The 144,179-nt window shown below is 45.3% G+C and overlaps 3 protein-coding genes across 5 annotated transcripts; 1 reads left to right on the forward strand and 2 right to left on the reverse strand.

Moving 5' to 3' along the window:
• The first annotated feature begins 9,177 nt into the window (after window positions 1-9,177).
• LOC121577678 (EF-hand and coiled-coil domain-containing protein 1-like) lies at window positions 9,178-14,662 on the forward strand. The gene is made up of 7 exons (XM_041891450.2): window positions 9,178-10,099; window positions 10,297-10,783; window positions 10,886-11,020; window positions 11,476-11,712; window positions 11,817-11,973; window positions 12,776-12,901; window positions 13,082-14,662. The coding sequence occupies exons 1-7, from the start codon at window positions 9,493-9,495 to the stop codon at window positions 13,394-13,396; spliced, it is 2,064 nt and encodes a 687-aa protein (XP_041747384.2). The 5' UTR covers window positions 9,178-9,492; the 3' UTR covers window positions 13,397-14,662.
• An 84-nt stretch (window positions 14,663-14,746) lies between these two features.
• LOC121577679 (solute carrier family 41 member 1) lies at window positions 14,747-70,407 on the reverse strand. 2 transcript variants are annotated; one of them, XM_041891452.2, is made up of 11 exons: window positions 70,300-70,407; window positions 64,852-65,975; window positions 48,681-48,788; window positions 33,795-33,866; window positions 33,167-33,311; window positions 32,840-32,986; window positions 30,558-30,705; window positions 18,367-18,446; window positions 18,075-18,209; window positions 17,783-17,931; window positions 14,747-17,710 (listed from the first exon to the last, which is right to left on the reverse strand). In XM_041891452.2, exons 2-11 carry the CDS (start codon window positions 65,317-65,319, stop codon window positions 17,525-17,527), a joined length of 1,638 nt encoding a protein of 545 aa, XP_041747386.1. In that variant the 5' UTR covers window positions 65,320-65,975; window positions 70,300-70,407; the 3' UTR covers window positions 14,747-17,524. The 2 variants fall into 2 exon arrangements, with proteins under 2 accessions (XP_041747386.1, XP_041747385.1); XM_041891451.2 differs by having other exon boundaries at window positions 70,108-70,407.
• Window positions 70,408-96,404: 25,997 nt separating this feature from the next.
• LOC121577677 (kelch domain-containing protein 8A-like) lies at window positions 96,405-116,944 on the reverse strand. Of its 2 annotated transcripts, none has more exons than XM_041891449.2 (8): window positions 116,816-116,944; window positions 107,006-107,426; window positions 106,638-106,848; window positions 104,794-104,958; window positions 104,473-104,691; window positions 100,161-100,262; window positions 98,439-98,587; window positions 96,405-98,285 (listed from the first exon to the last, which is right to left on the reverse strand). In XM_041891449.2, the coding sequence occupies exons 2-8, from the start codon at window positions 107,168-107,170 to the stop codon at window positions 98,232-98,234; spliced, it is 1,065 nt and encodes a 354-aa protein (XP_041747383.1). In that variant the 5' UTR covers window positions 107,171-107,426; window positions 116,816-116,944; the 3' UTR covers window positions 96,405-98,231. The 2 variants fall into 2 exon arrangements, with proteins under 2 accessions (XP_041747383.1, XP_041747382.1); XM_041891448.2 differs by having other exon boundaries at window positions 116,678-116,944.
• Window positions 116,945-144,179: the final 27,235 nt, after the last annotated feature.

Below are 144,179 nucleotides of genomic sequence, written 5' to 3' on the forward strand. Positions count from 1 at the left end.
GGATGGAGTTAGACAGAGACAGAGAAAGGTACAGCGGCTTGCGAAAGTATTCACTCCCCTTGGCATTTTTCCTATTTTGTTGCCTTACAACCCGGAATTAAAAGGGATTTTTTGGGGTGTTGTATCATTTGATGTACACAACATGCCTACCACTTTGAAGATGCAAAATATTTTTTATTGTGAAACAAACAAGAAAGAATAAAAAAAACAGAAAACTTGAGCGTGCATAACTATTCACCCCCCCAAAGTCAATACTTTGTAGAGCCACCTTTTGCAGCAATTACAGCTGCAAGTCTCTTGGGGTATGTCTCTATAAGCTTGGCACATCTAGCCACTGGGATTTTTGCCCATTCTTCAAGGCAAAACTGCTCCAGCTCCTTCAAGTTGGATGGGTTCCGCTTGTATACAGCAATCTTTAAGTCATACCACAGATTCTCAATTGGATTGAGGTCTGGGCTTTGACTAGGCCATTCCAAGACATTTAAATGTTTCCCCTTAAACCACTTGAGTGTTGATTTAGCAGTATGCTTAGGGTCATTGTCCTGCTGGAAGGTGAACCTCAGTCCCAGTCTCAAATCTCTGGAAGACTGAAACAGGTTTCCCTCAAGAATTCTCATCTGACCAGAGTACCTTCTTCCATATGTTTGGGGAGTCTCCCACATGGTTTTTGGCGAACACCAAACGTGTTTGCTTATTTTTTCTTTAAGCAATGGCTTTATTCTGGCCACTCTTCCGTAAAGCCCAGCTCTGTGGAGTGTACAGCTTAAAGTGGTCCTATGGACAGATACTCCAATCTCCGCTGTGGAGCTTTGCAGCTCCTTCAGGGTTATCTCTGGTCTCTTTGTTGCCTCTCTGATGAATGCCCTCCTTGCCTGGTCCGTGAGTTTTGGTGGGCGGCCCTCTCTTGGCAGGTTTGTTGTGGTGCCATATTCTTTCCATTTAATGGTGCTCCGTGGGATGTTCAACGTTTCTGATATTTTTTTATAACCCAACCCTGATCTGTACTTCTCCACAACTTTGTCCCTGACCTGTTTGGAGAGCTCCTTGGTCTTCATGGTGCCGCTTGCTTGGTGGTGCCCCCTGCTTAGTGGTGTTGCAGACTCTGGGGCCTTTCAGAACAGGTGTATATATACTGAGATCACGTGATAGATCATGTGACACTTAGATTGCACACAGGTGGACTTTATTTAACTAATTATGTGACTTCTGAAGGTAATTGGTTGCGCCAGATCTTATTTAGGGACAACATAGCAAAGGGGGTGAATACATATGCACGCACCACTTCCGTTATTTCTTTTTTATAATTTTTTGAAACAAGTTATTTTTTTCATTCCACTTCACCAATTTTGACTATTTTGTGTATGTCCATTACATGAAATGCAAATAAAAATCCATTTCAATTACAGGTTGTAATGCAACTGTCACGGTTTCGGCCGAGGCGGCTCCTCCTCCTTGTTCGGGCAGGTTTCGCCGGTCGTCGTCTCCGGAGTTCTAGCTGCCACCGCTCTATGTTTCTTGTTTGTTTGGTTTTGTCTGTTAGTCACACCTGTTTTGTGTTAGGTCTCATTTAGCACCCTATTTAGTTTCCTTGTTGTTAGGTTTGTGTTGTGTGTAATTGTTCGTGTCGTGGTTGCGCTACCCGTGTCGGTACGCTATTTTTCCTGAGCTTCCTCCTTGTTGTGTGAGGAGAGATTTACGCACCTGTGTGTGCGCTTGTAGTTACGCCTGTGTGCGTCTTTTTGCCTCCGGGCTGTTTTGGATTAATTTTCGTGCTCAGTAAAGTCTTGTTGGACTTACCCTCTGCTGCCTGCGCCTGATTCTACACCACACCCATACACAGCACCGTGACAGATTTACACACCATAGAATGGAATCAGCAGGAGCACCCGTCGACCCCATGGAGGAGCGTCTCCTTGGACACGAGCACCGGATCAACCGTATCGGGCACGCCTTGGAGGGCGTCATGGACACCCCTTCGTCGATGGGAGACCAGCGGGGTTCCCATAGCCCCACCTATCGCACCATCACCTTCACCACCGGACAACCAGCCCGTCCATCGACCGGAACCCAGTGGGATTCGGCTCTCGCTCCCGAGGGCGTACGACGGCACCGCTGCCGGGTGTCAGGGGTTCCTCCTACAAGTGGAGCTCTACATTGCCACCATACACCCGGGCGCCCTCGGGATACGAGAGCGTTTCCGCCCTCATCTCCTGTCTCACCGGCAAGGCGTTGGAGTGGGCCAACGCCAAGTGGAGGGGGAATAGACGCCGCCACAGTCACCTATGCGGAGTTCTCCCGTCGCTTCCGTGCGGTCTTCGACCATCCACCAGAGGGGAGAGCGGCGGGGGAACGTCTATTCCACCTCCGACAGGGGATGAGGAGCGCTCAGGCGTTTGCGCTGGAGTTCCGGACTCTAGCGGCTGATGCGGGGGTGGAATGAGAGGGCCCTCATAGACCACTTCAGATGTAGCCTTCGGGACGACGTCCGCAGGGGAGTTAGCCTGCAGGGACACTACACTAACATTTGACCAGCTGGTGGACATGGCCATTCGACTGGACAACCTGCTGGCGACCCGCGGACGTCCCAGGTGGGGGCCCCCCATTCCACCCTCCAGCGCCTCCGAGCAGTGTCCGATGGAGCTTGGAGGTGCTGGCGCTAGAGGGAGAAGAGGTAGGAGCCCGAAGGGGGCAGTCTCCTGCACCAAGTGTGGGCGCGGAGGGCACACCGCGGCTAGGTGCTGGGGAGGGTCCTCTGGTGAGGGAGAGAGCAGGTCATACAGTGGGGAGTCCACCCAGGTGAGTAGGCGCCCTACTTACCCAGAGCTTTCTGTCGTTCACATTACCTTACCTGTTTGTTTCCCACAGGTTGCACCTCGGTCCCAGCATAAGGCGCTAGTCGATTCAGGCGCAGCTGGGAATTTTGTAGACCGCAGATTCTGTGTTAAGTTAGGGATTCCCCTCCTTCCAGTCGAAAAACCCTTTCCTGTACATGCCCTAGATAGTCGTCCGTTAGGATCTGGGTTGATTGGGGAGGTCACAGCGCCACTTAGGATGATGACGCAGGGGGGTCATGAGGAGACGATTCAACTCTATCTTATCGACTCTCCTGCGTATCCGGTGGTACTGGGGCTTCCCTGGTTGATGACCCATGATCCTACTATTTCGTGGCGAGAGAAAGCTCTTAAAGGGTGGTCTGCTCAGTGTGAGGGGTTATGTCTGGGTGTTTCCATAGGGGCGACCTCGGTAGAGAGTCCGAACCAGATGCCAGCACTGCACATTCCTCCTGAGTATGAGGATTTGGCGCTCGTGTTCAGTAAGACCAGAGCGGCACAGTTGCCACCTCATAGACAAGGGGATTGTGCGATAGACCTCCAGACAGGAGCAGCGCTTCCGCGGAGCCATGTGTATCCTTTGTCACAGGAGGAGAAAAGGGCAATGGAGACTTACATTGCCGAGTCTCTGAGACAGGGATACATACGGGCCTCCACTTCTCCCGCGTCCTCAAGCTTCTTTTTTGTGAAGAAAAAGGATGGAGGTTTGCGTCCGTGTATTGATTACCGCGGTCTCAATCAGGTGACGGTGAAGTACAGCTATCCACTTCCTCTGATTGGGACCATGACGGAGTCCTTACACGGGGCAAGGTTCTTCACAAAATTGGATCTCAGGAGCGCATATAACTTGGTGCGCATTAGGGAGGGCGATGAGTGGAAGACAGCATTTAGTACTACATCCGGCCATTACGAGTATCTCGTCATGCCATATGGGTTAATGAATACTCCATCAGTCTTCCAATCGTTTGTAGACGAACTTTTCCGGGACATGCAGGCGCAGGGAGTAGTGGTGTACATAGATGATATTCTTGTGTACAGTGCTACTCGGGCCGAGCATGTAGCCCTGGTGCGCAGGGTATTGAGGAGACTGTTGGAGCATGACCTGTATGTCAAAGCTGAGAAATGTCTGTTCTTCCAGGAGTCAGTTTCCTTTTTGGGTTACCAGTTGTCTGCGTCAGGGGTGAGAATGGAGGTGGACCGAGTGTCCGCCGTGCGTAATTGGCAAACCCCAACTACGGTTAAAGAGGTGCAGCGGTTCTTGGGTTTTGCGAATTACTACCGGAGGTTTATCCGGGGTTTTGGACAGGTGGCAGCTCCCATAACGTCTCTTCTGAAGGGGGGTCCGGTGCGCTTGCAGTGGTCAGCTGAGGCGGACAGGGCCTTTGGGAGACTGAAGGACCTGTTTACCTCGGCCCCGGTGTTGGCGCACCCGGATCCCACTTTACCCTTCCAAGTTGAGGTGGACGCGTCTGAGGCCGGTATCGGGGCAGTTCTTTCTCAACGATCCGGTACACCACCTAAGCTCCGCCCCTGTGCTTTTTATTCTAAGAAGCTCAGTCCGGCGGAGCGGAATTATGACGTAGGGGACAGGGAGCTGTTAGCCGTAGTACAGGCCCTAAAGGTGTGGAGGCATTGGCTTGAGGGGGGCTCAGCACCCTTTCCTCATTCTGACCGACCATCGTAACCTGGAGTACATTCGGGCAGCTAGGAGACTGAATCCTCGCCAGGCTCGATGGACTATGTTTCTCGCCCGGTTTGTGTTCAAGATCACTTACATCCCTGGGTCCCAGAACGGGAAGGCAGATGCTCTGTCCCGTCGGTATGACATGGAGGAGAGGTGTGTGGAGTCCATTCCCATACTACCGGAGTCTTGTCTGGTGGCACCGGTGGTGTGGGAGGTCGATGCGGAGATCGAGCGGGCGTTACGCACCGAGCCTAGTCCTCCACAGTGTCCGGTGGGTCGGGTGTACGTCCCGCTCGAGGTCCGGGATCGGCTGATTTATTGGGCTCACACGTCCCCCTCCTCTGGACATCCGGGTATTGGCCGGACGGTGCACTGCCTTAGTATGAAGTACTGGTGGCCAACGTTAGCCAGGGATGTGAGGGTTTATGTCTCCTCCTGCTCAGTGTGTGCCCAGTGTAAGGCGCCCAGACACTTGCCCAGGGGTAAATTACAGCCCCTGCCCGTTCCACAACGACCCTGGTCTCACCTCTCGGTGGATTTTGTTACCGATCTTCCCTCCTCACAGGGGAATACCACCATCCTGGTCGTTGTGGATCGGTTCTCGAAGGCCTGTCGTCTCCTTCCCATGCCGGGTCTTCCCTACGGCCCTACAGACCGCTGAGGCTCTATTTACTCACGTCTTCCGGCATTACGGGGTGCCCGAGGATATAGTGTCCGATCGAGGTCCCCAGTTTACCTCCAGAGTCTGGAGAGCATTTATGGAACGTTTGGGGGTCTCGGTGAGCCTTACCTCGGGTTACCACCCGGAGAGTAATGGGCAGGTTGAACGAGTCAACCAGGATGTGGGTAGGTTTCTGAGGTCATATTGTCAGGGCCGGCCGGAGGAGTGGGCGAGATATGTGCCCTGGGCCGAGATGGCACAGAACTCTCTCCGCCACTCCTCCACCCAACTAACCCCTTTTCAGTGTGTATTAGGGTACCAGCCGGTTCTGGCACCATGGCATGAGAGCCAGATCGAGGCCCCCGCTGTGGATGAGTGGGTGCGGCGCTCGGAGGAGACGTGGGACGCTGCACACGTCCATCTGCAGCGTGCCATACGTCGACAGAAGACGAGCGCCGACCTACACCGTAGTGAGGGGCCAGTGTACGCACCTGGAGATCGAGTCTGGCTCTCAACCAGAAACCTGCCCCTCCGCCTGCCCTGCCGGAAGCTGGGTCGGCGGTTTGTGGGGGCCTTTTAAAGTCCTGAGGAGATTGAACGAGGTGAGTTACAGGTTAGAACTACCTATTGATTACAAGAATATTAACCCCTCGTTCCATGTGTCTCTCCTCAGGCCGGGGTGGTAGCTGGTCCACTCCAGGACTTTGAGATTGAGGAGACTCCTCCGCCCCGTTGGACATCGAGGGGCTCCGGCGTACACGGTTCGGACCATCCTGGATTCGAGACGCCGGATGGGGGTCTCCAATATCTCGTGGAGTGGGAGGGATACGGTCCGGAGGAGCGGTGCTGGGTGCCAAGGAGGGACATTCTGGATCCGTCCCTGATGACCGAATTCCATCGTGGTCATCCTACGCGCCCTGCTCCCGCGTCCCCCTGGTCGTCCCCGAGGCCGGAGGCGCAGCGCGGCTGGAGCCGCGCGTCAAGGGGGTACTGTCACGGTTTTCGCCGAGGCGGCTCCTCCTCCTTGTTCGGGCAGGTTTCGCCGGTCGTCGTCTCCGGAGTTCTAGCTGCCACCGCTCTATGTTTCTTGTTTGTTTGGTTTTGTCTGTTAGTCACACCTGTTTTGTGTTAGGTCTCATTTAGCACCCTATTTAGTTTCCTTGTTGTTAGGTTTGTGTTGTGTGTAATTGTTCGTGTCGTGGTTGCGCTACCCGTGTCGGTACGCTATTTTTCCTGAGCTTCCTCCTTGTTGTGTGAGGAGAGATTTACGCACCTGTGTGTGCGCTTGTAGTTACGCCTGTGTGCGTCTTTTTGCCTCCGGGCTGTTTTGGATTAATTTTCGTGCTCAGTAAAGTCTTGTTGGACTTACCCTCTGCTGCCTGCGCCTGATTCTACACCACACCCATACACAGCACCGTGACAGCAACAAAATAGGAAAAATGCCAAGGGGGATGAATACTTTTGCAAGGCACTGTATATGGAGCTACTGCATGTCTTCAGTTGTCCATATAAAATAGGTCATCGTTGATCTTGTCTTTGTGTGAGTGTGTGCTTGAGTTGGTGTGTGTGTATTTGAACTTGGGTGGGTGTGTGAGGGTCTGTGTCTATTTGTGTATGTGTGTGTTCCTCTCTTTGAGATGCCAGATAGCAGAGTGTCTGTGATTATCAGGGGATGTAATCCTGTAGATGTAGGCCACAGTAGCCCAGACCAGACCTCTGACATCACCCACTAGATGGCCTGCCAGAAACAACAACAGTAAACAAGCCAGGCGGACAGACTGTCACAACTTCTGCCGAGGCTGCCTCCCCTCCTTGTTCGGGCTTCGGCGTTCGTCGTCACCGGCTTACTAGCCACTGTCGCTCCATATATCATCATTTCATTTGTCTTGTCTTGCTCAATTACACACACCTGGTTCATATCCCCTCATTAGTCCGTGTATAAGTGTTCCCTCGTCCTTGTGGGTGATTGTTTTATGTGAATTGAGTGGAGCTCGGTGGAGCTACTCGTACCTTGTATTGCCTGGGTAGATATTTCCCCTGTGCCTGTATTTTGCTGGAGCTACCCGTACCTTGTATTGCCAGGGTAGATTGTTCCCCTGTGCCTGTATTTTGTGGTCGCTATCCAGCGCAACTGTGTACGACGGAATAAACTCTGTATTCGGTGATTTACCCTCCTGCGCCTGACTCCTTCTAATCACACTCTCACACAGACAGATGTCCTGATAACTGGGGGGAGGTCACAAAACAGAAACAACTCCATATTTCAGCAGACACTCTTATCCAGATTGATTTACAGGAACAATTAGGGTTAAGTACCTTGCTCAAGGGCACAATAACAGATTGTTTATCTAGTCAGCTCAGGGATTTGAACCAGCAACCTTTCGGTTTACTGGCCCAACGCGCTTAATCACTAGGCTACTTCCCATAGAAAGATAAACAGGATGGATTTGGTATAACTGACTCCAGACTCTTAATAAACCCATATTCAACTTCAGCTTTTCTTTATAAAGCAGAAAATATCAAAAATGTTATCAAAGCGTGTTTAACTTCACATTGAATCACTTTGAATCTGAAACTGAAATTGAGCTGTAGAAAAGGAACCCCACAAGCATATTTGTAGAAGTAAAGACAAAACAAACCAGGTGTCGCTGAGTCAAGGAACAATGAATGACTTTACCGCAGCCAGGTGACTCACCTCTCACAGACTTGTACATTAGTTACAGCCGGTGTGTGTGTGTGTTTGTGTGTGTGTAAAACTAAGGTGCGTCTCTCTCTTATCTTATGACCCTAGCACTATAGGGAATTATTTCCTGGTAAGGTTCATTCCATAGGTGGGATGTTACAGCAAACACATTAAGGTTGAAATAAGAGTAGGTTGTGTGAGTGTGTGTGTACACTCATGCACATGCATGGGTGTGTGTTATCCTGTATGGTGTTTTTGTTGTAGCTGTCAGGTATGTGATGAGTAGCCATGAGGGTGGGGAAAGGTATTTCCGCTCAGAGGTGCTTGGTGTTCTCTGGAATTCGCTGGAAGTGGGAGAATGTGTGTCTTACGTTTAGCTGAAAGTATGTGTTAAGTTTAGCTGAAAGTGTTTGTGTGTGTGTGTGTGTGTGTGTGTCTGTTTGTGTATATGTGTGTTGATTGGGTGACAGCGAGTGTTGGCGTGTGTCTCTCTGATGTGTTTGCGTATCGGGTGTCCTGTCAGATTGTCGCACCCTGAGCAGAAGTGACTCATACACAAGTTGTAGCACTGAAACAAAAACCTTCATGACTCAATTAGATATATTCTCTTTCTTTGAATGGAGGGACACCATCTCTATGTGTTACACATTTAGTGACACAGGACACTATGCGATCCAGGTCTGTTATCCAATACACACACACACACACACACAGAGGTGTCATGCCCATGTGGGGCACAGGGGCACATGCCCCCTCGGGTTAGTCCTGTTTAAAAATGTTTTTGTTGTTTCTCTGTAATACTACTAGCTCCTCGCAATTTTATGAAGTTGGCTTTAGCTAGCCCAGATAGGTTCCCAATCTCCCAACCTCATAACTAGCTACTAAGAAGCTTTTACCCAGATTTTAGCAGAGATGCAGGGAAGCACATTTCATTTATTTAATAAGAACCACCAGTCAGGAGGATACAGACAACTCCAGAGGTATATTTAGATATGCAGAAAAAATATACATATTTATATAATAATTTTTTTACATAGAATTAAGCATAATGATTATAGCTCTAATTGCAGGAAAAAGCTGTTTCAGGTGTTTGAAAAAGGAAAACATCTCAAATTTAAGGAAGGGGGCACCCCCCAGCCATCCTCACCTACTTTGTGCCCCCTCAGATTTTTGGGGTGCATGATGCCACTGCACACACACACACACACACAGACTCACATACACACACAGTTAGCTCTGCGTGGGTGGAGCCGTATTGTGTCTCGAAGGATTTCACCGGCCCAGTCCTGGCGCACACAACACAGCACACACCCTTTGCTGTTGAAGGAGGTAGGAGTCTCCACACAATGTGAAGACACGACTTGGATGCTAAAGATCTAACATACCACGAAACATTATAGCATTATAAGGCCTACGTGAGTTCGATGGTGTATTTTAATCTCATTAGAGATATACCTGCGTTTTGGTGGAAAGTTTGGGATCTCTCGCTCTGAGTGAATGAACTGCGAAAGCACCGTATTACAACTTGGAGGAACAGGTTCTCTCCTCGCGCCCCGGGACATGTTTTAGCCGTGTTGGATAGGAAATTATTTTATCATATAATTAGTGGGCAAATCACCTTCTCGTCTCCACCATGAAGAGCTCAAGAGGGACAGTAGCGTCGCCATCTCTCCAGTCTTCTCCAAGGGCTGCGCGTCAGAGCGAGTGGCTGCGGAGCGCTCTGGCCCACCACCACTGCCCCGACCCCGGCGTGGAGAACGAGATAGTGGTCCTGGCAACGGGGATTGACCAGTACCTCCAGGAGGTCTTTCACCACTTGGTCTACCCTAAACAAGACGACGTGGTCTCGGCAGAGGACTTCACTGTGCTTTGCTCAGTGCTGGGGCTTACCGGAGAGGAAAGTGAGACAAGGGATGGAGAGAAGGAAGAGGAGGGAGATGATGAGGAGGGTCAAGGTATTTGCTTGAGGCTCCCTCACGAGCTGGCTTTTAGGGACTTCCATTCGCGTCTATGCGGTTATTTCCGCGTCCGAGCGCGCGATGGAACTGGACCGGGGGTCATGCGCCTCCCCGTTACGGAGGAAACAGAGCACATTGAGCGCGAGATCCGGCTTCGGTGGCCGCGGGTCCGGCGAAGGAAATGTGTCAGTTTCGACCTCACAATAGACCAAACCGGGAGGAGGCCCGCGGCCAAGACGAACAACTGTGAAACGGGTTCATCAGAACTACATCACAAGACAGGTAAGCAATTGGCTATAGCATATGAACTGAAGTCTGCTAAAATATCTGAACTGTTATGGTGACAGGTTCAAACCCGGCTGTGCTCCAGCTGCCCCCCGCCTCTCAATTGCTACATTGAAGGAATCCTGATGTGTTATCTCAAACTGAGGACACTAACACCAGGCCATATGAACAATCCTCCTCTCTCCCACCTCTAGGCCAGACAGAAGCAGAGTGTGTGGCTCTGCGGGAGCTGGTTGAGGACCTGCGCTCTGCTCTACAGGGCAGTGATGCTCGCTGCCTGGCTCTGGAGGTCGCATTACGACGACAGAGGGGCCCAGCCAGGCTTACCATGCACCACTCCAATGTAGCGACTTCAAACACAAGTACACCCTCAAACATACCAATTCCAAATGCCCAGGGACGAGAGAGGGGTGCACCTAACCCCCCAAAAGAAGTGATCCCAAATCCAAACCCTCAGGGCCGAGGGTGCGGGGTGGGGGAAGAGAGGGTAGCAGGGAGACGGGGCTCCAAAGACCCTATCCTCAGGGAGCTGCAGCTGATTCGCTCCTCACGTGATGGACAGCTGGAGGAGGCAATCAGGTTCAACCAGCGGCTGGAGGAGGAGCTTGGCTGGGCCTATCGGGAGGCTCGCAGGCTGGAAGGGGTGGAGTCTCGTCTACGGCAGGAGAACTCTGAGATCAGGTTGGTTTTGTTTGACTGATTTGTTTGATGATTGGTTGATTGATTAATGGAATGGCTGGTTGATTGGTTTGTTGACTGACTGATTGATTGTCTGATTGACAGGCGGAGAACAGAAGAGGCGAGGGAGGCTCTCAGAGAGGGGCTCCAGAAGGTGAGACTGATCCAGAAACAGGCTCAGAACGTCCCTCAGCTCCAGAGCAGAGTCACACAGCTGGAAACAGACATTCAAGAGTACAGGTAGACTATACAACACCCCCATCCCCATGTCTGGGCCTGGAGGTCCACTATACTGGCACGTAGGGGGCTGAATAAATGGGATTATGTTTGGTTAATATTCAACTCTATATCACATCACTGTAGCCTACATCACCAACAGCAACAACATAGCAACAACCCAGCATAGGCTCTGTCCTCTACACTGCTGATACAGTATATTAAGCACATAAACAGCAATGTGTTATTAATTGAGGTTGAAATGTAAAGTAGTCATTAGTGGGGTAAGTCATTGGCCCTGCCTCTCTCTGGTAGTGGTATCTGCAGTGGTTTAACAGCTTGGCTATCAGTGTGGAGCTGTAATACTCTCACCACGAAACATAAGAGACCAGCAACACACGCACACATACACACATACACAAACGTGCACACACATAGTGATATTTGACCCATACTGTGCCTAAACTTTGACCTCTCAGATCACAGTGCACATGCAGAGGAAGCCATGCCTCACTGCCACGAGAGCCCATGGACGACACCTGCCTCCAGCGAGCGGTGGAGGGGAGAGCTGCCTCGGACGAGGAAGAGGAAGAGAGGGAGAGGGAGGAGAGGAGGAAGGAGGAGAGGAGGAAGGAGGAGAGGGGGAGGGAGGAAGGACAGTGCTGCCTGCTGGAGGTGAAGAGGCTCATCAACAGACTGCACAGCTGTGGTAAAGGGTGAGTGCACGGTACACACACGCACAGACACACACAGACACAGACACACACACACACACACACACACACACACCAGTAGCTGACTCTCTTCCTCTCCTCTCCAGGTGTCAGAATACAACAGCCCACCACTTGCTACTCTCCCAGAACCTCCTCCTTGACAACCAGAACAATCTCCATGGCAATGACCTCCTCACGATCCCCAGGGGGCGGGGCCGCAGAGGTCACACCTATCAGGAGGAGAGGGAGACCGAGTTAGAGAAGGTGAGAGAGAAATAGAGAAGGGTTCTGTGGTCCTCTGTAGCTCAATTGGTAGAGCATGGCGCTTGTAACGCCAGGGTAGTGGTTTCGATCCCCGGGACCACCCATACGTAAAAACGTATGCACACATGACTGTAAGTCGCTTTGGATAAAAGCGTCTGCTAAATGGCATATTATTATTATTCTTTGGGCCAATTCCATTTATATTTAGCTCCCTCCAAAGATAAATAAATAAGTAAGACATGGAATTGATCCTGGAACATATAGAGGACTAGAGGCCAGTGGGAGGCAGTTATACAAATACTGTATTAGCTCTATTCAGGCAGACCAATGGAAGCCTGTCTGACCCGGCGCACTATCCATTTTAAAATTGTGTGTATATTATTATTTCTTCATTGACTTCATTGGTCCTGGAGATCTACAGGGTGTGCAGGCTTTTGTTACAGCTCAACACTACCACACAGCAATTGAGCTAGTCAAGGCCCTGCAATTGATTAGTAGAATCAGGCATGTTAGTGGTGCTGGACTAAAAGACCAAGGTTGGAGACCAGCTGATTGTAAGGCTGTGGGCAGAGGCCAGGCCACTGAGTGACTATACACATCCCTCATTAAATCTAACGCTCTCTCTCTCTCTCTCTCTCTCTCTCTCTCTCTCTCTCTCTCTCTCTCTCTCTCTCTCTCTCTCTCTCTCTCTCTCTCTCTCTCTCTCTCTCTCTCTCTCTCTCTCTCTCTCTCTCTCTCTCTCTCTCTCTCTCTCTCTCTCTCTCTCTCTCTCTCTCTCTCTCTCTTGCTCTCTCTCTGTCAGAGGCATGAGGAGGTGGAGGGGTTGAGGTTGGAGGTTCAGATGGTGGATACAGAGAGAGTACGTTTGTCACTTTTGGAGGAGAAACTGACAGACACACTGACACTGCTACTGCAGCTACGCATCAAGGTACACATATATACACAAGCAAGAACAGTAACCACAAACAGGTCCTCAAAACATTCTGATTGTATGTTATACCAACCTTTCTAGTTCTGGAGTGCCACCTAGTGGTTTAGTGTGTGGAATGACCTGTGAATGAGCCAAGCCTTTCCCACCCTGACCTTTCTCTCCATCCTCTCTGGGCAGGGTGTCTCTCGTAGGTCTCTGGGGAAGATGCTGATGGACACTCTGGATGTCTGCAGCAGGAGTGGACATGGCCCATCCCATGTGCTGCAGGTGGCCAATGCCTTCTGTGCCCAGCTCTCGTCCAATGAGCTGCTGCGAGACGGGGGAGGAGTGGGAGGGGAAGGTGGCGGGGGAGGAAGAAAGGCAAGAGTAGCTGTGTCTACCATCCAGAGAACCTCAAGCACCACCAAACCTCCTGCTCATCTCCTGTTGAGCAAACACACAACCCTCTCTTCTCCCCAAACTCCCCAACTCCCCTCCATGAACACTACATAACTGGTCTACATCTACAGCACACTCCTAAACCTCCTTCTGACTAAGCTACTATACCACTTCCTCTTATATACCACTTCCTCTTATATACCACTTCCTCTTGTATACCACTTCCTCTTGTATACCACTTCCTCTTATATACCACTTCCTCTTGTATACCACTTCATCTTGTATACCACTTACTCATGTATACCACTTCCTCTTGTATACCATTTCCTCTTATATCACCACTTCCTCTTGTATACCACTTCCTCTTATATACCACTTCCTCTTATATACTACTTCCTCTTGTATACTACTTCCTCAGGAGTAGGCCTAGCTATGACTGCAGATATGAGAGGAAGATACTACAGGTTCATCTCCATTGCTCTGGGTCTATAACAGTCTCTGTCTGTGTACTGCTGTATTTACACAGCAGCTTTAGCCATTCATCTCTGTCTATCTATTCTGTTGTGTTTGTTACTAACATGGCACTTATGACACAATCATGTTTATTTATGCACATTTATATATTCATATTTATACTAATGACACAAGTATGATTAGCTATGTAATATGTTTTTGTTTTTCTGTGTCATTTGACATGTTTTGTTAGTCTAGTTTAAAGCTTTGTAGAGGAGCACAACTAGTGTATGTTGTGTGATGACCATGTGTCTATGTCTTCTGATTGTACATTAGATACACTGCTTACTCTACATCAGGTACAGTACTTTATACTATATTCATTATTTATCCAATCTCATTGAGATTACAAATCTTTTGACATGAGGGACCCGGGAGACCTGATTTATAAACATGTAACATTCTAATTATTGCAGTTATTGTAGAGAAGGACTATTAATACATTGAATTAATAAAACCTCATAAAATGTGCATATAGTAGAATACTATATGTGTTTTTTTCCACAATTCAAATGCATATCTACTGTGGTCGATTATAGGGACTCACAACAAGTGTCTTCACAAGATTCAGCTGCTACATTGTACTTAGTGCTCAATATGAGCTCAGACAGTTCTATTTCTGATATGACTGTGAGAACCAGGACTCAGGGTGTATGTGTGTCTTTGTTTGTGAACCAGCTGAAAGCACCAAACATCTGTGTGTGTGTGTGTGTGTGTGAGTGAAAGAGAGAGGGATAGAGCTACTCTGACCTTTTTATGATATCTGAGCAAGGCCAATCATTGCCCCATATCCATGATACATTACACTGCATCCTCAGAAAGGCATAACCTCACTTGACTCACACACATACACTTGACGTCCAGCTCTTAGGTTCTCTTAATTCAGGTATAGCCCCCCATACAGTCGCACACAAACAGAGTGACTCACAGAAGACCACAGCAATACAGAAGAGTGGTACGAAATAATATAGTCCTTTATTTCCAGCAATTTATAAAGTCCTGCAGAGAGAGAACCCCACTACAGTTACAGGGTTACAGAGGGGGAGCACACAGTTCCAAATACAGTGTATGCGTGTGTGTTTGTGTGTGTAATCAATATATCTGTATGGACAGTTTGTGCTAGTAGTGTGTGTGTGCATATGTGTGTGTGTCTGTGGGAGGTGGGGGTGAGGGTTGAGGGAAAGGGTTATAGAGAAATGATCAGTCCGTTATACCTGTGTGTTGTCTGACTACTAGTCTGTTCTAGTCAGAGCCTTCTGTTTACAATATCCATCTATTCATTATGTTCTCAATTGAAGGTTCTGGCCTTAGTGATTCCCAACCACTGCATCCATGCAGCCTCTCTCATAGACTGCTCATTCATTCATTACATTACATAAAATCAAGGTATGTCAGTTATTAATAAAAGCTCATTAAAGAGATGCTACTCTGTGGTGAGCCTGGCTCCTGATTGGTTACTATGTGTTGAGCTTGGCTCCTGATAGGTTAAGGCCTTCTATGTTTGGGTGTGAGAGGTTCATCAGATATTAGGCACCACACTGTTCTGTTTGTTAGTTTAGCCGCTAATCTACCGCGGCAGCGCTGAAGCTCTACTGGCCGGATACAACCCCAAAAAAGGACAAACAAAAAAAGAAAAAAAAGAAAATGAGATAAACAATTACAAAAACAAAAACAGCGACACAGAACCGAGACAAAATTAAATGAAAAATAAACACCTTATTTATAGAATAAATATAGTATGTACAATTTGCTTTGTGTGCATCTAAAAATAAATAGACAAAGCATTCCTTCCCCCTGAAGAATTATTCACAACCTCTTATCCGTACTGGGGCAGAACGCTGGCACAGGTTCAGTAAGACAGCAGAGAGAACCCAGGTTCTAGATCCAGGGTTCCGCTTCAAGAATCCAGAGGACAGGTTTTAGAATAGAATCTTGGATACAGGCTCTAGAATCCAGAAGGTATAGATTCTATAATCATAGATACAGGTTGTAGAATCTAGAGGACACAGGTTTTACATTAGAATCTTGTATACAGGTTCTAGAATCTAAATGAAGGGAATAGTGAACAGAGCCTCGATCACTATCAACACTGTCTCATATTCACTCATATGACAATGTCACCCTCTGGTGCCTGTGTGTGTATATTACAGTACTTTCCACACAGTGATACTATTCCCCACTGGGACTGCCTCAATCATATACATGACATAATCATTCTCTATGACTATGACTAACACATAAGATCACAGAAAGATTAGGAGAAATAATGAAGTTAAAGAATACATCTAATAACGGACACAACTTCCACTTTGTAAAATGTGTCACAAACCTAAGAAGGAAAACATGATCTTTTAAAGATAAGTTTTGCATATTCATGTTATGTGCCCTGCACATGCACTCTGCTGGCCCCTTAAAACAACATTTAAATCGAACACCAGATAACAAAGCATCAGATGATAACACATGCACTTCACCATCAAGCTGGGATCTGCTTCTTATGAGAATTACAGTGTTTATACTGACAGTATGTAAATGAGGGTAGGATAGGAGGCCATTTTGAAGCATGGCGTCTATGTGGCAGATATTATAGGTCAGCTGCATGGTGTGTGTACAATGCACAACAGACATTAAGGAAGTGTGGTAGTCAGCATGGACAGGCCTTGAGTTGCTTCAACTCAAGAAAGCTGATGTTGTTTGTACCATTCGAGAAAGATCGAGAGAGCGAGAGACAGAAAAAGAGAGATGATATTCCTAAACAGGCAATATTGGTTTGACAATTCCTCCCTCAACATCCTGTCTTTCCTCACTAACTAATTAAGCCCATTAAAGCCTTCTAATCAGAACACAGGTCTTCTCACTGCAGTCTGCATTAGGCAACAGAGTGATCAAGTGGATAACTTTCACCTCCTTGATGACCTATGTCCACGGAGTAGGTCGAAGTTGCCTCTTACCACTGATACAGGGTTAGTTATGTTTTCATCCCTCCCCAATGGTTAAGGTTAGGATTTGGGAGGGTAAGCTGATTCTAGATGTTAAGGGCAACTTCTACCCAGAGCTGTTAACACTTCCTGTTTCTGTTCAGGTTAGTGTTCAGACATCCTCTGACGGGGTTGGGAGGTTGTTACCTAAGCGGATTCAGGTCTCTACATTCTGGTCCGGGCCCCTGTGGAGCAGCCCCCACTGAATCACTACTCTCAAGGCAAGGCAAATTGAGAGGGTCCTTTAAAAATGGATTAATCTCTTTATACGTATAGCACTTGGTGATTAAGCATTCTAGGCTTGTGTGAGTTTTTTTTGCTGTCTGTCTTCATTTCAAGTCTAAGATTGATCTCATCTTTACAAATGCTGCCAATGTGACTGGCCCAAGGGAGAATGTCCCCATTGAAAATAATGAGGTTTCATCCACCCAACGGTAAAACAGATATAGATTCATATCAAATTCACTATTACCAATAATAATCATAGTCATCATAATAACAATAAAAACGATAGTAGTAGAACTCTTATTTAGTCAAATAAAGAAAAAATGGCATAGTCTGCGACCCAGGGAGAGGGGTTTTGGGGAAGATTGGGGGTCAATGGGTCAGGGTTGAGGTCTGGGTCTGAAAGTCATTCAGTTGTTCTGTGGTTCTGATGTCCAGAGGGAGATACTGTACAGTTCAGTTGTTCAGGTTGTTTCCGGTGATCTGGTATTGATGCTGTGTATATATGCTGTCCAGGTGTGTGTGTTCAGTCTCCCACATCGGTGTCTCTGTCTCCAATGAGCCATAGGACATGGAAGCAGAGGGCCAGGAAGCCGGTCCCCAGCAGATCTCCCAGGGCCGTCAGGTAAGGAATAGAGAAGTTATCAGGGTTCATCCCCCTACTCCACATCCAGTGGACCATCCAGTCAGCCAGGTACAACAGGATCAACACCTAGAGACAGAGAGGAAGAGTCGTGAGGGTGTGTGAAGGTGTGTGAGTGTGTGTGTGTGTGTGTGTGTGTACCTGCAGTAGTGCAGCAGCCATGTAGAAGGCTATGAAGATGGATGTTAGCGTGGTGTGTCCTCCCTGCATGGAGTTGATAGTGTAGAGGAAGACCAGGTGACCTGGAGCAACCAGGAGGAAGAGCACCCGTGCCGAACGAGAGTTCACATCTGGGAAAGAGAGAGAGAGAGATAAATAAATTAACAAGAAGGGAGCATTAGCTTAACGAGTCTTCCCTCAACCAACAGGCATTTTGATAACAATCCTGCATCAGTCAATATTGAACCTTTCTATAAAACTAATCAATACTCACTGGAGCCAAAGAAGGAGGTGCAGGGGGTGGGGCATTTCCTGGGGTTGGGGTCAGGGTCTCCCATAGGGATACCGTTCATGTGCAGATAGGTGGAGATTCTACTGGCCTGCACCGCTACCAGGTTACCTCCAACACCTGGCATACACACAATAGAGCACAAATATGAGACATAGTGTATCAGTGGTTGTGTATGAGTGCTTGTGTATGAGTGGTTGTGTATGAGTGGTTGTGTATGAGTGCTTGTGTATGAGTGCTTGTGTGCAGAGTATTCAGTGCCAGGAGAGAGTCTTACCGTTGATAACAGGAGTGAAGACAGCCATGCCAGCGAAGTTGGGGTTTGACACGGTCTTATCTAGGATCAGACCCCCAACACTGAGGGAGAGAACAGAGGAGGGGAGGTGAGACACAGGACAGACACAGGTGAGAGATGAGAGGTACTCGTTTTTCAAACACTCCAAAAATGTCTTGTTAACAAACTATAGATTTGGCAAGTCGGTTAGGACATATACTTTGTGCATGACACAAGTAATTTTTCCAACAATTGTTTACAGACAGATTATTTCACTTACAATTCACTGTATCACAATTCCAGTGGGCCAGAAGTTTACATACAGTAAGTTGACTGTGCCTTTAAACAGCTTGGAAAATTCAAAAAAAATATGTCATGGCTTTAGAAGCTTCTGATAGGCTAATTTACATAATTTGAGTCATTTGGAGGTGTACCTGTAGATGTATTACAAGTCCTACCTTCAAACTCAGTGCCTCTTTGCTTGACATCATGGGAAAATCAAAAGAAATCAGCCAAGACCTCAGAAAAAAAATGGTAGACCTCCACAAGTCTGGTTCATCCTTGGGAGCAATTTCCAAACGCCTGAAGGTACCACGTTCATCTGTACAAACAATAGTACGCAAGTATAAACATCATGGGACCACGCAGCCGTCATACCGCTCAGGAAGGAGACGCGTTCTGTCTCCTAGAGATGAACGTACTTTGGTGCGAAAAGTGCAAATCAATCCCAGAACAACAGCAAAGGACCTTGTGAAGATGCTGGAGGAAACAGGTACAAAAGTATCTATATCCACAGTAAAACGAGTCCTATATCGACATAACCTGAAAGGCCGCTCAGCAAGGAAGAAGCCACTGCTCCAAAACCGTCATAAAAAAGCCAGACTACGGTTTGCAACTGCACATGGGGAAAATATCGTACTTTTTGGAGAAATGTCCTCTGGTCTAATGAAACAAAAATAGAACTGTTTGGCCATAATGACCATCGTTATGTTTGGAGGAAAAAGGGGGTTGCTTGCAAGCTGAAGAACGGGGGTGGCAGCATCATGCTGTGGGGGTGCTTTGCTGCAGGAGGGACTGGTGCACTTCACAAAATAGATGGCATCATGAGGAAGGAAAATTATGTGGATATATTGAAGTAACATCTCAAGACATCAGTCAGGAAATTAAAGCTTGGTCGCAAATCGGTCTCCCAAATGGACAATGACCCCAAGCATACCTCCAAAGTTGTGGCAAAATGGCTTAAGGACAACAAAGTCAAGGTATTGGAGTGGCCATCACAAAGCCCTGACCTCAATCCTATAGAACATTTGTGGGCAGAACTGAAAAAGCGTGTGCGAGCAAGGAGGCCTACAAATCTGACTCAGTTACACCAGCTCTGTCAGGAGGAATTGGCCAAAATTCACCCAATCTATTGTGGGAAGCTTGTGGAAGGCTACCCGAAACGTTTGACCCAAGTTAAACAATTTAAAGGCAATGCTACCAAACACTAATTGAGTGTATGTAAACTTCTGACCCATTGGGAATGTGATGAAATAAATAAAAGCTGAAATAAATCATTCTCGCTACTATTATTCTGACATTTCACATTCTTAAAATAAAGTGGTGATCCTAACTGACCTAAGACAGGGAACTTTTACTAGGATTAAATGTCAAGAATTGTGAAAAACTGAGTTTAAATGTATTTGGCTAAGGTGTATGTACAGTAAGGGAAAAAAGTATTTGATCCCCTAATGATTTTGTACGTTTGCCCACTGACAAAGAAATGATCAGTCTATAATTTTAATGGTAGGTTTATTTGAACAGTGAGAGACAGAATAACAACAAAACAATCCAGAAAAACGCATGTCAAAAATGTTATAAATTGATTTGCATTTTAATGAGGAAAATAAGTATTTGACCCCCTCTCAATCAGAAAGATTTCTGGCTCTGATAGATGAATTTGTATTTGTTAAATAATGACTAAAGGATTTCACCCCAAATACGGTATAAATGTGTAAACTGTATTAGAATTATAAGAAAATAAAACCACTAACAGGGAATATGGGTAGAAACTGTTGGAGGCCAACATACCATAGTAAGAGGGGACTTAGAAACTGCTGAAAACTCTACTGTGGAAAGTCACAGGCCGCCTAAAGGTGGGCGGAGCAAAGTTCCTTTGTGTGAAGGCATATAAAAAGTCTGTGTGTGTTTTGAGCGGGAGAGCGCTCTCATTGAATAAAAATGCTGATCCCTTGCAGACTAGAGAATTGTTTAATTCATACTTAACTGGAGTCTTACACCCTCTGGGGATTATTCAATGTTTGAGTATTAGAGATAGAAATTCTCGTGACAATTGGTACTTCGAGCCGGATATGAATATCAGTTTTTTGTCGTTCCGGGGACACCGAAAACCGTGCACGGGCGGATGAACATCCGTATAAAGTAAGTCCTGGCCTCCGATATTGAGGTTCAATACAGGCCGGTGGGAAACTGATGAACGACAGAAACGGTGACGATATTGTTATGTATGGTACGACGTGCTGCGTTACGGATGAATGGGTTGTCAGAATGCGTGGCACATGTCATTAAACGACAGAGTGATGTTCAATGTGAAACTGTGCAGATGTCCGTTCTTCTACAACTAGGCTAGATATAACAGATATCTAACCAAAATTGAGTCCCAGCTGCAAGAATAAGGTCAATGATTTTTATTCATGGTTTTTTGAGGGGGATTGATATCTTCAAACTGCAGTAGGAAGAAAAAAATATCTGTTCAAATCTGCTGTAGTGAGGGTAGTAATCTGTTGATAATCCAAAAGGATCGACATCCCGGCAGCCCGTTTTTAGACGCTTATCTAGAGGAAACCATGCGGCAGTATGGGGGGGGGTGTAGATCAAAAGAGAGGAAGGAAGTGGGTCCGCAATTGACTCAAGGTAATATAAAGTAGTTAATATTGAGATTGTACAAGATACAGTCTTTACAATATAAACGGGAAGGGAGATAATTATCATTGTGTGAGATACAGTGGGGAGAACAAGTATTTGATACACTGCCGATTGGGAGACAGTACATAGATCATATGATAGAAATTGATTAAGCATTATTTCTATCTATCATTTCAGAGCGAGGTACAGCAAGTGTTTGGTGTTACTTCTAGCCTACTTAGAAAGGATATTACCTAGATCTGATTCTAATAATGGAGGATTGGTGATAAACTGAACCTAACATGACGTTACTACAGCAATTTAGGATGGTTAATGTTGTTACGTTAGTTTTTAAACCCTATGATAGAGGTAAATGCAGAATGCTGTTTGAGAGTGTGTTTTATTTTGTCTACTAGGAATAAATGGAAGAAGCTCCATGTTTTTTGTCTGCGGGTGTTAAACATTGGGGCTTGCTGACGAGGATCAATGGTTGCTGTGGAAAAGGAAGTCATAGGGGGTTGGATGTTTGGGGTGAAAGGGCTAGCTAGTTAGTTGTGCGAACTAGTGACGTTTAGGGTGGTGACGTAACTTGCTATGCGACACGGAAGTAGTTGTTTAACTTGTTTTGCAATGATAGCGGATTTTGTGGAGCGACATGGTAAATGTTGTTGATATGGGTAGAGGGTCCCTGGTTTGAACCCAGGTAGGGACAGAAAGCAAATATTTTGCATTGATGCTATTGACCTAGATTACTAGATGAATTGATAACATTACGTGAAAGGAATTGTCTTACCAGCACATAGCGAATAGTATAACATAGTAATTAAAGTTGCATATCGGTGAATAGATGTTTTGTTAGTTTTGACTATAACTTTACAATAATTTGTCATCCGTTAAAGTACTGTTATATGGAAAGTTAGCGATAGAGAATAATAGATATTGTAGAGGGTTTACAAAGTAAGTAAGTTAATTGGGTGATGAGACATGTTGAATTGATGTTGAATTGGATTGTTTAATAAGACTGGTATTAAAATAATTATTTATATTTAGGTGAATGAAAATATGTTATTAGGTAGTAGTGCTTTGTGGAGACAATTTACTAATGACACGATTTCATAAGAGGGTGAAAAGAAGTAGTGATAGTTGGGCTATATTGACATATGTAGGAAGCATTGGGATGATATGAAGAACATGTCTAGATAGTTGAATATGAAACTCTATTTGATAATTGGTAATTATTATTATTACATTATATAGTTTGTTTAAACAACAGTGAGTTATGCAGACAGTTCATTCATTCTAAAAACGATAATCTGTTTATGGTACTTTTTTACTATTAGGCTGATGAAGAAGTAAACATTTTTTGTAAGTTATGAAGTTATTAAACAATAGGTTTATATTTTAAAACATCAATGCAACAGGTTGCGATGATTAAATTACTAGAAAGGGGTTATAGGTTTATATTAGAAGGTGTAGTGAACTTAATGAAACGTGGTATTATCTAGTGTTTTGTGAGTGGGAGTTTTTTTCCAGGATTGATGGAAGTCTCCTATAGCATTATGTTAAGGGGAGAGTAGGAGACAACGTATCAAACCATTTTTGAATAGATGCATGGGATAAAATATCACGTCTTACTTAAGCGGAGTACGTGATTGTATTGGCTAATGAATGAAATATGACATTTACAGGGGTAACAGGAACAATAGAAAGGGAAACAGATTTTCCTATGTTGTTGATCAAGTATACGATAATGGATCATTTGATATGGGATCACATGGAGCAGATTTAGGGCTTCAATAATCATTGTGAGAATTAAAGAGGATATGATCTGAAGGGTAATCAAGTAAACATAATCATTGTATACTCGAGGAACCTTGAGTGGTTTTCATCTTTTAAGAGATTTTATATAATATTTTTATGGAGTAGTTATGAGGAATTAGATTGATACAAACGATTATTGATGAGATAGGACTGTGTACATCTGTATCATGTTTTGTGTGTACTTACTATCTTTGGATTACTGATTGTAATTGAATGTTAACAAAATGTGTAATTTATTTTCCAGCAGAAAGGGGATTTGCTTATCTCATTGGAATGTTGCCCAGGGCTAAGGGGAGCAGTTTAGTGAAGTTAGGCATTATTAGGTCGTAAAAGGGAGCTACCAAATTAAGTAAGGCCTGGCTATTTTTATTTGTTGTTTTCAATTGGGTTTTTCAAATAAAACACAACACACCTAGTATGATGTTTATAAAGAGTTGTTATTTTGATTTTAGGGGGGTTTCAACAGGTCAAAGGTGATCAGTCTTAAAGGAGCACACAAAGTTTTTTTTATTTTTTGACTGAGTTTTGGGTATACATGATTTCTTATGAGAATAAATGTAATTAGGTCTTAATGTACACTTGGGATAAGTAACATTTATGAAATGTTTTGAATGTTGGTGATGTTTAGTATACTATTAGATGGAGCAATTCTTTGAAGGATTTCAATGACCTCTGAACTCTGTTTTGACTTTCTAGTGTGAATTGATCAATCCTAGTACGCTCTGGCTCAGGCCATCAATTTATAGAGCGATTATCAGCTCCTGTGACTTTAAAACATGAAAATTCAGGAGGAGGAGCAGGCATACCTGTACTGATATCAAACCTATGTCCAGTTAATCTGCTAGGAAGAGACGCTATGACTCAGTTGAAAGTAGCTGAAACACCGACTGAGAGGGGTATGAAGGCATATGTGGTACGGGATAACATGGTAGTGAGCGGGGAGGGAGAGCCAGGCTATAACCAGGAATTTGGGAAAGTTTGAACCTCAGGAAGGAAGCCAAATGTTAATTTAGGTAGATTATATTCTATTAGCTAATCCCACTCAAGAGGGATGTAAGAGGGATACAATCCAATTGTTGACCTTTCTGGCAGAACAGGGACAAAAAAGTAAGCAAAAATAAACTTAAACTCTGGCAGAGCGAGGTAATTTACTTAGGACATACCATAACTCAGGAGGGGCGAACGTTAAGCTCATCTAGAAAAACCCCTGATGGTACGAATGCTACAGGATATGCAGTTGTAACAGAGACAGACGTCTTGGAAGCTGAATCTTTACCTATAAATTATACTGCACAACAGGCTGAGATAGTAGCTCTCACTCGTGCATGTCATTTGGGAAAAGGGAAAAAGATTACTATTTACACCGATAGTGCCTATGCATTTAATACAGTACACGTACTTGCTGCACAATGGAGAAACAGAGGAATGGTAAAAACTTCTGGCAGAACCATTACACATGCCCAGTTAATTTTGAATCTTTTAGATGCTGTACTCCTACCAGAGAAGTTAGCTATTTGTAAATGTGAGGCTCATACTAAAGGTGTAGATAGCATAAGAAACGGCAACAGAAAGGCAGATGAGGAAGCGAAGAAGGCAGGCCTCAAACCACAGGCACCTACATACTTACATCTGAAAGAAGAAGTGAACATTGATAAAACATTACTGATAGAGAGGCAGTTGAGAGCACCAATGAAGGAAGTGACCAAATGGGAGAAAATAGGAGCAGTCAAGAAGGAGGGAATTTGGCATAAGGATAATTTACCAATATTACCTAAGTGATTGTTTAGGTAGGTGGTAATATTGACACATGGGCAGTGACATGTGTCAAGAGGGGGGATGATGGTAGTTGGTAGGATTAAAGATAAATAGACGGAGGAGAGGACTAAATACAAAATAAAAAAATTTATATACAGTCTAGAAAGGAAATACTAATGTGAACGGTATGATTAGAGAGGGGTTAAGGAAAACACACAGGAGCAGGCAGAGATAGAAATTGAGAGCACCCTAGCAGAGCACATGAGAAGGTTGTTTATTAACCACACCTGTATGTCAAAGGTTTTGTGCCCCACAGGTGAACTAAAGGAGAAGGTGACCCACTCTATCCAACCAGGTGACTGGTGTGGATCCAGTCCCTAAGAAAGACTGGAAGCAGGCCTGTTGGGATGGGCCCTATCAGGTTATATTAGTCACCGCCTTTTCCATTAGAATAGCAGAAAGAGCAACCTGGGTCCACGTTACCCACTGCAAAAAGGTAAGAACACATACAAGCACCACTGAACACACGCAGAGTTAGAGAGAAGAACTGTACCAATAAGGTCTGGGGATCACCTCTGTTAACGAAGATCTCCTACCCCGACCTATCATCACTGTAGTGTGTTCTTAGGGTGTGAGTATGGGGTGGTACCAAGCAGAAAGACTAAGGGCAGGAGAGGGTTGGCGGTTTTTGGGAATATGTGTAACCCTGAGCTGCATCATAGTCTCGGCAATGGTCCTGATATGTCAAGATCCACCACCACCCGCACCAATTACGCTATGCCCTTACCATTGTTAAGAAGTAAAAGAGAAACGACCCGACATACCGACCGTCAGGGACGAGTAACCTACAAAATAGGAGTCAAAGAACGGGTGGTGTACATGTCAACAAGCAACAGAATGGAATAATACCCCACCATATTTGTGTTCGGGCCCCACGGCGGATTGTTCCTGGACTCAAGTATTTAAACACACTTGGGGACGGGGATATGAGACCGGGCGGGACTGGACATCCAGATGGGGGGTAAAGAGAAACAAAGACATCACGAATTGTCAATTCAATTGGAAATAGTAGTAATGTGACTGACTTAGGTTTGGAAGCATAGGAGAGAAGTCTGAACCTTACAGCCCCTGTAACCGATGTGTGGTGGGCGTGTACCAGTAAAGGCCGTATAAGGCAGACAAGGCCAAAAGGGTGGGTAGGTATCTGCGCCCCGGTTCTACTGGTTCAGCCAGTTAGAATTAGTGACCGGAAACCAAGGAAAGGGTTAAACAGACGTAGGAGGAGTATTGACCAGAAGGAGAGTAGCCCTATTTGAATGGATACAATTGGGATACCAAGGGGGTTACCGGATGAATACAAAGCTATGAATCAAGTAGGGGAAGGATTTACTACAACGTTCTTTTGGAGGGTAGCAATCAATAAAAATGTGGATTGGATTAATTAGATATATTACAGCCAACAACGGTTTGTGAACCAGATTAGAGATGCAGTGAGGGGTATCTCAGACAAATTATCTGCCATCTCGCTCATGACTTGTCAAAATAGGTTGGCTCTAGATATGTTGCTGGCAGAAAAGGGCGGTGCAGAGCTCTTGCAGGATTGACTGCTCTAAGTGAAGAATGGGCTGAGAACTCAGGAGTTAATACATATTTGATAGGGTGGTTTGATGAAATGTTTGGCAAATGGAAAACCATAGCAGCCACCATCTTGGAGGCAGCCATCGCTTGTATTGGTATTCTTGTATTATGTGGTTGTTGTCTTATTCCCTGTGTCCGAGGGTTGGTGAGTAAGGCGTTGGAGGATGCAGTGTCTCAACAGATGATGAGATATGGACCGACTTCGGACTCTGACCAGTGGAATGTGAAATACGATCCTCCAGGCTTGGTGGAGAACGAGGACTTTGACCCTGAAAGACCGCAATTGGATGAAACTTTTATTGGTTCTTACGTATGAAGGGAAAATCTCAAAAAGAAGACCTATGATTGAAAGTAGATAATATACAGTGGGGAAAAAAAGTATTTAGTCAGCCACCAATTGTGCAAGTTCTCCCACTTAAAAAGATGAGAGAGGCCTGTAATTTTGATCATAGGTACACGTCAACTATGACAGACAAAATGAGATTTTTTTTCTCCAGAAAATCACATTGTAGGATTTTTTATTTATTTATTTGCAAATTATGGTGGAAAATAAGTATTTGGTCAATAACAAAAGTTTCTCAATACTTTGTTGTATACCCTTTGTTGGCAATGACACAGGTCAAACGTTTTCTGTAAGTCTTCACAAGGTTTTCACACACTGTTGCTGGTATTTTGGCCCATTGCTCCATGCAGATCTCCTCTAGAGCAGTGATGTTTTGGGGCTGTTGCTGGGCAACACGGACTTTCAACTCCCTCCAAAGATTTTCTATGGGGTTGAGATATGGAGACTGGCTAGGCCACTCCAAGACCTTGAAATGCTTCTTACGAAGCCACTCCTTCGTTGCCCGGGTGGTGTGTTTGGGATCATTGTCATGCTGAGAGACCCAGCCACGTTTCATCTTCAATGCCCTTGCTGATGGAAGGAGGTTTTCACTCAAAATCTGACGATACATGGCCCCATTCATTCTTTCCTTTACACGGATCAGTCGTCCTGGTCCCTTTGCAGAAAAACAGCCCCAAAGCATGATGTTTCGACCCCAATGCTTCACAGTAGGTATGGTGTTCTTTGGATGCAACTCAGCATTCTTTGTCCTCCAAACACGACGAGTTGAGTTTTTACCAAAAAGTTATATTTTGGTTTCATCTGACCATATGACATTCTCCCAATCCTCTTCTGGATCATCCAAATGCACTCTAGCAAACTTCAAATGGGCCTGGACATGTACTGGCTTAAGCAGGGGGACACGTCTGGCACTGCAGGATTTGAGTCCCTGGCGGCGTAGTGTGTTACTAATGGTAGGCTTTGTTACTTTGGTCCCAGCTCTCTGCAGGTAATTCACTAGGTCCCCCCGTGTGGTTCTGGGATTTTTGCTCACCGTTCTTGTGATCATTTTGACCCCACGGGGTGAGATCTTGCGTGGAGCCCCAGATCGAGGGAGATTATCAGTGGTCTTGTATGTCTTCCATTTCCTAATAATTGCTCCCACCATTGATTTCTTCAAAACCAAGCTGCTTGCCTATTGCAGATTCAGTCTTCCCAGCCTGATGCAGGTCTACAATTTTGTTTCTGGTGTCCTTTGACAGCTCTTTGGTCTTGGCCATAGTGGAGTTTGGAGTGTGACTGTTTGAGGTTGTGGACAGGTGTCTTTTATGCTGATAACAAGTTCAAACAGGTGCCATTAATACAGGTAACGAGTGGAAAACAGAGGAGCCTCTTATAGAAGAAGTTACAGGTCTGTGAGAGCCAGAAATCTTGCTTGTTTGTAGGTGACCAAATACTTATTTTCCACCATAATTTGCAAATAAATTCATTACAAATCCTACAATGTGATTTTCAGGATTTTTTTTTCTCAATTTGTCTGTCATAGTTGACGTGTACCTATGATGAAAATTACAGGCCTCTCTCATCTTTTTAAGAGGGAGAACTTGCACAATTGGTGGCTGACTAAATACTTTTTTTCCCCACTGTAACTATTCTCTGAGGTTAATCATGCTTGTAAATACATTTATCCTGAGTGTGAAATTTTTTGTCATAGGGTGGATTGATAGATTAATTTGTATTTTTAAAATAATGACTAAAGGATTTCACCCCAAATACGGTAAAAATGTGTAAACTGTATTAGAATTAAAATAAAATAAAACCACTAACAGGGAATATGGGTAGAAACTGTTGGAGGCCAACATACCATAGTAAGAGGGGACTTAGAAACTGCTAAAAACTCTACTGTGGAAAGTCACATGCCGCCTAAAGGTGGGCGGAGCAAAGTTCCTTTGTGTGAAGGCATATAAAAAGTCTGTGTGTGTTTTGAGCGGGAGAGCGCTCACATTGAATAAAAATGCTGATCCCTTGCAGACTGGAGAATTGTTTAATTCATACTTAACTGGAGTCTTACACCCTCTGGGGATTATTCAATGTTTGAGTTTTAGAGATAGAAATTTACGTGACAAGCTCCAAGGTGTCTTTTATACAGGTAACGGGCTGAGATTAGGAGCACACTCTTAAAGGGAGTGCTCCTAATCTCAGCTTGGTACCTGTATAAAAGACACCTGTCCACAGAAGCAATCAATCAATCAGATTCCAAACTCTCCACCATGGTGAAGACCAAAGAGCTCTCCAAGGATGTCAGGGACAAGATTGTAGACCTACACAAGGCTGGAATGGGCTACAAGACCATCGCCAAGCAGCTTGGTGAGAAGGTGACAACAGTTGGTGTGATTATTCGCAAATGGAAGAAACACAAAATAACTGTCAATCTCCCTCGGCCTGGGGCTCCATGCAAGATCTCACCTCGTGGAGTTGCAATGATCATGAGAACGGTGAGGAATCAGCCCAGAACTACACGGGAGGATCTTATCAATGATCTCAAGGCAGCAGGGACCATAGTCACCAAGAAAACAATTGGTAACACACTACGCCGTGAAGGACTGAAATCCTGCAGCGCCCGCAAGGTCCCCCTGCTCAAGAAAGCACATATACAGGGCCGTCTGAAGTTTGCCAATGAACATCTGGATGATTCAGAGGAGAACTGGGTGAAAGTGTTGTGGTCAGATGAGACCAAAATCGAGCTCTTTGGCATCAAATCAACTCGCCGTGTTTGGAGGAGGAGGAATGCTGCCTATGACCCCAAGAACACCATCCCCACTGTCAAACATGGAGGTGGAAACATTACGCTTTGGGGGTGTTTTTCTGCTAAGGGGACAGGACAACTTCACCGCATCAAAGGGACGATGGACGGGGCCATGTACCGTCAAATCTTGGGTGAGAACCTCCTTACCTCAGCCAGGGCATTGAAAATGGGTCGTGGATGGGTATTCCAGCATGACAATGACCCAAAACACACGGCCAAGGCAACAAAGGAGTGGCTCAAGAATTAGCACATTAAGGTCCTGGAGTGGCCTAGCCAGTCTCCAGACCTTAATCCCATAGAAAATCTGTGGAGGGAACTGATGGTTCGAGTTGCCAAACGTCAGCCTCGAAACCTTAATGACTTGGAGAAGATCTGCAAAGAGGAGTGGAACAAAATCCCTCCTGAGATGTGTGCAAACCTGTTGGCCAACTACAAGAAAAGTCTGACCTCTGTGATTGCCAACAAGGGTTTTGCCACCAAGTACTAAGTCATGTTTTGCAGAAGGGTCAAATACTTATTTCCCTCATTAAAATGCAAATCAATTTATAACATTTTTTACATGCGTTTTTCTGGATTTTGTTGTTGTTATTCTGTCTCTCACTGTTCAAATAAACCTACCATTAAAATTATAGACTGATCATGTCTTTGTCAGTGGGCAAACGTACAAAATCAGCAGGGGATCAAATAAATTTTTCCCTCACTGTAAACTTCAGACTTGAAACAGGTAGGAGAACAGTGACACAGATGGGCGGCAGGTAGCTTAGTGGTTAAAAGCATTGGGCCAGTAATCGAAAGGTCGCTAGTTCGAATCCCCGAGCCGACTAGGTGAAAAATCTGTCTATGTGCCCTTGAGCAAGGCACTTAACCCTAATTGCTCCTGTAAGTCGCTCTGGATAAGAGCATCTACTAAAATAAAGGTGAAAACAGTGAGAGACATAGGTTTTGCACCTGCTGATTGCCATGGCAATGATGACAGGTTCCCAACCTGAGTAGAGCACCTCTCTGGTGGAGGGGATCCTCCGAGCTATCAGCACCCACAGAGGGGTCAGCGCCACAAACACAGCACACACCAACGGGTTGGCATAGTCGTTAAACTCTATAAGAGAACAAACACAGGAGTTAGCATCATTGTTACGCTATACACACACGCACTTCATCAGCTCAATATAAAAACAGTTATCAACACATGATACACAATGCTGTTTGTGTTTGAGATGCTCAGACTGGGTGTGAATGGGAAATGTGCAAATATGAAATGTGTAATGTTTGTATGTGATGGTGGGGTCAATGAGGTCAATGAGGTGTGGTGTGAAAAAACATGTTAATCTGCATCACAAGGTGTGTTGACACTGAAAACACTAGCACTGAACTAACAGTAGATGGCATAGCTGTGGGGTCACACACTCAGACATACACACATTCCCTACCACTATGAGGTTAGTGGTGGAATCAAACCTCAAGTAGGCCTATGTTAAAATAAGATCCCTACTATTAATGTCAAGCCAGGAAGGGTTGAGTTAAAGTGTTTCCATCAGTCAGCCACCAATTGTGCAAGTTCTCCCACTTAAAAAGATGAGAGAGGCCTGTAATTTTCATCATAGGTACACGTCAACTATGACAGACAAAATGAGAATTTTTTTCCCAGAAAATCACATTGTAGGATTTTTTATGAATTTATTTGCAAATTATGGTGGAAAATAAGTATTTGGTCAATAACAAAAGTTTCTCAATACTTTGTTATATACCCTTTGTTGGCAATGACACAGGTCAAATGTTTTCTGTAAGTCTTCACAAGGTTTTTACACACTGTTGCTGGTATTTTGGCCCATTCCTCCATGCAGATCTCCTCTAGAGCAGTGATGTTTTGGGGCTGTCGCTGGGCAACACGGACTTTCAACTCCCTCCAAAGATTTTCTATGGGGTTGAGATCTGGAGACTGGCTAGGCCACTCCAGGACCTTGAAATGCTTCTTACAAAGCCACTCCTTCGTTGCCCGGGCGGTGTGTTTGGGATCATTGTCATGCTGAAAGACCCAGCCACGTTTCATCTTCAATGCCCTTGCTGATGGAAGGAGGTTTTCACTCAAAATCTCACGATACATGGCCCCATTCATTCTTTCCTTTACACGGATCAGTCGTCCTGGTCCCTTTGCAGAAAAACAGCCCCAAAGCATGATGTTTCCACCCCCATGCTTCACAGTAGGTATAGTGTTCTTTGGATGCAACTCATCATTCTTTGTCCTCCAAACACGACGAGTTGAGTTTTTACCAAAAAGTTCTATTTTGGTTTCATCTGACCATATGACATTCTCCCAATCCTCTTCTGGATCATCCAAATGCACTCTAGCAAACTTCAGACAGGCCTGGACATGTACTGGCTTAAGCAGGGGGACACGTCTGGCACTGCAGGATTTGAGTCCCTGGCGGCGTAGTGTGTTACTGAGGGTAGGCTTTGTTACTTTGGTCCCAGCTCTCTGCAGGTCATTCACTAGGTCCCCCCGTGTGGTTCTGGGATTTTTGCTCACCGTTCTTGTGATCATTTTGACCCCACGGGGTGAGATCTTGCGTGGAGCCCCTGATCGAGGGAGATTATCAGTGGTCTTGTATGTCTTCCATTTCCTAATAATTGCTCCCACTGTTGATTTCTTCAAACCAAGCTGCTTACCTATTGCAGATTCAGTCTTCCCAGCCTGGTGCAGGTCTACAATTTTGTTTCTGGTGTCCTTTGACAGCTCTTTGGTCTTGGCCATAGTGGAGTTTGGAGTGTGACTGTTTGAGGTTGTGGACAGGTGTCTTTTATACTGATAACAAGTTCAAACAGGTGCCATTAATACAGGTAACGAGTGGAGGACAGAGGAGCCTCTTAAAGAAGAAATTACAGGTCTGTGAGAGCCAGAAATCTTGCTTGTTTGTAGGTGACCAAATACTTACTTTCCACCATAATTTGCAAATAAATTCATTAAAAATCCTACAATGTGGTTTTCTGGATTTTTTTTCCTCAATTTATCTGTCATAGTTGACGTGTACCTATGATGAAAATTACAGGCCTCTCGCATCTTTTTAAGTGGGAGAACTTGCACAATTGGTGGCTGACTAAATAATTTTTTCCCCCACTGTAAGTATAACGCAGAGTGGGTGTTGGTGAGATGTGTGTATGTGACTCAAGTAGTGTGTCTCATGTAGTATGTGTTATTATTAATTCTGTGATCTCAAGTGTCTGTGTGTGCATACCCAGCTCCTTGTATAGTCCTGTGCTGATGCCAGCCAGCAGAGAGAGGGTGATCAGGTCTCCCAGACTGGCAGCGATGGGCGTGGCCACGTTGTCAGGGTTGATGCCCACCTTCCTGGATGCGATGATTACACCAATCATAATGATCCCTGCAGACAGAAGTAGGGGCTTAATGTTAAACACACCAATCATAATCAGCTTTATGGAAATGTGTAACATATATTGTCCATTTTCATTTGATCACAGTTTAATTGTTGTTAAATTGTATCTGGGGTTAAATTGTATCTGGGGTTAAATTGTATCTGATATAATTATTCTTCTAGTGGTACCTAGTATCAGAGAAGCGATGAATGCGGTTGCCACACTGGAGGCACACAGCAGGATAGCATGTCCCAGTCTAAAGTTTCCCTCGGGGATCCAGCCAAAGATCACCGCGGCGATGGACGCCAGGAACCCTACTACCGTGGCCTGGACCTGGGAGGAGGGCAGAGAGAGAAGGGGTAAACTATACTGTACGTGTGTGTGTGTCACTGCAGCAAACGTCTCGTCGACCTGAGGAGGCTTAGTGTGTGTGTGTGTGCGTGTGCAAGAGAGAGAGAGAGAGAGAGAGAGAGAGAGCGAGAGAGAGAAGTACTGTAACCCCCTGGTGAGCTGACCCAGCACACAGTGACCCCCTCTAGCAGGTTATGTGACTGACAGAGATCCAAAGTGCTGGGGTTGGGGGGCTTCCAGGAACCACTCAAATATTACACATAAGAGCACTTGTACATCTAACTCTGTCCAGTTATTGTAACAAAATGTCACCTTACCAGGACACACTGTGATTGGACTTGTTATTTTTTATGTCTGTGTTCCATCATTCCATGCACATGTTTTGTTTGAGAATGTGTTGAATGGTTTTCTGTGTTCCACAGTGCTCCATGCAGGTGTGGTGGAATGTTATAGAGTGTTCCGTACCTGGATGAGGGCGAGGTTTCCAACGATCATCTTCCACATGTCCTTGGCTGAGTCCATCTGACCAATATTAGCCTGCAGAGAGAAACACAGGAGACCGTAAGAGAACATGACCACAACACAACCATAACATAACTATAACACAGGTGACCATGAGACCATGACCACAACACAACCATAACATAACTATAACACAGGTGACCATGAGACCAAGACCACAACACCACCATAACATAACTATAACACAGGTGACCATGACACCATGACCACAACACAACCATAACATAACTATAACACAGGTGACCATGAGACCATGACCACAACACAACCATAACATAACTATAACACAGGTGACCATGAGACCATAACCACAACACAACCATAACATAACTATAACACAGGTGACCATGAGACCAAGACCACAGCACACAACTATGTCTGACTGACCACGGATTGAATCGAGGAAAAGTAACCAGAATCATGATGCTTCAAAAGCAGAGAATATGTACAATTGAGTGTGTAGAAGTGTACATGAAAATGTGTTCGGTGTGCGCGCGCTGTGACGTTGGCACTGGGTTCTGTCAGAACAATCAGGGTTCAGTTCTCTTGACAAAGGAGCTCTGACCCCTCCATGCTGCGGCCGACTCCACTTATCTCATCTTTCTCTTTCTCTGTACACACACATACACACACACACACACACACACGTCTTTCTTATGCATAGTCTCAAGCATAAAGTGGCTGTCCAACAGAGGGACAGTGTGTGTCAGAGGCTATGAGCCTAATGACCACTCTGCTCAGAGGCGTGTGGTGTCTGTTTCTGTATCTGTGTCTGTCAGGTAGGGGGGTTGAAAGAGGAAGGCTGAGTCTTCAGGGGCCGTGTTTGAAACCATCTCTCCTTCCTTTCTTCCAATGATCCTTCCATTGATTACCCGGCAATGTCGTAAAAAATACAATAGGTCAAATAATGGTCTTACTGTAAACGCTCTTTACAGGCTATGTTACACAACTATGCATAGTCCAACAGGGTGAGCTATGCAATTGAACCAATATCATATACTGTAAAAAGAAACAAATATATAAAAAATATTAGATCTGTGATTAGGATACTCGGAAAGGCAAGATGGAAGGAGGCTTTTTCTAAGTACTCAAACAGGGTGAGATGCTGAGTAGCTTTTTAATATATCTCTCTCACACACACACACACACACACACTCTCTCACTCCTCAGGCAACAACACTACATCAAGCTCTAGTGACTAGTCACATGAGAGTGCTCCTGACTGCCAATAACAGAGATAATGCTTTATAAGGAGAGAGGAGAAAATGTTTGTTGAAGGACAGAGCAGGGAGAGCAGAGAGAGAGAGAGAAAGAGAGCGAGCTAGAGAAAGAAGTTGAAAGGGAGGAGTTGGTTCAGAGCCGGACCACATTAGCCTCTAAGTCCCAGCTTCAACATGAGCTTCTGTTCCCTCTGAACACACATATGGGACTAGCCCTAACACTACTGAAGTGTCCCTGACTCGGTCACAGCGACTCTGCCTCAGTGTCAGCATGACAGTATGTGCATGTGTATGTGCCTGTGAGTATGTGTCCGAGTGTGTGTGTGTGTGTGTGTGTGTGTGTGTATAGAGAGAGATGAGATAAGTGGAGTCGGCCGCATGGTGGATAAGGGTGTGCAGGGCAGGGGGATAAGAGACAGGGCAGGTCACACTACTACACTACACACACCAGCCACCCAAACAATAAAGAAACCATACGCTCACACAGAAACACACACACCACTGATGGCGTGTGATGACGGCAGCAAGGGCTCTGCCAGAATAGGCCACAATGTCACGTAGGCTTTAGCCTTGGTTGTTTTTCTGTTGGTGTATGTGTGTTTTCCCTGATGTTGAAGGCTATGAGCTGGTGGTGAGATAAGGCAGTGTGTAGCTATCTCTAAGGGTTTAGTGTGTGACAGTAAATTACAATAGCTAGCTACCCCCCGCTAACTTTTTCTTAGCCTAGCACTCATCCCTCTTTTAGGCTTAGAGAGAAAGAGAGCAGGAATAGCAGATATGATGATTATTATGAATATTTACATTAAACCATGCAAATAATGTATGCCAGGGAGTAGCCTACAGTAAGCTGGCTCTTGACACTATGTGGTAGCTAATGCAGTAATGCCTGACTGCAGTCATCCACTAAATATGATTATTCCAATAGTCAAATAGGCTCAAACACAAGGATCACAGAGAGTTACAAAAACAACTGTTTGTAGAAAGGAGAAAGGAGAGAGAGAGAGAGAGAGAGAGAGAGAGAGAGAGAGAGAGAGAGAGAGAGAGAGAGAGAGAGAGAGAGAGAGAGAAAGCTTTGACTATGTACAGACTCAGTGAGCATTGCCTTGCTATTGAGAAAGGCTGCCGTAGGCAGACCTGGCTCTCAAGAGAAGACAGGCTATGTGCACACTGCCCACAAAATGAGGTGGAAACTGAGCTGCACTTCCTAACCTCCTGCCAAATGTATGACCATATTAGAGACACATATTTCCCTCAGATTACAGCGATCCACAAAGAATTCGAAAACAAACCCAATTTTGATAAACTCCCTTATCTACTGGGTGAAAAACCACAGTGTGCCATCACAGCTGCAAGATTTGTGACCTGTTGCCACAAGAAAAGGGCAACCAGTGAAGAACAAACACCATTGTAAATACAACCCATATTTATGTTTATTTATTTTCCCATTTGTACTTTAACTATTTGCACATTGTTACAACACTGTATATATACATAATATGACATTTGAAATGTCTTTATTCTTTTGGAACGTCTGAGTGTAATGTTTACTGTTAATATTTATTGTTTATTTCACTTTTGTTTACTATCTACTTCACTTGCTTTGGCAATGTTAACTTACGTTTCCCATGCCAATAAAGCCCTTAAATTGAAATTGAATTGAATTGAATTGAGAGAGAGTGATCTTAGCCCGGATTACCCTCAACCCCTAAACAAAGACAACCATTTTCAGCAGACCAAAATAAGAAAGAAGACGGAGATGTGGTCATGTGTATGGCATTCTGCCTCAGCCCCTGGGATCAACTCTTTTTTCTTTGATAAGCGCATTAGGAAACTTACAGTGGTCTTAATCTGTTGATAATTAGTAATTCCATGGAAAGAAACGTGGCCGACTGGAGCCAGCCAAGATCCAAGATAATAACTCTAGGCGGAAAGGGAGTAGGCTAATGTCACACCAAACAAATTACATACACAGTTCATCTGCCAGATCATACACACTCAAGTCACCTGGCTTCCACCAAGTCGCAACAGCAAGGAAAGCAATAAAGTTAGACTTTGTTACATAAAAAATGCATCCATCCTTCCTCCTTCCAGTCCTGGAATGGGGGTTACCCACCACAGCAATATCTGGGCGCCCTACACTCAATTCACCTACATCACAGGTCATTAGTCAGGACAGGAAAAAACTGGCAAAGCTTATCACATTCTGCTGTGTTTGTTAAGCTGTTTTCCCACAAGCCAATGGAAGGAATGTGTGGATTGGTGTGCTTAAGAGCAGCAGTGAGCTAATTATTTTAGTTACCACATAGTTCCAGGAATACACTCTTAGAAAAAAGGGTTTGAAAAGGGTTCTTCGGCTGTCCCCCTGTGCTAATAAGCTATCTGCGTCTCCTAACACCTGTGTGTAAACAGAAGACGGAAGCCACAAACGTGTTTGTGACACTCTGGCTCCATGGACTTTATTATTGAGCCAGGGTTGTTCATTTTCCTTGTTTGGGTGTATTTCTATGTTGGGTATTCTGGTTGTTTCATTTCTATGTGTGGTGATTGTTCGTGATTATTCAGGTGACTCCCAATCGGAGGTAACGAGTGACAGCTGTCGGCTCGTTATCTCTGATTGGGAGCCATATTTATACTGTGTGTTTTCTCGTGGGTATTGTGGGTTTTTGTTCCATGTTTCTGTCAGTGTTACAGAGGACTTCACTATCGTCATTTGTTGGTTTTTGTGGTTGCTTTATTTAATAAAGTCATCATGTTCACTCCACGCGCTGCGTATTGGTCCGCTTCTTCAGACGATCGTGACAGAAAAACCCACCATAGAAGGACCAAGCAGCGTGTCCAGGAGCAAGACAGCTGGACATGGGAGGAAGCGCCTGGTAAGGAGCTCGAGAGGCTGGCGATGGCCCAGGTGGGCAAATCGTGGTCCTGGGAGGACATGCTCGGGGGGCAAGGGACCTTGGGGGAAGATCAAGGCCCTGGCGAGAGAGGAGCAACGGCGTCCAGCAGGGCCATCATCGTTGGAAGGACGAGAGGCAACCCCAAAAAGTTTTTGGGGGGCACATGGCTTGGACGACGGGGCTAACGGAGGCAGAGAAGGGGCGAATTCAAGAGGCAACCAGGTTACGGGGGTCACTGGCCAAAGTAGGGAAAGGAGATGTAGAGGCACGGCGTGAGAGACTGAGGTGTGTATCCAGTCCGGTCCGGCCCGTTCCAGTTCCCGGGGTAGAGCCAGTGGTGTGTGCCTCCAGTACGGTCCGGCCTGTTACGACCCCTCGCACCAAGGATACGGTGCGCTTCGCCAGCCCGGCCCGGCCTGTTCCGGCCACTCGCACCAGGGATACGGTGCGCTTCGCCAGCCCAGCCCAGCCCGGCCTGTTCCGGCCACTCGCACCAGGGATACGGTGCGCGTCGCCAGCCCTTTCCCACCAGTGCCTACACCACGCCCCAAGCCTCCTGTGTGTCTCCCGAGTCCTGTGCGTCCTGTTGCTGCTCTCCGCACTAGGCTTAATGTGAGTCCCCAGGGTCCAGCATGCCCTGTTCCGGCTCTCCGCACTAGCCCTTATGTGCGTCCCCAGGGCCAAGCATGCCCTGTTGCTGCTTCCCGCACTAGCCCTGAGATGCGTGTCCTCAGCCCGGTACCTCCAGTTCCGGCACCACGCATCAGGCCTACGGTGCGTCCCCAGGGCCAAGCATGCCCTGTTGCTGCTTCCCGCACTAGCCCTGAGATGCGTGTCCTCAGCCCGGTACCTCCAGTTCCGGCACCACGCATCAGGCCTACGGGGCGTCCCCAGGGCCAAGCATGCCCTGTTGCTGCTTCCCGCACTAGCCCTGAGATGCGTGTCCTCAGCCCGGTACCTCCAGTTCCGGCACCACGCATCAGGCCTACGGTGCGTCCCCAGGGCCAAGCATGCCCTGTTGCTTCTCCCCGCACTAGCCCTGAGATGCGTGTCCTCAGCCCGGTAACTCCAGTTCCGGCACCACGCACCAGGCCTACGGTGCGCCTCAGACGGCCAGAGTCTGCCGTCTGCCCAACGGGGCCTGAACTGTCCGTCTGCCCAACGCCGTCTGAACTGCCCGTCTGCCCAACGGCGCCTGAACTGCCCGTCTGCCCAACGGGGCCTGAACTGTCCGTCTGCCCAACGCCGTCTGAACTGCCCGTCTGCCCAACGGCGCCTGAACTGCCCGTCTGCCCAACGGCGCCTGAACTGTCCGTCTGCCCAACGCCGTCTGAACTGCCCGTCTGCCCAACGCCGTCTGAACTGCCCGTCTGTACTGAGCCTGCAAAGCCGCCCGTCTGCCATGAGCCTTCAGAGCCGTCCGCCAGACCGGAGCCGCTAGAGCTCTCCGCCAGACAGGATCAGCCAGAGCCTTCCGCCAGACAGGATCAGCCAGAGCCTTCCGCCAGACAGGATCAGCCAGAGCCTTCCGCCAGACAGGATCAGCCAGAGCCTTCCGCCAGACAGGATCAGCCAGAGCCTTCCGCCAGACAGGATCAGCCAGAGCCTTCCGCCAGACAGGATCAGCCAGAGCCTTCCGCCAGACAGGATCGGCCAGAGCCTTCCGCCAGACAGGATCGGCCAGAGCCTTCCGCCAGACAGGATCGGCCAGAGCCTTCTGCCAGACAGGATCAGCCAGAGCCTTCTGCCAGACAGGATCCGCCAGAGCCGTCCAGCCAGGATCCGCCTGAGCCAGCCAGCCAGGATCCGCCAGCTAGTCAGGTACTGTCCCTTAGTCCGGTGATGCCCCTTAGTCCGGTGCTGCCCCTTAGTCCGGTGCTGCCCCTTAGCCCGGTGCTGCCCCTTAGCCCGGTGCTGCCCCTTAGTCCGGTGCTGCCCCTTAGTCCGGTGCTGCCTCTAAGTCCGGTGCTGCCCCATAGTCCGGTGCCGCCCCTTAATCCAGGTGGGTTTAGTTGGGGGTGGTCATGTGGAGGGGGCTACGGAAGCGGATAGTGACTAAGGTGGGGGTGGGGACCACGACCTGGACCAGAACCGCCACCATGGACAGACGCCCACCCAGACCCTCCCTAGACTGTATGCTGGTGCGCCCGGAGTGCGCACCTTTAGGGGGTACTGTGACACTCTGGCTCCATGGACTTTATTATTGAGCCAGGGTTGTTCATTTTCCTTGTTTGGGTGTATTTCTATGTTGGGTATTCTGGTTGGTTCATTTCTATGTGTGGTGATTGTTCGTGATTATTCAGGTGACTCCCAATCGGAGGTAACGAGTGACAGCTGTCGGCTCGTTATCTCTGATTGGGAGCCATATTTATACTGTGTGTTTTCTCGTGGGTATTGTGGGTTTTTGTTCCATGTTTCTGTCAGTGTTACAGAGGACTTCACTATCGTCATTTGTTGTTTTTTGTGGTTGCTTTATTAAATAAAGTCATCATGTTCACTCCACGCGCTGCGTATTGGTCCGCTTCTTCAGACGATCGTGACAGTGTTGTCACTGAAAAATACTGTTGGCTGCAACTGTGTTAAAACTGGTTGAAACAGTGTACAGTAAGTGTGTATTTTGCATTAGTACAATTATTTTGATGTGATATGAAAGTAGAGGGAGTTATGTTTATGGGCTCCTGAGTGGCGCAGCGGTCTAAGGCACTGCATCTCAGTGCTTGAGGCGTCACTACAGACCCCCTGGTTCGATTCCAGGCTGTATCACAACCGGCCGTGATTGGGAGTTCCATAGGGCGGTGCACAATTGGCCCAGCGTCGTCCGTGTTTGGCCGGTGTAGGCCGTCATTGTAAATAAGAATGTGTTCTTAACTGACTTGCCTAGATAAATAAAAAATGTTTCTAGAACCGTACTGCAATTGAGAATCGATTCACGTTTAGATGGAGTATTTGGCTGTTTTGGCTTCCAGAACCAATTTGCCTTTAAACAGAACATGTAAGGTCATTGGACTATAAGGAATAATGTTAGGCTCCTTTAGTCCATTATTGGGCTAGCTTGCTAGCTAACATTACCTAGCCGTGTAGCCTATATTATAACATGAAGAACACTGTATGATAACGTTACTGTGCTTTTATATTTGTATGGGAGGGGTAAACGTTCATTATTGTTACTTGATCATGAAGCATGTTGTTAGCTAGTTTTGGCTGTGTATTGTCAGCTAATTTAAATGTGTACGGACAAGAAAATAAACCCTTTAACTGTCTGCACATGCTTGTGAATCATTAAAATATTCAAGAGTGTAATATGGTTTGTTTGCATTATTCAATAGTGCAATATGTTTTAGAAGAAAAGTTGCTCAGATTGTTAAATAGTTTGTGCTTACTGGCTAGTGGCTACTGTGATATTTACGGTCAATTTGAGCTGCAGACCAAGAATGTTGCATTGCCAGCCACAACGAAAGGTAAGGCAATGATGTAATGTGAATTGAAAAGTAGATCTCTTTCGCTACACTGCTCCTCAGACTCTCCATCTCTCGTAGTGGGAATAGGGCCTAACTACCAATCTAAGAATTGTTAGTTGACATGACTAATTGATTGACTGTCAGTGACTGACATAACAAGAGAAAAACTGCTGATGCACAACCACATTTTTAAATTGCACCTGGTGTATTCTACTATTCTTGCTCTCAATAGTAAGTTGAGATCCCGATTGAGTCCCCCCCCCCCTTATTTAAATATAATATTTTGGGTCAGGGCCCCCCTAGCGGTCGGGGGCCTTAAGCGACAGCTTATGTTGCTTATGCCTGGAACCAGCCCTGGGTTCTCCTATTGGGACAGCCAAATAACCATTTAAGGTTCTACATAGCACCTTCTTTTCTAAGAGTGTAGGAGGCTAGCTAGCCCCTCCTTTTAGTCACACCAGTGTGCCACGTCTAGGTCAATCACCCCTCTGCCTGCAGCCTACAATGGACAATAGTGTTGTGTTGGTGTGTTAGCGCATTGGTGTTGTTAGCTGGGTGTTAGCTCATGAGCTAAGAGCCTGATAGAGATGTAAACACTTGACTGGTGTCAGGTACAACAGTCCCAGGCTGTTGGTTAAACTTTGAGCAAAGTTACAGAAATTAGGTGTGAGAGCTGGAATCTGGGCCAGTTAGCCAGTTAATGGTCTTACAAAACCAGACACATACAATTCAAAACTCCATTGACTAAAGTCTGGAGATAAATTGCAAACAACACTTTGGTTGTTAGGTTGGTAAGTGTTGTTGATGTAGTGTAGGTATGAGAAGTTCAGCCTGTCTGTGAGAAACATAAATATTTTTGCTTTGACACAATCAGCCAGACGTTGTTATGTCTGGAGAGGAGACAGGTATACAGGTGTCCAAACTGATTAGTGGAAAACTACACCAAACTCAAACACACACTGTTATTATTTAACCAATCCAAAAGGCAGCTAGCTGCCTGCTTGCCTCCAAAGGCACCAGTAGGTAGCATTTTTCCAGTAGGTTAGTTCCATTAGGGATGGGATTCGAAGGCAGCATCACATTATAATGCATTCACATTCCACAGAGCGCCACAAAGTAGCCACTGTAGCAGCGTGAGCAACTAGTGCTAGCAATTCAGTGAACAACTATCCCAAAATGGAAATATCTGACACGAATAACAAGTAAACAAGTAACAGAATCGATCTCCTCAGTACCTGTTAATGAATTAAGTTGACACCGACCAGATTAATTATCCTACGGTATAGGGTCCTCCTCTCGCATATTGCTTGGTCTGCTGCTCCATCGTTGTGGACATGACAGGCTTGCATGCATGATATCATACTGGCTATGATTCATTGTGATAGCGAAATAGGCTATTTATCTGATTGTTTAAGAATGATTAATAGCCAGAATAGTGGTGTTTCACTGTGAAACTAATATTGCATTAGAGCTGCAGTTTTTTCTAATGAGTAGGCTTGCATTTTGATTAATTCACACAACTATCACACCCGTGCATATTATTAAATGGCACTGATGTTTACGATAACATGGTTTTATATTTGTTGATAACTAATATTGAAAGTTGATATGAAGCAATCTAACTAGATTAGAAGGCCTAGGATACTTCATCCTAATGTAAGCTAAATGCATTGGATGCAAAACAAATACTGGCATGTGATAAAGGTTAACATGTCCAATATAATTATATAAATGCAAATAAAACAGGAATATACACTTAGTGGCCAGTGTATTAGGTACACCATCCCGTTCACGAAAATGGTTCGCCACGTGGCCTTGGCTTGGTATATAAAGGGGGCAGACAGGCATTCAATTACTGTTTTGATTTAACTTAACATGGGCAAAACGAGTGACCTAAGCGACTTTGAGCGTGGTGTGATCGTCGGTGCCAGGCGCGCGGGTTCCAGTAGCAATGGCCGGCCTCAGGGGCTTTTCACGCACTACAGTTTCTAGGGTTTACCGAGAATGGTGCGACAAACAAAAAACAGAAGATTTGGCGTAAGCAGCAGGAGTCCACAGGAGTCCATGGCCCCATCCTGCCTGGTGTCAACGGCACAGGCTGGTGGCAGAGGTGTAATGGTGTGGTGAATGTTTTCCTGGTACACGTTAGGTCCCTTGATACTGAAGAATTCAGGCTGTTCTGGAGGCAAAGGGGGGTCCGACCCATTGCTAGGTGTACCTAATAAACTGAGTATCTATTCAATTAAATTAATACAGCATTGTAATATTGATGCCTTTCTCTCTCCTTGCATAGGATTAGACAGATAAACTGCAGTCACCAGATGCCCAAGCCTCAAAACCAGAAACATGTGGAGACATCAACATTTGTAATTTTGAATACATACAAAATATATATATATATATATCTGAGCATGAGTCCTTAAACACAGTCCATTGTACAAAATAAGTAATTCCCAAGTGAGGGACATTTCAAGGAGATTAACCTCCAACAGTCATAAGCTTGTTTAGTACCTGAGCGCAAATTTAATCATGAAAGACACATTTTTGTTTTTATAGACAGGACAGGAGTTTACAGGTTTTTGTTCCAGCCCTTCACTAACACCTAATTCAACTAATTGTGGTCTAAATTGAAGACTTGCACACAGTGCAATCCCCTGGGACAGAAATCACATCTGTATTTTAGAATGAGCTTCATAAGTTACAATGTCCTGAATAATATCCTGGGATATGGTGATTTTCCTGGTGGCTGAGAGGTTCATCTGCAGGGTGTCAGCGTGAGATGTCCTTCAACCTGGAACAAGCAGGCACAAGGGGGGAGAAATTAACCTCATTGCTCAAATTTCAGTGCTGGTTCAAGTTGTTGTTTATTTTGCTAATTTGCACCCCAGTTTCTCTATTTGCACATCATCTTTTGCACATCTATCATTCCAGTGTTAATTACGAAATTGTAACTATTTTTGCACTATGCCCCATTTATTTATTGCCTTACCTCCATAACTTACTACATTCACACAGTGTATATATATTTTCTGTTTACCTGGTTAAATAAAGGTGAAATAAAAAAATTAAAAATTAAAAGTTGCTGAAGCCACAACAATGTCCCTCACTTAGGAATTACTTATTAATGTGCAATCGTTTTGTTAACAGTTTTGCATATTTTCTCAGGCTTGGTCAAGTTGTTTACAGTAACAGTAGAAAACTTAGCCTCTAATTTTAATTAGTAACACCAACCCCAATAGTGCAACACAATAGGGGAAGGGAAAGTGGCAAGAGAAAGTTAGCTAACATTAGATAGGTAAACAGACACTGCATGCAGCTAGTTAGCAAAACAGAATGCACAAATAACTTGGCTGGCTAGTAAGCCTAGATTGAACAGGACACAACTGGCTGCATTTCCTAAATTTTTCATCAGATGTTGTTAAAATGTCTTACCTCCAAACGAATCGGCAGGACTGTTTTCTCCTGCCAAGCCAATGCAATGATGTGAAACGCGATCAGGTCCCCACTTTAGTCCCTGAAAACAAATGGGGAAAAAAACTATTTGCTTCAGCTGGCTAGCAAGTTCATCATTTCATGATTTTAAAACTGCATGGGTCTTCACAATTGACACATTGCTGAATCTATGATTAGTTAGTTTAGTGTTTCATCTCTAAACAGCCGATAAGCAGGATGAAATCGCCTGCTAGCTAGCTATCGAATCCGACGTGTTAGCTAGCTTGGCAATGGGCTGATAAACACCAGTTACTCCATATTTGAATTCAAAATTCATATGAAAGTAATTTGTTGAAAATTTTAACATAATCTGGTTAATAAACAAACGTTATACTTACATTTTGAAGTTGTTCCTTATTCTTCTGGAAAATGTTATCCCAAGCGGTGACTTCTGTCTGCCATTCATTCAGATTTTTGTGTTAAATTTTCACTGCGCCGCAAGGTGTTATGGGATAGCCTACCCGGCGAAGGATACATGGGATGTCACGGATTCAGCCGAGGCTGACCCTCCTCCTTGCTCGGGCAGGCTTCGGCGTTCGTTGTCACCGGAGTACTAGCCGCTACCGATCCATGTATCTATGTTCGACTTGTTCTGTCTTTATTGGTCACACCTGTTTCCCATTATGTAGTGATGTCTTCCCTATTTAACCCTCTGTCTCACACTGTGTGTTGTGTGTGTTTGTTCATGTTTCGGCTGTCGTTAGTGTGCGGGTTTGTTCCCTCCCTGCGTGGAGGTTGATGTTCTTTCTTTTACCTTCGAGTAAAGTACGCCTTCTGATTAGCTCTGTGTCCTGCGCCTGACTTCGCCTACCGCATTACACTGACGCCTTGACAGAAGATTGGGACATGCCAATTTTGACGTCCTGCCTAGAAATTCTGCCTCAAAAGGCAGCAGCCTTATAATCGGCAACTGATGTCTCGTTAAACCATCAATACGCACTAAATTCACCCGCACAGCTGATCTGAATTGCAACCATTATTGGTGACCTCATTTCCGCTCTCTAAAAGATGATGTCGGTGTCCTGCTTGCAACAAAAGTCTTTAATGTTCGCCCTCTAGTTGGTATTTTCATCGCAACAACTTAGTCCATTTTGAACAGACTAAGGGCGATTTATCTATTTGACAGGCGTTCCGTACAATAGAAATAAAGTATTTCCTTGTTTACCACAGCAAATCTACTGTGGCAATCTACCCGACACTTGTATGAATGGAAACTAATGTTGGTGTAGCCTACTGACTTATTACTTTATTTGTTTCCTATTTATGTTATACAAGTGTCTGGTACGGTCATAAAAAAAATCAAGATTGGGGGTAAAATAACCATGGACTGTCCATATTTGAAATGTATAACTACATCAAGTCAATCAGGGGATTGAGTTTCTTGTGCCAAAAGGGCGTGGGCCGAGAATGTAGGCTTATGTGTGTGCGCTGAAGGCAGCGGCCCAAACTGCTAGACCACCCCAGGACACGATTGAACAAAATCTTGACAGTTCATTCACCTTAGGATACACTAGACCCCTCAAATTCTACTCTGGACCTCGAAGCCAGTTCCACTGCATTTTTTCATTGTTCCCCTCTATTCAGGCACTGATTTAGACCTGGGACGCCAGGTGTATGCAATTCATTATCAGGTAGAACAGACAACCAGCAGGCTCTGGACCTCGTAGGGTAAGAGTTGAATACCCCTACAAATCAAATCAAATTGTATTTGTCACATGCGCCGAATACAACAGGTATTCACCTTACAGTGAAATGCTTACTTACAAGCCCTTAACCAACAATGCAGTTTTAAGAAAGAATACCAAAAGAAAAATCACACAAAAATACAATATAAAATAATACCAAATAAAAGTAACAAATAATTAAAGCGCAGCAGTAAAAATGACAATAGCGAGGCTATATACAGGGGGTACCGGTACCGAGTCAATGTGCGGGGGCACCGGTTGCTAGACACTTGTATGTAGTAGCCTAGCGGAGACCAATATCTATATTGTGTTATTAAGCTATATAAAACGACGGTTGTTGATGTGTATGGTTGCATTTCAGATACATTTTTGTACATTTGAATGTTTGCAGTAGTAGGACCTAGGCCTAGCATTTGAGCAAGTCAGAGATAACATTATTTTGATAGCAAGCCCTGATCCCAATGACTCGACTGCCCCCCGCATGGACAGAAAGAGAACTGCTCATTTTCAGCCACTCACGAGGATCATTTGAATTTCCTGGTGCATCAGGAAAATTCTCTGCGACAAAAGAGTGATCAACTTAAGATCCAACATCTGTACCATCCAGGGGGTGTACTTGTACATCAAGCTGCCTCACGCTACAGAAACAGGAGATAGGCTCCTGCTCCTATGAGCTGTTTCGGCTCGCACTAGCCAAAGGCTACTTTAATTACTTACTTTACTTCTGGAAACATCAAACTAAACTCTCTCTCATCTGGTTTCATCAAGTTTACGCTGAATGTTTCCATGATAACTAAGACAAAGCCCCTTCATACACTGAGGTGAGTGTGAGTTAAAAGGGCAATCAGCAGTTGCTACATCCATTTTTGGACATAAATTAATGATATGTTCCCATTGATTCTTGAAGAATATTACTTATAAATGCCTCATGAGCTTAGTTAATCTGTCGTACCCCATCAGAAACCAAAATATGAGCTTGTTTTACTACAATGTTTGTAAAGAAAGTAAATGTAAACAAACACTGTATAGCATAAAATACATGGTTAAAACTGATATCATGGATGGTCAGCTCTTGCATCCATAGCTCTGTCTTTGAATTTGAGAGTGGTTACATTTCTCAAGCCCCATCCCCCCACTTTATACCAAAACAGTGGTGGGCAGCGTACTTTGTTGTTGTTTCAACTGCTGATTGCTGCTTTAAGACACCTGTGATTAGTGTTTGTTCACCTGTAGCCCACCTGCAGGCCTCTCGTCAGTCAAACTCTCTATTGTGCTCCAACAGGCTGATCATGTTGATATTAGTCATACTCAGTGGTGTAAAGTACTTAAGTAAAAATACTTTAAAGTACTACTTAAGTAGTTTTTGGGGGTATCTGTAATTTACTTTACTATTTATATTTTTGACAACTTTTACTTTTACTTCACTACATTCCTAAAGAAAATAAATGTACTTTTTACTCCATACATTTTCCCTGCCACCCAAAAGTACTTGTTACATTTTGAATGGCTAGCAGGACAGCAATATGGTCCAATTAATGCACTTCTCAAGAGAACATCCCTGGTCATCCCTACTGCCTCTGATCTGACGGACTCACTAAACACACATGCTTCGTTTGTAAATTATGTCTGAGTGTTGGAGTGTGCCCATGGCTATCCGTAAATTAAAAAAACTAGAAAATGGTGCTGTCTGGTTTGCTTAATATAGGGAATTTGAAATGATTTATACTTTTACTACTTAAGTATATTTTAGCAATTACATTTACTTGTGATACTTAAGTATATTTAAAACCAAATACTTTTAGACTTTTACTCAAGTAGTATTTTACTGGCTGACTTTCACTTTTACTTAAGTAATTTTCTATTAAGGTATCTTTACTTTTACTCAAGTATGACAATTGGGTACTTTTTCCACCACTGGTTATACTGATTTATCTGACTGGAATATTATGCAAACACTATGGTTTCTAGAGTTCCACTCTCTTCCTCCTGATGTAGAGAAATAACTGAATGCGAACACACCCCACACACACACGCACACAAGCATACATGTCCACACAAGCACCTACACACGCACACTCACCGCTGTGGACAGTCTGGAGGCCAGTGTCATCTCCAGGTTGCCCTTTAACCCCAGCAGCGCAGGGACCAGGATGAAGACCTCTGTCACCTCTGTAAACACCGTCCAGTGCTGCAACAGAAGAACACAACACACAGTTACACAACTACACACAACAACACAACACGCTGTCAACTACACAGCGTGTTCCTGCGTGATCTCAACATTTACATTCAATCAAAAATAACCTTTACTGTCTCATAAGAATTCAATTATCATGATTTACATTTTACATTTTAGTCATTTAGCAGACGCTCTTATACAGAGCGACTTACAGTTAGTGAGTGCATATATTTTTCATACTGATAAAACAGATATTGTGATGCAGTTATCACTGAGTTATTATGATACAAAATCCCATAATGGTCTCAACCCAACAGCGTTGTCACGCCCTGGCTCGGGGGACTCTTAAATGTTGAGCCAGGGTGTGGAGTTTCTGTTACATTTTCTATGCTTTTGTTCTAGATCGTTTATATCTAGGCAACCCCAAGTAATTTTTTTTGAGGGGGGCACACGGCGTGGACAACGGGGCTGCTGGAGGCAGCTACAGGGCGAATTGGCGGACTAGGAGAGGAGGCCACCAGGTTTGGGGGGCTGGAAGGGTGGTTGGCGGAGCCTAGAGGTAGAGCAGAGCCAACTCCCCGTACTCAGGCTAGGCAGCGTGAGACTGGGCAGGTTCCGTGTTATGCGGAGCCACGTACTGTGCCGCGAGTGTTCCGGCACAGTCCTGTACGTCCTGTGTTAGCACCACGCACGTGTCGTGCTAAGGTGGGCATGCAGCCAGGACGGAGTGTGCCGGCTCAACGCTCGTGGCCTCCAGTACCCCTCCTCGGTCCCGGATATCCTGCGCCAGTGCCACGTGCTGTAGTGCCAGTACGAGTGCACAGCCCTGTACGTCCTGTGCTGATGCCTCACACAGATTGTGTGGAAATAGGCATTCAGCCAGGACGGGTTGTGTCAGCTCTCCGCTCCAGACCTCCAGTCCGTCTCCACAGTCCAGCCCGGCCTGTTCCTGTCCCTCGCACCAAGCCTGTGGTGCGCGTCGTCAGCCCGGTCCGGCCTGTTCCTGCTCCCCGCACCAAGCCTGTGGTGCGCGTCGCCAGCCCGGTCCGGCCTGTTCCTGCTCCCCGCACCAAGCCTGTGGTGCGCGTCGCCAGCCCGGTCCGGCCTGTTCCTGCTCCCTGCACCAAGCCAATGGTGCGCGTCGTCAGCCCGGTCCGGCCCGTTCCTGCCCCTCGCACCAAGCCAGTGGTGCGTGTCGTCAGCCCGGTCCGGCCCGTTCCTGCTCCCCGCACCAAGCCAGTGGTACGCATCGTCAGTCCGGCACGGTCCGTGCCTGTTCCACTGGTGCCTGGTCCGGCACCGGTCAGCTGCTCCACACCGGAGCCAGAGCAATCCGCTCCACCGGTGTCCAGTCCAGCTCCGGCCAGCGGGGCCAGACCAGACCAGGGGCGCTACGGGGGGGTAGAGAGAGAGTGGTGGTCACGCCCGGAGCCGAATGCCCACACGGCCCCTACCCCGTTGTGTTGGTGTGGCGCGGTCGCAGTCCGCGCCTTTGGGGGGGGGGGTACTGTCACGCCCTGGCTCGGGGGACTCTTAAATGTTGAGCCAGGGTGTGGAGTTTCTGTTACATTTTCTATGCTTTTGTTCTAGATCATTTATATCTATGTTGGCCAGGGTGGTTCCCAATCAGAGACAGCTGTAGCTCGATGTCTCTGATTGGGGACCATACTTAGGCAGCCTGTTTGGCACTAGTATTTTGTGAGATCTTGTTCCGTAGGGTTTTGTGTTTAACCTAGGACTTCACGTATCGTTTGGTTGATTGTTTTGGTTCGTGTGTGTACACAAATAAAGAATGTACGCTTATCACGCTGCGCCTTGGTCTGCTTCATCTGTCGACGATCGTGACAAGCGTATCATATTGGGCATTGCTGAGGTCGACAATGTCTTGCTGACATTGAGTTTCATATCGATTCAGTCTGAAACCTGATCTCTGCCTTATCTCAGTGATATTCTATCTGTCCAGACCGTGTTGGGATCATAATCAGATTTACTCTGGAGAGGAGCAAGGTCATTTTGACCTCACACTGTATCCATTCACCACCCTCTTTCTGCCACTTCTCTCTCCCTCTCTTCTCTAAACATCCACCCGCTCCTTATCCCTCTCCTTCTCTCTCCACTTGCCTTTTCTCTCTTCCCCTGCCATTTATCTCTGTTCTCCCTGTCCTCAACAACACTATAATAAAACACTGTAACAAGAGGACATTTTATTGATCACCTTTCATACAGTACTTGCAGCCCACATTGTTTTTACTGTAACCCTCCATCTGCCTGCTAGCTCTCGTGCTGAGTCAGAGAGCTAGCAGGCAGATTGGCACAGAGGAAGAGAGTATTTAATACTCTCTGCCTCTGTTCCAGTTACCATAGACTCTCCACAGTAAATGACTTAGTCAGGGACAAAGTCAGCCAGGAGCAAGGCCAGCTAAATCTAAAGGGTAATTTAGATATGCTGTATGGCCTGTGATGGGAGACATCAGAGAAAATGAATAAATTACACACACACAACTACACACACTCACGCAGCTCAGTTGCTGTAGAATCAAATGGAAATTCACAGTTGATGACTCTGTGGTCCTGGAGCTGATTACAGGGCCACTTTGCCCCTCACTTTAGCTGTTTTCCAGCCCTTGAGATGGTCTCCATGAGTCCCTGAAATGATGACTGGGGTAAAGTGCCTCTCTGATGTTTCTCCATTAGCCCAGCGCAGTGAGTGCAGTGGCAGGAACAGCAGAGTGGGACAGAGGCTAGACTGGGCTATAAGGATGAGGATAATTTTGGGGTACATAGCTAAGGAATGACTGGGTTAGACTTACTATAAGGCTGAGGCAGTGGTACAAGCCTGGGGTTGGGGCATTAAGCTGTGGGATGAGGTTGGGGCTGGGGGATGAGGTTGGGGGGTGAGGTTGGGGCTGAGGTATAAGGCTGGTGGACATTGATCCATCAACAAAGAAGGTGTTGTCTCCAATGGAACAGTGGAGCCAAGCCAACAACACCCTCACCTCCCAACGACCAGCCCCAGTTCTGCAAACTATGTGGACAGTCAGCCAGTATCATGGTGTATCAAGAGGAAAGAAAAGGAACACAGCCCCGTTTTCCCACTGTTGCTCACATGGAGTGTTTCCTCTGGAAATGTTAGTAGCAGTGGGGGGAGGGTGTTCACGGGGCCCCCTAAAGCTGCCTAGCATATGAACACGTCGTAAGCCATGGCAAAATGCTAAATGTTTAGAATGACAGGAAATTAGCTTTAAAACTACAACATTGCAACTGGGGGTTGAGGGGGAGGGAGGAGCGTTGAGGTGGTTGGGTGATACTTGACTAGTGCAGTGTTGAGACTTGACTAGGTGAGGGGTAAGGTCTGAGGAGAAGGAATTACAAAGTTCCTAATATGTATTCCGTATCAGTGACTGGCTTGCTGTCTCTCTGAGTCTGACTAGCACTCTGTCTCGAGGACAGTGCACTGTGTTTCGTGCGCAGGCAGGTTTGGCTGCCAGAGTGGCACAAAGAGCTAAATAACCTTTAGAACGGTGTTGTACCCAAACAGAGCTAAATAACATTTAGAGCGGTGCTGTACACAGACAGATTATCGAAAGTACTGTTTGTTTGGTAGGAATACTATGATGTAAAAAAATATATTATATTTAAAAAGATTGCAGTGGGGGCAATGATTTTGCCATGGCGCAGTTCCACAGCTAAATGAATGCAGCAGAAACACTGCTCATATGAAACTGCTGTGCATATATGTACACTTCGTACAGGCAGGATTCTGAACCCAGCGGCATGCAACACCAACGCAATGTTGATGACTGTGCAGTGACACCAACGGTCGGAACACCTATGACATCACAGGCAGTAACACTGATGGCACACAGCAGTGTTTCTCCTTGATTATTTTCCTAGGGGGGAACCCCTGGGTCAATTATGCTGGTTGCTAACAACAAAAATGTTCAATTGAAATTAATTGACACTGAATGCTTTCAGGCAGACAGCCACAGATCTTGGAGGGGAAGGGGGACCATGCCTAAGTAATGTTAAAGGAAAAATAGCGTCATAGCAACTCGCATGATGTCAGTGACCTCCAATACTGACGAGTGCAAACAGAACGTTCTTGAAAGTTCTAAAGCCTCCTATGGACAAGCGGTGCCGTTCTTGTCTAATCTCTGATAATTTAACAATTTGGAGATGGCACCTGGGGTATTTGATCGGACGGGGGAATGTCAAGCCCCAGGAGAGGAAGGTTCATGCGGTACGTGACTGGCCCGTTCCACGCACCAAGACACAGGTCAAGTCCTTCCTGAGACTGGCAGGATACTATAGCCGGTTTATCCCCAACTTTGCGGCTATAGCTTCCCCCCTTACCGATCTAACCAGGGCCCACCTCCCGAAAACAGTGAAATGGACGGACGAGACAGAAGCGGCGTTCAGCCATCTGAAGGAAGCGCTGTGCTCCCATCCGGAGGAGCACCCCATCATGTACATCAGCCGAAAGCTGATACAGAGAGAAAAAATATACTCAATTGTTAAGAAAGTGTCTGGCGGTGAAGTGGGCGCTAGACACTCTCAAGTACTACCTGTTAGGTACCCACTTCACCCTGGTCACGGACCATGCTCCCCTGGTTTCCCCTGGCCAGGGGAAGACACAAACGATCAGGTCACCAGGTGGTTCTTGTCCCTTCAACGCTTCTCTTTTTCTGTTGTGCACAGGTCAGGGGCGAAGCATGGAAACGTAGATGCCCTATTGAGAAGGGAAACAGACGTTTGGTTTCCGCCAGGCATTACTGGAACCATGTCGTCCAAAAAGTTATAATTTTGAATCATCTGTCCATAGAACGTTCTTCCAAGAGTCTTGATGATCATCCAGGTGCTTTTTGACAAACTTGAGTCAACTTTTTGGACGAGATGGGTCCCATTATGCCTGGCGAAAACCAAACACTGCATTCCACAGTAAGAACATCATACCAAAGGTCAAGCATGGTGGTGGTGGTGTGATGGTTTGGGGATGCTTTGCTGCCTCAGGACCTGGACGACAGAAAATTAAAGTTTAAAGCAAATATAGTGGCAATAAAGAGATCAGGGAAGGAGGCGAGGAAAGGCAGCCATGAAGCACAGCCGCGAGCTGCCCAGTGACACAAGCCTACAAGACGAGCTAAATCACTTCTATGCTCGCTTCGAGGCAAGCAACACTGAAGCATGCATGAGAGCATCAGCTGTTCCGGATGACTATGTGATCATGCTCTCCGTAGCCGATGTGAGCAAGACTTTTAAGCAGGTCAACATTCACAAGGCCGCAGGGCCAGACGGATTACCAGGATGTGTACTCCGAGCATGCGCTGACCAACTGGCAAGTGTCTTCACTGACATTTTCAACATGTCCCTGACTGAGTCTGTAATACCAACATGTTTCAAGCAGACCACCATAGTCCCTGTGCCCAAGAACACTAAGATAACCTGCCTAAATGACTACCGACCCGTAGCACTCACGTCTGTAGCCATGAAGTTCTTTGAAAGGCTGGTCATGGCTCACATCAACACCATTATCCCAGAAACACCAGACCCACTCCAATTTGCATACCACCCCAATGGATCCACAGATTATGCAATCTTTATTGCACTCCCACATGGACAACAATAACACCTACAGTTGAAGTCGGAAGTTTACATACACCTTAGCCAAATACATTTAAACTCAGTTTTTCACAATTCCTGACATTTAATCCTTGTAGAAATTCCTTGTCTTAGGTCAGTTAGGATCACCACTTTATTTTAAGAACGTGAAATGTCAGAATAATAGTAGAGAAAATGATTTATTTTAGCTTTTATTTATTTCATCACATTCCCAGTGGGTCAGAAGTTTACATACACTCAATTAGTATTTGGTAGCATTGCCTTTAAATTGCTTAACTTGGGTCAAACGTTTCGGGTAGCCTTCCACAAGCTTCCCACAATAAGTTGGGTGAATTTTGGCCCATTCCTCCTGACAGAGCTGGTGTAACAGAGTCAGGTTTGTAGGCTTCCTTGCTCGCACACGCTTTTTTAGTTCTGCCCACAAATGTTCTATGGGATTGAGGTCAGGGCTTTGTGATGGCCACTCCAATACCTTGACTTTGTTGTCCTTAAGCCATTTTGCCACAACTTTGGAAGTATGCTTGGGGTCATTTTCCATTTGGAAGACCCATTTGCGACCAAGCTTTAACTTCCTGACTGATGTCTTTAGATGTTGCTTCAATATATCCACATAATTTTCCTTCCTCATGATGCCATCTATTTTGTGAAGTGCACCAGTCCCTCCTGCAGCAAAGCACCCCCACAGCATGATTCTGCCACCTCCATGCTTCACGGTTGGGATGGTGTTCTTCGGCTTGCAAGCAACCCCCTTTTTTCTCCAAACATAACGATGGTCATCATGGCCAAACAGTTCTATTTTTGTTTCATCAGACCTGAGGACATTTCTCCAAAAAGTAAGATCTTTGTCCCCATGTGCAGTTGCAAACCATAGTCTGGCTTTTTTATGGCGGTTTTGGAGCAGTGGCTTCTTCCTTACTGAGCGGCCTTTCAGGTTATGTCGATATAGGACTCGTTTTACTGTGGATATAGATACTTTTGTACCTGTTTCCTCCAGCATCTTCACAGGGTCCTTTGCTGTTATTCTGGGATTGATTTGCACTTTTCGCACCAAAGTACGTTCATCTCTAGGAGACAGAACGCATCTCCTTCCTGAGCGGTATGACAGCTGCGTTGTCCCATGGTGTTTATACTTGCATACTATTGTTTGTACAGATGAACGTGGTACCTTCAGGTGTTTGGAAATTGCTCCCAAGGATGAACCAGACTTGTGGAGGTCTACAATTTTTTTTCTGAGGTCTTGGCTGATTTCTTTTGATTTTCCCATGATGTCAAGCAAAGAAGCACTGAGTTTGAAGGTAGGCCTTGAAACACATCCACAGGTACACCTCCAATTGACTCAAATGATGTCAATTAGCCTATCAGAAGCTTCTACATCCATGACATCATTTCCTGGAATTGTCCAAGCTGTTTAAAGGCACAGTCAACTTAGTGTATGTAAACTTCTGACCCACTGGAATTGTGATACAGTGAATCATAAGTGAAATAATCTGTCTGTAAACGATTGTTGGAAAAATTACGTAGTTGTCCTAACAAGAAATGTGTGGAATGGTTGAAAAACGAGTTTTAGTGACTCCAACCTACAGTGGGGAGAACAAGTATTTGATACACTGCTGATTTTGCAGGTTTTCCTACTTACAAAGCATGTAGAGGTCTGTAATTTTTATCATAGGTACACTTCAACTGTAAGAGACGGGATCTAAAACCAAAATCCAGAAAATCACATTGTATGATTTTTAAGTAATTCATTTGCATTTTATTGCATGACATAAGTATTTGATACATCAGAAAAGCAGAACTTAATATTTGGTAGAGAAAGCTTTGTTTGCAATTACAGAGATCATACGTTTCCTGTAGGTCTTGACCAGGTTTGCACACACTGCAGCAGGGATTTTGGCCCACTCCTCCATACAGACCTTCTCCAGATCCTTCAGGTTTCGGGGCTGTCGCTGGGCAATACGGACTTTCAGCTCCCTCCAAAGATGTTCTATTGGGTTCAGGTCTGGAGACTGGCTAGGCCACTCCAGGACCTTGAGATGCTTCTTACGGAGCCACTCCTTAGTTGCCCTGGCTGTTTGTTTCGGGTCGTTGTCTTGCTGGAAGACCCACCCACGACCCATCTTCAATGCTCTTACTGAGGGAAGGAGGTTGTTGGCCAAGATCTCGCGATACATGGCCCCATCCATCCTCCCCTCAATACGGTGCAGTCGTCCTGTCCCCTTTGCAGAAAAGCATCCCCAAAGAATGATGTTTCCACCTCCATGCTTCACGGTTGGGATGGTGTTCTTGGGGTTATACTCATTTTTGTCTCATCAGACCACATGGCCTTCTCCCATTCCTCCTCTGGATCATACAGATGGTCATTGGCAAACTTCAGACGGGCCTGGACATGCGCTGGCTTGAGCAGCGGGACCTTGCGTGCGCTGCAGGATTTTAATCCATGACGGCGTAGTGTGTTACTAATGGTTTTCTTTGAGACTGTGGTCCCAGCTCTCTTCAGGTCATTGACCAGGTCCTGCCGTGTAGTTCTGGGCTGATCCCTCACCTTCCTCATGATCATTCATGCCCCACGAGGTGAGATCTTGCATGGAGCCCCAGACCGAGGGTGATTGACCGTCATCTTGAACTTCTTCCATTTTCTAATAATTGCGCCAACAGTTGTTGCCTTCTCACCAAGCTGCTTGCCTATTGTCCTGTAGCCCATCCCAGCCTTGTGCAGGTCTACAATTTTATCCCTGATGTCCTTACACAGCTCTCTGGTCTTGGCCATTGTGGAGAGGTTGGAGTCTGTTTGATTGAGTGTGTGAACAGGTGTCGTTTATACAGGTAACGAGTTCAAACAGGTGCAGTTAATACAGGTAATGAGTGGAGAACAGGAGGGCTTCTTAAAGAAAAACTAACAGGTCTGTGAGAGCCGGAATTCTTACTGGTTGGTAGGTGATCAAATACTTATGTCATGCAATAAAATGCAAATGTATTACTTAAAAATCATACAATGTGATTTTCTGGATTTTTGTTTTAGATTCCGTCTCTCACTGTTGAAGTGTACCTATGATAACAATTACAGATCTCTACATGCTTTGTAAGTAGGAAAACCTGCAAAATCGGCAGTGTATCAAATACTTGTTCTCCCCACTGTAATTGTATGTAAACTTCCGACTTCAACTGTACGTGAGAATGCTATTCATTGACTATAGCTCAGCGTTCAACAGCATAGTGCCCTCAAAGCTCATCACTAAGCTAAGGACCCTCGGACTAAACACCTCCCGCTGCAACTGGATCCTGGACTTCCTGACGGGCCACCGCCAGGTGGTAAGGGTAGGTAACAACACATCTGCCACGCTGATCCTCAACACGTGGGCCCCTCAGAGGTGCGTGCTCAGTCCCCTCCTGTACTCCCTGTTCACCCATGGCCAGGCACGACTCCAACACCATCATTAAGTTTGCCGACGACACAACACTGGTAGGCCTAATCACCGACAACGATGAGACAGCCTATAGGGAGGAGGTCAGAGACCTGGCCGTGTGGTGCCAGGATAACAACCTCTCCCTCAACGTGATCAAGACAAAGGAGATGATTGTGGACTACAGGGGAAAAAAGAGGACTGAGCACACCCCCATTCTCATCAACGGGGCTGTAGTGGAACAGGATGAACGCTTCAAGTTCCTTGGGGTCCACATCACCAACAAACTATCATGGTCCAAACACACCAAGACAGTCGTGAAGATGGCAAAACAAAGCCTATTCCCCCTCAGGAGACTGAAAAGATTTGGCATGGGTCCTCAGATCCTCAAAAAGTTATACAGCTGCACCATCAAGAGCATCCTGACTGGTTGCATCACCGCCTGGTATGGCAACTGCTCGGCCTCCGACTGCAAGGCACTACAGAGGGTAGTGCGTACATCACTGGGGCCAAGCTTCCTGCCATCCTGGACCAGGCGGTGTCAGAGGAAGGCCCTAAAAATTGTCAAAGACTCCAGCCACCCTAGTCATAGACTGTTCTCTTTGCTACCGCACGGCAAGCGGTACCGGAGCGCCAAGTCTATGTCCAAAAGGCTTCTTAAAAGCTTCTACCCCCAACCCATAAGACTCCTGAACAGCTAATCATGGCTACCCAGACTATTTGCATTGCCCCCCACTCCCTCTTTTATGCTGCTACTACTCTGTTTATTATTTATGCATAGTCACTTTAACTCTACCCACATGTACATATTACCTCAATTACCTCGACTAACCGGTGCACCCGCACATTGACTCTGAACCGGTACCACCTGTATATAGCCTCCCTACTGTTATTTTATTTTACTGCTGCTCTTTAATTATTTGCTATTTTTTACTTAACACTTTTTTTATTTTCTTAAAAACTGCATTGTTTGTTAAGGGCTTGTAAGTAAGCATTTCACTGTATGTTCTACACCTGTTGTATTCGGCGCATGTGGCAAATACAATTTGATTTGATTTGAACGAGACAGCAATTGTTGTCATTCATGATAGTTTACAACGCATTTGGAAAGTATTCAGACTCCTTGACTGTTTCCACATTTTGTTACATTATAGCCTTATTCTAAAATGGCTTAAATTATTTTTTTCCCCTCGTCAATCTACACACAATACCCTCATAATGACAAAGCAAGAACAGGTTTTTAAAAATGTTTGCAAATGTATTAAAAAATGTAATTATTAAATATCACATTTACATAAGTATTCAGACCCTTTACTCAGTACTTTGTTGAAGCACCTTTGGCAGTGATTACAGCCTCAAGTCTTTGGAGAGTTTCTCCCATTCTTCTCTGCAGATCCTCTCAAGCTCTGTCAGGTTGGATGGGGAACGTCGCTGCACAGCTATTTTCAGGTCTCTCCAGAGATGTTCGATCGGGTTCATGTCCGGGCTCTGGCTGGGCCACTCAAGGACATTCAGAGACTTGTCCCGAAGCCACTCCTGCGTTGTCTTGGCTGTGTGCTTAGGGTCGTTGTCCTGTTGGAAGGTGAACCACTCAAGTTGTAGAAACATCTTAAGGATGATCAATGGAAACAGGATGCACCTGAGCTCAATTTCGAGTCTCATAGCAAAGTGTCTGAATACTTATGTCAATAATGTATTTCTGTTTTTTATTTGTAATACATTTGCAAACATTTCTAAAAACCTGTTTTCGCTTTGTTATTATGGGGTATTGTGTATAGATTGATGAGGGAAACAAATAATTTAATCAATTTTAGAATAAGGCTGTAACAAAATGTGGAAGTAGTCAAGGGGTCTGAATAGTTTCCGAATGCACTGTATGTGATAAGAGCCTAGCAAATCATCAAAATGTCCTCCCATGGGTGTAGAGGGTTGGCTGTTGTCAGGCTTTTGTGTTAATTATGAATTCCTGTTTCCTGTATTTTTAGATTGTTTGTCTGTTGTTGAGGCGCTGAGGCTAAACCAATGTCTCGCCTCGCGGTTTTATTTTGGTCATCTGCACATCATCCGATGCCACAGTGTGGGGCAGACAGACAGACGGATGACAGACAGATAAACAGATAGGAGAAATCATACAAAGCAACAGACAAACAAGTTACCCCACATTTTAACACTATCTAATCTGTGAATGTCAATCAACTGTGGCTGAGACACTATCTGGGGTGGGATGTTCTCTCTCTCTCTCTACTGGAAGCATGTCCAGCCTTCCAGACAAACATCAAAACAACCATTGCACCTGTCTTGACCTTTGACATTCGTAGGAATGTAAACACATAAATCAAATCTAACAAAGACCAAATCTGTGACCTGTCCTCTCACTGACCTACAGTAAGTGTCCATTTCAGAGGGTGTGAAAGTGTCCATTTCAGAGGACCATTTCAGCAGGCCCACTGCTCCTGTGGTTTGGGATTGACCGACAGTATTGGGACACTGCGTCCTTAGGTTTGGTATGACAGACAGTACTGGAACACTGTGACCTCAGGTTTGGGATTGACAGACAGTATTGGGACACTGCCCTTCAATGTCAGCTACAGTCCCTTCCTTCTCAATACTGTCCTGTGTTGTCTTTCCTGTGTGACATTGTAGGAATTGGGCCAGAGACAGGGTGTGTGTGTGTGTGTAGTGAGGAGGAAACTAAGGGAAGTGAAATAGGTGGGTCACATTTCACACAGACATAATAGAGAAAGCTGTGGAGAACGCGTACATGCATCACCCTGGAGAGAGAGAGAAAGAGAGAGCGAGAGTGAGAGAGAGCAGGGTAATTGCCTCCTGCAAGGGCAGAAGGGGGTTAGCTGAGTTAGCAGTTAGCACATGTCAGGGGAGGGGAATTAGAATGTGATAGAACCTACTAGACAGGCTTCTAGAATCATTCACTATATTGACGACATTGTCATGATCTATTATTTATCTTCACAGGAAATGATATCACTGTCTATTTTCTTTATCATCATAGCTGTTGTTATTAAGTGTTTAACAGGGTGGAAATAATTCAGTATTTAGCAGGGAAGTTCAGAGAAGTACAGATGAATCAGCACGCTATGATTGAATGAGAGAGGTAGACCGACAGGGAAAGAAAGAACGTCCTGGTTAGAGAATATGAGTAACAGCACACAAGAGTGCAGGCTATTAACCACAGTGAGGCACTAATCTGTCTTTATAACAACAGTTATAACCCCAGAACCAGTGGTTGGTGGTCTCTCTCTCTCTCTCTCTCTCTCTCTCTCTCTCTCTCTCTCTCTCTCTCTCTCTCTCTCTCTCTCTCTCTCTCTCTCTCTCTCTCTCTCTCTCTCTCTCTCTCTCTCTCTCTCTCTCTCTCTCTCTCTCTCTCTCTCTCTCTCTCTCTCTCTCTCTCTCTCTCTCTCTCTCTCTCTCTCTCTCTCTCTCTCTCTCTCTCTCTCTCTCTCTCTCTCTCTCTCTCTCTCTCTCTCTCTCTCTCTCTCTCTCTCTCTCTCTCTCTCTCTCTCTCTCTCTCTCTCTCTCTCTCTCTCTCTCTCTCTCTCTCTCTCTCTCTCTCTCTCTCTCTCTCTCTCTCTCTCTCTCTCTCTCTCTCTCTCTCTCTCTCTCTCTCTCTCTCTCTCTCTCTCTCTCTCTCTCTCTCTCTCTCTCATATGTTGGCATCAAAATCGGCAGTCAGTGCCAGCACTTACCAGACACCTCCATCTTTATCTGTAGCAGAGGCTGACCTTCAATAAATATATGACCTGTCAGCCACCCAGGCCATGCGCACACACACACACACGGAACCAACACACATATCCACATATTATAATATACTGAATATCCATACCCAGTTTACACCAGGCAATGCAACAGTAAAGTGGGAAGTAGAGTAATTACATTAAATTGTTTCCCCTGTGGCTCTCAGAACCCAGCAGTACTCTGGCTGTAGACTGTTGTTTGTCTCCTTTGGGTTACAGTCAGCTACAGTGGCTGAAATGAACACTATACTTTACAGCTGCATGCACATACTATACTCTGTTCTATTATATGGTGTGTTATTCTATTATGTTCTGCTCAGCTCTATTCTATCAGAAAATAGAACCATGAGGATCTACTTACAGTTTAAGTCGGAAGTTTACATACACTTAGGTTGGAGTCATTAAAACTCGTTTTTCAACCACTCCACAAATTTCTTGTTAATAAACTATAGTTTTGGCAAGTCGGTTAGGACATCTACTTTGTGCATGACACAAGTAATTTTTCCAACAATTGTTTACAGACAGATTATTTCACTTATAATTCACTGTATCACAATTCCAGTGGGTCAGAAGTTTACATACACTAAATTGACTGAGCCTTTAAACAGCTTGGAAAATTCCAGAAAATCATGGCTTTAGAAGCTTCTGATAGGCTAATTGACATCATTTGAGTCAATTGGAGGTGTACCTGTGGATGTATTTCAAGGCCTACCATCAAACTCAGTGCCTCTTTGCTTGACATCATGGGAAAATCAAAAGAAATCAGCCAAGACCTCAGAAAAAAAATGGTAGACCTCCACAAGTCTGGTTCATCCTTGGGAGCAATTTCCAAATGCCTGAAGGTAACACGTTCATCTGTACAAACAATAGTACGCAAGTATAAATACCATGGGACCACGCGGTCGTCATACTGCTCAGGAAGGAGATGCGTTCTGTCTCTTAGAGATGAACGTACTTTGGTGCAAAAAGTGCAAATCAATCCCAGAACAACAGCAAAGGACCTTGTGAAGATGCTGGAGGAAATATGTACAAAAGTATCTATATCCACAGTAAAACTAGTCCTATATCGACATAACCTGAAAGGTCGCTCAGCAAGGAAGAAGCCACTGCTCCAAAACTGCCATAAAAAAGCCAGACTACGGTTTGCAACTGCACATGGGGACAAAGATCTTACTTTTTGGAGAAATGTCCTCTGGTCTGATGAAACAAAAAAAGAACTGTTTGGCCATAATGACCATCGTTATGTTTGGAGGAAAAAGGGGGTACTTGCAAGCCAAAGAACACCATCCCAATCGTGTAGCATGGGGGTGGCAGAATCATGCTGTGGGGGTGCTTTGCTGCAGGAGGGACTGGTGCACTTCACAAAATAGATGGCATCATGAGGAAGGAAAATTATGTGGATATATTGAAGCAACATCTCAAGACATCAGTCAGGAAGTTAAAGCTTGGTCGCAAATGGGTCTTCCAAATGGACAACGACCCCAAGCATACTTCCAAAGTTGTGGCAAAATGGCTTAAGGACAACAAAGTCAAGGTATTTGAGTGGCCATCACAATGCCCTGACCTCAATCCTATAGAACATTTGTGGGCAGAACTGAAAAAGCGTGTGCGAGCAAGGAGGCCTATAAACCTGACTCAGTTACACCAGCTCTGTCAGGAGGAATGGGCCAAAATTCACCCAACTTATTGTGGGAAGCTTGTGGAAGGCTACCCAAAGCATTTGACCCAAGTTAAACAATTTAAAGGCAATGATACCAAATACTAACTGAGTGTATGTAAACTTCTGACCCACTGGGAATGTGATGAAAGAAATAAAAGCTGAAATAAATCATTCTCTCTACTATTATTCTGACATTTCACATTCTTAAAATAAAGTGGTGATCCTAACTGACCAAAGACAGGGAATTTTTACCAGGATTAAATGTCAGGAATTGTGAAAAACTGAGTTTAAATGTATTTGGCTAAGGTGTATGTAAACTTCCGACTTCAACTGTATGTGTTTGAGTCTCTGTCTCAGCAGTATTCACAGATATGTCAGATAAATAAACAGATAAGTCTTAATGTAACTGTCCAGCTGTCCTCTTTCTACCCCCCTCCACCCCTACTCCCCTCCCAAGAACGGAGTGTGTACCAACATGTGCCAGACGAGGGGTGAAGGGGTAACCGGCCATTTACAATATATACAAGCAGCACTCGCTTAGCCACGCTAGCCTCGCCCTCATGTGTGTGCTTTCAAACTAGGGATTTTGTGGCTAATTGAGGTAAGACAGTAATTCTGCTCATAGATTATGCATGTATGAAGAACACTTTGACACATCCAGCCCAAAGTGGGAGGTTTAAAAAATACTTAGTCGTCGCAAAAGTACCGGAGCATGTCTTAACAACATGACTGAAAAAATAGGCTGAAGACTGGGTCCTTATTGTCTTTAACGGGACTGAGGTGAGTAGAGGGTGGAGGGTGGAGGAGGTAGCATAAACACATTACAGTACAGCTCCTGACACAAGCAAGGCCTAGTGTTGTCTGTAGCCTACAGGTGGAACATTACTCAATGCCTCAACATTCTGTTTCTGAGTCCATACTGGAGAACACAGACGTTCCATTATATTGACCAGATACTCCATTGGCCGCTCTAACAAGGAAAATAAATGTCTTCAAAAATGGAAGGCAGTCGGGAGGAAACAAGTTCAGATGGGACCATTCTAGCAAATGAGAGGGCAGATAAGCGTGTGAACAACCACAATGGTCCTTGCAATCCAGTATCCTTGGGACATCCCTACCCCATTGAAGTTTAAATGTAAAAAGGTTAATGTACCAGTTAAAGTTAGGGTCAGGTAAGGGTTATGGTTAGGGTAGGGGTTAAGGTTAGGATTAGGGTAGTGACGTCCCAAGGATTCTGGATTGCACTAACAGGCACAACTCTGAAATCAAGTGGTTTTTCTCAAAGTTGCTGGGATGTCACGTGTCCTACTTATATCGGTACACTCTTTAACAACCTAAGCATTAAAACACCTCTATTCGATCAAATAAACCTCACATAGCAAATAAGCCTTAGATTTCTTGCTGGCCAAATTCGACACTCATTGACCTCAATACAAAAACTCCTTGCTTGGTGAGCGGAAAAACCCCACCTGCAGGAGAAGCCAGAATTGAGGCTGAGTTATCCCTCTCGCTTCGCCTCTTCCTCTCTGTGCAGAATCAAATAGAATCAATAGGTTCAGGAGTTTTGGTCTGACGACCATGTGACCTGTCACCTGACCTGAAATAAATTGGTGTGAATCAAAACAGTTTCTCCTCACCTGAACAATGTCCAGCACCATGCCCGCCGCCACCGTCCCGAACCCGGCCAGCAGGAACGGCAAGACCACCTGGAGGCCGATGGAGAAGGAGGTTTCTTTTAGCGGCGCTGGTGGCTCTGGGCTCTGGTCGGTGCTTATGTCATCGCTCTCGTTGCTCTGGCTGGCGTTCTCCAGGAGAGCATCCTCCTCGCGCTGGCCCTTGGCATTCGCCCGGCAGTCTATCACCACTATCTCCCGGCCTTCATCTCCTGGTTCACCAGACCTGTCCGTGAAGGATGTCACTTCCGTGAGCTCGTACTCGCCCCTCTCCTCCGGTCTCATCACCTCGGGGTCGTCAGTGAGGATAGCCGGGTGAACGGAGCCGTTGGAGTGGAGGTACACTGGTGGCACCACCTTCTTCATTTCTATCGCCCCGGATGACATGTCGGTGTCCGACGGTTTGTCTTGCTCTTTCGACCAAAGTACCATGCGGAAGCTTTTGGGGACAGTAAACTGAATTACAAATATACGCTATGGCTAAAAGCTGTGGGATGTTTGAGTTTAGATTTCCCTTGATCGGTTTTTAATAACCTGATCTCAGGTGTGGTCATGAACACAAAATAATGTGGTAAAAAACGTTTTGAAGGCACAACTAGGCTACTGCAAAGGCAGGTGTGCGTAGCTGCTCTCCCCCAGGCATGTGTGAGATCTTGCCGGTGCTTTGGGAGAAGCTGGAGTATGTTCTCCATTCACTGCATGCGCACGGTAGACAGATGTATAGAAGAATGAAACACAATTATATATTTGTTAAAGACAGCAAAACAAACGAACAAACCAATTGTTATCTGGTCAACAACGACTGGTAACCAAAAAGTCTTGAAAAGTTGGTATGGAAAAGTACATGAAATATTGCAGGTCCAGCTAGTAGCCTGAAGTTCTTTTCAGAAAGTCATCCAGTCCTGCACGCGCTCTGATGGTCCTTTCAGACTAGCTCGCGCTAGTCGGTGTCCTGGGCTGGGAAGGTCTCACCTTTCACCAAGTGGCTATTTTATGAGGAGTATTTAAAGGTCTGCAGCACACGGATAGAGTTACGGAGCTGCACTGCGGGAGAGTACTTCTCCTCCAGCGCTCTGGCTGCTGTTTACCTGAAAGAGAAGAAAATTATAAATAAAATAAAATTGTATTTGCCACATGCGCCGAATACAACAGGTGTAGACATTACAGTGAAATGCTTACTTACCAACAATTTTCTTTTTTTATAACAAATTTAATAAAAAATGTGTTAAGTAAAAAATAGTGAAGTAAAAGATAAAAGCAAATAACTAAAGAGCAGCAGTAAAATAAAATAACAGTAGGGAGGCTATATACAGGGGGGTACCAGTACAGGGTCAATGTGCGGGGGCACCGGCTAGTCGAGGTAATTGAGGTAATATGTACAGTCGTGGTCAAAAGTTTTGAGAATGACACAAATACTAATTTTCACACAGTCTGCTGCCTCAGTTTTGATGATGGCAATTTGCATATACTCCAGAATGTCATGAAGAGTGATCAGATGAATTGCAATTAATTGCAAAGTCCCTCTTTGCCATGAAAATGAACTTAATCCCCAAAAAACTTTTCCACTGCATTTCAGCCCTGCCACAAAAGGACCAGCTGCCATCATGTCAGTGATTCTCTCGTTAACACAGGTGAGAGTGTTGACGAGGACAAGGCTGGAGATCACTCTGTCATGCTGATTGAGTTAGAATAACAGACTGGAAGCTTTAAAAGGAGGGTGGTGCTTGAAATCATTGTTCTTCCTCTGTTAACCATGGTTACCTGCAAGGAAACATGTGCCGTCATCATTGCTTTTTACAAAAAGGGCTTCACAGGCAAGGATATTGCTGCTAGTAAGATTGCACATAAATCAACCATTTATCGGATCATCAAGAACTTCAAGGAGAGAGGTTCAATTGTTGTGAAGAAGGCGTCAGGGCTTCCAAGAAAGTCCAGCAAGCGCCAGGACCGTCTCCTAAAGTTGATTCAGCTGTGGGATCGGGGCACCACCAGTGCAGAGCTTGTTCAGGAATGGCAGCAGGCAGGTGTGACTGCATCTGCACGCACATTGAGGCGAAGACTTTTGGAGGATGGCCTGGTGTCAAGAAGGGCAGCAAAGAAGCCACTTCTCTCCAGGAAAAACATTTTTTTACATTTTTACATTTTAGTCATTTAGCAGACGCTCTTATCCAGAGCGACTTACAGTTAGTGAATATATATATATATATATATATATATTTTTTTTTATACTGGCCCCCCGTGGGAATCGAACCCACAACCCTGGCGTTGCAAACGCCATGCTCTATCAACTGAGCTACATCCCTGCCGGCCATTCCCTCCCCTACCCTGGACGACACTGGGCCAATTGTGCGCCGCCCATGAGTCTCCCGGTCGCGGCCGGCTGCGACAGAGCCTGGATTCGAACCAGGATCTCTAGTGGCACAGTTAGCACTGCGGTGCCTTAGACCACTGCGCCACTCAGGAGTAAAAAAAAACCATCAGGGACAGACTGATATTCTGCAAAAGGTACAGGGATTGGACTGCTGAGGACTGGGGTAAAGTCATTTTCTCTGATGAATCCCCTTTCTGATTGTTTGGGGTATCCAGAAAACACCTTGTCCGGAGAAGACAAGGTGAGCGCTACCATCAGTCCTGTGTCATGCCAACAGTAAAGCATCCTGAGACCATTCATGTGTGGGGTAGCTTCTCAGCCAAGGGAGTGGGCTCACTCACAATTTTGCCTAAGAACACAGACATTAATAAAGAATGGTACCAACACATCCTCCGAGAGCAACTTCTCCCAACCATCCAAGAACAGTTTGGTGACGACCAATATCTTTTCCAGCATGATGGAGCACCTTGCCATAAGGCAAAAGTGATAACTAAGTGGCTCGGGGAACAAAACATCGTAATTTTGGGTCCATGGCCAGGAAACTCCCCAGACCTTAATCCCATTGAGAACTTGTGGTCGATCCTCAAGAGGTGGGTGGACAAACAAAAACCCACAAATTCTGACAAACTCCAAGCATTGATTATGCAAGAATGGGCTGCCATCAGTCAGGATGTGGCCCAGAAGTTAATTGACAGCATGCCAGGGCGGATTGCAGAGGTCTTGAAAAAGAAGGGTCAACACTGCAAATATTGACTCTTTGCATAAACTTAATGTAATTGCCAATAAAAGCCTTTGACACTTATGGAATGCTTGTAATTATACAAAAATATCTCATAACACTGAAGCAGCGAACTTTGTGAAGACCAATACTTGTGTCATTCTCAAAACTTTTGACCACGACTGTACATGTAGAGTTAAAGTGACTATGCATAAATAATAAACAGAGTAGCAGCAGCGTAAAAGAGGGGGATGGGGTGGGGTGGGGTGGGGGGCAGTGTAAATAGTCAGGGTAGCCATGATTAGCTGTTCAGGAGTCTTATGGCTTGGGGGTAGAAGCTGTTATGAAGCCTTTTGGACCTAGACTTGGCGCTCCGGTACCGCTTGCCGTGCGGTAGCAGAGAGAACAGTCTATGACTAGGGTGGCTGGAGTCTTTGACAATTTTTAGGGCCTTCCTCTGACACCGCCTGGTATAGAGGTCCTGGATGGCAGGAAGCTTGGCCCCAGTGATGTACTGGGCCGTACGCACTACCCTCTGTAGTGCCTTGAGGTCGGAGGCCGAGCAGTTGCCATACCAGGCGGTGATGCAACCAGTCAGGATGCTCTCGATGATGTAGCTGAATAACTTTTTGAGGATCTGAGGACCCATGCCAAATCTATTCAGTCTCCTGAGGGGGAATAGGCTTTGTCGTGCCCTCTTCACAACTGTCTTGGTGTGTATGGACCATGATAGTTTGTTGGTGATGTGGACACCAAGGAACTTGAAGCTCTCAACCTGTTCCACTACAACCCCGTCGATGAGAATGGGGGTGTGCTCAGTCCTCTTTTTTTTCCTGTAGTCCACAATCATCTCCTTTGTCTTGATCACGTGAGGGAGAGGTTGTTATCCTGGCACCACACGGCCAGGTCTCTGACCTTCTCCCTATAGGCTGTCTCATCGTTGTCGGAGATCAGGCCTACCACTGTTGTGTCGTCGGCAAACTTAATGATGGTGTTGGAGTCGTGCCTGGCCATGCAGTCATGGGTGAACAGGGAGTACAGGAGGGGACTGAGCACGCACCCCTGAGGGGCCCCCGTGTTAAGGATCAGTGTGGCAGATGTGTTGTTACCTACCCTAACTTAATAGGCTACATTTTCTGTCTCTTTCACAGGGAACATTACATCAGCTTCAGCTTTTTTTTTGTAGCCAAGCCTATAAATGCGCATTGTTGACCACAAATGGCTGCCATGGAATGGACATGGCAATACTGAATTTATTTGGTATAGGCACCGGTTGGAATAAATCTGTTTGTTGGAGAGCCCTGCCTTAGACACTCGGCTATAGCCTACCTAAATCATCCTTTACTTTCAGCGGTCTACTTCAAGCTGAGTTGACTAAGGGTAGGATATTAACCTTAAAAAAGAAGTGTGTTGCACTAACAAAACTCAACGCTTTACTCGGACTCTGTTTGGCGTTATGAAGAGGGGTCACCTATGGAAGAGTTTACAAACGGTTTCATACAGCGCCAAACATGTAAATTCCTCTGGCCGGCTACAAATATTCTGCCAATAGCCGAGGTGTAGGCTACGTCCTCTAATGCTGATTCTCCCCCCACATGTTAAGACATCAGATACGCTCCTACGTTAGTGCGCATTTGGTTTCCCCCCTGGTCCTGGTCCTGAAACAATCCTCTGTTTAGTAGTCAAGACCAATACCCCGCAGCCCAACACAGCAAAGGCGTAAATTAGTACAAGCTTGGTCGTGGGTGAATAGGGGGAAGGAACCCTTCTGTGAGTTTGTGATAATGCCAACACAACCCGATTATTGATCGTGGGGATTTTTTCTCTCCAAATTTAGTCAGCCACCCACTTGTAGCCCAGTTATGTATAATGAAATATTTCAGGCAACTGACGTGACAGCTAGATGAACCATAACATAACGGTAACATGAGCCAGGGAATATTCTCTAAAGTGGTAATGACAAAAAACTACGATTCCCTTCACAGAGAGAGAGGGGGAGAGGGGGGAGGGGGGAGAGATAAAGAGAGCAGCGAGGAATAAAAGAGGAAAATAGCCTGAGGTGAAAAGCATCCCCCAGTCCAATATGTCTGGATCGGTACCAGCACATCTGGTATAACAGACAGTTCTTTACCTAAAACGCAGAGGTCCACAGAGGAGACGAGAGAAACCACACAGAACAGAGCGCACTGCTGAACGCCTCAAAACGGTTGTCTCGTATCCTGTCAAAACTGTTGTCTCGTATCCTGCACTCCGTTATAATGTGTGCTGCAGCCTGATGCGTGGGTGCCGGTATGCATGCCTTATTTACGGTAACGGCCCGTACCTGGCTTAATCGTTAACCCCACACGGTTAAGGCTGTCACTTCCGACCAGTCACATTGTTCCATTTAGAACCCCGCGAGCCGCTACATGCGCATCTGACAAACTCCTGGCATAGGAAGTTACAAGGCGGGTCCACCAGAGATGACGTGAGCGCGTGCGCGTGATAGCCCCCTGTGTTTAGTCACGGTTGAGCGGGCGCCGCATTTCCGTCTGATAAGCACGAGCGCGAATTGAGCTATCCCTGCGCTGTATGTATGTGTGTATGTGTGTGTGTTGAAATGCGTGCCCATGACGTGGCATAGGCCAGCCACAGTGCCCCTACTTATTTAGGCTACCAGACTGGAAAATGAATTGGATTTTAATTTAACAATATCACCCATGGAGGGAAGAGTTGTGATGGTTATAGCCTGGATTCTTCAGTGTAGCTGAAGTGGACTTTCAGGTAACTCATTCCCCAATGCATCCTTATATAACTGGATTGCTTATCACGTCACCCCACCATGCTCATTCAAAAGTACACTTAGCCATGCAGGTTGAGGATGCTATTCTTATAGCCTTAAAAGTAAGTAGTACACTAGTAGAGATAATAGCACAGGGAAAATGGTATTGAGCCCAGGTCATCTGTGCTTTCCACGACGATGTTAGCCCAGTGAGCATAAGGCTTATGCATTCACCGAATTACCTCAGCTATACTTTGACCTCAGCAACTGATAGGCTAGACATCAACTGTGTGACTTGAGTCCAGGCACCATTGTGACCTTTTTTCACCAATGTGAAATGAACTGAACCATCTGGGTATTGATCCCAGGTCATCTGTGTAACTCAAGATGGCGTTTGCCCGCTGAGCTAAAGTCTATATATACTGTATAGGTGTTAGCTCTGGCTTACACCAAGGGTTTTCACAATGGCAGGCATGGGCCCAGTACTGTTTCCTGTTGTTTGCTAATTGACTGGTTTCCCAGTAGGTATTGAAGGCGGGGCTATACCAGGATGGAGATTTAACAAGAATTACATAAAGCATCACGGTATTATGGTACAACATACAATGCTGGTAATGTAGTGTTATCTTCTGTAGATTGTGTTTCCCAGATGGTGGATTTGTGGTTGGGCTCGTGACTGGGATTGGCCAGAAACCAGGATAGGGGTTAATTCCATTTCTGGGTCCGGGGAACCATCCCTAAAAGCTTCAGGTAGTGCAGTATAGCAACGTGGTCTCAAAGCATTTCATATCATTCTTTACATAAATTCGAGACACTTCATTTAGTATGATATGTTACGTTTCGTATGGCATGTATTAATTTGTGGGTGTCCATCAGCCATTTCGAATGATATGTTATGAATTACAATTCTTATGATATGTTACGAATTTGTAAAACATACAATATGTTATGGTAGCTAAAGTTAGCTAGCTGACTAACGTTAGCTAGGCTAGGGATTAGGGTTAGGGTTACGTTTAGGAGTTAGGTTAAAGGGTTAAGGTTAGGGTTAGGGGAAGGGTTAGCTAAAATAGTTAAGGTTAGGGGAAGGGTTAGCTAACATGCTAAGTACAGTAGTTGCAAAGTCACTAAGAAGTAGTAAGTAGTTGAAAAGTTGCTAATTAGCTAAAATGCTAAAGTTGTCCATGTTGAGATTCAAACTCGCAACGTTTGGGTTGCTAGACATTCGCATTGTACGCCCACCAACCCTGGCCAACTACACTACTTTTGTTTTTTCCTTAAGTAGTCTCATGTAACCATACCAAATGGAATATGTCTTACTAATTTGACTGTTCCAGATTTATATTTACTATGTTACGCCTAGTCTATGAGACCAGGCTGAGCACAGTGCAGCAACTTTTGGGAAGCACAGATTAGAGTTGCCCCATACTGATTGAAGACAGTGGTTATGTTTTTCTGATCCTAGATCTGTGTAGTAGACAGTGTGTCATCCCATGGGTAGGGTTTGAGTTCTGTATAAACAAGTTGAGGATGGGAAACTGTATCCGAGAGAGAGAGAGTGTGTCAAGGGGTGCTGAAGGTGGGTGTGGTGCATGAATCAAGCGCAGGACGCAGAAGCTCAGTCCAAAAGACTTTAGTGCAATATTCACGTAGAAAATAAGCACGATAAGCCCGAAGGCGAAATAACGGCGCACACAGGCGTCAAACAAACGGCGCACTAACATGTGCGAAAAACCTCTCCAAAACACTGGAGGGAAGTACGTAGCTCCAACACAAAACAGAAGAGCAATCACACACAAAGACAAACACACTCAACGAGAACTAAATAGGACACTAACGAGGACTAACAAGACACAGGTGTACAACATCAAGACAAAACCAAACGAACATGAAATATAGATCGGTGGCAGCTAGTACTCCGGGGACGACGACCGCCGAAGCCTGCCCGAACCAGAAGGAGGAGCAGCCTCGGCCGAAACCGTGACAGTACCCCCCCCTTGACGCGCGGCTCCAGCCGTGCGCCGACCCCGGCCTCGGGGACGACCAGGAGGACGCGGAGCAGGGCGCGCGGGATGGTCCCGGTGGAACTCCAACAGGAGAGATGGGTCTAGGATGTCCCTCCGCGGCACCCAGCACCGCTCCTCCGGGCCGTACCCCTCCCACTCCACGAGATACTGGAGACCCCCCCCCATCCGGCGTCTTGAGTCCAATATGGACCGAACGGTGTACGCCGGAGCCCCCTCGATGTCCAGTGGGGGCGGAGGAGTCTCCCCTATCTCATTGTCCTGGAGTGGACCAGCTACCACCGGCCTGAGAAGAGACACATGGAACGAGGGGTTAATATTCTTATACTCAACAGGTAGATGTAACCTATAACACACCTCGTTCAATCTTCTCAGGACTTTAAAGGGCCCCACAAACCGCCGACCCAGCTTCCGGCAGGGCAGGCGGAGGGGTAGGTTTCTGGTAGAGAGCCAGACTCGATCTCCGGGTGCGTACACCGGCCCCTCACTGCGGTGGAGATCGGCGCTCGCCTTGTGACGAAGGACGGCCCGCTGCAGGTGGACGTGGGCAGCGTTCCACGTCTCTTCCGAGCGTCTCATCCAATCATCCACCGCAGGGGCCTCGATCTGGCTCTGCTGCCAAGGTGCTAGAACCGGCTGGTAACCTAACACACATTGGAAGGGGGTTAGGTTGGTAGAGGAGTGGCTGAGAGAGTTCTGGGCCATCTCGGCCCAGGGAATGTACCGTGCCCACTCCTCCGGCCGGCCCTGGCAATACGACCTCAGAAACCTACCCACATCCTGGTTGACACGTTCTACCTGCCCGTTACTCTCCGGGTGGTACCCTGAGGTAAGGCTAACCGAGACCCCCAAACGCTCCATGAACGCTCTCCAAACACGGGAGGTAAACTGGGGGTCTCGATCAGACACTATATCCTCGGGTACCCCGTAATGCCGGAAGACGTGGGTAAATAGGGCCTCAGCGGTCTGTAGGGCAGTAGGAAGACCCGACATAGGGAGAAGACGACAGGCCTTAGAGAACCGGTCCACAACGACCAGGATGGTGCTATTCCCCTGAGAGAGGTGAAGGTCTGTCACAAAATCCACCGAGAGGTGGGACCATGGTCGTTGTGGAACGGGCAGGGGTTGTAACTTACCCCTGGGCAGATGTCGGGGCGCCTTACACTGGGCGCACACCGAGCAGGAGGAGACATAAACCCTCACATCCCTAGCCAAAGTGGGCCACCAGTATTTAGTGCTAAGGCAATGCACTGTCCGGCCAATACCCGGATGTCCAGAGGAGGGTGACGTGTGAGCCCAGTAAATGAGTCGATCCCGAATCTCGAGCGGAACGTACTTCCGACCCTCAGGACACTGTGGAGGGCTGGGGTCGGCACGCAACGCTCGCTCGATTTCGGCATCGACCTCCCACACCACCGGTGCCACAAGGCAAGACTCCGGTAGTATGGGAGTAGGCTCAACGGACCTCTCCTCCGTGTCATACCGCCGGGACAGCGCATCTGCCTTACCATTCTGGGACCCAGGGATGTACGTGATTTTAAATACGAACCTGGTGAGAAACATACTCCATCGAGCCTGGCGAGGGTTCAGTCTCCTCGCTGCCCGGATGTACTCCAGGTTCCGATGGTCAGTCAAAATGAGGAAAGGGTGTTGAGCCCCCTCAAGCCAATGCCTCCACACCTTAAGGGCTTGAACTACAGCTAACAGCTCCCTGTCCCCAACGTCATAGTTACGCTCCGCCGGGCTGAGCTTTTTTGAGTAAAAAGCACAGGGGCGGAGTTTAGGTGGCGTGCCGGACCGTTGAGAGAGAACGGCCCCTATACCAGCCTCAGACGCGTCTACCTCAACCTGAAAGGGTAATGCGGGATCCGGATGCGCCAGCACCGGAGCCCGACGTAAACAGGTCCTTCAGTCTCCTAAAGGCCCTGTCCGCATCAGCTGACCACTGCAGGCGCACCGGACCCCCCTTTCAGAAGGGACGTGATGGGAGCTGCCACCTGTCCAAAACCCCGGATAAACCTCCGGTAGTAATTCGCAAAGCCCAAGAACTGCTGCACCTCTTTTACAGTGGTTGGAGTTTGCCAATTACGCACAGCGGACACACGATCCACCTCCATTCTCACCCCTGACGTGGACAACCGATAACCCAAAAAGGAGACCGACTCCTGGAAAAACAGACATTTCTCTGCCTTGACATATAGGTCGTGCTCCAACAGCCTCCTCAATACACGACGCACCAGGGTTATATGCTCGGCTCGGGTAGACGAGTACACCAGAATGTCATCAATGTACACGACCACCCCTTGACCCTGCATATCCCGGAAAATGTCATCTACGAAGGATTGGAAGACTGATGGAGCATTCATCAACCCATATGGCATGACGAGATATTCGAAATGACCTGACGTCGTACTAAACGCTGTCTTCCATTCGTCGCCCTCCCTAATGCGCACCAAGTTATACGCGCTCCTGAGATCCAATTTTGTGAAAAACCGCGCTCCATGCAATGACTCTATCATGGTCGCAATCAGAGGGAGTGGATAACTGTATTTCACAGTAATCTGATTGAGACCACGGTAATCAATGCACGGGCGCAACCCTCCATCTTTCTTCTTCACAAAAAAGAAGCTCGAGGAGGCGGGAGAAGTGGAGGGCCGAATGTATCCCTGTCTCAAAGATTCGGCTATGTAAGTCTCCATAGCTTTTCTCTCCTCTTGAGACAAAGGATACACGTGGCTCCGTGGGAGCGCTGCTCCTGCCTGGAGATCAATCGCACAATCCCCCTGTCTATGAGGAGGCAACTGCGTCGCCCTCGTTTTACTAAACACGAGAGCTAAATCCCCATATTCAGGCGGAATGTGCAGTGCGGGCACTTGGTTTGGACTTTCCACCGAAGTCGCCCCCACGGAAACACCCAGACATCGCCCCTCGCACTGAGCAGACCACCCATCGAGAGCCCTCTGTTGCCACGAAATAGCAGGGTTATGGGTGCTTAACCAGGGAATTCCCAGCACCACTGGGTACGCAGGAGAGTCGATCAGATACAGCTGTATAGTCTCTTCATGACCCCCCTGCGCACACATCCTAAGTGGCGCTGTGATCTCCCTAATCAACCCCGACCCCAACGGGCGGCTATCTAAGGCATGAACGGGAAAAGGTTTGTCAACAGGTAGGAGAGGGATCCCTAAATCTAAACAAAACTTCCGATCAACAAAATTCCCAGCTGCGCCTGAATCTACTAGCGCCTTATGCTGGGAATGAGGTGCAACCTGTGGAAAACACACAGGTATACAAAAGTGCGCAACAGAAAGCTCTGGGTAAGTGGGACGTCTACTCACCTGGGAGGCCCCCCCAGTGCGTGGCCTGTTGTCTTCTCCCCCGGAGAACCCTCCCCAGCACCTGGCCGCAGTGTGCCCTCCACGACCGCACTTGGTGCAGGAGACAGGCCCCCTCGGGCTCCTCCTCCTCCGTTCTCTAGCGCCGGCACCCCCGAGCTCCATAGGGCTCGGCTCGGAGGTGCCGGAGGGTGAAATGGACGGACCCCCCTCGGGACGTCCACGGGTGGCCAGCAGGGTGTCCAGACGGATGGACATATCGACCAACTGGTCGAAGGTGAGATGGGTATCCCTGCAGGCCAACTCACGTTGAACGTCCTCCCGTAGGCTACATCGAAAATGGTCGATGAGGGCCCGTTCATTCCACCCTGCGTCCGCCGCTAGAGTCCGGAACTCTAGAGCAAACGCCTGTGCGCTCCTCCTCCCCTGTCTCAGGTGGACTAGACGCTCCCCCGCCGCTTTGCCCTCAGGTGGATGGTCGAACACGGCCTTGAAGCGGCGGGAGAACTCGGCGTAGGAGATGGTGTTGGCGTCCATCTTCCTCCACTCGGCGTTAGCCCACTCCAACGCCTTGCCCGTGAGACAGGAGATGAGGGCGGAAACGCTCTCGTGTCCCGAGGGCACCGGGTGTACAGTGGCCAGGTAGAGCTCCACCTGCAGGAGGAACCCCTGACACCCGGCAGCTGTTCCGTCATACGCCCTCGGGAGCGAGAGCCGAATCCCCCTGGGTTCCGGACCTGGGACTGGTGGACCGGCCGATGGGGTTGGCAGGGTAGGTGGAGGTGTGGGTACCCCGCTGGCCTCCCATCGGTGCAGGGTGTTGATGACGTCCTGTAGAGCGGTCCCCAGTTGTCGTATCTGGTCATCTTGGCCGCGAACATGCTCCTCGAGCGACTCAGGCGTAACTGCAGATCCTGCTGATTCCATTGTGGTGTGTGATTCTGTCAAGGGGTGCTGAAGGTGGGTGTGGTGCATGAATCAAGCGCAGGACGCAGAAGCTCAGTCCAAAAGACTTTAGTGCAATATTCACGTAGAAAATAAGCACGATAAGCCCGAAGGCGAAATAACAGCGCACACAGGCGTCAAACAAACGGCGCACTAACATGTGCGAAAAACCTCTCCAAAACACTGGAGGGAAGTACGTAGCTCCAACACAAAACAGAAGAGCAATTACACACAAAGACAAACACACTCAACGAGAACTAAATAGGACACTAACGAGGACTAACAAGACACAGGTGTACAACATCAAGACAAAACCAAACGAACATGAAACATAGATCGGTGGCAGCTAGTACTCCGGGGACGACGACCGCCGAAGCCTGCCCGAACCAGGAGGAGGAGCAGCCTCGGCCGAAACCGTGACAGAGAGAGAGAGAGAGAGAGAGAGAGAGAGAGAGAGAGAGAGAGAGAGAGAAGGAAATAGAGAGGGCACAGAGAGGCAGACATACTGTACCTCCCTCCCTTCTGAGGATGTTACAGTGGTGATGGCTATTGGACTTTCTATCATGCACCTTGAGAGCCTGTTTGTAGACAGACTGAATGGGCTTTAATGTTGTACATTAAGCTTGGGCCCAACTAGTCAGGCGGTATGTTAAGTGGGGGAGTATCATAGCATTGAAGTACAGTTCTGCTGCCTGTGTAGTCAAACTATTCCATATATCAGAAATTAGCCAGGTTGAATTTGGTTATTTGGGTTACCTTTTTCACCTGCTTTTTGAAAGAGAAATTGTATTCAAGTATGATTCCAAGGTACTTAAAACGAATACCACCTGGAGCTTCTCCCCTGACACATAGACATCTGGCTCAGTAGAATCAGTTGCCGTCTTTGTGAAGAACATACAGACTGCATTTTTCACATTGCGGTGCAAACATGAGTCACTGAGCCCCTTTGTAACATTGACCATTGCTGCAGTGAGTTCTTGTGCAGCTTGCTGTTTGCTCTTTGCATGCACATAAAACACTGTATTGTCTGCATACATTTGTACTTTAGACCCAGTACAGACAGAAGATAAGATCATGAATGTGCAGGCTGAACAGGAGGGGCCCCAGTGATGACACTTGGGGCATGCCCACATTATAGCTGAGGGTGGGCGACATCTCATTGCATTTCATTGGTTGACATCTCATTCCATCTCATTGGGCGACACCTTATTGCATCTCATTGGGCGACATCTCATTGCATATCATTGGGCGACATCTCATTAGCATGTACAGGATTAACCACCACACCTCTGTGTAGTGTGCATGCATTTGAAAAGCCTAGATAAAAAGGAGCATGGTGTCACTGTGGTTTGTGTGATGCTGCTAGAGATTCAGATTCAGAGTGTTTAATAGTCACATGTACAGGTGTGCAGGTGTGATTGCAGGGTACAGTGAAAATCTCAGGCTCCGAGCTACAACATGCAGGACTAAGTGAAAGAAAATAATGAAAATGGTAATAAAAAAGCAACAATATACACTACCGGTCAAAAGTTTTAGAACACCTACTCATTCAAGGGGTTTTCTTTATTTTTACTATTTTTAACATTGTAGAATAATAGTGAAGACATCAAAACTATGAAATAACACATATGGCTTCATGTAGTAACCAAAAAAGTGTTAAACAAATAAAAATATATTTTAGATTTTAGATTCTTCAAAGTAGCCAGCCTTTGCCTTGATGACAGTTTTGCACACTCTTGGCATTCTCTTAACCAGTTTCATGAGGTAGTCACCTGGAATGCAATTCAATTAATAGGTGTGCCTTCTTAAAAGTTAATTTGTGGAATTTATTTCCTTCTTAATGAGTTTGAGCCAATCAGTTGTGTTGTGACAAGGTAGGGGTGGTATACAACAGATAGCCCTATTTGGTAAAAGACCAAGTCCATATTATGGCAAGAACAGCTTACATAAGCAAAGAGAAACGACAGCCCATCATTACTTTAAGACATGAAGGTCAGTCAATACGGAACATTTCAAAAACGTTGAAAGTTTCTTCAAGTGCAGTCGCAAAAACCATTAAGCGCTATGATGAAACTGGCTCTCATGAGGACTGCCACAGGAATGGAAGACCCAGAGTTACCTCTGCTGCAGAGGATAAATCCATTAGAGTTACCAGCCTCAGAAATTGCAGCCCAAATAAATGCTTCACAGAGTTCAAGTAACAGACACATCTCAACATCAACTGTTCAGAGGAGACTGTGTGAATCAGGCCTTCATGGTCGAATTGCTGCAAATAAACCACTACTAAAGGACACCAATAATAATAAGAGACATGCTTGGGCCAAGAAACACGAGCAATGGACATTAGACCGGTGGAAATGTGTCCTTTGGTCTGGAGTCCAAATTGGAGATTTTTGGTTCCAACTGCCGTGTCTTTGTGAGATGCGGTGTGGGTGAACGGATGATCTCCGCACGTGTATTTCCCACCGTAAAGCATGGAGGAGGAGGTGTTATGGTGTGGGGTTGCTTTGCTGGTGACAATGTCTGTGATTTATTTAGAATTCAAGGCACACTTAACAAGCATGGCTACCTACTGCTCAGCATATGTGGGAACTCCTTCAAGACTGTTGGAAAAGCATTCCAGCTGAAGCTGGTTGAGAGAATGCCAAGAGTGTGCAAAGCTGTCATTAAGGCAAAGGGTGGCTATTTGAAAAATCTAAAATCTAAAATATATTTTGATTGTTTAACACTTTTTTGGTTACTACATGATTCTATATGTGTTATTTCATAGTTTTGATGTCTTCACTATTATTCTACAATGTAGAAAATAGTAAAAATAAAGAAAACCCCTTGAATGAGTAGGTGTTCTAAAACATTTGATCGGTAGTATAAATAGCACTATATACATCATAACAACTGTAGCAATGATGAATAAATAAATGTCCATTGGGGTGGAGGCAGAGTAAAGACTGTTGAGGGGGAATGACCATAAGGGGAGTAGCATGAACACTGAGGGGGTGTGGGGACCAAGTGAAATAAAAACAATAAAAATTATAATAAAAATCTATAATATACATATTAACAACTACAAACATTTGATCGGTAGTATAAATAGCACTATATACATCATAACAACTGTAGCAATGATGAATAAATAAATGTCATTGGGGTGGGGGCAGAGTTAAAGTCTGTTGGGGGGAGGGGAATGTCCAAAGGGGGAGCAGCAGGTAAGGTAAGTGGCCGTTGTTTTTGGGGGTGTGGGGGGAAAATGTCCATAGGGGGAGAAGCGGGGGTGGGAGCAGTTAGCTGACTAGTGGTGGCTATTTAGCAGCCTGATGGACTGAGGGTAGAAACTATTTTTATTTAATTTTTATTTCACCTTTATTTAACCAGGTAAGCCAGTTGAGAACAAGTTCTCGTTTACAACTGCGACCTGGCCAAGATAAAGCAAAGCAGTGCGATAAAAACAACAACACAGAGTTACATATGGGGTAAAACAAAACATAAAGTCAAAAATACAACAGAAAATATATATACAGTGTGTGCAAATGTAGCAAGTTATGGAGGTAAGGCAATAAATAGGCCATAGTGCAAAATAATTACAATTAGTATTAACACTGGAATGATAGATGTGCAAGAGATGATGTGCAAATAGAGATACTGGGGTGCAAATGAGCAAAATAAATAACAATATGGGGATGAGGTAGTTGGGTGGGCTAATTTCAGATGGGCTGTGTACAGGTGCAGTGATCGGTAAGGTGCTCTGACAACTGATGCTTAAAGTTAGTGAGGGAGATACAGTGGGGGAAAAAAGTATTTAGTCAGCCACCAATTGTGCAAGTTCTCCCACTTAAAAAGATGAGAGAGGCCTGTAATTTTCATCATAGGTACACGTCAACTATGACAGACAAATTGAGAAAAGAAATTCCAGAAAATCCCATTGTAGGATTTTTAATGAATTTATTTGCAAATTATGGTGGAAAATAAGTATTTGGTCACCTACAAACAAGCAAGATTTTTGGCTCTCACAGACCTGTAACTTCTTCTTTAAGAGGCTCCTCTGTCCTCCACTCGTTACCTGTATTAATGGCACCTGTTTGAACTTGTTATCAGTATAAAAGACACCTGTCCACAACCTCAAACAGTCACACTCCAAACTCCACAATGGCCAAGACCAAAGAGCTGTCAAAGGACACCAGAAACAAAATTGTAGACTTGCACCAGGCTGGGAAGACTGAATCTGCAATAGGTAAGCAGCTTGGTTTGAAGAAATCAACTGTGGGAGCAATTATTAGGAAATGGAAGACATACAAGACCACTGATAATCTCCCTCAATCTGGGGCTCCACGCAAGATCTCACCCCGTGGGGTCAAAATGATCACAAGAACGGTGAGCAAAAATCCCAGAACCACACGGGGGGACCTAGTGAATGACCTGCAGAGAGCTGGGACCAAAGTAACAAAGCCTACCATCAGTAACACACTACGCCGCCAGGGACTCATATCGTGCAGTGCGAGACGTGTCCCCCTGCTTAAGCCAGTACATGTCCAGGCCCGTCTGAAGTGCATTTGGATGATCCAGAAGAGGATTGGGAGAATGTCATCTGGTCAGATGAAACCAAAATATAACTTTTGGTAAAAACTCAACTCGTCATGTTTGGAGGACAAAGAATGCTGAGTTGCATCCAAAGAACACCATACCTACTGTGAAGCATGGGGGGTGGAAACATCATGCTTTTGGGCTGTTTTTCTGCAAAGGGACCAGGACGACTGATCCGTGTAAAGGAAAGAATGAATGGGGCCATGTATCGTGAGATTTTGAGTGAAAACCTCCTTCCATCAGCAAGGGCATTGAAGATGAAACGTGGCTGGGTCTTTCAGCATGACAATGATCCCAAACACACCGCCCGGGCAACGAAGGAGTGGCTTCGTAAGAAGCATTTCAAGGTCCTGGAGTGGCCTAGCCAGTCTCCAGATCTCAACCCCATAGAAAATCTTTGGAGGGAGTTGAAAGTCTGTGTTGCCCAGCGACAGCCCCAAAACATCACTGCTCTAGAGGAGATCTGCATGGAGTAATGGGCCAAAATACAAGCAACAGTGTGTGAAAACCTTGTGAAGACTTACAGAAAACGTTTGACCTGTGTCATTGCCAACAAAGGGTATATAACAAAGTATTGAGAAACTTTTGTTATTGACCAAATACTTATTTTCCACCATCATTTGCCAATAAATTCATAAAAAATCCTACAAAGTGATTTTCTGGATTTTTTTTTCTCATTTTGTCTGTCATAGTTGACGTGTACCTATGATGAAAATTACAGGCCTCTCTCATCTTTTTAAGTGGGAGAACTTGCACAATTGGTGGCTGACTAAATACTTTTTTTCCCCACTGTAAGAGTCTCCAGCTTCAGAGAATTATTGGCCAGTCTTCCAGTTTTTGCCTTGATGCTCCTGTACTTCCCACGTATGAGTGATTGATGCAGGGAGAACAGGGAATGGCTTGGGTGGCTGGGGTCCCTGATGATCTTGGCCTTCCTTCGACACCTGGTGTTGTAGGTGTCCTGTAGGGCAGGCAGTGTGCAACCAATGGTGCATTCGGCTGCACGTATCACCCTCTGAAGCGCCTTGTGGTGGTGGAGTTGCCGTACCAGGCTGTGATGCAGCCCGACTGTATGCTCTCAATGGTGCTCCTGTATAACACTGTGAGGGCCCTCGGGGACAGGCCAAATTTCTTCAGCATCCTGAAGAAATTCGGCCTGCTAGGGGATACATCAATGTTTGTCATCATGACACGTCAATTACCTCTGCTAACACTGCCAGGCTAGATGTGCACTCTGTGCAGTATGTGTGTATTCATGTGTGTGTTTGATAGAGAGAGATGAGATTATACTTTGTCTGCTTGTGCAGAATTTCCCCTTGCATCGCATGCTCCACGTCACACAGATATAACACAGGTGTGTGTCCTCAGAAGATGGCTGATCCTGTTGGCCGTAGTGAGTCTGTTGTCTGTGTGTCCAGGTGTGCTGTGCTCTGGAAGGAGCCTGTTCTATTGTGGTGTGTAGGTGCAAGTGCTGGGTGGGGCTGACTGACTGACTCTGAGAAGGGTGGGTTGTGTGACCTCTCTCACAATGATAGTGCTGTGCGAGATAACCCAGTCAAAAAGACTAGCCGTGCCCATATCTGTAAGACCAGAAAAAAACATGTCGCTTAATCGGAATCTATGGCGGGCTGAGGTGAGAGTGGGACACGTGCCAGGGAGGAGGAATGGAGAGCAAAGTCATGAATTGTGTAATACTGTTATTGCACTGTTTATTACACAATTAATCACTTTGCTCTCAATTCCTCCTCACTGCCACATGTGGAAATATCCTACTGTACATTTGTTTGAGTGCCTCAATGTTTTTATTCCTTTGAGCTTATTTAATTTAATCATTCCTTTGTATTATTCTTATTATGCAGCATTGTCGAGAGTGAACATACAAGGAAGCATTTCATTGTATTGTATCCTGTGTATACAAATAGTCTTGACTTGGGACAGAGGCAGAGTCTAGACCCGCTGAACTGACCTGAAGAGCAGTGGGACTAACATGTTATGTGGCAGTTCTGAGTTTTGACATTCTTCAAAAAATGGTTTGTCTCTCGTACAGAAATTAAACTTCAACGTGTGGGTCAATCAATGGTGTGGGTGTATCAGGAGCGAATGTGCGTCTGTAGACTTCAGTCAGTCAAGTAGATTTCCATTGGAATGTATTCAGGCAGATGGGGGGCCTGATAGGCCTATGTGACACACATTTGAGTCCTTGCGGGAATGCAAAAAATATGGAAACTCACAGGGTTGTCCTTAATCGTCACATATAAGAACAGAACAGACAAAGAGAAAATGGAAAGATCTGACCCAGATCAGTCTGTTAACCAGTCATTATAACTACTGGAGGTATGTGGGGGTTATCTTCTTTCTTGGCAGCCTCCATTACAATAAATACACTGAACAAAAATATAAACACAAAATGTAAAGTGTTAGTCCCATGTTTCATGAGCTGAAATTAAAGATCCCAGAAATGTTTCATACGCACAAAAAGCGTATTTCTCTCAAATTGTATACACAAATTTGTTTACATCCCTATTAGTGAGAATTTCTCCTTTGCCAAGATAAACCATTCACCTGACAGGTGTGGCATATCAAGAAACTGATTAAACATCATGATCATTTCACAGGTGCACCTTGTGCTGGGGACAATAAAAGACCACCAAAATGTCCAGTTTTGTCACACAACACAATGCCACAGATGTCTCAAGTTTTGAGGGAGTGTGCAATTGGCATGCTTACTGCAATAATGTCCACCAGAGCTGTTGCCAGAGAATTCTACCATTCTACCATTCTACCATAAGCCGCCTTCAACTTCATTTTAGAGAATTTGGCAGTAAGTCCAACCGGCCTCACAACCGCAGACCACGTGTATGGCATCGTGTGGGCGAGTGGTTTGCTGATGTCAATGTTGTGAACAGAGTGCCCATGGTGGCGGTGGGGTTATGGTATGGGCAGGCATAAGCTATGGCCAACGAACACAATTGCATTTTATCGATGGCAATTTGAATGCACAGAGATACCGTGATGAGATCCTGAGGCCCATTGTCGTGTCATTCATCTGCCGCCATCAACTCATGTTTCAGCATGATAATGCATGTCCTTATGTTGCAAGGATCTGTACACAATTCCTAGAAGCTGAAAATTCCTAGAAGCAGCTGCATACTCACCAGACATGTAACCCATTGAGCATGTTTGAGATGCTCTGGATCGACGTGTACGACAGCATGTTCCAGTTCCCGCCAATATCCAGCAACTTCGCACAGCCATGAAAGAGGAGTGGGACAACAGGCCACGATCAACGGCCTGATCAACTCTATGCGAAGCAAAAGTGTTGCGCTGCATGAGGCAAATGGTGGTCACACCAGATACTGACTGGTTTTCTGATAAATGGCCCTACCTTTTTTTAAAGGTATCTGTGACCAACAGATGCATAGCTGTATTCCCAGTCATGTGAAATCCATAGATTAGGGCCTAATTTATTTATTTCAATTGACTGATTTCCTTATATGAAGAACTGTAACTCAGTAAAATCTTTGCAATTGTTACATGTTGCGTTTATATGTTTGTTCAGTATAAAATGCCATTTGCTGCCAAAGAGGACAGCAAACTGGCTCTAACCAGAATAGAAAGAGGAGTGGGAGGCCCCGGTGCACAACTGAGCAAGAGGACAAATACATTAGAGTGTCAAGTTTGAAAAACAGGCGCCTCACAGGTCCTCAACTGGCAGCTTCATTAAATAGTACCCGCAAAACACCAGTCTCAACGTCAACAGTGAAGAGGCGACTCCGGGCTGCTGACCTTCTAGGCAGAGTTGCAAAGAAAAAGCCATATCTCAGACTGCCCATCTTCATCTTTTCTTTTTATTGGCCAGTCTGAGATACGGCTTTTTCTTTGCAACTCTGCCTAGGTCAGCATCCAAGTTTCCGTCCTGACTGGCGGATTGACTCACTGACTGGCTGACTGATTTCAAGTTATCGCAGCAAAATGCTTGTGTTTCTAGCTCCAACAGTGCCGTAATACCTAGCAATAAAAAAATACATTAAAAAAACTATACATACATAATCCAGAAGAAAAATAAAAAGTTATATGGGATGAGTTATGACTAGAATGCAGTATATACATTTAAAGTGGGTGAAACAGTATGTAAACATTATTAAAGTGACCAGTGTTCAATGACTATGTACATAGGGCAGCAGTCTCTAAGGTTCAGGGCAGTACTGGGTGGAGGCTGGCTAGTGGTGACAGTCTGTAGTTTAACAGTCTGATGGCCTGGAAATAGAAGCTGTTTTTCAGTCTCTCTGTACTGTACTGTCTCCGCCTTATAGATGGTAGCGAGGTGAACAGGCCGTGGCTCGGGTGGCTGAGGTCCTTGATGATCTTCTTGGACTTCCTGTGACACCAGGTGCTGTAGATGTCCTGGAGGGCAGGCAGTGTACCCCTGGTGATGCGTTGGACTGACCGCACCACCCTCTGGAGAGCCCTGTGGTTGCGGACGGTGCAAATGTAGTGTTCAGATTTGAATAATATGTACAGGATAATACAACTTATTTTTTTAATGTACATTCAATTTGTGTAGTGTTGATGGTATCAACCACATCAAACACATGGTTTCCATGTGGTTGATACCATTCCATTAACTCCATTCCAGCCTTTATTATGAGCCATCCTCCCCTCAGCAGCCTCCACTGACTCACACACAGTCACACACACACTGTTGACATAGCTCTAGCTTCTATGGCCCTGAGGTGAGACATTTTGTCATACATTTTGTCTCAATAGTCTATATACGATTATATTCTTGCTTTGGTCGAGACACAGGCAGCGTGGCATTGAAACTGAAACAACAACATTCAGGGAGAGAGAGAGAGAGAGAGAGACAGACAGAGAGAGAGAGAGAGAGAGAGACAGAGAGATCTCGGGGCAAAGTGGTTCAACAAGTTTGCCTTGGAAAAAATAGCTTTTACACTGCCTATTCAGGTGATAGGTCTGGTTGGGCAGTAGGGGCGCTCAGAGAGTTAATGATTCTCTTCCCTCTTTTTCCTTCTCTCTTTTCTCCAACAGGAAGTGAGGTGGCGACGGGACACAAAACAGTGCTCACCCCGGCAACGCTTCAAGAGAGTGCTTCTCCATAGCAACCGTGTGGCAGCCTGTGCCAGTTCTGTCCCTGCGGTTCTTTGAGCCCAGAAGAATGTCAGGAGAGATTTGGAACTTGGGCTTGGATGAATAGCTGTCCACCAACCCGCCCCTCCCCCCTCCACTATTTCCTTTAGTTGAGAGGCCCAAACAAGCAACTTCAACAGTCAGATTTGTGGGTCTTAATTTTTGTCTGACACTGCATTACTCTGGCTGAAAATACTTGTCCTCTTTCAAAGTTTTGATAAGGTAGGAAATCAATTGAATCATTCAATATGATTGACTAGAAAAAAAAATATTGTGCTATTAGGGACATAACACAAAACACTACACAAATTGAATGTACATTAACAAAATAAGTTGTATTATCCTGTGTGTATAGTTTTTTTAATGTATTTTTTTATTGCTAGGTATTACAGCACTGTTGGAGCTAGAAACACAAGCATTTTGCTGCGATAACTAGAAATCAGTCAGCCAGTCAGTGAGTCAATCCGCCAGTCAGGACGGAAACTTGGATGCTGACCTAGGCAGAGTTGCAAAGAAAAAGCAGTATCTCAGACTGGCCAATAAAAAGAAATGATGAAGATGGGCTGTCTGAGATATGGCTTTTTCTTTGCAACTCTGCCTAGAAGGTCAGCAGCCCGGAGTCGCCTCTTCACTGTTGACGTTGAGACTGGTGTTTTGCGGGTATTATTTAATGAAGCTGCCAGTTGAGGACCTGTGAGGCGCCTGTTTTTCAAACTTGACACTCTAATGTATTTGTCCTCTTGCTCAGTTGTGCACAGAGCCTCCCAATCCTATTTCTATTCTGGTTAGAGCCAGTTTACGCTGTTCTGTGAAGGGAGTAGTACACAGCGTTGTACGAGATCTTCAGTTTCTTGGCAATTTCTCACATGGAATAGCCTTCATTTCTCAGAACAAGAATAGACTGATGAGTTTCAGAAGAAAGTTCTTTGTTTCTGGCCATTTTGAGCCTGTAATTGAACCCACAATTGCTGATGCTCCAGATACTCAACTAGTCTCAAGAATGCCAGTTTTATTGCTTCTTTAATCAGCACAACAGTTTTCAGCTGTGCTACCATAATTGCAAAAGGGTTTTCTAATGTTTAATTAGCCTTTTAAAATGATAAACTTGGATTAGCAAACACAACGTGCAATTTGGAACACAGGAATGATGGTTGCTGATAATGGGCCTCTGTACGTCTATGTAGATATTGCATTAAAAATCAGCCGTTTTCAGCTACAATAGCCATTTACAACATTAACAATGTCTACACTGTTTTTCTGATCAATGTGATGTTATTTTAATGGAAAACAATTGCTTTTCTTTCGAAAACAAGGACATTTCTAAGTGACCCCAAACTTTTTAACGGTAGTGTATATCAGCAATCTACACACAATACCCCATAATGACAAAGTGAAAACAGGTTTAGACATTTTTGCTAATTTATAGGAAATACAAAACTGAAATACCTTATTTGCATAAGTATTCAGACCCTTTCCTATGTGACACGAAATTGAGCTCAGGTGCATCCTGTTTCCATTGATCATCCTTGCGATGTTTATACAACTTGATTGAGTCCACCAGTGGTAAATTCAATTGATTGGACATGATTTGGCAAGGCACACAACTGTCTATACAGTGGCTTGCGAAAGTATTCACCCCCCTTGGCATTTTTCATATTTTGTTGCCTTACAACCTGGAATTAAAATGTATGATTTGATTTACACAACATGCCTACCAATTTGAAGATGCAAAACATTTATTCTTGTGAAACAAACAAGAAATAAGACAAAAAAAACAGAAAACTTGAGCGTGCATAACTATTCACCCCCCCAAAGTCAATACTTTGTAGAGCCACCTTTTGCAGCAATTACAGCTGCAAGTATCTTGGTGTATGTCTTGGCACATCTAGCCACTGGGATTTTTGCCCATTCTTCAAGGCAAAACTGCTCCAGCTCCTTCAAGTTGGATGGGTTCCGCTGGTGTACAGCAATCTTTAAGTCATACCACAGATTCTCAATTGGATTGAGGTCTGGGCTTTGACTAGGCCATTCCAAGACATTTAAATATTTCCCCTTAAACCACTCAAGTGTTGCTTTAGCAGTATGCTTAGGGTCATTGTCCTGCTGGAAGGTGAACCTCAGTCCTAGTCTCAAATCTCTGGAAGACTGAAACAGGGAATATCCCTGTATTTAGTGGATGGTGTTCTCGGGTTGATGAGAGGTGTTGGGTTTGCGCCAGACATAGCGTTTTCCGTGATGGCCAAAAAGCTCAATTTTAGTCTCATCTGACCAGAGTACCTTATTCTTTCCATTTTTTAAATAATGGATTTAATGGTGCGCCGTGGGTTGTTCAAAGTTTCAGATATTTTTTACAACCCAACCCTGATCTGTACTTCTCCACAACTTTATCACTGACCTGTTTGGAGAGCTCCTTGGTCTTCATGGTGCCGCTTGCTTGGTGGTGCCCCTTGCTTAGTGGTGTTGCAGACTCTGGGGGATTATTTAAGACACTTTTTTAAGAGGTAGGGTTTCAGATGTTTTCGGAAGATGGACGGGGACTCTTAGCCTCAGGGGTATGCTGGTTCCACTATTGGGGGTGCCAGGACAGAGAAGAGCTTGACTGGTCTGAGAGGGAGCTGCACTCCCGTAGCGGATGAGAGCTTCGACTAGAAGTCAGTGGAGTGTGCAGAGGATTGGAGTGATATGAGAACTTGTGAATGTTGAAAACCAGGCGGGCTGCAGCGTTCTGGATAAGTTGCAGGGGTTTGATGGTACAAGCGGGTAGCCAACAGTGAGTTGCAATAGTCCAGACAGGAGAGGACAAGTGCCTGGATATGGACCGGCGCCGCTTCCTGTGTGAGGTAGGGTCGTACTCTACGGATGTTGTAGAGCATCAACTTGCAGGAGCAAGTCAACGCTTTGATGTTTGCATAGAACGACAGGGTGTTGTCCAGGGTCAAGCCAAAGTTCTTTGCACTCTGGGAGGGCGACACTAGAGTTGTCAACTGTGATGGAGGTCTTTGAGTGGGCAGTCCTTTCTCGGGAGGGAATGCTAGGCATGCAGAGGTTTGTGTTGCCACCTGTGGTGTCAGAAAGGGGGAAGGAGAAAAGTAGTTGAGTGTCATCCGCATAGCAATGATAGGAGAGACTATGGAGAGACTATGTGAGGATATGATGGAGCCGAGTGACTTGGTGTAAAGAGAAAAGAGGGCCGAGAACTGAGCCCTGGGGGACACCATTAGTGAGAGTACGTGGTGTAGACAGATCCTCTCCACGTCACCTGGTAGGAGCGGCCAAATACAAATGTGTATTCTTGGACTTCGATTTAGCTTTTCCACTCTTAGTAGCCATGTTTTACTTTTTCAGTTTTGAGAAAAGTTTGTGGAAGAGAATGAACCGCTGTGTAACATAGACTACCGTTAGTCCTGTTTGCTTTCACCTGAGAATGAACACTGTTGCGCACAGCTCTAGCATGATGGCTGTTTGTCGTACAAAGGGTGTTCACATACTACTGGAAAGTCCAGCTCATTGGCTATCTAGCTAGCTATGTTTCAAAATGATAGGTGGTCATTGGCCCAAGACACTGTCAATCAAGTGAACACCGCTCGTCTCATTGGTGCGTAATGATGGCTGACCTTCATGGGCTAATTGACGTGTTGTGTAGCCAATACCTTATGTAGAATTATGAAACAAGTTTGGTTGCCTTGTCTGAGGATTGCACAGAAACCGAATTTGACCGGGGTTAAACAACATTTTGCCGATCTAGATTTCATAAATTGTTTGTTACAAGTTGAAAGAGTCGGAATTCATGCAAAACGCTGTATACAACATGGATCGTATTAGGATATAAAAATTGATTTGATCAAACAAAACTATGCTACATTTTATCTCTGGGACCCTCAGGATGACAAATCAGAGCAAGATTACTGAATGTAAGTACATTATTTACCGTCAGAGGTGAATGTATCAAACCAGTTGCCTTGACAATGATCCTCAAACAATAGCATGGTATTTAATAGCTACTGTAAATTGGACACTGCAGATTATCAATCATTTAAGCTTTCTGACGATATAAGACATGTCAATGTCCCGGAAAGTTGGCTGTTGTTTACAACGCCATTCTAGTCACATATCGCATATTGAGCAGCAACTGTCCCGATTTCAGGACACTGATCCTGTAGAAGTTAAGGTCACTACGTTACCCCCATGCTTCGGGAGAGCTTGTCCCCACACTTCTCTATACCAAGTCCCTTAAGTGTACACGCCTCTCCAATGGCCTCACAGGTGCCATCCCACTTCTGACACCAATGTGCCAAATGCAGGGGGTAGCCCTGATCAGGACTCGAACCCAGGTCCAGCAACTGTCAAGCCAACACCTTAAGCATTATGCCAAGAGGTCCGAACCTCCTCTTGACAAGGTCACTAGGTATTGGGTTACGTTGCTACAATATGAAAACAACAAAGTGGTAAAACAAAGTCATTTTCTTATGTAGGTGAGGATCTGGGATGGGGCACCATTGTTAGTAATGTTAGAGTGAAACCCTCATGGCTGGACAGCTGTGATGTTCCGACCACACTGTTACTTCTTGCTGCCAGCTAACCACTTCCTGCCTGCGTCCCATGCTCTCAATGAATCACATGCTGACACAGACGAGTTGAGGATAAAGCCATGACCTCCTTCCTTCCCTCACTCCCTTTATCCTCAGTAGCTACATTATCTTTAGACAGGTGGCATCACTCTGATGCGTCACTAGTCCTATTAGGGATGACTGAATCTAACTGTGATCATTTGAATGGATCACAGTTCTGGGAAGGCTTTCCGACCCACATCATGACCTGTTGGCAGCAGTCAATAAAGGGTTAAACATGCCACTAGTCTGAGCTGAAACTGGATTTCTGTCCATCATAATAATCTCTCTCTCTCTCTCTCTCTCTCTGCTGCAGGGCAAGGCCGTAGAGACAGGCCTAACTGAGTTAATAATGTGGAAAAAGCACAGGGGAGAATACAGTGGCCACAGAGAACAGTCAACCTCTCTCCTCAGAATGCAATTAACCCATTTGGCAGTGGTGATTCATATACGGTGTTTGTGGTGTGTGTCTGGCTGCTCAGCCGGTGTGCAGGGCAAAGAGGGGTCATGGGGCAAATGTAGACCTGGCAGTCATCACGCACAGAAAGTCTTGGTTACAGCATTAGAATTAATAGAACCAGTTTCCATTCACAACTAATCTCCTCCTTGGTGGATTAACAGAAGGAATACTATTTGGAAGAATATTAATGTAATTGATGCTTATAACATGTGGCCATGTTTACTTCAACTGTTCACGATACATTCTACAACTGCACTTAGCGCCAACATTCTAATATGGTTAATTCCAACATTCTAGAACGCTAGCTTTTATATAGGTGTGCCAAACAGGCAAAGAATCAGTGGCTTGTAAATGTCAGTGTAATGCCTATGTTTCGCCTATTTTTGTCACCTTAGTGAGGAAGGAGTATCATTTAAAGACCAGTGTTTCAGGGCACAGTGTGTCGTCCATGTATAAATCCACTGGATCATTGACTTTGAGGGGGAAGGTGCGGAACTGAGCGTGTGTTTGCATAGTTATTGTGAGGCTTTGACCTATGGCTACACAGTGAAAAAAAGACTGTTGAACAAAAGTACACCATAAAGAGCCAGCCAGCCTGTTTAGTATGTTTGGGTCAATTCTGTCCTAGGGAAGAACCATCTGCCTCAGTTTATAGCTTATGTGTTGTGTTTAATTGTCATCTAGTGGTGAAGTGTGAGATTACAAGGCAATTCTCAACACCAACCGTATGCCCAACAGAGGCTGAGAATAATTTTGGTATTTGGTCAACTATATGACCAATGTGGACACCTGCTCATCGAACATCTCATTCCAAAATCATGGGCATTAATATGGAGTTGGTCCCCCCTTTGCTGCTATAACAGCCTCCACTCTTCTGGGAAGGCTTTCCACTAGATGTTGGAACATTGCTGCGGGGACTTGCTTCCATTCAGCCACAAGAGCATTAGTGAGGTCGGGCACTGATGTTGGGCGATTAGGCCTGGCTCGCAGTCGGCATTCCAATTCATCCTAAAAGTGTTCAATGGGGTTGAGGTCAGGGCTCTGTGCAGGCTAGTCAAGTTCTTCCACACCAATCTCGACAAACCATTTCTGTATGGACCTCGCTTTGTGCACGGGGGCATTGTCATGCTGAAACAGGAAAGGGCCTTCCCCAAACTGTTGTCACAAAGTTGGAAGCACAGGATCGTCTAGAATGTCATTGTATGCTGTAGCGTTAAGATTTCCCTTCACTGGAACTAAGGGGCCTAGCCCGAACCATGAAAAGCAGCCCCAGACCATTATTCCTCCTCCATCAATCTTTACAGTTAGCACTATGCATTGGGGCATGTAGCGTTCTCCTGGCATGCTCCAAACTCCGATCCTTCCGTCCATCGGACTGCCAGATGGTGAAGCGTGATTCATCACTCCAGAGAATGCGTTTCCACTGCTTTAGAGCCCAATGGCGGCGAGCTTTACACCACACCAGCCGACGCTTGGCATTGCGCATGGTGATCTTAGGCTTGTGTGCGGCTGCTCGGCCATGGAAACCCATTTCATGAAGCTCCCAACGTTTGGATCTCGGTAGTGAGTGTTGCAACCGAGGACTGATGGTTTTTACGCGCTACGCGCTTCATCGGTCCCATTCTGTGAGTTTGTGTGGCCTAACACTTCGCGGCTGAGCCGTTGTTGCTCCTAGACGTTTCCATTTCACAATAACAGCACTTACAGTTGACCGGGGCAGCTTTAGAAGGGCAGAAATGTGATGAACTGACTTGTTGGAAAGGTGACATCCAATGACTGTGCCACGTTGAAAGTCACTGAGCTCTTCAGTAAGGCCATTCTACTGCCAATGTTTGTCTATGGAGATTGCATGGCTGAGTGCTCGATTTTATACACCTGTCAGCAACGGGTGTGGCTGAAATAGCCGAATCCACTAATTTGAAGGGGTATCCACATACTTTTGGCCATGTAGTGTATTTTATTAGGATCCCCCTTAGCTGTTGCGAAAGCCGCAGCTACTCTTCCTGGGGTCCACATAGAACATGAAACATTACATAATACAGAACATTAATAGATAAGAACAGCTCAAGGACAGAACTACATACATTTAAAAACAGCATGCATAGCCTACATACTGTATCAATACATACACACAAAATATCTAGGTCAAATAGGGGAGAGGCGTTGTGCCGTGAGGTGTTGCTTTATCTCGTTTTTTTTTTACCAAGTTTGCTGTTCATTTGAGCAATATGAGATCGGAGTTCCATGCAATAATGGCTCTATGTAATACTGTACGCTTTCTTGAATTAGTTCTGGATTTGGGGACTGTGAAAAGACCCCTGGTGGCTTGTCTGGTCGGGTAAGTGTGTGTGTCAGAGCTGTGCGTAAGTTGACTATGCAAACTATTTTGAATTTTCAACACATGAATGTTTCTTATAAAAAGAAGTGATGCAGTCAGTCTCTCCTCAACTCTTAGCCAAGAGAGACTGGCATGCATATTATTTATATTATCCCTCTGATTACAATGAAGCGCAAGACGTGCTGCTCTGTTCTGGGCCAGCTGCAGCTTAACTAGGTCTTTCTTAGCAGCACTTGACCACAAGGCTGGACAATAATCAAGATAAGATCAAACTAGAGCCTGCAGGACTTTGTGGAGTGTGGTGTCAAAAAAGAAGAACATCTCTTTATTACAGACAGACCTCTCCCCATCTTTACAACCATTGAATCTATATGTTTTGACCATGACAGTTTACAATCTAAGGTAACACCAAGCAATTTAGTCTCCTCAACTTCTTCAACAGCCACACCATTCCTTACCAGGTTCAGCTGAGGTCTAGTGCTTAGAGAATGATTTGTACCAAATACAATCTTGTTAGATTTAGAGATTCAGTTTATTACTGGACACCCATTCCACAACAGGCTGCAACTCCTTGTTAAGGGTTTCAGTTACTTCATTAGCTGTGGTTGATGACACGTATATGGTTGAAACATCAGCATACATGGACACCAGGCTTTGTTTAATGCCAGTGGCATGTCATTGGTAAAAATAGAAAAAAGTAGAGGGCCTAGAGAACTGCCCTGCGGTACACCACACCCTACATGTTTGACATTAGAGAAGCTTCCATTAAAGAAAACCCTCAGATTTCTATTAGATAGATACAGTGCATTCGGAAAGTATTCAGACCCCTTGACTTTTTCCACATATTGTTATGTTACAGCCTTTTTCTAAAATGGATTAAATAATGTTTTGCCCTCATCAATCTACACACAATACCCCATAATGACAAAGCAAAAACAGGTTTTTAGAAATGTTTGCAAATGTATTACAAATAAAAAACAGAAATACCTTATTTACATAAGTATTCAGACCCTTTGCTATGAGACTCGAAATTGAGCTCAGGTGCATCCTGTTTCCATTGATCATCCTTGGAGATGTTTCTACACCTTGACTGGAGTCCACCTGTGGTAAATTCAATTGATTGGACATGATTTGGAAAGGAACACACCTGTCTATATAAGGTCCCACAGTTGACAGTGCATGTCAGAGCAAAAACCAAGCCATGAGGTCGAAGGAATTGTCCGTAGAGCGCCGAGACAGGATTGTGTCGAGGCACAGAACTGGGGAAGGGTACCAAAAAATGTCTGCAGCATTGAAGGTCCCCAAGAACACAGTGGCCTACATCATTCTTAAATGGAAGAAGTTTGGAACCACCAAGACTCTTCCTAGAGCTGGCCGCCCAGCCAAACTCAGCATTCGAGAGAGAAGGGCCTTGGTCAGGGAGGCACATTACAGCCCACTTGGAGTTTGCCAAAAGGCACCTAAAGGATTCTCAGACCATGAGAAACAAGATTCTCTGGTCTGATGAAACCAAGATTGAACCCTTTGGCCTGAATGCCAAGCGTCACGTCAGGAGGAAACCTGGCACCATGCTTCACCGTAGGGATGGTGGTGGCAGCATCATGCTGTGGGGATGTTTATCAGCGGCAGCAACTGGGAGACTAGTCAGGATCGAGGGAAACATGAACGGAGCAAAGTACAGAGAGATCCTTGATGAAAACCTTCTCCAGAGCGCTCAGGACCTCAGACTGGGGCGAGTTTCACCTTCCAACAGGACAACGACCCTAAGCACACAGCCAAGACAACGCAGGAGTGGCTTCGGGACAAGTCTCCGAATTTCCTTGAGTAGCCCAGCCAGAACCCGGACTTGAACCCGATCGAACATCTCTGGAGAGACCTGAAAATAGCTGTGCAGCGACGCTCCGCGTCCAGCCTGACAGAGCTTGAGAGGATCTGCAGAGATGAAATGGGAGAAACTCCCCAAATACAGGTGTGCCAAGCTTGTAGCGTCATACCCAAGCAGAATCAAGGCTGTAATCGCTGTCAACGGTGCTTCAACGAAATACTGAGTAAAGGGTGTGAATACTTATGTAAATGTGCTAGTTTTTTATTTGAATACATTTGCTAAAATTTCTAAAACCCATTTTTTTCTTTGTCATTAGTGGGTATTGTTTGTAGATTGATGAGGGGGGAAACAATTTCATCAATTTTAGAATAAGACTGTAACGTAACAGAATTAGGAAAAAGTCAAGGGGTCTGAATACTTTCCGAATGCACTGTAGCTCTGAATCCATGATATGGCAGAGGATGAAAAGCCATAAAACATACGTTTCCTCAACAACAGGTTATGGTAAATAATATCAAAGGCTGCAATGAAATCTAACAGTACAGAATAAGAATGAAACAAGAATGATATAGAAGCACACTACATGCAGGTAGGAACTGGATGGACTTATTTTGTTAAACGTCTTTTGTTTTATTTTCTAATCAAGTTAGAAGAACACCTAATTGAACCCATACTTACTGTAGAAGTATTCATCCACTAGTTTGTGCTTTTTAATAACATCCTGAGAATGAAGCTATTCATTAATTAATTTTCACGAATCAATTGTCACAGTGGACTAATGACAAACCAAAACAGATTAACCAAAAACCAGTATTGCAGGTGTCATGAGTATAACATATTTTCAAAAATGAGGATGTTAAAAAGAGCAGTCTCCCTAACAAATCTTAAGTAGGATTGAAGAACACAATTGAATATACACCATTTGATATATACTCTAAACCAGACATTACATGATTAACCTTCTCATTGACAAATATATGAAAGTATGATATCACACCTATATAATTCCTATTGCCATGGCAATCCATAGGCAACACATTCAAATATGTGGGTATCAGTGGAGGCTGCTGAGGGGAGGACGGCTCATAATAATGGCTGGAATGGAGTGATTGGAATGGTATCATGGTTGTGTTTGATACCAATACATTCAGTCCATTCCAGCCATTACACTCCTCCCCTCAGTAGCCTCCACCAGTGAGTATAGTCAACTCCTGATAAGTGCACCCTCTGTTTCAGTACAGTGCAGTTAATTCATATACATTATTTTGACTTGCTCCAGATATCTGCATGCATGCTATCTGCTCGCTCCAGTTAAGTGCATGTCTTCACGCCAGTCCAAGCCACTGCATACTGTACGTCAGGAGTTGACTAATTTAGGTCTAGAAATGGGTGGACACTAACATGAGGTCATTTGCATCTACAGTAATGAATATAAAACTGTTGACAAACAGCACACATTTCATACACAACAAATATACAGTATTTATCTAAGTAACAATACAAAATGTATTACCTTGCTTTAGTCTTTACTCACTGTTAAAATCACATCTATATTTCCTGTTGAAAATGTTTAATGCAAGGCAAGCAGTAAGTCTACAACAATAGATGTAAAAGTAAAAAAATATTGAAGACCTTGAGAATCTCCATGGGGAGATCACACACAGTGCAGAGGAATCTTTTCATTACTAAAACTCTTATTTATAACTTATTTACAGAGAAAGCCAGCTCCTCGTGTGTAGAGCAGGGATGGGAAATTGGCGGCCCTTTTTTTAGAATACACAAGATGCAATTTCGAAATGTGGTTTTGCACATGTGGGTAAGCAGACCTGCGAGTACCTACGGCCCCTCATGATGAGTTCAGATTTTTTGTGGCCCCCATGCCCATCAAAGTTGGCCATCCCTGGTGTAGAATATTTTTGTATGCTGTGAGTCAGTATGGTGATAATTGGGATATATTCTCTGTGTGTGTAGCCTGTGTGATACAAGTTCTCTCACTGTGTGTTGGAGTTGAGTGTGTATAGACAACCCAGCAGAGGGCACTGTTCTGTGTTTGTGGTATGATTTCCCCATCCTTACTATTCCTCTGTAGATCTTAGGAAGCATATTGCACTTGTCCCAGACCAGCAGCCATTCTGAAAGCATTGGAACCACTGATCTTGAATAGAATGTTCTAGAATTTGGAATCTTCTTGTTGTCATCCTGCTGTCAATCATCCTGTAAGGGTTGTGTCCTCTAGCCTACAAATATTCCTCCTCTTTCACATACAGGATCTCATTGGCTGAACTAGGGACCTTAAAGACAGTTAGACAGAGACAGATAGTAAATAACGTGTGTGTGTGTGTGTGTGTGTGTGTGTGTGTGTGTGTGTGTGTGTGTGTGTGTGTGTGTGTGTGTGTGTGTGTGTGTGTGTGTGTGTGACAACATGCAGAGCAATACTCCAGCACCTGGTTGACTCCTCCCACCACCAGCAGGCGGTCCCTGATGACGATGGACGAGGCGGAGCATCGTGCCATTGCCATGGGAGCCAGTCTCTCCCACTTCCTCTTCTGAGGGTGGAAGGCTTCCACCGTGTCCAGAACTGAAGGCTGGTGACCTGGGGACCACGCACAGTCATCATACGGTGTGCATTCGGAAAGTATTCAGACCCCTTGACTTTTTCCACATTTATTACGTTACAGCCTTATTCTAAAATTGATTAAATTGTTTTTCCAATCTACACACAATACCCCATAATGACAAAGCAAAAACAGGTTTTTAGAAATGTTTGCAAATGTATTTATAAAAACAAAGGAAATATTAAATTTACATAAGTATTCAGACCCTTTACTCAGTACTTTGTTGAAGCACCTTTGGCAGCGATACAGCCTCGAGTCTTCTTGGGTATGCCGCTATAAGCTTGGCACACCTGTATTTGGGGAGTTTCTCCCATTCTTCTCTGCAGATCCTCTCAAGCTCTGTCAGGTTGGATGGGGAGCGTTGCTGCACAGCTATTTTCAGGTCTCTTCAGAGATGTTCAATCGGGTTCAAGTCCGGGCTCTGGCTGGGCCAATCATTCAGAGACTTGTCCCGAAGCCACTGCTGCGTTGTCTTGGCGTTATCCAGTTCGAAAGTGAACCTTCGCCCCAGTCTGAGGTCCTGAGCAGGTTTTCATCAAGGATCTCTCTGTACTTTGCTCCGTTCATCTTTCCCTCGATCCTGACTAGTCTCCCAGGCCCTCCCGCTGAAAAACATCCCCACAGCATGATGCTGCCACCACCATGCTTCACCGTAGGGATGGTGCCAGGTTTCCTCTAGATTTGACGTTTGGCATTCAGGCCAAATAGTTCAATCTTGGTTTCATCAGACCAGAGAATCTTGTCTCTCATGGTCTGAGAGTCCTTTAGGTGCCTTTTGGCAAACTCCAAGCGGGCTGTCATGTGCCTTTTACTGAGGTGTGGCTTCCGTCTGGCCACTCTACCATAAAGGCCTGATTGGTGGATTGCTGCAGAGATGGTTGTCCTTCTGGAAGGTTCTCCAATCTCCACAGAGGAACTCTGGAGCTCTGTCAGAGTGACCATCGGGTTCTTGGTCACCTCCCTGACTAAGGCCCTTCTCCCCCAATTGCTCAGTTTGGCCAGGCGGCCAGCTCTAGGAAGAGTCTTGGTGGTTCCAAACTTCTTCCATTTAAGAATGACACAATCCTGTCTCGGAGCTCTACGGACAATTCCTTCGACCTCCTGGCTTGGTTTTTGCTCTGACATGCACTGACTTTATATAGACAGGTGTGTGCCTTTCCAAATCATGTCCAATCAATTTGCCACAGGTGGACTCCAATCAAGTTGTAGAAACATCTCAAGGATGATCAATGGAAACAGGATGCACCTGAGCTCAATTTCGAGTCTCATAGCAAAGGGTCTGAATACTTATGTAAATAAGGTATTTCTGTTTTGTATTATTTTGATAAATTAGCAACAAAAAAAAAAAGGGGTATTGTATTGATGAGGATTTTTATTGTATTTAATCCATTTTAGAATAAGGCTGTAACGTAACAAAATGTGGAAAAAGTCAAGGGGTCTGAATACTTTCTAAATGCACTGTATGTTCATAACACATTGTCATGACCAACTAGCGTTCAACAAAAACACACGTATATGAGCACATATACACACACATTCACACTCCCTCACCGAGTCCTCCTGCTACGACCATCCTGCCCCTGAGGAAAGATGAGGCGAAGTCAGCCCTCTTAGTCTTCATGGCCACCGTGTCCTCTGACTTCAACCACAACCCTGGAGGGAGACAGGAGAGGACAATGTTAGAGTGTGTGCGTGCGTGTGCAAGTGTAAACCACATTTGAATGAGGGTGGGGGAGGCAGGGAAGTGTGTGTACAATCAACTTTGACCACTGCATAAAACTCCAGCAAGATTTCAATTTTCTTATTTCCATTTATTGTGGAATCCTGCAAGCTACAATTTGGTATGTCCCTGAACGCTGGTGGCATCACAACTCAATAAGAAATACTGTGCACACCATGAATACAAATGTCCACACACACACCAAGCTACCAGGTCATGGCCCCAGATATTAGAAATAAGAAAATAGGGTCAATATCCTATAAAACCACCCAATCTGAACACTTTAATTGCTTCAAAGGAGAAAAACAAGCTATTTTCCTCTATTACAGTAAATTGGCATTTATTTACACTTGTACTTAGGCAAACATTTGTGCTGCTAAAGACAGTGAAACTATTTCAGAGAAACAGCAACTAGGGAGATTTTGTAGATTTTCAAATAATATTTTAAAGCTTTTATGTTGTCTGTAAGAAACCCAAGCCTGCGTGAGTTTAGTGTCTCTGACTTCACAATCAGCTCCACAGAGAGAGAGAGCGGAAGACAGAGAGAGACATAGAGAGGAAAACTTAACCAGAGCAGATAAAAGCACTTTGTTAATGAAGTGTTGCGATGCCAGCCCATTTTTGAGCTTGAAAGGGAATAAGGCGGAGCACAGCTGGCGACGGGCACACTGCTCTGCGACTCACTGACAGGGCCTTTGTTGTTGAAGTGTTGGCTGGCTGGCACTCTCAGGGGCTTCCTCTAAATAACTTTTTAAAACATATAATATTCAGCACTAAGTTCCCTTTTTCCTGCAGATTCAGAGGGTGGGGCACACACTAACACACTAAGACAGGTCAGAGAGTTGAGTTGCTCTACTACAGATAGCTGAACTAGAAGGGACTGGAGATATTGCAGTTGTGTAGTTATTGTATGTGCTGGGCTGTGTGTAGAGAGTGTGTATTGGTGTGATGTGTTTTCTACAGTTCTGTAGAGGCTTTGGTAGTCAGTGGTTTTCCATTGAACAGATTACGATGAGCTACAGTCAGACAGACATGGAGAACACAATTCTGGATACTAGAAAATCCAGTGCTCTACTTTGTAATGAGTCATCATTATGTCATATTACACAATGTCTGTCTTTGTATATTGGAGTCATTTTAATATTCTACTTTTATCAATGTAATCTACACTCAGTGGCCAGTTTATTATTAGGTACACCCATCTAGTACCAGGTCGGACCCCACTTTGCCTCCAGAACAGCTTGAATTCTTCGGGGCATGGAAGAATTGCTCAATTGGTATCAAGGGACCTAATGTGTGCCAGGAAAACATTTCATACACCATTACACCACCACCACCAGCCTGTACCGTTGACACAAGACAGAATGGGGCCATGGACTCATGCTGTTTATGCCAAATCCTGACTCTGCCATCAGCATGACACAACAGGAACCGGGATTCATTGGACCAGGTGATGTTTTTCCACTCCTCAATTGTCCAGTGTTGGTGAATGCGTGCCCACTGCAGCCGCTTCTTCTTGTTTTTAGCTGATAGGAGTGGATTCTTGCCATTCTCCTTCGACATCTCATCAAAGAGCTGTTTTCGCCCACAGGACTGCCACTGACTGGATGTTTTTTGTTTGTCGCACCATTCTCTGTAAAACCTAGACACTGTTGTGCGTGAAAAGCCCAGGAGGCCAGCTGTTTCTGAGATACTAGAACTAGCGCCTGGCACCAACGATCATACCACGCTCAAAGTTGCTTAGGTCACTCGTTCTGCCCATTCTAACGTTCAATCGAACAGTAACTGAGTGCCTCGATGCCTGTCTTCCTGCTTTATATAGCAAGCCATGGCCACTTGACTCACTGTCTGTAGGAGCTAACCATTTTCGTGAACGGGGTGGTGTACCTAATAAACTGGCCACTGAGTGTATACTTCCAATGCAGCTTGTTGCTGCTATTTTGCACGCACATTTTCTGTCAACATTCTAAAAAAATATATATCAAGACATTGAAGAATAGGTAAATCCAGAGCCATATAATCAGATATCTAAATAAATGGCTCTGGGTAAATCTAACAATGTGAGCTACAGAGTATAATATCCCTGTGTGAGAGTTGCAGACACCATGACCATCTGTGGAGGAAGATAATAACGCAATCTGTTTCTGAATCCTGTAATTTAAACACCTCCCTCCCTCCGTGCTATAGCTCATCTCCCATCTCATCTCCACTTAGATTAGATTGGGAGGGAATGTGAATGGGCCTTATTGTTTACTGTGTGTGTGTGTGTGTGAGGGCCTTATTTGTGTGTGTGTGTGTGTGTGTGTGTGTGTGTGTGTGTGTGTGTGTGTGTGTGTCTGAGGAGGAAGGTAGGGAGGAAGGTAGAGTAAATGTATGTCTGATATCTCTGGAGTAAAACCCAGACAGCCTGCCAGCTGGCCAGACATACATTCTCACCGTGGTGTTTGGCTTTGATTGGTTAAAATAGACAAATCAAAATGCGTGACAAAATACCCTATTGTTTGAAATTACTTATCGATTTTTTTACCTGGGTATGGCTCTCACTTTTCTCTTCCTGGTCTATTCTCAATTTGACCATTTGTTATTCATTTTCTGTGAGACAGAAGATAAGTTGTTTTTCCAGGAATATGAGATGTGTGTGTGTGCAGCATGCAGCCAGCTTTTACTCTTAGAGAATTACTTTTCTTTGGGGATAAATTTTATAGGATGAATGTCTGACAGGCACTTCAAAATTAATAGGAGACGCTATCAGTATGATGATACACACACATACACATGTGTGTTTGTCTTAGTGTGTGTTCTATATTGTACATGCAGAGAGTGATCTCTTATCCCCTTACTCTCTCTCAGATTTACAGTAGAATATAGTAGAATAGAATAGAGCAGAATAGAATAGAACTTTATTGTGTAACTGGAAAAGGAAATCAGTGCACTTAAATGTATACAGTGAGGGAAAAAAGTATTTGATCCCCTGCTGATTTTGTAAGTTTGCCCACTGACAAAGAAATGATCAGTCTATAATTTTAATGGTAGGTTTATTTGAACAGTGAGAGACAGAATAACAACAAAAAAATCCAGAAAAACGCATGTCAAAAATGTTATAAATTGATTTGCATTTTAATGAGGGAAATAAGTATTTGACCCCCTCTCAATCAGAAAGATTTCTGGCTCCCAGGTGTCTTTTATACAGGTAACGAGCTGAGATTAGGAGCACACTCTTAAAGGGAGTGATCCTAATCTCAGTTTGTTACTGTATAAAAGACACCTGTCCACAGAAGCAATCAATCAATCAGATTCCAAACTCTCCACCATGGCCAAGACCAAAGAGCTCTCCAAGGATGTCAGGGACAAGATTGTAGACCTACACAAGGCTGGAATGGGCTACAAGACCATCGCCAAGCAGCTTGGTGAGAAGGTGACAACAGTTGGTGCGATTATTCGCAAATGGAAGAAACACAAAATAACTGTCAATGCAAGATCTCACCTCGTGGAGTTGCAATGATCATGAGAACGGTGAGGAATCAGCCCAGAACTACACGGGAGGATCTTGTCAATGATCTCAAGGCAGCTGGGACCATAGTCACCAAGAAAACAATTGGTAACACACTACGCCGTGAAGGAAATGAAATCCTGCAGCGGCCGCAAGGTCCCCCTGCTCAAGAAAGCACATATACAGGCCCGTCTGAAGTTTGAAAATGAACATCTGAATGATTCAGAGGAGAACTGGGTGAAATTGTTGTGGTCAGATGAGACCAAAATCGAGCTCTTTGGCATCAACTCAACTCGCCATGTTTGGAGGAGGAGGAATGCTGCCTATGACCCCAAGAACACCATCCCCACCGTCAAACATGGAGGTGGAAACATTACGCTTTGGGGGTGTTTTTCTGCTAAGGGGACAGGACAACTTCACTGCATCAAAGGGACGATGGACGGGGCCATATACCTCCTTCCCTCAGCCAGGGCATTGTTTTATCTGGATTTTGTTGTTGTTATTCTGTCTCTCACTGTTCAAATAAACCTACCATTAAAATTATAGACTGATCATGTCTTTGTCAGTGGGCAAACATACAAAATCAGCAGGGGATCAAATACTTTTTTCCCTCACTGTATGTGTTTGTGTATGTGTTTTTTGGTGGTTCTTACCCTGGTTAGTATCAAAGATGTTGACATTCTTGGTGAACTTGGAGCTCTGGTGGCCCCCTCCCTTCCTTAGCCCCCCCAGCAGACACAGCCTCCCTGAACTGTCCCAGAACACGCCCCCATACGAACGTTTGCACGGCATGTTCGGTAGTGTACTCCAGGAGCGTGTCTCTGAATCAAATACCTCAAAGACCTTCAACGTGCGCTTACACTGACGCCCACCTAGAGAGAACACACACACTTAGTATACACATTACACGTGCAAACTGGCAAACATGCACGCAAGCATGAACAAACACCCAAACACACACACCCTTTCCTTACCTGCCACGTAGATTTTGTTGCCCAGTAGGTGTGCTGTAGCATCATATCTCGGTGTGGGCATAGGTGGCAGTAGTGCCCACACATTCTTCCTCAGGTCATACTGCTGCAGTATACTACGGGGGAGCAGGTCTGAACCCATTCCACCCACTGCCAACGCACGCCCATCTACAGAGAAGGGTGAGAGAGAGAAAGGTGGAGGAGGTGGAAACTGAGCCATTAACATGGATCTGGCCATGTACAGAATGCACGTATATACACTACCAGTCAAAAGTTTGGACACACTTACTCATTCAAGGGGTTTTCTTTATTTTTTACTATTTTCTACATTGTAGAATAATAGTGAAGACATCAAAACTATGAAATAACACATATGGAATCATGTAGTAACCAAAAATGTGTTCAACAAATCAAATAGCCACCCTTTGCCTTGATGACAGCATTGCACATTCTTGGCAATCTCTCAACTAGCTTCATGAGGTCGTCACCTGGAATGCATTTAAATTAACACGTGTGCCTTCTTAAAAGTTAATTTGTGGAATTTCTTTCCTTCTTAATGCATTTGAGCCAATCAGTTGTGTTGTGACAAGGTAGGGGGGTTATATAGAAGATAGCCCTATTTGGTAAAATACCATGTCCATATTATGGCAAGAACAGCTCAAGTAAGCAAAGCGAAACGACAGTCCATCATTACTTTAAGACATGAAGGTCAGTCAATACGGAACATTTCAAGAACTTTGAAAGTTTCTTCAAGTGCAGTCGCAAAAACAATCAAAACTGGCTTTCATGAGGACCGCCACAGGAATGGAAGACCCAGAGTTACCTCTGCTGCAGAGGATAAGTTCATTAGAGTTACCAGCCTCAGAAATTGCAGCCCAAATAAATGCTTCACAGAGTTCAAGTAACAGACACATCTCAACATCAACTGTTCAGAGGGGACTGTGTATATCAGGCCTTCATGGTCGAATTGCTGCAAAGAAACCACTACTAAAGGACACCAATAATAATAAGAGACCTGCTTGGGCCAAGAAAGATGAGCAATGGACATTACACCGGTGGAAATGTGTCCTTTGGTCTGGAGTCCAAATTTGAGATTTTTGGTTCCAACCGCCGTGTCTTTGTGAGACGCGGTGTGGGTGAACGGATGATCTCCACATGTGTAGTTCCCACCGTAAAGCATGGAGGAGGAGGTGTTATGGTGTGGGGGTGCTTTGCTGGTGACACTGTCTGTGATATATTTAGAATTCAAGGCACACTTAACCAGCATGGCTACTACAGCATTCTGCAGCGATACGCCATCCCATCTGGTTTGGGCTTAGTGGGACTATCATTTGTTTTTCAACAGGACAATGACCCAACACACATCCAGGCTGTGTAAGGGCTATTTTACCAAGAAGGAGAGTGATGGAGTGCTGCATCAGATGACCTGGCCTCCACAATCCCCCGACCTCAACCCAATTGAGATGGTTTGGGATGAGTCGGACAGCAGAGTGAAGGAAAAGCAGACAACAAGTGCTCAGCATATGTGGGAACTCCTTCAAGACTGTTGGAAAAGCATTCCAGCTGAAGCTGGCTGAGAGAATGCTAAGAGTGTGCAAAGCTGTCATCAAGACAAAGGGGGGCTATTTGAAGAATCTCAAATATAAAATATACTTTGATTTGTTTAACACTTTTTTGGTTACTACATTATTCCATATGTGTTATTTCATAGTTTTGCTGTCTTCACTATTATTCTGCAATGTAAAAAATAGTAAAAATAAAGAAAAACCCTTGAATGAGTAGGTGTGTCCAAACTTTTGACTGGTACTGTATGTCCCAGTGCCACTGACTCAGTAGCCCCTACACACCTTTCACAGTGACGGCCGCCCCCATCAGTGCTTCTCTGAGGGCGCTCCTCTTCTTCCACCTCCCCTCCTCTGTGTTGTACACCTCCACCACCTTCAGAGGGTGCTGGTCCTCCCCCACACCACCCACAACCAGGATCTGTTTGCCCAGCACCGCCACGGCCGCACCCGCCCGAGGGGTGGGCATGGGGGGCAAGCTTAACCACTGGTCCCCCTGAAAACAACAATAAATAAAGTGTAATTAATTACATGGTCTATTAGTCCTGTGTGTATGTTTGAACCGATGCGTTCTGTGTTTAATCCTGTGTGTGTTTCTGTGCGTGTGGGTCGTGTGTGTTTGTGCGTGTATGTGTGTGTATGCTCCAACCTACCTCTGGAGAGTAGAGTTCCAGGGCTGGGGAGGGCCTCCCTGCAGCATCACAGCCCCCCAGCATGTACATCTGCCCCCCCACCTCTGCCAGGGAGTGGTAGACACGCCCACTGGGCAGCCGAGCCAGGCTCTGCCAGTGGAACTCCAGGGCCGAGGGCACAGACATCTGTATCTCAGCCCAGGGAGGGGAAGGGTTGCTGGGGGAGAGGTGAGGGAGAGGTGGGTCCAGGGAACCAGAGATGGAGTTGGACAGGTTTAGCACCCCGGGGTATAGTGCCGTGTCTACGGGAAGAGTCGAGAGAGTGGTGTTGTCAGGAGATCCAGAGAACCAGGTGGAAAACCAGAGATAGCGGGTGGAGCAAGGTCAGCAAAGCCCAACCGGAGGCTCTTCCCTGGGGTTGACCACCGGCTCGGTCTAGGTCCTGGAGGAAATGAGAGGGAAGGATGATTAGTATGGAACAGGAAGGAGATTGTAATATAATCCAATACAAGGACATAAAGAGTACTCATCTAAATTCCCTCTGACTCAGAATAATATGGTAATTTAGCAGATGCTTCTAATAAAAGCAACCTACAGCTATTTACTATTGAATAGATTGGATGTTCTGTTGTAGACTTTGGCTGTGTGTGTGTGTGTGCGTGTCATGGCCCTCTTTAGCTGTGTACACAATCAGGATGAAGTGGGCTTTACAAGCAGAGGCAAACATCCATCAGTAACCAGGCAACCATCCTTCCCTTCCCCCCATCCCCCTCCCTCTTCCTCCTCTCTCTCCGTGTCTGGTTCTTGTCTGTAACCTACTTCGTCTACCCACACAGACAGTGTGACTGAGCAGCAGCAGCGGCATGGTGGATCAGCTCAGTGTGCTCTCATAGTCCGAGAGCATCTGGTCGTCGCAATGGTGGCACAGGGCTACTCGTTTCTCCCGAGTGGCGCAGTGGTCTAAGGCACTGCATCGCAGTGCTAGCTGTGCCACTAGAGATCCTGGTTAGAGTCCAGGCTCTGTCGCAGCCGGCCGCAACCAGGAGACCCATGGGCGGCGCACAATTGGTCCAGCGTCGTCCAAGGTAGGGGAGGGTTTGGCCGGCAGGGATGTGGGTTCGTTTCCCACGGGGGGCCAGTATGAAAAAATAATTTTAAAAAATGCATTCACTAACTGTAAGTCACTCTGGATAAGAGCGTCTGCTAAATGACTAAAATGAAAGTGGAGATTTTTTATTTTCTCCCTCACTCACCTGCCCATCTCGTCATTTGAATTCCATGCTGTCACTGTCACTTGTCCCCTCAAGTTTAACATTGTTGTCATCTATCCCCCATCAGGTGGCCTTAAAGTGTTCCTCAATGAGCTTGACACCTTCATAAGCTAATTTCCTGACGATGGCTCACCGCTCTTCGCACTTGGCGACTTCAACCTCTCGGCATCTGCCTTCAATTCATTTATTTCCAACTCTCTCTTACCTCTCCTTGCCTCTTTTGACCTCACCCTTTCCCAGTCCCCTCCCACTCACAAGGCAGGCAATATGCTTGACCTAATCTTTACTAGAGGCTGTTCGCCTACTAATCTCACTGCAACCCTCCTCCAGGTCTCTGATCACTACTTTCCTTTTCCGTCTCCCTTTCCTCCAACCCTAGCCACTCAGCCCCTACCCAGATGGTCATGCGCTGTCGCAATCTCGCTGTCTCTCTCCCACTACTTTCTCCTCTTCTATCCTATCATCTCATCCCTTCCGCTAAATCCTTCTCACTCCTGTCTACTGAATCTGCCTCTTTACCCCTACTCCCCTCCCTTTCCGCATCCTATGGCTCGCACTGTCCCCGTTCCTCCTGGCCGGCTCGGCCCTCCCCTCCTGAAACATTGGCTGAGTGACTCATTGCTTACAGAACAGGGCTGCGGGCAGCTGAGCAAAAATGGAGGAAAAATAAACTTCCAGAGGACCTATCATCCTTCCACTCCCTCCTCTTTACCTTCTGTTGCTCTGAATGCTCTGCTAAAGCCACTTTGTATTACTCTAAATTATAAGCTTCTCTCTCCTCCCTCCTTAATCCTCCACCCCTCCCTCTCCCTCCTCCCTCTCTGCGGACGACTTTGTCAACCACTTTGAAAAGAAGGTTAACGACATCCGCTCCTCATTCACTCAGCCTATTGAGTCCACTCATCCCACTCACACAGAACTACCCTGCGCCTTGACCTCTTTCTCCCCTCTCTCTCCAGATGAAATCCTGTGACTAGTGAGGTCTGTCCGCCCAACAACCTGCCTGCTTGACCCCATCCTCTTCCCCCTTCTCTAAAGACCTTCTCCCATTCCTCACATCCCTCATCAACTCATCCCTGACCACTGGCTGCGTCCCCTCTGACTTCAAAATGGCCCGAGTTGCTCCCCTTTTTAAGAAACCAACACTCGAATCCTCTGACGTAAAAAACTACAGACCGGTATCCCTTCTTTCTTTTCAAAACACTTGAGCATGCTGTCTTTGACCAACTGTCTCGCTATCTCTCTCAGAACGATCTTCTTGACCCTAACCAGTCAGGTTTCAAGACAGGTCACTCAACCGAGACTGCTCTTTTCTGTGTCACAGTGGCTCTCCGCACTGCCAAATCGGACTCGCTCTCCTCTGTTCTCATCCTCCTAGATCTATCCGCTGCCTTCAACACTGTGAACCACCAGATCCTCCTCTCTACCCTCTCAGGGCTGGGTGTCTCAGGTTCTGCACACTCTTGGATTGCATCCTACCTGGCAGGCCGCTCCTACCAGGTGTAGTGGAGATCTGTGTCTGCACCACGTACTCTCATGACTGGTATCCCCCAGGGCTCGGTTCTAGGCCCTCTCCTCCTCTCTATACACCAAGACACTCAGCTCTGTCAAATCCTCACATGATCTCTCCTATCATTGCTATGCGGACTCAACTACAACTACTTCTCTCCTCCCCCCTTGTGACCCCCAGGTGGCGACACGCATCTCTGCATGCCTGGCAGACATCTCAGCTTGGATGTCGGCCCACCACCTCAAGCTCAACAAGACGAAGATCATCTTCCTCCTAGGGAAGGCCTGCCCGCTCAAAGACCTCTCCATCACGGTTGACAACTCTACGGTGTCCCACTCCCAGAGTTCAAAGAACCTTGGCATGACCCTAGAAAACACACTGTCGTTCTCTGCAAACATCGAAGCAGTGACTCGCTTCTGCAGGTTTATGCTCTACAACATCCGTAGAGTACAACCATACCTCACACAGGAAGCGCCACAGGTCCTAATGCAGGCACTTGTCATCTCCGGTCTGGACTACTGCAACTCAAATAAAATAAAATTGTATTTGCCACATGCGCCGAATACAACAGGTGTAGACCTTACATTGAAATGCTTACTTACAAGCCCTCAACCAACAATGCAGTTTTAAGAAAATAAAAAAAAGTGTGAAGTAAAAAATAGATAAGTAAAAGATAGTCCGGGTAGCCATGATTAGCTGTTCAGGAGTCTTATGGCTTGGGGGAAGAAGCTGTTAAGAAGCCTTTTGGACCTAGACTTGGCACTCCGGTACCGCTTGCCGTGCGGTAGCAGAGAGAACAGTCTATGACTAGGGTGGCTGGAGTCTTTGACAATTTTTAGGGCCTTCCTCTGACACCGCCTGGTATAGAGGTCTTGGATGGCAGGAAGCTTTGCCCCAGTGATGTACTGGGCCGTACGCACTACCCTATGTAGTGCCTTGCGATCGGAGGCCGAGCAGTTGCCATACCAGGCGGTGATGCAACCAGTCAGGATGCCCTCAATGGTGCAGCTGCATAACTTTTTGAGGATATGAGGACCCATGCCAAATATTTTCAGTCTCCTGAGGGGGAATAGGCTTTGTTGTGCCCTCTTCACGACTGTCTTGGTGTGTTTGGACCACCAAGGAACTTGAAGCTCTCAACCTGTTCCACTACAGCCCTGTCGATGAGAATGGGAGCGTGCTCAGTCCTCTTTTTTTGCTGTAATCCACAATCATCTCCTTTGTCTTGATCACTTTGAGGGAGAGGTTGTTATCCTGGCACCACACGGCCAGGTCTATGACCTCCTCTCTATAGGCTGTCTAACCTTAAAGCTAGGACAGCAGAGTCCCTGCCCATCTTCTGAAAACATCTGAAACCCTACCTTTTCAAAGAGTATTTTAAATAATTCCACAGCATTAACTGTATGTCTGCTACAGTAAATTACAAAAATTTAAAATGTAAATGACGTAAGAGGAGTCCACAGCACAAACCCTGGTAGCCACAGGATCACTTACAAAATACCTATTTCTACTGTGCAGTGAGAACCCATTAACACCCCCACACATCACACTGAGAGTGTGGGTGGGTAATATAAAACATGGATATCATTAGGCTTCATTGACAAAAGGCCTTTAGTAGACTAAGCGCTTGGGTCCACATCACTCAAACATAATTGGCTTATTTTAGTATGTATTTTTTCCTGCGAGGGAACTTGTGTGAGTTTGGCACATTCAACAATGGAAGTTTAATTAGTCAGTCAATCTCTCCATCCATTTTTATTGATTGACCACAATGCAACTCCTTAAAGAGTTTTCACTACTGTCAAAGTGTTTCTATGCAGTAGGCAGATTCTTTGTCCTTCCCTCCCTCTTTGCTCTCTCTCTCTCTCTCTCTCTCTCTCTCCCTCTTTGCTCTCTCTCTCCCTCTTTGCTCTCTCTCTCCCTCCCTCTTTGCTCTCTCTCTCTCTTTGCTCTCTCTCTCCCTCTCCCTCTCTCCCTCTTTGCTCTCTCTCTCCCTCCCTCTTTGCTCTCTCTCTCCCTCTTTGCTCTCTCTCCCTCTTTGCTCTCTCTCCCTCTCTCCCTCTTTTCTCTCTCTCTCTGCTCTCTCTCTCTCTTTCTCTCTCTTCGCTCTCTCTGCAGACAGACGAATAAAAGGAAGGATGCATGCACAAAGAGAATAAAGAGAGATAGACGCTTCTTTTAGAATATTTTTTCTTAGGGGGCAGGGGTGGGTTACCATAGAAACAGTGACACGTTTTGGAGTTGCGAGGCCAGGGTACAGATGGCCACCCAGCCAGTATATTACTTGGTTTGGTTTTAATAATGGATTAAAGAAGGAAAGCATAACAGCAAATAAAAGCTGTGGTGTTGTTCTCCACTCTGACCCCGGCAGGCAGAGTCTTGTTAGCGAGACAGAATTGCTTTCTCCTTGCGTGCCTTGCAGAGCGTTTTAATTGCAATCAGTAACAGATTTGCTTTGCCACATCTTTTTTTTAATTAACCGCTTGAACAGCTTGAGATCAACAGTAGTCCCACCAACACCCATGGAAGTCATTCACAATCAGCATGAGTCTCTTTTCAAACTTTTAATTAGTTAGTCTCCCTCGATCCCTTTATATGCACGAGTCGGCCTCCAACTTGTTATAAAGTAATCCTCCAGCAAAGCTATTAGCCCATGTTTCAGATACAAGGAGCTTGGTTTGATCATGGTGGTGGCGTGCTCCCAACGGTCTCCCTATTGTCTCTCCATCTATCCCGTCGCTCCCCTTTTTCACTCTCTTTCTCCCCCTGCCTCTCTCTCTCTCCCCCTGCCACTCTCTCTCCCCCCTGCCTCTCTCTTTCTCCCCCTGCCTCTCTCTCTCTCCCCCTCCACAGGTGAAAACGGCGAAGCAAGGGATTGTTTAACGACTAACATTTCATTTAGCCTGCAGTATTCAAATAGTACTTAACTCTCAGAGCCTCTGTGCTGCTCCCCACACCTCAAAACCACTGCAGTGTGAGCAGTGGAGTCAGGGGAAGGGGTGTGTGTGTGTAGGAGACAGGGGAAGGTATAGCAGGGCTTAATAATATAATACATTAATGGCTTAATCCTGCTCTAATAGCAGTGTTCACGCTGGGGTGGGTTTAAATAAACTGACACCCAGGAGAGCCACTCATTGCTAAGGCCAGGGAGGGGAACGTTATAAAACTGCTGCTCTAACGTAATCAAATCCAATTTAATGCAATTAAAACCTGCCTTGGCAACGCTCATGCAGTGCAAATACAGTCAAACACAGCTTTATTCCACTCATACAAGGCTGTTCACACTAAGGTGGATGACTCACTGACTCACGCCAAATGCATTTCAATAACAGTACTGGCCCCGTGAGACCCACTCCCAGACAGAGACCAGAGGCGGATAGAATCAAACCTATCTTATAACTGGTTATGTAGTACCTTTTCATACATTACTCCTCACAGCAGTTCTACCATAGTGATTTACCAGCCTGAGGGCTTGCTATACTGCAGTATACTGCTCATGCTATTATTCTTTGTTTACACAGTTATAGTACAGTACATTGCAGGGAGGCAGTCTCTCACAGAGTCATACCACCCTGAAGGCTAACATTACTGCTTATTACACTTTGAAGACCAAGAGAAAGAGGAACATTCTCCCTACAGGCCCAAATATGGAAATGAGAAAATCTCATCCTCACTTCTCATCATTAAAAAAGTTGAATCAAGGAATTTCATCCTCTGTTCTGATTGCATTCATTAGCATCCTCAATGCTCTCCTGCTTTCTGACAAAATAAATGGTGCCTGCCTTGTGCCTCATTGTTGTTGTTTTCTATGAACATTACAATAACAACAACATTGACGTTTGGTTTAGTTTAAATGGCTCTGCTGTTGGTGGGAAGCAGCTCCCTTTCCTTCACAGCATGTTGTACAGTATGAATGTACCCACATCATCACACACAGTAACACATTAACTAACAGTGACAGATGTTGATTCTCAGCTACGTCTTCCAATTTGTAACAGCAACTGACACACAAACAGCAAATCAATAGAATGAGAAATGCATCTCTTAGAGCTACTCTACTCCGAGCTTAGTGATTACTAACCCTGGTCCTGGAGATCTACAGGGTGTGCAGGCTTTTGTTACAGCTCAACACTACCACACAGCAATTGAGCTAGTCAAGGCCCTGCAATTGATTAGTAGAATCAGGCATGTTAGTGGTGCTGGACTAAAAGACCAAGGTTGGAGACCAGCTGATTGTAAGGCTGTGGGCAGAGGCCAGGCCACTGAGTGACTATACACATCCCTCATTAAATCTAACGCTCTCTCTCTCTCTCTCTCTCTCTCTCTCTCTCTCTCTCCCTCTCTCTCTCTCTCTCTCTCTCTCTCTCTCTCTCTCTCTCTCTCTCTCTCTCTCTCTCTCTCTCTCTCTCTCTCTCTCTCTCTCTCTCTCTCTCTCTCTCTCTCTCTCTCTCTCTCTCTCTCTCTCTCTCTCTCTCTCTCTCTCTCTCTCTCTCTCTCTCTCTCTCTCTCTCTCTCTCTCTCTCTCTCTCTCTCTCTCTCTCGTCTTAATTTCTAATGAGCAATTAGCAGCCCCATATTGCTCTAAATAAATAAATGTGGTTTCAAAACACAGGACCAGGGAGAAGAGAGTTGTGGCACATTGTTGGCAGAGTTGGAGGAATAGTTGGCCAAGTAAGTATCTTATCTCTCTCTGTTAAAAGGCTAATGTCTGTCTCGCCCTCCTGGCATCGCTTGTGTGTGTTTGTATGCTGTCTGCATGTGAGTAAACAGCTGCTGTAAAAGCGGACCAATCTTTCCATAGCAACCCAGTAGAGTGCATACAGGCAGCACGAGCGGATGCAAGGCAGCGTGGCAGAGGTGATGATGTCACAATGAGAAATGAAAGCATCAAAAGTTTAGATAGAATGTCTCCCTATCGGCCAATTAACATACTTCTGTCTGTCCATCTCTAGACTATGCCATGTCCATGTAAATGTATACCAACTCCCACTCCTGTCCCAACAATAAGCTAATATTCCTTTTTCATGTAGGCCAAAGAGGAATAAACTGTATGCATGTAGGTATCGAGGCATAAAACTGAGGACACATGCTTTAGGCATTCTGTTATGTAAGCCATTGGACTGTATACTCAATTCAGACATACTGCACATTACCCCCTGGGAACAAACACGCATACACACTTGGACACACATGGACACTCAGTACACTGGCTGATGTGAAAGTGCCCCATTAGAATGAATTTATACAATGTGGCAGCCTGGAGAAGGCATGAGTGCAGACAGAGAGAGCAGAAAGAAGGAAAGAGAGATGAGGAGAGTATTGAGGAGGAGTGAGAGAGATGATTGAGAGAGCAATAAAGAACAGGTAGAGTTATTGATGGTAGGGGAACCTTGGACACAATCCCTATGGTTTTATACTTAATTACTACTGTGTGTGTGTTTGTTTGTTTGTTTGTTTGTTTGTTTGTTTGTGTGTGTGTGTGTGTGTGTGTGTATGAGTGTGAGTGTGAGAGAAAGAAAATAGAGCCTACAGGACCAGGTCTCACTATTTCATTTCTCCTCTGTCAGCAAAACTGGACTCCCTTGTGTCACTCTCTGCTGTGCTGACTGGGCCAGCGAGATGGAGAGAAAGAGAGAGAGAGGGAGCAGGAGACGTGGGAGAGAGGGAGGGAGGGAGCAGGAGAGGGGCGAGGGGGTAGCAGACTGACAGGCCAAACTCCAGAGCTGATAACTTTGGCAGAGTGGGCCTCTGTCTTTTGTTTTCAAGCAATAAGAAGAGTTACCCAGAGTAGCTTTACAATGGCCTTGAATTGATATTTATTGATTTACCATAAATCCCACAGAGTAGCTTCATGCACAAGCCCATTGATCCATAGGGTTTTTATGATTGTAAGTAATCAATAAGCGCTGAGCGGAGAGGAGGAGGAGAGAAGGAGGAGGGGAGAGGTGATGATAAGAAAAGAGAGGAGGGGATTTCAGTCAGTATTCAGCTCAGAGAGTGTCCCAGATCTCTCAACCTTGCTCCTAGCTGTACAGCGTGCGATTGGGCTGGGGGGTTAGACATTCAGACAGCATAACAAACGGATGACATTTCAGACAGAGTAATGCATGAGTCATTATTCATTATCTTCAGCATCATTCTCCTCATCACTACCATGAGCACAGTCATCATCATCATCATCATGACCAACAACAACAACCACCACCACAACACCACCATCATCACAATCATCATCATCATCATCTTACCAATTATTGAAATAACAAGTTAGAACAGAAAAATAGGTGTACCACAATGAATAATAGGCTTATAGGCTACTGAATGTATTGTACACTTTTATCTGTGTTGCATTAAGGTGCATCATGATGACCTGAAAATCTTTTAACACTCACATAGTTCAAACTGATCTCATTGTGCATAAGCAGAAGTGTCTGGTGATGCCACATGCATGTCATGTCGGAAACTCGGAAATGTCAGACTTGCTAACCCAGGCGTTAGAGTCGAATCCCTAGTTTCCCACTTGTGACGTACCAGAATCAACCAATAGGAAGCGCTACGCAAATAACTTACGTTAATTTAAACTCGGAAGTCCCGAGTTTCCGACATGATTGGAACGCGGCATAAATTCAAACAGAATATTTATAAACAAGATAAATATTTGAGGCCTTGTATGATCAAATCGAATGAAAATGTATCGAGTCAGTGCAATATACACTGAGGTATGTAAAAATCAACGTTAGGGATGCTAATAACTTTGTTGTTTCTGTAGCCTACAATACGCCACAATTCGTCTGAATGACACAGCCCACCAAAAGTAAATTACTGCATACTGAAACAACGTTTTGTATATAGATGTTAAGCTATTATTAGTAATAGGAACACCCCACATACAATGAGAGGCTGCAGAGCTACCTGCTTCTGAGTTCTCCGAACACCGAGAGGCGCACCCACACTCCCCAGAGAAGTTGATCACAAAGCGGACGCGGCGCACACAACGATCGGTCGGTCACATTAAAAGCGACAATATTTCTATGAATCCTTTTCAATTACTTTACGATCCTCACGCGGTCCGGTTCTCCCAGGTCTTATTTCCGTCGGCGTTTCCCCTGACCAGGCTGATAGATGGAGAGAGGCTTCAGTGCAATAAACCACTCAAGTAGCCTTATAGACACTCCCTCCCTCTTGTATCCGCGCAGTGAAACAGGCAGGCTCTGGTGGTACCGCGCTCTAAAAAACATTTTCAAACAAACCCTGCCACTTCCATCCATCATCATTATGTGGGTCACATTTGAAATATACATTTCTGCTTGCACCGTAGCCTACTGATTGTAATTCATACATTAACTGTGGAAATCGGAAAGAGACAGTGCTGTGCCGATAACCCACTCTGAGACACTTTTATGCATTTGAATTTTAAGTAGTGTTGCATAAAAAGGAAATCACTGACATTTATTGCTTTCAGTTGAGTCGACTCAGCCCAAATCACTGCATGAATATTTTATAGTGAGGACATAGCTCTGCAGAATTATGTTTATTCTCATAATAAACATTGGGAATTGAATGTCCCTCAAAGGCAACTCATGAATTCCAGTAGGCCTACTAGAATGATTCTATAAAATGTTATAGCTAATATTCCTTTAGTTTTTATCGTTTAACTCAACATTTTCTGTCAATGTCTGTGTATCAGTGCCACTGAATTAATTCGTTTAGATCTAACATCATGTCCTCTGTAAGCACATTACAGCAGGCCTACATCATGAAGCTCAAAGCTTTTCTCATAACTACACTTTTGTTCATCTATACTTAATTACTAGACTCAAGTAATTACAACATGCTGAGTCTCTCTCTCTCTCCAGTTCTGTATGTTGGAACAGTGTGTCCTAGATCCTCAGTTAAACCAGGGGACTCATTCTGTCTGCTCAGCTGTCTGGAGGGCCACATGGAACCTAACCTGCTAATGGTCTCTCTCTCTCTCTCTCTCTCTCTCTCTCTCTCTCTCTCTCTCTCTCTCTCTCTCTCTCTCTCTCTCTCTCTCTCTCTCTCTCTCTCTCTCTCTCTCTCTCTCTCTCTCTCTCTCTCTCTCTCCAAATTTTCAATTTAATGGCATGGGAAACATATGTTTACATTGCCAAAGCAAGTGAAATACATAATAAACAAAAGTGAAATAAAAAATGAACAGTAAACCTTACATTCACATAAGTTCCAAAAGAATAAAGACATTTCTGTAGCGGGTGATGTTGGACGGAGTCAGACGCAGGAGAGGAAATCATGGAATAAATGGTTTAATCAATAAACAGAGGTACGCAGCAATGCGTAATACACACCAGTGCGGACAAACGGCGCACTGGGGAAATAAAGGCACACGGGTGAATAACCCAGTGATACACAATAGAATCAAGCTCCACCGAGCTATAATCTCCTCTACAATAAACAATCACACCCAAAGACAAGGGGGCAGAGGGAACAGTTATACAGGTACTGATGAGGGGATATGAACCAGGTGTGTGTAATGAACAAGACGAAACAAATGGAATGAAGATATGAGGAGCGGCGGTGGCGACGAACGCCGAAGCCTGCCAGAACAAGGAGAGGAGGCAGCTTCGGAGGAAGTCGTGACAATTTCAAATGTCATATTTAAGCAATCTATTGAATGAGAATGTGGTGTCCTCACTTGGTCCCCAGACTAGAATCCCCATGCAGATTACAGTCAGGTTGACCTCCCTTACTGCTTGGCTAAAGGCATTTAAATGCCTTATCTGATATGTTTTCACATGCTTTTCTTCTCTCTACCCCCATTCATATCTCCATGAACCTTCAAAAGATTCCTTTGAAAAACAACTTCCTCTCCTTAAAGAACAAATTACCATACAAAAGCATGGTACTACCCCAGACTTCACTACACTGCATCTCATCACAAGCTTGGGATTGTCGTCGATTGAAGCCTTTCTGATTACACTTTACATGATTCCATATGTGTTATTTCATAGTTTTGATGTCTTCACTATTATTCTACAATGTAGAAAATAGTAAAGATTAAGTGTATCTTAACATCAAGTGTAATTGGGTAAATCATCCCTCTTACTGAGAGATGTGTGTGTGGGCGATACTGTAGTTGTTCACTCCGCAGTAGTTCTGCTCTTCAGACCAAAGTTCTGGCCAATGAGAGAGAGAGACAGAGACAGAGAGCGAGAGAGATAGAGAGAGAGAGAGAGAGAGAGAGGAGGCAGGAATAAAGATAGAGGGTAGAATAGTACCATTAGCAGGTTAGGTTCCATGTGGCCCTCCAGACAGCTGAGCAGACAGAATGAGTCCCCTGGTTTAACTGAGGATCTAGGACACACTGTTCCAACATACAGAACTGGAGAGAGAAAGAGAGAGAGAGTATGGTTTTGGGTCTGGAGACTCACATTTCTCTAACAACATGCACCTGTCTAATGCACCAATGACTATATACCCCTTCAGGCTTAAACAGGGATTCAGAGATGCCGTATTCTACTGCCTGGCCTTAACAAGCTGCCTCTGCGTGAGAAGGCCCAGGCTGCATCGCAGTACTCAAAAGTGGCCTCCTCTCCTCATCTCGTTTTCACCTTCTCTCATTTCCACCTCCCACCTCATTTCCTTCACCCTCACAGGTGAAATAACAACATAATGATAGATGGGTTCAATAAAATGTTACCAGATACCTTACCTTAGTAAAAGCGAGTCCGATTCAAGACCAAGACTGGAGCAAATCGAGACCGAGGTAAGACTGAGACCGGGAGGGGGCGAGGGGTCCGAGACCAAGTCAAAACCAAGACCAGAAAAATGTGAGTCCAATTCAAGACCAATTGTGTGAAATCGCCACCATAATAAGAGTTTCTGTGTTCATATTTCAGAAGAACATATTGATTCTTTAGACATTTAGAATGGTAAAAAAAATGCATGCTGAGGGCAAATAGAGAGCCACTCTACAAATGATCACTAACCCAAACAGGTCTATAATAGATAAATAGACAAAATATGTTACAACTTCCCCCGTCTCCCATTACTAATAGTGAGCAGGCAACTTGTTCCCCACTCTTCCCTAGCTGCGAATCAAATACATTCTGAGGAGCGAGACAAAGTTATATTTTTCAATGAAAGTAAAGGACTGTAATGTTACGAGTGAAGTAGGAATCCCCGGTTTCAATAGGCGATAAGATACTAATGTGTCATGAGGGAGTGTGGATATTATGGGCTGACTGAATGGGAGCTGATAATTATGAGTTTTTTACTCCACTGGTCTCGGTCATTGTCCGAGACCGAGTCAAGGCCGAGAAAAATTTATCCAACACCGAGACAAGACCGAGACACTCAGTATGTGGTCTCGAGACCGGACTCGAGTACTACAATACTGGTAAAAGGTCGAATGGTGTAAGCTGAAATAGGAAGCAGAGCAGGAATTCAGCACCATTGAAGCGAACAGTGATGGAATCAGAATTCTGAAGTTCAGCTCCACATGCAAGTGGACAGCGACTCAGTCTAAGATACAGCTACTCCCCCACAGGGGAAATATCTAGAAATGAAGACATACAGAAGTAGCAAAAAGCCTGAAGGGGAAGGCTGGAATGCTAGCCTGTGCCAGACTTTTCAACACAACACCTTTTCAACACAAACTTCAGAGTTATGAATAATAGGGAATACATCGGCCAGTGATTCTTACACTAATGAGCATTGGAGATAAATGTAAAGGTACTGTAACTATAATGTAGCAGTGAAATCTCTGTTCTGCTTTAAAGGTTTTCATGTTGTTTCTCCCATGTGCAGGTTAGTGCAGGTTATGAATTTACATTCCGATGCAGCTACTACTACGGTGGATCAGACAAATGAGAGCAAGGTGAGGAGAGCTCAGAGCAATCAATAATGGTGCTGTCCTGTCCTGGAGAGTCCAGCAGGTTTTAATTTCTTCCTGGAACGTGTAAACTGATCAGTTAATGTGTTCATACACCTGGTGAGACAGGTATTAAATCAGTCCTTGATTAAAATGCCAGAATGAAAATGAGCAGACACTGTGGAGAGGGAGTTATGCAGCCCAGCTCTGTATATTCTACAGAATATAATAATAATATGCCATTTAGCAGACGCTTTTATCCAAAGAAACTTACAGTCATGCGTGCATACATTTTTGTGTATGGGTGGTCCCGGGGATCAAACCCACTACCCTGGCGTTACAAGCGCCGTGCTCTACCAGCTGAGCTACAGAGGACCACATAATGGGTGGAATAGTATAATGAAGAGATTTCTACACCAACAGAAATCAAGGATAATGTAACTAACCATTGAGAGGGAATAGAGGTCCAGACCACTTGGCAAGAGCATTTTTACATTTATACACTTACACACTATAATGCTACACTATAATGCCACACACTACACAACTGGTTGTTATGGTGATGACGTGAACTTGGTTGTTATGGAGAGGATTTAAATTATGTTGTTATGGTGATGATGAAAATCTGTCCATTATGGTGATGACAGAGCTGGCGAGTGTGAGAGAGATGATTTGCTACCCTGTATTTATTGGCTGCCACTCCACTCCTCCACAGGCAGAGGTTTCTCAGTCCCAGGGGAGAGGGCATTCAGATGATGATGGCATACAGACAGTGGCAGGTGGCAGCTCCCTGGACCGGTGACAGGAGACAGCTAGTTAGGAGAGAGATGGAGGGAAAGAATGGAGAAGTGACAGGTAGGGGAAAGACTGGGGCAGTGGTGCATCATGGAACTGTTCACAGGGTATCCAACAAGTAATCATTTACTTCAACTGAATCAATTAACATTAAACACATATCTACACGCGAACACGTACACACACACAGATATGCAACCTTAATGGAATCTTCAAGGTCACCTTAAACAATTATGGGATGCTCATTATTTCTGCGTGCCCTTCTATAGTTTCCATAGCAACCCCACAGAGCTGACAGATGAGTGGAGCGAGAGTTGGCCTCCCACAGCAACACATCACACACACGGCACGTGCGTACTGATAATAACACACTAGGGAACCTACACACACATTGTTTAAAATAACCCAAGCATTGGGGCGTGGTGTTGCAGTGAGAGATTGCTGTACACAAATAGGCAATTTTGCTAAAACTGGAACACAAGTAATAGTCTCAGAATAATATCCTTCAGTGTGTCTCTGTAGGGAGGATGTGAGTGGCTGCACTTGTTATCTGAACAAACAGAACAGCGAGCTGAAAAATAGGGAACACACAGTGTTCCACAGAAAAAGGATGAAAGCCAGGAGGAAAAACCAAACATTCCCAATGAGAAACAGAACATATTACAGTAACATAACAGAAGGGAATTATTCAGAAAGTTTTAACACATTTTATGCCTACCAAGCAAAAACAAAGAGGCTTTAGAGAATGTGGCTGTGATGACTGTGATCCAACTCTATGGTACAGTGATAAGCCTGACCTTATCACCGAAAACCATAAAACCCTTGTCAGCGATCTGAGCCTCCTTCCGCCCAGGACTACAGTGACTGCTGGGTTTCAAATCAAATCAAATTTCATTGGTCACATGCGCCAAATACAACAGGTGTAGACTTTACAGTGAAATGCTTACTTACGAGCCCATTCACAACAGTGCAGAGTTAAAAAGTAAGACAAATATTTGCTAAATAAAAAGGAAATAGTCACACAATAAAAACAATAACGAGGCAATATACAAGGAGTACTATTACTGAGTCAATGTGCAGGGGTAAGAGGTAGTTGAGGTAATAGAGTATGTATACTGAACAAAAATATGAACGCAACATGTAAAGTGTTGGTATCATGTTTCATGAGGTGAAATAAAACATCCCAGAAATGTTACATACGCACAAAAAGCTTATTTCTCTCAAATGTTATGCACAAATGTGTTTTTAGTGGTTGGCGAAAGTATTCACCCCCCCTTGGCATTTTTCCTATTTTGTTGCCTTACAACCTGGAATTAAAATGGCTTTTGGGGAGTTTGTATCATTTGATTTACATAACATGCCTACCACCTTGAAGATGCAAAATATGTTTTCTTATGAAACAAACAAAAAAGAAGAAAAAAAAAACTGAAAACTTGAGCGTGCATAACTATTCACCCCCCAAAGTCAATACTTTGTAGAGCCAACTTTTGCAGCAATTACAGCTGCAAGTCTCTTGGGGTATGTCTCTATAAGCTTGGCACATCTAGCCACTGGGATTTTTGCCCATTCTTCAAGGCAAAACCTCTCCAGCTCCTTCAAGTTGGATGGGTTCTGCTGGTGTACAGCAATCTTTAAGTCATACCACAGATTCTCAATTGGATTGAGGTCTGGGCTTTGACTAGGCCATTCCAAGACATTTAAATGTTTCCCCTTAAACCACTCAAGTGTTGCTTTAGTAGAATGCTTAGGGTCATTGTCCTGCTGGAAGGTGAACCTCTGTCCCAGTCTCAAATCTCTGGAAGACTGAAACAGGTTTCCTTCAAGAATGTCCCTGTATTTAGCACCATCCATCATTCCTTCAATTCTGACCAGTTTCCCAGTCCCTGCCGATGAAAACCATCCCCACAGCATGATGCTGCCACCACCATGCTTCACTGTGGGGATGGTGTTCTCGGGGTGATGAGAGGTGTTGGGTTTGCGCCAGACATAGCGTTTTCCTTCATGCCAAAAAGCTCAATTTTAGTCTCATCTGACCAGAGTACCTTATTCCATATGTTTGGGGAGTCTTCCACATGCCTTTTGGCGAACACCAAACGTGTTTGCTTATTTTTTTCTTTAAGCAATGGCTTTTTTCTGGCCACTCTTCCGTAAAGCCCAGCTCTGTGGAGTGTATGGCTTAAAGTGGTCTTATGGACAGATACTCCAATCTCCGCTGTGGAGCTTTGCAGCTCCTTCAGGGTTATCTTTGGTCTCTTTGTTGCCTCTCTGATTAATGCCCTCCTTGCCTGGTCCGTGAGTTTTGGTGGGCGGCCCTCTCTTGGCAGGTTTGTTGTGGTGCCATATTCTTTCCATTTTTTAATAATGGATTTAATGGTGCTCCGTTGGCTGTTCAAAGTTTCTGATATTTTTTTATAACCCAACCCTGATCTGTACTTCTCCACAACTTTGTCCCTGATCTGTTTGGAGAGCTCCTTGGTCTTCATGGTGCCGCTTGCTTGGTGGTGCCCCTTGCTTAGTGGTGTTGCAGACTCTAGAGCCTTTCAGAATAGGTGTATATACTGAGATCATGTGACAGATCATGTGACACTTTGATTGCACACAGGTGGACTTTATTTAACTGATTATGTGACTTCTGAAGGTAATTGGTTGCACCAGATCTTATTTAGGGGCTTCATAGCAAAGGGGTTGAATACATATGCACGCACCACTTTTCCGTAATTTTTTTTTTTGCATTTTTTGAAAGAAGTTATATTTTTCATTTCACTTCACAAATTTGGACTATTATGTGTATGTCCATTACATAAAATCCAAATAAAAATCCATTTAAATTACAGGTTGTAATGCAACAAAATAGGAAAAACGCCAAGGGGGATGAATACTTTTGCAAGGCACTGTACATCCGTTTTAGTGAGCATTTCTCATTTGCCAAGATAATCCATCCACCTGAAAGGTGTGGCATATCAAGAAGCTGATTAAACAGCATGATCATTACACAGGTACACCTTGTGCTGGGGACAATAAAAGGCCACTCTAAAATGTGCAGTTTTGTCACACAACACAATGCCACAGATGTCTTAAGTTTTAAGGGAGCGTGCAATTGGCATGCTGACTGCAGGAATGTCCACCGGAGCTGTTGCCAGAGAATTGAATGTTCATTTCTATACCATAAGCTTCCTCCAACAGTGTTTTAGAGAATTTGGCAGTACGTCCAACAGGCCTCACAACCACAGACCACGTGTAACCATACCAGCCCAGGACCTCCACATCCGGCTTCTTCACCTGCGGGAATGTCTGAGACCAGCCACCCGGACAGCTGATAAACTGAGGAGTATTTCTGTCTGTAATAAAGCTCTTTTGTGGGGAAAAACTAATTCTGATTGGTTGGGCCTTGCTACCCAGTGGGTGGGCCTTTCTCCCAAGTGGGTGGGCATATGCCCTTCCAGGCCCACCCGTGGCTGCACCCCTGCCCAGTCATGAAATCCATAGATTAGGGCCTATTGAATTTATTTCCTCATATTTTTTTATAAAAACAGGTAAGCCAGTTGAGAACAAGTTCTCATTTACAACTGCGACCTGGCCAAGATAAAGCAAAGCAGTGTGATAAAAACAACAACACAGAGTTACATATGGGGTAAACAAAACATAAAGTCAAAAATACAACAGAAAATATATATACAGTGTGTGCGAATGTAGTAAATTATGGAGGTAAGGCAATAAATAGGCCATAGTGCAAAATAGTTACAATTTCGTATTAACACTGGAATGATAGAAAAGATGATGTAAAATGTAAATGTAAAATGTAATGATTTGCAAATAGAGATACTGGGGTGCAAATGACCAAAATAAATAACAATATGGGGAGGAGGTAGTTGGATGGGCTAATTACAGATGGGCTGTGTACAGGTGCAGTGATCGGTAAGCTGCTCTGACAACTGACGCCTAAAGTTAGTGAGGGAGATAAGAGTCTCCAGCTTCAGAGATTTTTGCAGTTCGTTCCAGTCATTGGCAGCAGAGAACTGGAAGGAATGGCGGCCAAAGGAGGTGTTGGCTTTGGGGATGACCAGTGAGATATACCTGCTGGAGCGCAGACTATGGGTGGGTGTTGCTATGGTGACCAATGAGCTAAGATAAGACGGGGATTTGCCTAGCAGTGATTTATAGATGACCTGGAGCCAGTGGGTTTGGCGACGAATATGTAGTGAGGGCCAGCCAACAAGAGCGTACAGGTCACAATGGTGGGTACCTGAGTGGCGCAGTGGTCTAAGGCACTGCATCGCAGTGCTAACTGTGCCACTAGAGATCCTGGTTTGAATCCAGGCTCTGTCGCAGCCGGCCGCGACCGGGAGACTCATGGACGGCGCACAATTGGCCCAGCGTTGTCCAGGGTAGGGGAGGGAATGGCCGGCAGGGATGTAGCTCAGTTGATAGAGCATGGCGTTTGCAACGCCAGGGTTGTGGGTTCAATTCCCACGGGGGGCCAGTGTAAAAAAAATAAAAAAATGTATTCACTAACTGTAAGTCGCTCTGGAAAAGAGCGTCTGCTAAATGACTTAAATGTAAATGTATATGGGGCTTTGGTGACAAAACGGATGGCACTGTGATAGACTACATCCAATTTGCTGAGTAGAGTGTTGGAGGCTATTTTGTAAATGACATCGCCGAAGTCAAGGATCAGTAGGATAGTCAGTTTTACGAGGGCATGTTTGGCAGCATGAGTGAAGGAGGCTTTGTTGCGAAATAGGAAGCTGATTCTAGATCTAACTTTTGATTGGAGATGCTTAATGTGGGTGGAAGGAGAGTTTACAGTCTAACCAGACACCTAGGTATTTGTAGTTGTCCACATACTCTAGGTCAGACCCGCTGAGAATAGTGATTCTAGTTGGGTGGGCGGGAACCTTGCAGCGTTCGGTTGAAGAGCATGCATTTAGTTTTACTAGTGTTTAAGAGCAGTTGGAGGCTACGGAAGGAGTGTTGTATGGCGTTGAAGCTCGTTTGGAGGTTTGTTAACACAGTGTCCAATGAAGGGCCAGATGTATACAAAATGGTGTCGTCCGCATAGAGGTGGATCCGAGCGTCACCAACAACAAGAGCAACATCATTGATATACACAGAGAATAGAGTCGGCCCGAGAATTGAACCCTGTGGCATCCCCATAGAGACTGCCAGAGGTCCAGACAACAGGCCCTCCGATTTGACACATTGAACTCACATTGAAATCTGAGAAGTAGTTGGTGAACCAGGCGAGGCAGTAATTTGAGAAACCAAGGCTATTTAGTCTGCCAATAAGAATGCGATGGTTGACAGAGTCGAAAGCCTTGGCCTGGTCGATGAAGACGGCTGCGCAGTACTGGTAGTGCAGGCCACGGACAATGGTGAAGACGCTAATGGTGGCTAATAGCAAGTAGCCATTCGGTTGCAGCTAGACTAGTTTCAGCTTAAGGTTCTTGATAAAAGTTATAAAGAAATAATATAATCCTTTCCACGTTGGGTGAAGCGGGTTGCAGGAAAGTATATTTAGTTAAAGAATGAAAAGTAAAAATTTAGAAATATATACAAAATAGACAACAACAAAAAAAAAATGGCTATTTACACAAGGACACAGAAAAAAACACGACCGCACTGCTACGCCATCTTGGATTAAACTGCAACTCAGTAAAATTGTTGAAATTGTTGCATGTTGCGTTTATATTTTTGTTCAGTATACATGTGGGTAGTGGTAAAAGTGACTAGGCAATCAAGATATATAGTTAACAGAGTAGCAGCAGCATATGTCTACAGACAATCACGGACTACAAAAGGAAAACCAGCCACGTCGCCGATACTGATGTCTCGCTTCCAGACAAGCTAAACACCTTCTTCACCCGCTTTGAGGATAACACAGTGCCACCGACGAGGCCCACTACCAAGGGCTGTGGCCTCTCCTTCTCCGTGGCCGACGTGAGGAAGACATTTAAACATGTTAACCCCCGCAAGGCTGCCGGTCCAGACGGCATCCCTAGCCGCGTCCTCAGAGCATGCGCAGACCAGCTGGCTGGTGTGTTTACGGACGTATTCAATCTCTCCCTTTCCCAGTCTGCTGTCCCCATATGCTTCAGGCCACCATTGTTCCTGTACCCAAGAAAGCAAAGGTAACTGAACTAAATGACTATCGCCCCGTAGCACTCACCTCTGTCAACCATGAAGTGCTTTGAGAGACTAGTCAAGGATCATATCACCTCTACCTTACCTGTCACCCTAGACCCACTTCAATTTGCTTACCACCCCAATAGATCCACAGACGATGCAATCGCCATCACACTGCACACTGCCCTATCCCATCTGGACAAGAGGAATACCTATGTAAGAATGCTGTTCATTGACTATAGCTCAGCATTCAACACCATAGTACCCTCCAAGCTCATAATTAAGCTCAAGGCCCTGGGTCTGAACCCCGCCCTCTGCAACTGGGTCCTGGACTTCCTGACAGGCCGCTCCCAGGTGGTGAAGGTAGGAAACAACATCTCCACTTTGCTGATCCTCAACACTGGGGCCCCACAAGGGTGCGTGCTCAGCCCCCTCCTGTACTCCCTGTTCACCCATGACTGCGTGGCCAAGCATGTCTCCAACTCAATCATCAAGTTTGCAGACGACTCAACAGTAGTAGGCTTGATTACCAACAATGACGAGACAGCCTACAGGAAGGAGGTGAGGGCTCTGGGAGTGTGGTGCCAGGTAAATAACCTCTCACTCAATGTCAACAAAACGAAGGAGATGATCATGGACTTCAGGAAACAGCAGAGGGTGCACCCCCCTATCCACATCGACGGGACCGCAGTGGAGAACGTGGAAAGCTTCAAGTTCCTTGGCGTACACATCACTGACAAACTGAAATGGTCCACCGACGCAGACAGTGTGCTGAAGAAGGCGCAACAGAGCCTCTTCAACCTCAGGAGGCTTAAAAAATGTGACTTGGCACCTAAAACCCTCACAAACTTTTACAGATGCACAATTGAGAGCATCCTGTCGGGCTGTATCACCGCCTGGTACGGCAACTGCCCCGCCCGCAACCGAAGGGCTCTCCAGAGGGTGGTGTGGTCTGCCAAACGCATTACCGGGGGCAAATTACCCGCCCTCGAGGACACCTACAGCACCGATGTCACAGGAAGGCCAAAAAGATTATCAAGGACATCAACCCCCCGAACCACTGCCTGTTCACCCCGCTATCATCCAGAAGGCGAGGTCAGTACAGGTGCATCAAAGCTGGGACCGAGAGAATGAAAAACAGCTTTTATCTCAAGGCCATCAGACTGTTAAATAGCCATCACTAGCACATTAGAGGCTGCTGCTACCTATTTGAAATCACTGGCCACTTTAAGAAATGTCGTGCGTGAACAGGGAGTTCAGGAGGGGACTGAGCACGCACCCCTGAGGGGCCCCTGTGTTAAGGGTCAGCGTGGCGGATAAGTTGTTGCCTACCCTCACCACCTGGGGGCGGCCCGTCAGGAAGTCCAGGATCCAGTTGCAGAGGGAGGTGTTCATTCCCAGGGTCCTTAGCTTAGTGATAAGCTTGGAGGGCACTATGGTGTTGAACGCTGACCTGTAGTCAATGAACAGCATTCTCACGTAGGTGTTCCTTTTGTCCAGGTGGGAAAGGTCAGTGTGGAATGCAAAAGAGATGGCGTCATCTGTGGATCTGTTGGGGTGGATTTCGAATTGGAGTGGGCTCAGGGTTTCTGGGATGATGGTGTTGATGTGAGCCATGACCAGCCTTTCAAAGCATTTCATTGCTACAGATATGAGTACTACGGGGCAGGAGTCATTCAGACAGGTTACCTTGGCGTTCTTAGGCACAAGGACTATGGGGATTTGCTTGTAACATGTAAGTATTACAGACTGGGTCAGAGAGAGGTTGAAAATGTCAGTGAAGACACTTGCCAGCTGGTCAGCACATTCTCTGAGTACGTGTCCTGGAAATCGATCTGGCCCTGCGGCCTTGTGAATGTTAACCTGTTTAAAGGTCTTACTCACATCGGCTACGAAGTGTGATCATACAGTTGTCCGGGACAGCTGGTACTCTCACGCATGGTTCAATGTTGCTTGCCTCGAAGCGAACATAGAAGGCATTTAGCTCGTTTGGTAGGCTTGTGTCACTGGGCAGCTCTCGGCTGGGTTTCCCTTTGTAATCCGTGATAGTCTGCAAGCCCTGCCACATCAGACGCGCGTCAGAGCCGGTGTAGTAGGATTCGATCTCAGTCCTGTATTGATGCCTTGCCTGTTTGATGATTCCATGGAGGGCATAGCGGGATTTCTTATAAGAGTCCGGATTAGTGTCCTGCTCCTTGAAAGCTGTCACACCCTGATCTGTTTCACCTGTTTTTGTGATTGTCTCCACCCCCCTCCAGGTGTCGCCCATCTTCCCCATTATCCCCAGTGTATTTATACCTGTGTTCTCTGTTTGTCTGTTGCCAGTTCGTTTTGTTTCATCAAGCCTACCAACGTTTTTCTTCTTGCTCCTGTCTTTCTCAAGTTCCTGTTTTCTAGTTTTCCCGGTTTTGACCATTCTGCCTTCCCTGACCCTGAACCTGCCTGCCGTTCTGTACCTTTTGGACTCTGATCTGGATTACTGACCTCTGCCTGCCCTTGACCTGTCGTTTGCCTGCCCCCTGTTTTTGTAATAAACTTTTGTTACTTCAACACTGTCTGTATCTGGGTCTTCTCCTGAAACTTGAACTGGCCATGACTGACCCAAGAGACTCGGACCAGCTCCGTAATGCCATCTCCTCCCAAGGAGCCACCATTGGAAGGCATGAGGAAATGCTTTGTGGAAGGGTTCCATGGAAGGGTTCCAGACTTTCGCCGAATGCCATGACCGAGCATTTAACACAATGCTGGACCAATTCCGCTGGTTGTCTGTTAGGCAGCCTACCACGACGGTAACCTCCCAGCCCCTCAGTAACCCGGCTGTTAGCAGCACGGCCTCCCCGGCCACCCCGGTTTCCCGAAATCCCCGCTTACCTCCCCCAGAACGCTTCGCTTGAGAGTCAGGAACCTGTCGGGCATTTCTCGCTCAGGGTTCACTCATCATCGAGCTGCAGCCCTCCTCCTTCCCCTTGGACCACTCTAAGATAGCGTACCTCATCACGTTGATGTCCGGGAGGGCTTTTGCCTGGGCTATGGCAGTGTGGGCACAACAGTCGGCCATATGCTTCAGTCTGGAGGAGTTCCTGCAGGAGGTAAAGAAGGTTTTCGATGCTCCATTGTCCGGGAGAGAGGCTGCCCGGAAGTTATTCCAGCTTCGGCAAGAATCCCGCAGTGTGGCAGACTATGCAGTGGATTTCCGCACGTTGGCAGCTGAGTGTGCCTGGAACCCGGAAGCGCTGTTCGACACGTTCCTGCACGGAGTATCGGAGGAAGTAAAGGACGAGCTTGCAGCCCGGGAACAACCGACAGATCTCGACTCGATCATCGCCTTGACCATTTGGATCGATGGGTAACTACGGGAACGAAGGAAGGAGAGGAAGTCCGGTTCCACCTCGCCTCCGAGGCATCCCGGAAGTCCTCGACGGCTCCGTTGCCGAGAGAACCCGAGGCTACCCGAGTTCCCCCGAGAGTCTCCGAAGTCTGCCGATTCACCTCATCCCGAGCCGATGGAACTAGGCAGAGCTTTCTCCAGCCGAACGGCAATACAGGCTTCACACAAAGAGTTGCCTGTATTGCGGGACTACTGTCATTTTGTGTCCACCTGTCCACTAAAAGACCAGGCTCACTGGTAGGAGCGAATACTGTGGTGGGCCATACAGATAACTTACTCGCACCCCCTTTCATGCCATCTCTCCGGGTACTCATTGACTCTGGGGCCGATGATGGATTATCAGATGAAATTGAGTTAATCATGAACATATAGTTCAAATTTTTTTGTGGCTAACTGAATTGGGCCGTTTGTTTTTGTCTCTCTCTTCAAACACAGTGAAGGGAGCGGCACCAGGGTTGAATAGAGTTTGGGCTAGACCTTTGTCTCCTTGGTATCTTCTTGATTGATTACAGCTTGAGGGGGTGAGGTACAGGGGAGCGGGTGATTGGTTGGAGTAATAGTTCAGCCGTCCTCAGGGACAAAGGAAGTGGGCGGAGCAATAAAAGAGCGGGAAAACTGAAGAGGACTATATAAGATGGAGGGAGACGTTAAGAATGGGCGCCCCTCTGCAGACGGGTATCGGCTTTGTTGAAAACTTTAATAAAGTCATTTCTTGATGCAACAAAAACTCTGTAAGACCTTATTTGTAATAAAGTATAGTGGTTATTTTCCACAATGTAATTGGTGACCCAGACGTGATTGGTTATAGAGATCCTTGATTGCTTTACCGTCTGAGAAAGTTTGAGCGACTCACACAGACTCAGTGGCCGCTGTTTAAAAGGTTCTTACTTAAACTGTGTGTTTCGATCAGGCTGAATCTGAGGGTGGGGTAGGGAAGGGTTCTCTCCAGAATAAGGACCAAATTTAGCATAAGTACAGAGTTTTTGGTTGGAATGAGAAATAGCATGCATGCAATGTGATTATAGATAAGGTAAATAAGACATGCAGGCTAGTAGACAAGGTGTGTGTCCTGGTTTAAAAGGAAATCAGAAGGAGTGTGTGTGCCCTGATTAAAAGGAAATCAGAAGGAGTGTGTGTGCCCTGATTAAAAGGAAATCAGAAGGAGTGTGTGTGCCCTGATTAAAAGGAAATCAGAAGGAGTGTGTGTGTGCCCTGATTAAAAGGAAATCAGAAGGAGTGTGTGTGCCCTGATTAAAAGGAAATCAGAAGGAGTGTGTGTGCCCTGATTAAAAGGAAATCAGAAGGAGTGTGTGTGCCCTGATTAAAAGGAAATCAGAAGGAGTGTGTGTGCCCTGATTTAAGAGGAAATCAGAAGGTGTGTGTGTGTGTGTCTTTTCTCGGAGGGGTAGGACAAATCCAGTTGGAGGAACAGGTTACATGTACGGGTGTCTAGGTAATTAAATTGATGTTCCTCTGTGCGGGTAATTGATTAATAGAGTGGATAAAAGTGGAATAATATATAAGTGCTGGCTTACGCGCCCAAACGCGTGTGGTAGAAAAGGTTAAGAATTATAATAGTTATCTATCATTTCAGAAGCAGAGGTGATATAGTCAAGAAATTTTAGTATATTAGGGGGGAAATATAATTCATTTGGTTAAGTCGTTAGATCTGTTGCAAAATCAATGAATGTGGGTTTGACTCGTTGACTGCTAAGTTATACGTTGAGCATGTGAGATCTGTGTCCTTCAAAGCTATTTTGTGATAAATGTGGTATGTGCAAGATACTAGAAATACAGACCATTTAGAATTGGAATAACGGAGGATTTACTTGTCATTCAGATAAAGCATAGATTCTGCATTAGATTTTCCAATTACGTTTATGGGTTGCTTAGATTGATAGAACAGTCAATGTTCATTTTGTGTTATAAGACTGAACGATTTAGCAGCTGGCTGATTTCAAATTGAACGACTCCGGTATTCAACCGGAATAGGAGACAGGGAGAAAGATAGTTATTTTCTGTGGCGCTGAATTGCATTTTGGTCATTTGGCAGACGCTCTTGTCCAGAGCGATATACAGGAGTGGTTAGGGTTGGGTGCCTTGCTCGGGGGCATATCGGCAGATTTTTCGCCTGGTCGGCTCGGGGATTAAAACCGGCAACCTTTCCGTTGCTGGCACGGCGCTCTTGACCACTAGGCTACCCGCCGCCTGAATGAGTTGATAATTTGAAAGCTACTGAGAATAAAATTGAATATGGATGGGAATTAAATGTATGCTTGTAAATTATAGCCAGTGTTTGTTTTATTAATTAGAGCGTAATCGGAAAAGACAGTTACAGAAATTGAATAGCGGGTTGGCAATTGCACTGGAGCTGTGGTAACAAAGGAAAATTATTTATGGCTCTGGTTCGCGGGTAAAAGAGAGACAGTCCAGCTAGTACGAATTGAGCTGTAAGTCTAAATACTTGACTGGAAAACAGTTCTTTGACAAATTCTAATTGTTATTACTTTATTCGATAGGTTGCTTAACACCAGTGGTGTATGCAAATAGGTGGTGAATTCTAAAACAATCATTTATTTTCGTTACGTGAACCAGGGGATGCAAGTAGCTTTGGCTATTGTGCTGAGGGAATAGCACCGACTTATAGTGGGTTCTAGATTTGTTGAATAAACAAACTTATATTTTAAACTAAAGTAATGCAATAGGCTACAATTATAACATTATCAGAAAAAGGCACAATTTAATGCGAAATAGTTATTACAAGTGTCATTGATCCAGTAATGATAGAAGGATAGTAAAGGAAAGGCAAGGGATAAAATCTCATTTAGGGAAAGAAGAAGAGTATGAAGATATATTAGGGAGAAAATACCATTAACTGAGGGATATAAAAACGTTTAGCTGAGAAAGGCAACAGGAATAATTTACCTTACACCCTAATATAGACACTGAACCACACAAGGAGTAGAGATGGAAGGAACACCAGTAGCAATCATGAAGAGAAGGTTCCCAGAAGATAGTGAAGATATTGGTAATATCTCTGACAAATGGGAAAAAAGGACCAGGAAAATAGTAACTAAATGGCCAAGGGAGGGAACATTTGATGTAACCGTGTGCGAGGAAATGGATACACTAATAAAGAACTATAAAACAGGAGAGAAAGGGGAGAAAAGAAAGAAGAAGAGAGAAAGAGAGAGAAATCTTGAAAATATATAGAAGGGGAGCAGTATTCACAGGTTACAGGTGTAGTCTCAATAACAGGGAATGTAGAGATAGAAGGAGAAGAAAAGGGGAAGCAACAAGTTTCCACGCCTAAAAGAGGAGACAAATCACATTTAGATATAGACTGTTATGGAGGACTGAGGGACATGTTAAAAGAACTAGAAAATTATGGGGTAGATGAACAAAAGTATGGAGGGCAAAAAGATGTGTAGAATACGAGTGATGGAGAAGGTGAAGAACTTAGACAGTATGCTGACTCTGAGCAAGAACAGAGTGAGACAGAGGGACGACTATCAGAGCAAGGAGCCACAGGAGGCAAACCTATAGTCACAGAATTAGGTAAGGCACTATACGCTCATCTGGAAAAAGCAAATTTAAGAAACAGAAGGACAATAAAAAAGCCAGAGAAATATGGAGCTCAATGTCCCATTTTGGTAAAGGGGACACAGGTTCACTATGTGCCCTGGGGAACGCAGGACCTGGAAGGTCTGGTGACTAGACTGCCTAACCTGCATGAAGGAGCAGGAAAATGGATTAGAACATTTGAAGAACAAACGATGGGGAAGCTACTGGTGGGAGACTTGAAGGCATTGCTGGCCAGGGTGGTGGGAGTGGCCAAAATGGAGAACTTGATGCAGGCGGATGGCCTCATACCGGCGGTGCGGAGAACGATACTGGATGGAGTGGCCTGTGGCACACTCTGAGGATAGAGTATCCAGCCAAAATAGACCCTAAAGCACTAAGAGGGGAGCCATTGGGGGATAAAGAAAACCCGGCAGGGTACCTGGAGAACCAGCTCAAGAGGTGGCGACAAGAAACAGAAAGAGATCCAGAGGGGGATCCACTGATGACAACACTGTTCAGAACATCATTGACGGAAGCAATGCCAACGCCTGTAAGAAGCAGACTAGAAGATGTGGTGGGACTAACGTCAAAGTCACACAAAGAGTTCTGTGACCATGTTATCCACGCAGTGGAGAAATACAGGAAGGATGAACAGAAACTGACAGAACAAGGGAGAGACATTCAAAGAAAACTGACACAAATGCAGTTGGACGAGCTGTCAAGAAAGGACAAAAAGAGAACGCAAGCTCTAGTGATTACTCCGGAGGAGGGTGCCATGGCACCTGTCATCCAGGGAGGTCAACAACCACTGCCTCAGCAGCAAGGCCAAAGAGCTCCTGCCTTACCAGTAGTGAATGTGTATACACACCAATCCCCTGGGCCGTGGCAAAACAAGAATAATGAAAATGGACCCAAGAATCAATGGTACCAACCCCAGCATCAGACACACCCGAATGGTGGACCAAGAAGACCAGGTGTCTGTTGGAGGTGCAATCAATCAGGACATACAAGAAAGAGTTGTCCCACCAAGCCGTGGTGGCCTAGGCAACCACAACAGGGTAATTGGCAAGGAAATGGGCACAGCCTAGCTGAATGGCAGCAGTCTCAGACACAGGCTCCACAGGGCCCAGTGAACCCGTGGGGAGGACCAAATCATGGATACTAGGGATGCCCAGATAATCCTAAAAGGGAGGGTCAGCTAGTGGCAGTAACTATGCAGGCTGATGAAGAACCTATGCTAAAGGTTCAGGTGAAGAATAGAGGTACCCCAATGATGATAGAAACTGGAGCAACTTACTCATGTGTAAGTCCAAATTATGCCTCTCACCAACCCCATGTCAGGCAAAGATGCACAGACAGTAGAATTTTCATGACGAACGCAGTTAATACATATGACAGTTCCAGTAAAATAAGAAGCAGGAAATGTGTACATATATTAGTGTCAGAACAAATTCCAATTAATTTAGTAGGAAGAGATACACTGTGTGGAATGGGAGTCCAAATTAAATGCAGATCAGAGGGACTAATAATAGTTAAGGAAGGGGTATGTCCACAGAAGGTAATGGGGAAACCATCGTCACATTAGTAAACGATTTTATAGGAGGGGGGCCACAGGGCATGTGGGAGAGTACAACCAACGAGGCAAGAGATAGCATATTTGAGTTTCCGACGTCACGAAGCATGTTGGGGGTGATTGAATGGTAGCAGTGCGGCTAAGGAAAAGCCTAGGGGGTTAAATCATATGGGATTTTATTTCGTTTTATGTGCACTAGATTGTGGAATTCACTGGAGAAGGGAGCAGTCACAAGTGATGTTCTTGAGGGTTGTCTGAAAGGAGTGATCAGGAGATGTGGAAAAAACTAACTAAATGTGTACTTTTTCTTCCAGGAAAAAGGGGGGAGTGATTCTCTTTTCTTTGAAATATTTTCTGTGACTATAAATAAGGCCTGGCCATTTTTTGTTTGTTTATTGTTTTACTATATGGTGTTCAAATAACCACAAACAAACCACTTGGTATGAAATGTTGGGTTTTTTCACGGGATGGAAGTGAAATATCTTAAAGGGGCAAACACATGTAATTTGGGCTTTTATTTACTGACGGATAAGTAAATACGTGTGATTTATTTTGAAAAAGAGCTGTACTAAAGACATACTGTATACTTGGGATACAACATTTATTAAATGTTTTGACGGTTGTTAATGAGTAGTATACTATTTGATGGAACAATTAATTGAATGATTTCAATGACCTCTGCAATCTATCCTGGCTTTATAGTGTGACCTGATCATCCACACTATAAATCTTGGAGGCATGTTGAATTAGGGGGTTGATTTATAATAAGGAATTGTAAAGAAGTATATAATTTGGCATAAATCCTATATATCATCCCAAACAGGACAAAGATGAAGTGGGAGAGTTAGTCTTGAAGGAGAAATATCCTTGAATAACAAATGCAATTGGGTTAAGATATCATCAAGGGTTGTCATTTTAAGTTCAGTTATTATTTTTGGTTTAACAAGCAATGTTGTTGTTGTTTTGTTTTTTGAACACATGAATCACGATGTGATGCAGGTGTCCAAAGGGGGGAAGGTGTTAACAATTTAGTTTTTGGGCTTACAGGGGTTTTACAGGTGTTTTAATGATTTTTGGGCTTACAGGAGTTTTAATGGTCTTTAATGGTTTTAATATTTTTAATGTTTTTGTGGTAAGATATGCAAATTGTATTAAGGATATGAGCAGTAGTAATAATGTGTTATGGGTTAGGTTAAATCTTTTTTGTTTTTGTGATAGGAGGCAGGGTGTAGAGGTCTGTCTATGAAATGAGGGGACTACAACGAGCTGGAAGGAGGTGCGCTTCATAATCTCAAGGCTTCTCCTGACGGATGAGAGGACATAAGTAGCATACTGTGTCTCACCTAACCTAACAATGTTCTTAAGATTTTTTTCCCATGGGTGAAGGGAACTCTGCCCAACGGAGTAGGAGAATCTGAGTATTTTCTGCGCCCTGGAGACTATGTGATGGTAAAAGACAACGGAAGAAAGAGTTGGAAAGACCCTAGGTGGAGGGGCCTGTATCAGGTGTTGTTGGCTACCTCAATGATGGTAAAAGTGGCGGAGACAGATACTTAGATCCATATTTCCCACTATAGGAGTGTTCCAACCCCAGCCATTGGGTAGCATTGTTGTCTTTTGTGTGTGTCTGTGCTTGTGTGTCCTTGCAGCAGTAACTCAGAGCTTCCTTATGGGTAGGCTGGTAGAAGGACACTCTTCGCAGACCGATGTTGATAGATTGAGAGGGACTCTGGCTGATCCGGAGACCCTAGTGACGGAAGAAGGTTAACAGCTAAAGTGACCATACATCATCGTCCAGGTTACACCAACGGTGGTACGGATAGAGGGGAGCGCGATCGGGTATCATCTAAACCATTGAACCAGAGTGAGGGAACTGATGACTGAGAGACCGCGAGAGATTCCAGACCTCCAAGACCTTCCAGACCGCCGAGAGATTCCAGACCTCCAAGACATTCTAGACCACCGAGAGATTCCAGACCTCCAAGACGCACCAGATATCCTCATCATTGATTTCTCTGCCCTTGACTAGTTCCCTGAGAATAAGGGGAATGGGGTACTGATAATAGTAAAGAGCAGAAGAACAAGACATAGAAGGGATAAAGACAGGATTAGAATGTATATTCCTGCACAGGCAGGAACCATAACTAAAATACAGAAAGGGATCACTATTAAAATACAAGGGTTAAATGGTTATTGGTGTGGGAAGAACCAGCAACAAGGAGTATGGGGAAATCACATGGGGGAACGGTGACCTTAAGATAATAAAATAAAAAGACAGATGGATCATAGACTTAGATAAACAATTTGATGTAGTACTTAGTGTTAGAGTTCCAGGGGGAAGTGTTGTTGGAGTAGTTATTCCTTGGGAAAGTGCACTAAACCCGGTACATGTTAGAGCCATACCAAATACAGAAGAAAGGGAATGGAAGGAGCCGTTAAACAATTATTGGTATAGATGAGTACAATATATTACATTACAAGTAAATAAAGAAAATAGTCTAATATGCACCACATCTCCGTTTAAAGAATTAACAGTAGTTCAAAATCTTCACAGTTACCAGGACTGTGTGCTAGGATTCAATCACAACTTTTGTAATATTTAGGGAATTCTAACTATAAACAATTTTATGATCAACCAGGATGAGGAGAGAAGTGTAAGCAATTGTTAGAATTCGAACAAGAAAAAGGGAAACACCAGAGTAATATCAAATAGATTATGAGGAAATATAGGAATGTTACAATAAAACAATTGGGTTATATAATTTGGGAGAATTCAAGGGAGAATGTGAAACTAGGGGGCGTTTAAAGGAATACTCAAAGTATATATTTATTAACTAAAGTAAACTAAATCAAATAACAATGGTGTGTGTGATCAGTAGTGTAAGTGAGTGTTTGCATGCATAAATGTAATATGGAAAGGTGTTGAAAGGTGCCAAAGCAAACAACCAAAAAGCCACAAAAATACAACAACCAAAATCAAAGTATCTGCCTGGAGAGAGTCTCGTCAATGAATGTGGAAGAGGTCCATTTATGCTGGGACACACCCGTCCCAGGTGTTTCCCATGTAGCTGACAACCCTCCCAACTCCCACCGGCATCCTAATAAGGACACAAGAGCAAAGAGAGAATACGGCAGACAGAGTGGGAGGGTCGTCACCCCCCCCCCCCCCCATAAAACCAGGGACCAACAAGGACCCCGGAACAACGTACCAGCTCCTGTGTCCCAAACCGACAAATTGTACATGTTCACACCTCCACTTGCCCCAACCATCATCCTCCTCTCCAGACCTCAGCAACCTTTACACACAGGAAGCAACATTTAAGAGGAAAGAAGAACACAAGACTAGGAGGGGACAAACAGGAAAGATAGAACATGACAAAACAAAACATGGTCAGTCACATCAATATTCAGGAACAGGGCGCACGAGAGAGCGCATCAGCAATCACGTTATCAGTCCCCCGGATGTGCCGCACATCTAGATGGAAGGATTGTAAAAATAAACACCATCTCATTATCCTCTGATTAGGACACCTCATGGACCTCAAAAAGGTGAGAGGGTTATGGTCGGTGTAGACCACAATAGGTACTACTCCCGACCCGACATACACTTCAAAGTGTTGTAGCGCCCATATGAGTGCTAATGCTTCTTTTTCAAGGACCGAATAGTTCAACTGATAATGGTTAAACTTTTTGGAAAATAAACTAACAGGCCTCTCAACCCCAGCCACATCTGCTTGCAGCAAAACTGCACCTGCCCCCACATGACTAGCATCCACCTGCAAGGTAAATGACAAATCCACACGAGGAGCAGCCAGTACCGGAGTTGAGGTAAGCAACCTCTTTGCATCTTCGAAAGCCTGTTGACAACGAGAAGACCATACATACACAGCCTTAGCTTTCAGCAAATCTGTCAAGGGAGCGACCACAGTAGAGAAGTTCCTACAAAAACCACGATAATACCCAATCATTCCCAAGAAACAAATCAGTTCCTTTTTTGTAGTTGGTAGTGGAAAAGCATCAATAGCTACCACTTTAGCCCGAACAGGACGCACTTCACCCTGCCCAACCACCTTTCCAAGGTATGTAACAGTTGCCTGAGCAAACTCACATTTAGCCAAATTTATCGTGAGGCGACCCGCAGCCAGATGTCCGAACAAGGCTTGAATATGGGACAGATGTTCCTCCCAAGTATCTGCATATATCACTACATCGTCCAGATAAACAGCGCACCCGGCCAGACCAGAGACAACCCTGTTCATAAGTCGCTGAAAAGTGGCAGGCGCATTACGCAGGCCGAAACTCATAACCGAATACGAGTACAGACCAAAAGGTGTAATAAAGGCAGAGATTTCACGTGCCCTACTCGTCAGTGGCACCTGCCAATAGCCCTTTAACAGGTCAAATTTGCTCACAAACTTAGCTGTGCCGACTTGATCAACGCAGTCCTCCATCCGAGGAAGAGGAAATGAATCCGGCTTAGTGACATCGTTTACCTTACGGTAGTCCGTACAAAATCTGTTTGTTCCATCCGATTTACTGACCAAGATACAGGGAGAAGCCCAACTGGAGAAAGAAGGCTCTGCTATTTTACTCTCCAGCATGTACCTGACCTCAGCATCCAGACAACGCAGTTTCTCTGAAGAAACTCTATAGAACCGTTGACGAATGGGGTCAGCATCTCCAATGTCAATATCATGTTCTATTAAGTTTGTACGTGTACAGTGGGGGAACAAAGTATTTAGTCAGCCACCAATTGTGCAAGTTCTCCCACTTAAAAAGATGAGAGAGGCCTGTAATTTTCATCATAGGTACACGTCAACTATGACAGACAAATTGAGAAAAAACAATCCAGAAAATCACATTGTAGGATTTTTTATGAATTTATTTGCAAATTATGGTGGAAAATAAGTATTTGGTCACCTACAAACAAGCAAGATTTCTGGCTCTCACAGACCTGTAACTTCTTCTTTAAGAGGCTCCTCTGTCCTCCACGCGTTACCTGTATTAATGGCACTTGTTTGAACTTGTTATCAGTATAAAAGACACCTGTCCACAACCTCAAACAGTCACACTCCAAACTTCACTATGGCCAAGACCAAAGAGCTGTCAAAGGACACCAGAAACAAAATTGTAGACCTGCACCAGGCTGGGAAGACTGAATCTGCAATAGGTAAGCAGCTTGGTTTGAAGAAATCAACTGTGGGAGCAATTATTAGGAAATGGAAGACATACAAGACCACTGATAATCTCCCTCGATCTGGGGCTCCACGCAAGATCTCACCCCGTGGTGTCAAAATGATCACAAGAACGGTGAGCAAAAATCCCAGAACCACACGGGGGGACCTAGTGAATGACCTGCAGAGAGCTGGGACCAAAGTAACAAAGCCTACCATCAGTAACACACTACGCCACCAGGGACTCAAATCCTGCAGTGCCAGACGTGTCCCCCTGCTTAAGCCAGTACATGTCCAGGCCCGTCTGAAGTTTGCTAGAGTGCATTTGGATGATCCAGAAGAGGATTGGGAGAATGTCATATGGTCAGATGAAACCAAAAACTCAACTCGTCGTGTTTGGAGGACAAAGAATGCTGAGTTGCATCCAAAGAACACCATACCTACTGTGAAGCATGGGGGTGGAAACATAATGCTTTGGGGCTGTTTTTCTGCAAAGGGACCAGGACGACTGATCCGTGTAAATGAAAGAATGAATGGGGCCATGTATCGTGAGATGTTGAGTGAAAACCTCCTTCCATCAGCAAGGGCATTGAAGATGAAACGTGGCTGGGTCTTTCAGCATGACAATGATCCCAAACACACCGCCCGGGCAACAAAGGAGTGGCTTCGTAAGAAGCATTTCAAGGTCCTGGAGTGGCCTAGCCAGTCTCCAGATCTCAACACCATAGAAAATCTTTGGAGGGAGTTGAAAGTTCGTGTTGCCCAGCGACAGCCACAAAACATCACTGCTCTAGAGGATATCTGCATGGAGGAATGGGCCAAAGCAACAGTGTGTGAAAACCTTGTGAAGACTTACAGAAAACATTTGACCTGTGTCATTGCCAACAAAGGGTATATAACAAAGTATTGAGAAACTTTTGTTATTGACCAAATACTTATTTTCCACCATAATTTGCAAATAAATTCATAAAAAATCCTAGAATGTGATTTTCTGGAGAAAAAAAATCTCATTTTGTCTGTCATAGATGTGTACCTATGATGAAAATTACAGGCCTCTCTCATGTTTTTAAGTGGGAGAACTTGCACAATTGGTGGCTGACTAAATACTTTTTTTCCCCACTGTAGGTGTATCAGAAAACAACCCTTGAAATCTCCGAATCAAACCAACCATCTCTTTCCGCCCATCAACAGGTAGATGAGTAAGAAGGCTATCTAAAATATCCAGTGTCTCTCAATTTTCAATCTACCCTGCAGTATGCAATCGTCGGGACCAGAAACAGCTTCCTGCTCCTGCACAGACCTAGCATGACCAGAACCCAGGGAATAAACAGTATCAGCCAAAAGAACAGCCTTACCGTCCTCTGTAGACTCCCCCTGTTCAGTCTCAGAGGAACGGCAATAATAGGGTTTTAACAAATTTACATGGCACAGTTGGTGTTCTTTCCTCCGTTCTGGAGTGGCAACTAGATAATTTTGCTCAGTGTACTGGCGCACCACTGTATATGGACCTTGAAACTTGGCTTGAAAAGGAGAACCAACAATTGGCAGCAGAGCCAGAACCTGATCACCTGGACTAAAGTGACGAGGCTCAGCTCGGTGATCATATATGCTCTTCATCCTGTCCTGTGAAGATGATAGCTTCTCTTTAGCCATTTCACCAGCGGCATACAAGCGTCGCCGAAAATCACACACATATATATGATAACAGGGACTGAGAGGAGGCTCGGGAGACTCCCAGTCATCCTGGAGAACAGATAAAAGCCCACGGACCCTATGTCCAAACACAAGGTTATTTGGGCTAAAACCCATGCTCTCCTGTAAAACCTCCCTAGCAGCTAACAGTAACCAAGGCAACCCCTCCTCCCAATCCTTATCCATCTCAGTACAATAAGCTCTCAACAAAGACTTAAGTGTTTGATGGAAACGTTCCAGTGCTCCTTGACTTTGGGAATGATAGGCGCTAGACAAGTTGTGTTTAATATGGAGTTGTTGGAGAACCTGACCAAAGAGATTAGAGGTGAAATTAGATCCTTGATCACTTTGAATGACCTTAGGGATTCCAAACAGTGAGAGAAACTGAGTCAAAGCTTTTAACACAGACTTAGTCGTGATAGACCGGAGAGGATAGGCAGCAGGAAACCTAGTGGTCTGACACATCACAGTCAACAAATAATTACTACCCTTTCTAGAACGAGGCAGAGGACCAACACAGTCAATAATCAGATACTCAAAAGGTTTACTGAGTACAGGAATAGGGAACAGTGGTACCGGCTTAATAGCTTGATTAGGTTGACCAGTTAATTGACAGGTGTGACAAGTTTTGATGAAATCAGAAACATCCCTCTTTAATCTTGGTCAAAAGAAATGTCGTAATATGCGATTGTAGGTTTTTCTCACACCCATATGTCCAGCAACGTCGTTGTGAGAAGTTGTCAGCACCAACTCACGAAGCTTAACTGGTACCACAACCTGACTGTCAGAAGCTGATGTGGATGCGGTGTTGGAGTCAGGCGCAGGACACAGAAGCTTAGTCGAAAACAACTTTAATTGTCACAAAGACAAATACAAAATAACGGGCCTCAAAACACAGGAGACGAGCGATTACGCAAACAGTGCGTAAAACACCAACAACTAGAAAAAAAATAACATTCACCAGCGGACAGGCGGACAACAACACACAACTGCAAACAAAACCAAAGGAAACTTATAGGTGACATAATCAATACATAATACGAAACAGGTGCACCAACAAGACAAAACCAAACAAACATAGAGAACATCAAGCGGTAGCAGCTAGTACTCCGGGGACGACGAACGCCGAAGCCTGCCCGAACAAGGAGGAGGAGCAGTCTCGGCGGAATTCGTGACAGTACCCCCCCCTTGACGCGCAGGCTCCAGCCGTGCGCCGACCCCGGCCTCAGGGACGGCCAGGAGGACGTGGAGCAGGG

Source organism: Coregonus clupeaformis, chromosome 12 (genome assembly GCF_020615455.1).
Source record: "Coregonus clupeaformis isolate EN_2021a chromosome 12, ASM2061545v1, whole genome shotgun sequence".
NCBI lineage: Eukaryota > Metazoa > Chordata > Actinopteri > Salmoniformes > Salmonidae > Coregonus > Coregonus clupeaformis.

What these genes read in the sequence shown, in the direction of transcription:
- LOC121577677 (XM_041891449.2), bottom strand. Translation starts at nt 107,170, where the DNA reads ATGTCTGTGCCCTCGGCCCTGGAGTTCCACTGGCAGAGCCTGGCTCGG. An exon ending in CAACAAAATCTACGTGGCAG is followed by an intron (nt 104,692 to 104,793) that starts GTAAGGAAAGGG and finishes TGTTCTCTCTAG; the next exon opens with GTGGGCGTCAGTGTAAGCGC. An exon ending in GGTCGTAGCAGGAGGACTCG is followed by an intron (nt 98,588 to 100,160) that starts GTGAGGGAGTGT and finishes CGTGGTCCCCAG; the next exon opens with GTCACCAGCCTTCAGTTCTG.
- LOC121577678 (XM_041891450.2), top strand. Translation starts at nt 9,493, where the DNA reads ATGAAGAGCTCAAGAGGGACAGTAGCGTCGCCATCTCTCCAGTCTTCT. An exon ending in AGAACTACATCACAAGACAG is followed by an intron (nt 10,100 to 10,296) that starts GTAAGCAATTGG and finishes TCCCACCTCTAG; the next exon opens with GCCAGACAGAAGCAGAGTGT. An exon ending in CAGGAGAACTCTGAGATCAG is followed by an intron (nt 10,784 to 10,885) that starts GTTGGTTTTGTT and finishes TCTGATTGACAG; the next exon opens with GCGGAGAACAGAAGAGGCGA.
- LOC121577679 (XM_041891452.2), bottom strand. Translation starts at nt 65,319, where the DNA reads ATGGTACTTTGGTCGAAAGAGCAAGACAAACCGTCGGACACCGACATG. An exon ending in CATCGCTTCTCTGATACTAG is followed by an intron (nt 32,987 to 33,166) that starts GTACCACTAGAA and finishes TTCTGTCTGCAG; the next exon opens with GGATCATTATGATTGGTGTA. An exon ending in CACCTCCTTCTTTGGCTCCA is followed by an intron (nt 17,932 to 18,074) that starts GTGAGTATTGAT and finishes TCTCTTTCCCAG; the next exon opens with ATGTGAACTCTCGTTCGGCA.